Below are 144,179 nucleotides of genomic sequence, written 5' to 3'. Positions count from 1 at the left end.
TTGGGTTGACCAAAAAGTCCATATGGGTTTTTTCCCATCAAATAGAACACGCAATTTTCATTTTCACCACTAACTTTATGATTTTGATATTTTGAGTATGCTGGCCTTATAGTATAATGTTGATTGTTCTCAATGTCTCGATTTGATTGCTATCAACTTCAACTGGTCTACCAGTCCATGAAGCATCGCCCAGTGAGAAATCCCCAGCAAAAATCTTTGCAAACCACTTTTGACACGTTCGATCAGTCACAGCACTTCCTCCATGCATTGCACAAACCATTTTTTTTGCATTTCAGTTGCATTTTTTACCTTTCTTGAAATAATAAAGAATAATATGCTTAAAATGTTGCATATTTTCTTCCATCTTCAATATTAAAATAGCAACATGAAAATTCACCAATTTTGGTAACGTTTTTTAATGCATGCAAATATGACAGCTGTCACAATTCAATCTAACAAAAATGTTTTGAATGAAGTTAAAGACAACTAAGCATTTCTGGTAAGATGGAGGCGTATACAAACACCACTCAGCTCTTCACATAACTACATCAAAATTACAACTAAACTATAGAACAAACATCACTCAGAACTGTCAGAAATCAAGTTGAATGACAGTCCAACGACTATGGAATTAAAAAAACTACATCTATCCAGATAGATAGGAGGGGTAGAGATCAGAACAGGCTGGTCCCACACCCATGTATGGTGGAGAAAAAATTGACAGGGATTTCTCAGAAGCAAGAAATCTCAGCCCCACATCAGGTCCCCCAGCCCAGGGTTCCAGTGCTAGGAAAATAAGTCCCCATAAATTCTGGCTTCAAAAAGCAGTGGGGATTCAGTTGGTAGATGAAAATTTTGGAGACACAAATAATTATTTTTAAAGAACCCACACATAGACTTACTTAGACTCATGCCCTCTGAGCTTCAGCACTGGGGTAGCATCTTAAGAGGCAGAAATGGCATATGGGGAGGAACCGAAGTGCCTGGCATAAAGGTGAGAGCTGGGGTACAGCTTTCTCCCAGAACAGAAAGAGTGGCAGAGGCCATTGTCCCTTTTCTGAACCTTCCCCCCCAAAGCCACAGAGCCAGCAAGTAAGTGCCATATATGAGCCTCCATCAACCTGGCTAACATTGTTTGCCATGCCTGGAAGGTTTCCTGAGACTCCATCTCACTCAACTTATGGACCCACCCAAACTGTTAACAGAAACTTTTCCATATAAATGGTTGATCTTGGCTCATGCTTTACAACTTTCTAAATCTTCTCAAATAAGCAATAGTTGATCAACCTCTAGTCCCTGTACCTTTCCTAAGTGACCCTAAGTCCAGCACTAACAGTAGCCAGCCAGGTTCACATCTTGGCTTTCCCTGAAAACCTATAAGCCCAGCACAAGTAGCAGCCATCTGCTGATTGCTTTATAGCTCATGCAAGTGGCCCCAGTCAGAACACAGGTGGGCACTGAGCTTGGCCTATACTACCCAGAAAAACTCAGAGCCTGAAAAACTGGTGGACAACTAAAGACCATGTCAGGACACCACCACCCTGCCCCATGCACAGCTGATCCTCCATGGAGGGTGGAGGTTGATGGTCAGTGGACAGAGACAGTCCTTGTGGCTGACTGGCCTGGGCAAATCCCTTCCAATGTTTGATTCCTGCCAGCAGCAATCAAAGCTCAACTACAAGATGAGGGTGTACTCAGCCTACGTGAAGGGTGTACCTCAAGTACCCAGCTTGGGTAATAGAAAAGGCTTTGCCACTGGACCCTACAGTGGGCCATGCTACCATGACAGGGAGTCGTAGAAGCTCTACCTAACACATAGAAATGAATACAAGTAGGATGCTAAAATAAGGACACAAAGAAACATGGCCCAAGTGAAAGGACAGACCAAAACTCCAGAAAAAGAGCTCAACAAAATGGAGGTAAGCAATCAATCAGATGCAGAGTTCAAAACAGTGATCACAAGGATGCTCAAAAAACTTAATGAGGACCTCAACAGCATAAAAAAAATCCAGTCAGTAACAAAACATACACCAGTTAAAATAATGAACCATTTACAGGGAAACAACATTATAGTATATGAAGCCAAATCAATGACTTGGAACATAAGGAAGCAAAAAAACAACCAATCAAAACAACAAGAAGAAAAAGCAATGAAAAAGAGGAAAAAGCATAATGTAAGGAGCCTCTGGGACAACTTCAAGTGTTCCAAAATTGGCATCATAGGGATGCCAGAAGGAGAAGAGAAAGAGCAAGAAATGGGACATCTATTTGAAAAAATAATGAAAGAAAACTTCCCCAATTTGGTGAAGGATATAGACATGCAGGTCCAGGGAATACAGAGAGTCCCAAACAAGATGGATGTAAAAGATCCACTCAAGATGCATCATAAATAAAATGCCAAAGGTTAGAGACAAAGAGAGAATCTTAAAAGCAGCAAGAGAAAAGTGGTTAGTTACCTACCAAGGAGTTCCCATAAGACTGTCAGCTGATTTCTCAAAAGAAACTTTGCAGGCTAGAATGGGATTGGCAAGAAATATTCAAAGTCACGAAAACCAGAGACCTACAACCAAGACTGCTTTGCCCAGCAAAGCTATCATTTAGAATCAAAGAACAGATAAAGAGCTTCCCAGACAAGAAAAAACTAAAGTTGTTCATCATCACCAAACCATTACTATGTGAAATGTTAAAGGAACTTATTTAAGAAAAAAGATCAAAACTATGAACGATAAAATGGCAATAAATGCATATCCATCTATCAACAATTGAATCTAAAACACAAACTAAGCAAACAAGAAGAACTGAGACAGAAACATGGATATGGAGATCATTTTGATAGTTGCCTGATGGTAAGGGGTTGTGGGGGATTGCTTGAAGAGACAAGTGGATCAAGAAGTACAAACTGGTAGTTACAGTTTAGTCATGGGAATGTAAAGTACAGTATAAGAAATGGAGTAGCCAAACAAAGTTATATGCATGACCCATGGACACAAACAATGGTGAGAGAGTTATCTGAGGAAGTGGGAAATGCTGAGTGGAGGAAGGCAAAGGTGGAAAATTGAGACAACTCTAATAGCATAATCAATAAAATATAATTTTAAAAAAGACAACTAAGTGCTACTAGACCCATCTCATCAAAAAAAATTAAACAAACTTTTTGGCCAACCCAATATATAGTAGTGTTACATTTTAGGAGTAATGGATACACTTATCTCTGCCCTCTAGTACATTATGAACTCCATGAGTACAAGTTTTCTTAGTTATCATTTTCTTTATATCACTTAAAAGGCACAATTAGTCTTTATAAAAGGTTTGGATGGATGCCAGAATCTAAAACACAATTGAATCTGAAATTGAACCAGAATGTATAGAGAGACTGATGAATGGGTGGATGGAAGAATTCACGGAGAACTTACCATAATAAGTAACGCATAGTACATACTTAATAAATATACGCTGAATTGAAACTAAATATACCTATCTTGTAAGTACACCATTCTGTGTGTGATTTTACCTTGTTACATCTTCAGCATTCTTGCTTACTAAATGGCAATGTGTTTGAATTTTTATCCCTGCATCCACAGTAAATTCCTATAAGGCTGTGTCTGTCTCCCATTTCTTTGAAAACCTTCATTCAAGCAAGGCTCTGTGTTCTGTACAGAGTGAATGTTCAGCGCAGTTTGATAGAATGTTCAAAAACATACTACAAAACTAACATTTTAGCCCTTTTGATGGACAAGAGCTGATTCTTAGAAAGCCAAATGTGTACACAAGAAAATTTTCAGCAGCTGACCTAACTACAATAAATATTTGGAGACCCCCGGTGTCTAGAGCCAGAGCCACCTGCTTGCTAATTGGACTTACCCAAAGAAAAAGCAAACTTTCTAGCATCAACATGGTAGGACTTGTGCGACTTGGAGGAGGGAGCCCAGTGAAGTTAAGCTCCTCTCTTTGCACAAAACCATGGAGAGAGGAATGCTTTCCTTCTTGATTATTAGATTTCAAAAGGAAGGCTCCCAGGACTCTAAGAAAGATATTTCTTGATTGTAAAACTGACAAGAAGCTTTTAAAAAGATTTATATCCCAAAGGGGCAGAGAAATAATTTATAAATAACCTTTTTCTAAGGAAGCACTCTAAGAAAAAGAAGGTCAGGGCAAATAGTCTTGAAGAAAGTTTAGTCAAGCCCTGGGAGAACCTTAGAGCCCTCCTGGTCATTCAGAAGTTACCTGTGTATTTCAGGAGGGTTGAGTCAGAAATGTCCCTTGAAAAATAGGGTACACATGGGAGAATAAATTCCCTAATGGAATCTATCAATCATGCTGCACCTCAGCAGGTCTACTGACATGCAAGTTGACCTAGCAAGCCCTGCATAAAGTTAAGTATACATGCAAATCCTGAGATGTAAAAACATGCTTGTGTTAAAAGGTAGAGATTTAAATTCAGCTTCATATGAACACATATGTAGAAGTGTTCTTATTTCAGAAAAATTACTGCTTTAAAAATGTTGTTTATCTTTGCTTTTTAACTACCACTTTTTTAATTAAAAGGCAATGAGGGTCTCAACCCCACTACAGGATCCACATCCTCATTTCATTCCTAGTCTTCTAATTACAGAAGAGGATGGTACAGAAGGGGAATCTCAAACATTGTTCTTGGGAGAGCTTGCAATCAATCTCAGGCATCTTTCAAAGGCATTTTCAAAACCTAATATTTTAGGCCTATTTCCCCCTTTACTCGTCACATTTATCCAGAGCTATTGATTCTGCAATTCTGTAAACATACTCTAGATATTATGAAAATATAATGGAAGAAAAGTTATTTACTTCTCTTCTCCCCAGTACATCTTCTTTTATTTTCTTCAGATTCCCTTTCATTTTTCTCTTCATTTTTGGGGAGTTTTAATTTTATTTATTTTTAGAAAGAGGGGAAGGGAGCAAGAAAGAGAGGGAGAGAAGCGTCAATGTGTGGTTGCCTCTTGCATGCCCCCAACAGGGGACCTGGCCTGCAAATCAGGCATGTGCCCTGAGTGGGAATTGAACCAGTAACCCTTTGGTTTGCAGGCCAGCACTCAATCCACTGAGCCACACCAGCTGGAGCTATCTTTCTCTTCATTCTTATGCTCATCTACTCTTTGTTATTGCCTCCATTCTAAAGATGATAAAACTTTCTGGTTACCAGAACGATATACTGATACTTGTGTGTATATATGTATGTGTGTGCACATGCTTTTATTTTTGGAGAGTTTGAAGGTTTATAATAACCAACCAGTTTTACCCCTCAATTATCTGGCGGGGCTTGGTTAGAGTCCTGGTTAGGTCAGTGGAGCATACACATTCCTACACTCTTGACACAACAGGTTAAATGAACAATGTATATGTAAGCACATACTCTGTGAAGGTAGAAATGCATTCTACTTATGAAATGAATACATTCTATTTATTAAATAAATTATACTTGTTAAATTAAACTTTTGGAATAAATTTTAACATAAATACTAAAAACAGTTTAAGTATCTCATAGATCATGCATAATCAAAATAAATAAGAAAATATCCAAGTTTTGGATTACACTTCCTTCTCCTCCTTGTCTTCTTGGCTCTTAATCCTCATGTTCAGGCACTTTTTAAACAACTTTTTAGCCAGTTTTTACTAAAGAGGTCAAGTCATGTTGGAGTCTTTCTAGTAATTCACCTTCTGTATGTATAGAATTCTATCATCCTTGTCATTTCTCACTTAATTAGGCTGGATCTCTCCTAAGAGATCTTTCTTATATGAAATTGGAAACTGGCTTCATGTTAGTCAATGAAGTCAAATAGGCTCTAGAATGTAAGTCTGTAATCCTCTCTTAAAAGGGCAAGTGTTTCGTGTCACCTTGTCTGTAAAGCAAAATCTTCTTCCAAATGAAGGATGCAGCTTTGCTGAACTGCACACTCTGATTATAAATCAACCAGGACAATAACAGTACTGCAGACACAGCTTCCTAAGATAATCTCTTTAGCACAGAATTGTATCCAGAAAGATGAAAATCCTAACAAGAATGTGGTGATTTCTGTCAGTTTGGCTTTTCATGCATGCCATTTACACTAAGATTTTTTTCACACTTCTGTTACCAATTCAACGTGGAAAAAATGGTCTGTTATATGAACAGAGCTCATATGCATAGACCGCAATGGATGTAAAACATATGAGGATTTATTCCCATATTTAGAGATTAGAAGGCATGGAAAGAAAAGAAATAAAAGTGATTAGAAGGCCACAACTGGCTCCTGAACAGAGCACAGGAACAGCACAGAGGGGCACAGCTGGACGACATATATCATGCCAGGAAGGAACGAGCAGTCTCTGCAGAGCGCCACTTCAGAGAAGAAGCCCAAATTGTTTATTGTTGCCCCAGGGAGGTGTAATTGGGGTTAATGGGGTGAAATTAAGCAAAGAAAAATTCAGGATGTATATCAGGAAACATATCTTAATAATGAGATCTTTTATAAATTGTCCCAATGGAAGCATTAGAAACCCTTTTGTTTGAGTCATTCAAACTTGAAGTAGGAAAATATGTGGAAAAATAGGCTGCAAAAAGACAATCTCATACCAGTCCTCAAGGGATAAATTACATAATGCAATCAGATCTTTCTCAGCTCTAATTTCCATGACTCTTTCCGTAGCTTCCTCAAAGGCTTAATTTTCAAAATGCTTTTTCAATCGTTTCTACCACACACCTGCATCAGTAGCAGGTTCCAATTAATGGAGCTTGCGGTTTTGCACTGTTACTATTGAGAGGTTTGCCTGAAACCCTTGGAACCGTGAAGTCATGTGGGATGATATCAGTCAATGTTCATGGTTGTGAATGTAGGTACTATAAAACTCAGTATAATGAACTAAGTTCTGAAGAATGCTACCAGCACACTGAACTAATTGCTACATTGAATTTCTTGTCTTATTTGATTTCTCATCACATTCTTTATTCATTAAATTCAAATTTATTCAGAATTTCCTATTTCTTGGTCACTGAGTAAATGCTAGGGGTAAAAAATAAAAATATTCAATAAGGTCTGATTTTCTGTCCTCTTTGAAGTGTATGCTGGCTAAAAATTGTGTCATTTCTGCTGTTGTATGCTCTGATACCTATGCCAATATCTGGTCTGACACATTATGTATTGAATGAATGAATGGCCACACTCAAGACAAACACATTTGGTAGATTATCATTTCCATAAACTTGTTTTGTGACTTTCCTTCAATGTGCTTATTACAAAAGATGTATATTTTTAAATAAAATATAACATTATTTGATTGATAAGAAAGCAAGCAAAAGAAGTGATGGTTTAGGCATATTACCCAAGAATTTATTGTATTCCAAAGGTTATGGATAAAAAAACAAAAACCAAGGTTGCTTGCCTGAGGTCGCTCCCTCATTCTTTTTTTTTAAAATTTAATTCTTGTTCAAGTACAGTTTTCTGTCATATTCCCAGCCCTGCCCAACCCCCCGCCAGTGCTCCCCACCTCCCTCCCATTTCCACCCCCCACCTTAGTTATTGTCCCTGTGTCCTTTATACTTGTTCATGTGAGTCCTTCCCCTTTTCCCCTGTGATTCTCTCCACTCTTCCCTCTGGTCCCTGTCAGCCTGTTCTGTATTTCAGTGTCTTTGGTCATATTTTGCTTGTTTGTTTGTTTTGTTGTTTAGATTCCTGTTAAAGGTGAGATCATATGGTATTTGTCTTTCACCACCTGGCTTATTTTACTCAGCATAATGCTTCCCAGTTCCATCCATGATGTTGCAAGGGTAGGAGCTCCTTTCTTTCTGCAGCATAGAATTCCATTGTGTAAATGGACCACAGATTTTGATCCATTCATTTACCGATGGGCATCTAGGTTGCTTCCAACTCTTGGCTATTGTAAATTGTGCCTCATTCTTAAGTATGATACTGAGGCAGTACTTTAAGGAAAGGTTCCTCCTTCTATTTTTAACACTGGCTTTTTTAAAATTTAAATTATTTTATTGTTGTTCAATTACTACGATTGTCTGTATTTTCTCCCCACCCCCCTACCCCCTCCAAACCCACCTCCCTCTTTTGCTTCCAACCTCCCCCTCGGTTTTGTCCATGTGTCCTTTATAGTAGTAATTCTTGAAAACCCTTCTCTCCACTGTCCCCTCCTCCCTCCCCCCCAAAAGAAGCTGGAGTAAACCCATTTGTGTTTTCTTTGGAAAAGGGTAGAAAGATTCTACTTAAAGCTTTTCTTGTTCTGCCGCTATGACCAGCTTCTGCAAATGACCCAACCCAAGAATACTGGTCCTTTATACCAGTGAGTAAATGGAGAAAAGGCAAAGTACAGCAAAGCACGGAATTTGTAGCAGAGGAGAGAGGTGGCATCGGTTAAACCATGAGCCCTGGTGATTTTCAGACTGTTGGAAGTCTTTCTTTTCTTTTCTTTCATTATCTTTGATTCCTTTCATATCATTGGTCTTTCTTCATGTTATGTATTATTAAAGGCACATTACTTTTGTTTCTTTAATTTTGGGTTGCAAAATATGTTTAAATGTTTTTAAATAATTGCTTTTTTACTTGTTTTACTAGTTTACTATTTACTATTCAGTGTGGCTCTCCTATACTTTTTAATCTTTTTTTTCTGTAGATTTTTAAAAATAAACCATTTGCTTCATTTTTCCTTTATTGCACCTATATTTTGTATAAAATCAGTATGAAGAAAACTTTAGTGACTTTTTAAATTGTATGTACGGGCATGTTGTTTCTATTCCTGCTACCCTCCCCCTTTTATTAACCACTCTGCTAACAAACTGCAACTTTATATTAGAGATTATTTCCTCCCTTATTATCTTTAAAATATGTATTTGAAACATAATTTATTTATCTGGCTTCCAAGGTGATACTCCTCTCATTTTCCACATTTGTTTTTCCTGAATTTCATTTTGCTAGAGTTTAGATTTGTTTGGTCACTTAGAGATGTCATTTGCCTTGCCATAATTCTACTCTGCACACCTCGAATTCCTGTCACTAACTTACATTGATTCATATTGTTATCTGCCAGGATCTCTGTTGTCATTTTTCCCCATTTGTCAGAGATGCAAGCACCATGGACAGGATTCACAAGATACCATTTACATTTTACTCAACTAAACATGACTAGAAATCAAATCAGATACATCCACTTATAAAACTGTAGTTTATCTGACAAGGATAAGTATGACAGTGATGGGGTGTTTCATCTAAGTTTAGACCAACCTATATATTGATGCCTGTCTGTAGAATTAAAACAGGCTTCCCTGAGATGCATGTTACATTTTCCACAGCAATAAAGCATGACAGGGTGTAGTCATTAAAAGGTAATCGTTCATGTGGAGGCGGAGCATCCTGAGGCACACAAGTTTATCTAGGATTATCCAGAAATGAGCTAATCTAATGAGGAATGACTGTTATTTTAGAAATATGAGATATGTCAGCGCACTAAATGAAACAGACCCAAGTAGTTTTAAACATGGGCTCAATCTTAAATACTTTTGAGATTACGCCTAAAATAACACACACTACAATATCAGTGTCAAAACATATTTATTGTTTTTAGCAAATAAGATGTCATTGCTTTATAAGATTCTCTTTGTAAAAGAAAGAGAAAAATAGGAAAGAGAACAAAGTGTTCTCTACAGCTTTTGAATTCCTAGTTATTGGAGGCATTCCAATTCAGTAGGTTAAATTGGTAGAGGAACATTAGGGTAATATCCCCAAATTCTGTTTGTTGTGTTACCTGTGTGTAATACAGGACCCAATTTTTTTTAATGTTTTGGAAAAAAACCGAGCTTCACACTACAGTTCTAACTGCTAAGTTTCCAAATGTCTATCAGTGGCTGCATTTAACAATGCCCCCTCCCCACCATTGCACACTGGCCTCCCTTCTGACTCTCTTGTTACCAACCAAGTCATTTCAGACACTAGCCCTAGATTAGGCCCCAGTACCTGCTTCACCCCCATGGAAGAGGCTCACTTCCAAGTATGTGTATGTGTGTGTAGTTGAGAAGTTTTTATTCTTTTGTTTTCTTTAGTGGCCACTTAACAGATTTTATCTTCTCCTTCCTCCTTCTGCCCCACCTTGTATTCAACATGTCTTGAGACTTCTCCATTTTGAAAATATTATTGTGATAAACCACTACCTATTGACAGTGATTGAGAAGTAAAATATTGTCTTCTAGAATAATGCTTAAATCTTGTTTTTTTAAAGAGGTACTCACAAGTCCGAAGGATCTTCATTATATACTGTAGGTAGCTAGAATGGGTATACTTAGACTGAATTGACCATATGTCATTAAGTAGCTGTCACTGATTAATTTCTGTCCCCTATAGTAGCCAACCTGCCAAAGAATTCTGCTTAAATTACAGCTCAGTTGGCTTATTTTCCTCTATTTTTAAAAATGTTGAATGGCTCCCATTTCTGATAAATTAACTACCTATTCCTCAACCCAAATTTCAAAGCTTTACATAATATGGTTCCAACTTATCTCCTGAGTTCATCACTTTCTAAGCTCTGACTCAAACTCTGTATTTCAGTAAAATTGAACATCTTGTATTTTCTCATATTTTCTTCCATTTTTCTCCTTCTGGGCACTGTTTTTATTTTCCTGTGTCAGGAGAGTGCCCATAATGTGATTTTAAATGTTATCTACTGTAAAAACAACTTTTCTAATTTTTCAATCATGTATAGTAACCCACTTCCTTAACACACTGGTCATTTATTTTCTTCCTGTACCATACCTTTCTCATGGTTTTTTATTTTCCATGTCACTGGTGTTAGCCCTGCTACTCTGTGAGAGCAGGTATGGCATCTAACTCGTAGAAGATATCTCCTGTAGCATCCAGGAGAGTGCCAGGCACACAGTGGCTGATCATGGGTTTATTCACATATTCAACAAAGGCCTATTAAGTAATCAATATGTAGAAATACAATGCTTCTAATGTTACAAGAGAATTCCTTAAGTAAGGTCAAAAAATTCCTCAATCTGCTAAAATTCTTTGGACAAACATTTTTCTACATCACCAATTCCTGCCAGGGGTTTATAAAATTATTTTAATTTTTTAAATTTATTTTAAAATATACTCCATAAGAATATTATACAAAATGTGAATTTATAGTTAGTGTTTCAAATGATCTATGCCTGGGATGTTCATCCTTCTCACAGAAATTCCTTTGGTTCTCTGTTTACTTCCTTCAGGTCTTTGTCCAAGTGATACTTTCTCAGTGAGCTCTGCTCTGGCCAACCCATCTAATACTACCACACACACACACACACACACACACACACACAGAGCATACTATGTCCCTTTCCTGCTTTATTTTCCTCCTTAGCATTTATCATTATTTAACATAGAAATATTTTACTTACATATGTTTTTATTGTCTATTTTCCACATTAGAATATAATTCCATGAGAGCAGTTTTATTTAAAGAGCATATGCATATTTTTACAATTACTGAACCACAGTAAATGTAAAATAGTGTTTATTAAAGAGATTTTGCAAGCAGATAAATGACAGAATACACATGCTCTATCATTAGCCCACTAAGAGATGAGTGAACTTGGGCTGGATGCACTTGAGCCATTTTACCTAATCCTGGGGAAAACAGAAACAGTGGGAAGACTTAGTTGAGTCTGTTAAGAGTGAGAACTACCTGGTCAGGGAACAACAGCCTTTTTAGAAATGGGTGGCTTCTGCTGAGCCAGATAGATTCCTAGTACCTGCTGAAAAAAAAATAGTTTGCTTTTTATTTATAGGTTCTTTATCTGGAGTTCTTGAAGACAGATGAGAAAATAATTACCTATCTTATTTCCACTGACTTCTAAATGAAATATAGCATTTCTCTCTAAAGTGAATTCAGTGATGTGTCACTTAATGACAATCATATGTTCTGAGGAATGCATCATTAGGTGATTTTGCTATTGCACATACATCATAGATTGCACTTACACAAACCTACCTGGTGAAGCCTAATACACGCCTAAGCTACATGGTATAGCCTATTGTTCATAGCTACAAACATGTACAGCATGTTACCACACTAAATACTGTAGGCAATTATAACACAATGGTAAGCATTTGTGTATGTAAATGTAGCTAAACACAGAAAATCAACAGTAAAAAAAACAATATAAAGATAAAATGGCACATCTATAGAGGGCACTTGCCATATTATTACCACCAGTAATCCTTGCAGGACTGGAAGTTGTCCTGGGTAAGTCAGTGAGTAAATGTGAAGGCCTAGGACATTACTGTTCCCTACTGTAGATGTTATCAACACTGCACAGTTCGGCTCTTCTAAATGTATAAAACAACATGAGATTAAATCATGCGCAAGAGAAAATGATTCAATCGAGACACAATAATCACCAGATGTATGAGGCTGCTGTCCACATAACACAGCCTACTGTTTCACAACCAATTTTTTCATGAGTAGAAAAAGTATACTCTGAAATAAAAATGAAAAGTATGGCGTAGTAAATACATGAACCTGTGATATAGTCCTATATTACCATTATTAGGTATTGTGTACTGTACTTAATTGTGTATCCTTTACGTGACTGGCAGCACAGGTTTATTTATACCATCACCACAAACATGTGACTAATGCATTGCACTAGGATGTTATGATGGCCACACCATCATTAGATGACAGGAATTTTTCAGTCATTATAATCTCAATATAATAGATGCAGTTCATCGCTGACCGAAATGTTGCTATGCTGCACATAACTACTGGTGACAAAACAGACAGATGTTTTTATAGGAAATTAAAATTATCATGAAAATCTTTAATGTTCTTAAGCTCGCCTTGGCTGGTGTGGCTAATGGATTGAGCACTGGCCTATTAACCAAAGGGTCACTGATTCGATTCCCGGACAGGGCACATGCCTGGGTTGTGGACCAGGTCCTCAGTAGGGGGTGAGTGAGAGGCAACCACACGTTGATATTTCTCTCCCTCTCTTTCTTGCTCCCTTCCCCTCTGTCTAAAAATAAATAAATAAAATATTTTAAAAATATTTTAAGCTCATCTAATTCAAATCACAGAAGTTATCAAGCCTGGGGCAAGTTTTTACTATTTATTGTGTTAATAAAGATGAAACTACATTAGATATTATGATTTTAAGTGTTTTGATTGCTATAATTGATTTTTACTGTAAGACTTTGAGTTTAATTTTTAGGCACTTAAAAACAATACTCTGAAAAAAGTCAATAAGCTACATCACACTGCCAAAGTAGTCTGTGGAATAAAAGTGGTTAGGAATCCATGCTTCAGAAGGAGTCTATAAATCACTCAAATATGGAAAGAACTACCTTGTATATTGCTCCCCCTTGCTGTGAGAAACCTGTATCTAGGTTTTGCTTTGACTACTGAACCATCTATTTCTGTATTTATCAGACTTCTTTGAGTCAGTACCTTTGAGCCTTCCTAGACATCTTCTTATCACTGGGAAGTTGGCTATAAATGCATTCTTTTATTTAGTGTTCCCTGGAGTCAGAACAGCCAGAAGAAATCAGGTTGAAAGAAGTAAAGCATACTAAAAAATTAAGTGTTAATGCAAAAAAAAAACCTTTATTCTCTTGATTTCTATTACTTTAGAGTGAAATTCAGCATATTGAATGAACTTATTGCAAGGCTGCTTAAATGCTTGCAACTTTTTGGCCATTCTTTCACCAACTTCTATTAGGGATAAAATATAAATAAACACTTTCCACTTAACCGACCTTAAGCTAAGATTTTAAAAGGTAATGAAATAACGTCTGAGCTCCCCAGATGGAAGCTGCTATATAAGTAGAGACTACAATCCTTATTATTCTTATAAATAAATTATTCAGACATTCAGATCACACTGAAACATTTAACATTCTTTTCAAATGACTTGTGCATAGGAAAATGCAATCAAAGCATGTTGCGCTGGAAACACCTTCTCCTCCTCCTTTCTGTGAAAAGTAATGGACTCTCGGTGAATAGCTTGCTGCAATTCCATTGGCTTTGTCAAATGAGGCCCCAGCCAGTTTTGCCCAACAATATTTAAAACCTCCCTTAGCGATTTCACTGCGTTTACAGAGAGGCCTCCACAATCAAGAAGGAAATGTGTGTTCTGCTGTTTCTTGGCTCACACTAGTGCCAGGTTTTATCAAGCCGCTGCACAGCACTTCTGTCCTGAAAGACATCTGTGTGACTTAAATACCATTTCATAGAGCCACACTGGATCCTCTTATGTCTCGCCAATTAAATTATCTTCTCCAGCCTTTATTCCTGCCAAAGAGGTTCAAGCAGAGATTAGGTCACACTCCTCTTAAGTTGTTCTTTGAAATAGCGTGCAAGGCCTCATGGAGAGGATGAGCGTGCATGAGCATTAATGCCTAGTCTTCCCGGCTTCTGTGGAACACAGCTGACTTCCTTTGCAGAAGTTCCTCCTGTTGTGTACCACCACCTGACTCTACGAACTGAAGAGTCCTCTTTAATCTTATTAAATTAAATTATAGCACTACCAGAAACTTGCGGGAAATGTGTGGGATTTGACTATCACTGTGCCAATTGAATTATATATAGATCAGGCATTTATAGGAGACGAAAGGGGTTTCTCAAACAGGTCTCCTTAGGGAGTTCTGGGGACCAAACAAAGGTTCTATCTTGTGTTTTTATAAAACTACCTCTATCCTGCTCCACATCTGAAATAAATTAATTTTGTGAGCTATCTAGATATTTGTGTTTTTGCACCCTACACTTCCCTTCAACCTTTTCTTTCCCCATCAGACTGTTTTTGTAAGACACAACTAAGATAATGACATTTATTTTAAAGAAATCATATGTATAAAATTGAGCTATAAGTGGATTTCATATTATCACCCAGGTACTAGCTTTCCACAAAGAGCCAGCTGCAACCTCAAACTCTCAACCTGCAAGAGAGCCTTTTCTAAAATATTTGTTTAAAGTGCCTCTCAGGACCATTGAAGTAGTCAAGGTAAATTTCTGTTCTTGCCCAAAATGAGACAAAGAGGACCTCAGGTTGTCTTGTAAAAATGGACACAAGGGCAAGACGTCCCTTTGGGTGTGGTGCCCACTTCCATTCACTAATAAACCAACTTCTGACACCTAATTATTCTTGGCCACTTGCCCCTCCCAGGCATCCCTCCCACTGCCTATTACCGAAATCATTGTCATTCAGTATCCAAGTGCCCGCCCTCCTTTCTGTTTCTGCTGATAGTCCTTCGGACACTCAGTGCTGTGGTTCCCACATACCCACATGTGGCTTTGCCGAGAACACGTGGCCCATGTTGCAGAGACTGGAAAAGCACATGCAGCCCTTGCTTAAATGTTTGCTTACACAACTGCCGGGGCAGCAGAATATTAACAGGAGGAGCAGATAGGCTCTAGACAACGTGAATTCTCCAGAACGGGCTCTCTCTATTAGGTGCTCTCAGTCCAAAGAATCATCTTAACAGATTTAACAGAATTAAAGGGTTGACAATTTTTAGGCAACTAGATTTATCGGGTTATCACTTCACAAGGCATACACATGTCAAATCACTAGGCTGTATACACCTGAAACAGGTATAATATTGTGTGTCAATTATAATTTAAAATAAAGTTAAAAAAATTTAAATATTACAAATTTTTCAAAAATCTTTAGGCCAAGGATTGAAAACAGACATGATTTGAGGAGCCCGCCTCATCTGTGAGTATTGTGCTCTGGGATGTCTTTTTAACCTGAAGTACAGGACACACTTTGTGTTTCATGTGTCTTGGACTGTGCTACATGCTGGCTTCCTGTTTTACTTCAGGTATTAATGAGCAAGCAGGAAAAGAAAAAGAAGCAACATGGTTCCCATTCTTGTTTTTTTAAATAATTTTTTATTTTTTAAAAAAAGATTTTATTTATTTATTTTTAGACAGAGGTGAAGGGAGGGAGAAAGAGAGTGAGAGAAACATGTGGTTGCCTGTCATGCACCCCTTCCTGGGTCCTGGCCTGCAACTTAGGCCTGTGCCCTGACTGGGAATGGAACTGGTGACCCTTTGGTTCACAGACGAGCACTCAAGTCACTGAGCCACACCAGCCAGGGCTTTTTTATTTTTCAGTTACGGTTGGCATACAATATTACATTCGTTTCAGTGATTTGATATTTATATAACTTAGAAGGTGATCACCCCAGTAAGTCTAGTACTTATCTGACACTAAACATAGTTATTACAGTATTATTAACTACATTCTCTATACTGTACCTTACATCCCGTAATTGTTTTTATTTTTTTAAGATTTTATTTATTTATCTTTAGAAGGTAGGGGAAGGAGAAAGGGAGAGAAATATCAATGTATGGTTGCCTCTTATGTGTCCCCTGCTGGAAAGTGGACTGCAACCCAGGCACGTGCCCTGACTGGGAATCGAACTGCAATCCTTTGGTTTGCAGGCCCACACTCAATCCACTGAGCTACACCAGCCAGGGCAGTAACTGTTTTTATAACTGGACATTTGTACTACTTAATCTCAGCCTCTTTTCACCCTTCCCCCAACCTCCCTTCCATCTGGCAATCATCAATATGTTCTCAGCATCTATGAGTTTGTTTCCGTATTGTTTGTTTGTTTTGTTTTAGAGATTCCGTATGTAAGTGAAATCACATGGTATTTTGCTTTCTCTGTCTGACATGCTTCACTTAGCGTGCTACCCTCTAGGTTCATAATGGTTGTTTCAGATGGCAAAATTTTATTCTTTTTTATGGCTGAGTAATATTGCATTGTGTATATGCATCACTTCTCCTTTGTCCATTGTCTACAGATGGATACTTAGGCTGCTTCCGTACCTTTGCTATGGCAAATAATGCTGCAGTCAACGTAAGGATACACATGTCTCTTCAAAATAATATTTTGGGTTTCTTCAGATAAATACTCAGAAGTGGAATTGCTAGGTTCTTCTTTGTCTTCTGGTATAACCTTTGTTTTAAAGTCTCTCTTGTCTGATAGACGTATTGCTGTTCCAGCTTCTTCAAAATTCCCGTGTTCATGAAATATCTTCTTCCATTCCTCTACTTTCAGTCTGTGTGTGTCTTTCAACCCAAAGTGAGTCTCTCATAGGCAGCATATGTATGGGTCTTGTTTTCTTATCCACTTGGCTACCCTATGTCTTTTGATTTGAACATTAAATTCATTTACAGTCAGAGAATTATGTAACAATCACCACCTTATTATTCACATTTTTAATATTTTTACCTTCTTCTTCTTAAAGATGTCCCTTCAACCTTTGTTGTAATACTGGTGTGGTGATGATTCATGCCTTCAGTGCCTTTTGCGGGGAGGGGGGGGGGTGTCACCTTCTTGTGTCTTGACAAAGCTGTTCCAAAACACTTCTCCATGTAAAATAGGTTTTGCTTTGTGATTCTGTAAGGTCTTATCCACCAAGGAAACACTCATGGCAAGAAGGTCACAGAATCTGCTCTTGCTTTCACTGTGGAAGCCATTGTCATGTTCAAATTGCACATGACAATTTGTTTTGTTTTTAAATACTGGAAGAGGAGCGAGTAAGCTGTCAAGGGCTCAGAAATGCTCCCTTATTTTTCTTGCCAGTCCACACACAGACACACACTGTCTTAGTCTCTCTCTCTCACCAGCATGTATCTCTCTTGTGAACGATTTTGCAATGCTTTTCTTACCACTCAGATCTTCTCAAGTCCCATCTTTCTGCCATATGCTCCCTTTTCTTGCCTACTCCATCATTTCTCTATATCTGGCTATTTTAGCCAACTAAGCAATTTTACAAAATATCTCTTTATATAGGTTTTATAAGTTTATTTGTTAGTTTTAATTATAGTGTGTAAAAATAAATTAGGTAAAACCTTAGCTGTTTCAAATACATACAAAATAAATTGCCAATACTGATAGAACCACGTACTGATGTTCTCCTATAGATTTGAAACATTGAAATTCATATTCTTTACAAGTCTAATTTTTTTCTAATTCCTCATGATCCCTGCTTACCTTTTTTAACCTCAGCTCCCACCACACTTACACTGGCTCACGAAGTTATAACTCCACTAGTTTTCTTTCTGGTGTCCAAATAATGTCAGACATTCCCTGCCTTCAGGTGTTTATATTTACTGGGCCCCTATACCTAGCAAGCTTTGTCAACGTGTCTTTACATGACTTGCTCCTTGTTAGGTCTCGGTTCAAATGATCCCTTCTCAGGAAAGTCTTTAATAACACCCAACCCAAATCTAATTCTTCTCACTCATACAAGGAGCGATCCGGTAAAGACCGACTGTATGAGTAAGAGGATTTCAGTGCTTTAAAAATGACATTCGATTGTCTCTAGCATCCACTGTTTCTGATGAAAAGTCTAACCATTTTTAATTGAAGTATAATTTGTGTAAAATAAATAATTTGCTGACCTATAATTCCATATCCAAAGAAACTCTTTTTATAAGAATGTTGATAAAACCTTAGTTAAATATCTACCAGCAGATATGCACTATTAAAAATATTAGCAAGAATTCTTTCAGTTGAAGAGAAATGCTACTGGTGTATGCATTAAAGAAAGAGCGCTGTAAATATTAAACATTTCATCCTTTAAAAGATGATTGACACATGCATAGCAATGAATAAGACCTTTATCTTAATCACTCACAAAAATTAACCTGAAATGTATCAAAGATTTAAACATTAGACCCACAACTATAAAACTCCTGCAAGAAAACACAGGAAAAAACTACTTGACATTGCTCTTAGCAGATTTTTTGGATGACACCAAAACTGCAAATGACAAAAGCAAAAAATCATTAGCCCGCCACAAGAAGCAACTAAGGTTCTAATTTCTGTCAGTATACTTTAGATTGTCGATGTTAACACCTTGATATATATAGAATCATATATATATTTTTTTCAAGAAATAATTGCCTGACATTTTACATTATATGATATGACAATATTTTTCTATTGGCTAAAATTATAAGCACATTAATCTTTGAAATGCCATTAAACTAAGCACAACATCTGTGTCCCTATACTGCCACCAGGAGAAGCTCCCAGAAACTTGGTGCTTCTCTCCAATGCAACAGAGAAATACAGGTCAATGAGTCCATTAGCATGCAAGCAGGGTTTATTGGGGATCTGTTTTCATGGAAGAGAAATGGCCTAGTTACAATGAGGGTAGCAGGGTGAAAAGCTTATGTTCAGGGCAAAGTAGCATAAGGGTGGTGAAAGTAAGGAGGACCAAAGGCCGGGGAGGCAAGTGCACATATGTGGCCAGAGGCCTGGCAGCCAGGGAGCCAAGAGAACCAAGTCGGAGTCCTTTGTTCTGAGACCCTATATAGTTGGCTGGATGGGGGTGAAGGAGTTACATATTGGTTGACAGGTAAAGGCAGTGCCAGCTTTCCGTGGGATGGGTGGCATGAATATCCAAAGGTGTTAATGGGCTTCTTCCTTTGGGCACTATGGGCCTTTTCTGGCCTTCCGGACCTTGAGATAAAAGCACAGTTTCAAAGGATTTCTTTCCCACAGACAATGCGAGGAATTTCAAAGACTATCCTCCTCCCACGTTGGCATGGTGTTCCCTGTGGTGCTGAAACGCCTGGCAATTTTACCCACCAGGCTCAGGGCGGCTCAGGGCAGGGACATGTCTCCCTCCTTCTCCCTGCCTCAGTTTGCTATCTATCCTACCTAACAATACTACTTATAGAAAAACAGTCCAAAACATTTAAACTAGAAATGATAATGATTTAGATTAAGTGAATATCTTTAAAAACTAAATATGCACATTTATGTTATTTTAGATGGTATATTACTATATTGTGTGAACACATTGACTATAACAGACCAGGATTGAATTAACTTTTTATTAAAGATCTATATCCAACCTGATTGCAAAGGAAAGCGTGTACAAACTCTACATTTCTGTCAGTGTAAAGAGACAAATTTTCCCTCTGAGAGTGCTGAGCAGCCGTCTCAGCTAAGTTCTTTTCTCTCCATCAAGACATCAATCTAATCTCTCATCTCAGCAGCACTCACTGGCTATTCTGCGAAACAAAACTCCATCTTAGTTATTTGAGAGCCCAGATCCCTAACCTTCACTATTAGAAAACAACAAATCGGACTGTCCTGACCCAACAGTGCTTCTTGAGATAAAAAAGCAACAACAAAACCTTCATATACAAGGCTTCTGAGGGCACCATAAACAGATGTCAATCACCAAATACACGCCAATCATTTTCTACATACAGGAATTGTCTCATTATCTTACTGCAATTTTTTTCTACCTAGAGGGAAAAAACCATTCTATTTGATATTTCTCCGCCTTATTCTCATTATTTTAATAATTGGCATGGTATATGAAAGAAAAGTTTATACCTTGTCTTTTACTAGGTTATGCTTGTTTCCAGAGGAGAAATATTAAGGCAAATGCCATCTAAATTCTCACTTTATACTACCACATTTACAAAGACGTTTTGGGTCACCACAATCATTGGAATTCACTCACCCTTCAAAAAATACTTTATTCTGTTCTTAACATCACATTTTTCCCCTCACACAAAATGAACAATCTATAGTCATATGTTGTTTCTTTCTTTTAGCCACAGTTTCTAAATTGAGTGTCTAGCATTTATAATCAACTGCTTCATTTAATTCAGGTCGATTTTAAATGCTAGGCATTCATTTGGCAGGCTGCGAGCAGCCTGTGGTTTTGTTAGATCTACAGCGTAAAGAAACAATTCTTCCTTTCCTGATCCTATAGCTGTCTGGGGAGGTGACACCCAGGGAGACATAATGATAAGAAAGGTGAGAGAAGCCCCTGGCAGTCAGATACCAAAGCCAGATGATTAAACAGTTCTGTAGCATTCCCCAATGTAAAAGCAGGAAAAAATATGAAAATGATGAACACTAAAAAAAAATCTCCAGAACAGAACGCACACATGCTGTATGTGTCTTTGTCCTTCCACACCCTGCTCTCTGCCTCTATAGTTCCTCCTATTAATAAAGAACTCAGAAGGGGGCAGGGGGATGATCATTTTTTAAATGTCTTTTTACTGGGATTTCTTTAGCTGTTTTGTGGAAATACCAACTAGATTAACTTGAAAAAACTATTAAAGGGCTTAGCATGTTCTATATAACCCTATGAGGAAGATTTCCATACTTTGAAGAAACAGACCTTAAAGGCACACACTTTTATTTTCTCGATCCTACTTATTTATTGTTCTAATTCAGATATTAGACAATAAGGGAACTGAAATATATTCTAGCCAGTCGAGATTACTAGATTAATTGCAAGTGATTGATGGGCTTACCTGACAACCTCAAGACCTATCTGATCTTTAAAAGCAAAACTTTTCATTCTAAATCTAACATGAAGATTCATAACTTGGGCAGACCATTTTTAGGTCCCTGGTACATGCTCTATATTGATACTCCTGTTGTAGGTAGAAGAGTGGGGAAGAAAAAGGAATGGTGTATTTAGTTCCATACCACACCTTCTGGAAATTCAGGAGTTAACTCCTTTCCTTTATTATCTTCAAGTTGGTTGAAGGCAGGTAGCAGCCCTCTCTAGAGACATCCTGTCCGCACTTCAATAGCTCCCTGAAATGAGAACAGTCACATTCAATAGCAGCTCGAGAAAATAGAGGGCATATTTGTTTTAACAGAAGAGGAAAACATTAACAAGCTAAACATGCTATTTTAAATATATGGAAGTTAAAAATGCCCCACTAAATCTTGCAATATGTTGTTGGTTTTCCCCCTTACCTAGACACAACCCCAGCCCCCCTGCTACTGGGGTCGGCTTCCCTTCTGCCAGATGGTCTTCCTCTTGGGAATTTTCTGTTTCCTGCTTATTGCTCTCCATTCACACCGTCAAACTCATTTCAGTCTTTTTGAGAAAGAAAGTGATAAAACTCCACTGACCTCTTAGCAAAATTCTAGCTGCGTATTCATGAACAGTGTGCTGATAAACACTTTACAATCCCATCCCATTTCCCTCCAGAATGGAACCTCCTGGAGTGAGGTATTAAGGCAGGGGTGTCAAACTCATTTTCACCGGGGGCCACATCCGCCTTGCAGTTGCCTTCAAAGGGCCGAATATAAATTTAGGACTGTGTAAATGTAACTACTCCTTAACAGTTAAGCAAGAGCTTGGCACTGCCTCTGGGTAGAAGCAAAGTGCTGGGCTGGTCAAAACAAGGTGGAGGATGGGATCTGGCCCGCAGGCCTTGTGTTTGCCACCTCTGTGGTAAGGGGTTTGGTTTTCATTTTTCAGGATAAGAATATCTTTTGTTTTAACTGACTCTGCATGTCATCTATTTCAAAATTTCATTATGTAATTTACACATTTAAATTTCCTTCCTTCTTTTTCTTTTTCCCCTTTTTTCTTTATTGTGTAAAGTCTGCCTTCTCCTGTGAACTGCTCTGACTCATTATTTTACCTTTTATTATCTGACTGTTTTAAGTCCGCCAGAAGCTGCTTAAAAGACTATTAAACCTCCAGAGGACTGATTGGTACTCCCCCATTAGTTCAGTTATTCTCACTTGTTTTTCCCCCGATACCCCCATTAAGGCTGTTTTCCAAGCATGTACAATATTATGCCTATTAATAAAATAATACCCAAAACATCCACAGTTTATCTTCCTTTTGCTGTTAATACTTGAAAAGCATGATCAAGTTGTAAAGAAAAAAGTACCAGAGGAAGCCTAGAAATGACTCATCGCACCATAAGTTAACAGCCCTTGGTTGCTCCAAGTGTCTCTTGTTAAAACTTCTCAGACCCACCTCCTCCTTAGCTCCCGAACATCCTGACCCCAGGAGCACCCGGGCCAGTCCAGCAGCTCCGGCTCTTAATTTAATCAAGAACCGAAAGCAAAATGGTGTTGTCTACAAGTTTCTTCACCATAAGGCCTTTCAGAAAAGTGTTATGATATGTTTTATCTAGCTTAAGCTATGTTTAAAATAGAGTTTCAAATTGTGTATAGAAGGTTAAATAAAATGTTGCAAAACATGTAAAAGTTATTAAAGTGCCCAAGCCAACAATTCAAGTCTGAATATGCCCTAAAGAAATAATTTGATAATTTGACCAACATGTATGATCTAAAAAATGTCTTTAATAAAAAAAATTGAAACTGCCTGAAAATAGTAGAGGATTGAGTGACATACACTGCTTCTGACATAGAACACATAACCACTAGCAAAAAATGACCAGAAGTTCTGTTTATCATCATTAAAAAGTTATTATGATATTTTGCTGAGGGAAAAGAGTAATGTCACAGAGAATATATAATATGATGGTATTTAACATTGCTGCAAAATCGTGGCTTGTAAAAATGTATTTTATAGATACATTTTACTAGATATCTAGGCAATAGGATAGGCAAGAGTATGTTAACAGAGATTAAGTGACAGAACTATGAATAATTGCTATATTTTTCTTTCCTATTGTTTTATCAATGAGCATAGCTTAATTTTGAACTTAAAATTTTAAATTCAGTTTTAAAAAGTAGGTTAGCCTCATGGAGGAAGGACCCTAAAAAAGAATGAGGTGGCATCTACAATAAGTTTGGAAGAAACTGGAGGAGTGCTCAAGGTGAATGCAATAGTTCCCTTTCAGGCAGAGAGAACGGGAGGGCAAAGGAGGTCAGATGTTGGGGACTTGTTAGAGAGAATGGCATTTATGAACCACTGCAGGTAGTTCGGTGTGGCTAGAACGTACAATACAATGGAAATAAAGTTAATGTGACAGGCAGGAGGCAAATCTTGAAATACCACATGTGCCAGGTGAGTTTGAATTTTGTTCTGAAAGAAAGTAAAGGAATTTTTTAAAAAGAAGACTGACATGATAGGATTGCATTTTGAGAAAGATCACTCTGGCAGCTCTGTGGAAAATAAATTGGCAACCTATTCCAGTAACCTCTGCAAGAAATACTAAGATCCCAGACATAAGCAGTGGCAATGTGTTTAGAAAAAAGAAGACCGAATTCATAGATCCTTAGTAAGTAGAAACTCAGGACCTAGTAGGCTGGAGGCAAGAGTGCTGGCGTCAGTGATAGCCCCTGGGATTCAGGCTAACACATGGAATAGGTGACAGTGCTATTCACTGAGGCAGGGAGCAAGAGAGGAGGGCCAGAGTTGAGGGCAATGAGGACTCAGTGCTGAGCAGAATGAATTTGAGATACCCCCAGTTCATCCAAATGATAATGCCCATGGGCAGCTGCACATTAAAGTCTGTAGTACTGGAGGGACATCTCGGTAGTAGATGTGAATTTGGGAGTCTTTTTCTCATTTGCAACCCCATTACCCATTTGCAAGCAGGTTTTTGAAAGATTCTATACTTGCTCTTCATATGACTTTCATTCCATAATCCAGAGCAATGAGGATTCTATCTTCATCTCTATATAACAATGTTCTTATATCCAATGGTCTTCGGGATGCTGAGTCCACACACGGTGCAAGTTGTGAGAATGAATACAGAAGCATATAAAGTGAAGGCAGCCCAGGAGACAACTTTGAAATTACACTAGTTAATGTTCTATTAAAAGAAAAAGAACTCAGGAAGAAGTCTGAAATTTACAATAGGTAGAAAGACCAGAAGAGATTATTATCACTAAGGCTAAGGGATGTGAAAGTTTCAAGATGCTGGGGTTTTTTTTTAAATGATGTTGTAATGGAAACCAAGTTAAGTAAAATAAGCTCTGATGTTGTCCGTGGACTTAGCATCCTGAAAGTCACTGGATATCATCTTAGAGAGAACAGTTTTAATGTAGAGGAGAGAGTGGAAATTTGATTGTTCCAGATTGTGGAATGAAAGATATATGAAGAGCAGTATAAAATAATCCTTCAAAATGCCTGGTTGCAAACGGGTAGTGGGGAGAGGAAGAAGTGTGTGTGTGTGTGTGTGTGTGTGTGTGTGTGTGTGTGAGAAAGAGAGAGAGAGAGAGAGAGAACAGGGAGAGGTAGAGGCTGGTGGCAATGGAGGGCTTTTTTAACCATTCCAGTGTTCTTTTGCTGAGTGGAAAGGACAATAACATGGGAATATGTAAGGGCAGAGGTGAGTGAAAAGGCAGCTGATGAAGGAGAAAAAGTAGAAGGGTACAAGCATCTAAATCATAATGAAGGGGTCAACTATGGCCCAGAGGATGATGACACCACCCTTGGCAATAGAACCATAGGCCTTCAGGGTGGCTAGAAATGAAGGTAAGTTTGACGTGGAAGAAAGTTGAGGGGGTTTTCTCTAAGTAGGATAACAGGACCAGGGTACAACTTTTTTCAGTTTTCCTAAAAGGGACCAGACCTAGCAACTTCTACACAAATTATTCGTGCCAAAATAACCCAGATTAACCACACAGTTAACTTTAAAAATGGCATTAAAAGAACCTGTACATGAATCACATGCAATTACTGTGGAAAAACAATAGAGCAGAGTTCGAGGTACTGAGAGTGCCAAGGAAAGTGCAATTTAAAGTAGGGCTGTCCAGATGAGCCTCATTAAGAAGGTGCCCTTTGAACAAAACCTAAAAGAGATACAGGGAGAATATCCAATGCCTAAAGGCTGCCATTGGCCTGTTTAGTCAAGTAATAGCAAGAAATATTCACAGTGGTTACAAAAGAGTGAGTAAAGGGGAAAAGAGAAAAGGATCAGGTCAGCAAGATTATGTCTCTCTGGGGGGCCATTGTAATAACTTTGGCCTTTACTCTGAAAGCCTAAAGAGGAAAGCCAGAAGGTCTTGAACAAAGGGGTGACATCATCTGACTTATACAGTATTCTTAAATGATCACCCTGGCTGCTATGTTGCAAGTGAATTGTGGATGAAGGAGAATGACTGAAAGAGGGGAGGGGAGTTAGGAGAGTATGCAGCTATCCAGGTGAGACAAATGAAAACTCAGACCTGGGAGGTAGCAATGGTTAAAAGTGGTCAGATTTTGGATATCCTGAGAGATTGGTTCTATGGTCTGATGGAATCATCTAGAATGAGTCTGCGGGCTTTGGGATTGAACACCTGGAAGGATGGCATTTTCATAGCCTGAAAAAGAGAGGTTATGCTACAATGATGGAGAAGAGCAAGAGTTTGGTTTTGGGCACGGTAAGTTTGTGATGCCTGCTAAGGTATTCAAGGGGAGATGCCTGGTGGGCAGTTGGAAATGCAAATAGGGGCCTCCAAAGATAGCATCAAGGAACTCAGTGACTATTTTAAAGGATATAGTTACCAATTCTAAAGGGAACAAGAAAGAAAGCTTTTATCTCCTGACCCCTCAGTGGTTCATACTTCCACTACACTAGGGCAGAGCACCTGGAAAGGATTCAGTCAATATTCGATAAGCAGGTAATGTGAGCACAATCTTCCACAAAGGGAAAATGCTTCATCTGTTCTAGCTACAGGATTTGGGAATATTATCTACTCAGTGGACTGAGTGGTAAAGGAAAGAACAGGTATTCAGACAATTTTTGAGACTGGCACAAATGGAACTCAGAAGTGAGTTCTGCGTCTGCCAATTTCCCAGAAGACTCACTGGGCAGGGTCATTCTGAACCTTCTGTTGTAGTTTGTTGGGATGAAGCAAGCTTTTCATCTCCTTAGAGGAATTTCTATTGTCACCTGTTGGCTTAATGGTTTTACCTAAGAAGTTGAAAGAGGACATTTAAAAAATAGCCTATATTATAAATTAAAATCATCTTCAAGTATATTCAAGTTCTAAATTATTTAAGAAACTTTGACCACCCAGAAAGCATGACATTATTTTTGTTTGTTCGATTCCATTTCATTTCCCACCAACAGCTCTTTGAATAGACTGTAGTTGTATATAGGTAGAACTTGGCAATATATCACGGAAAAAATGGGTTTCCATGTGAACATACAGAGAATGTTACCTCTAAAGTAAGATGCCTATGGCTCTGATCTAGCATCTAATGTGAGCAGTGACCCACCATTTTAGTGATGACAACTCTGCAAGGATCCACACTGTACCACTCAGGACCATCACACAGTTCCCAAACCTCTTGACACTGGTTTAATTGCAACACAGATTTTTTTTTCTTTTACTACTTTGAACATTTCTGTTCTCTTAGTGAGATCAAGCTGCTGAGGTACCAGCAAGGAGCAAAGAGTCAGAGCCAAGGGACCGAAACAGAAATTTGAGGCAGTCTCACCAGGGAGGATTAAGGAATATGAAAGTGCCCCATCTGTGCCAACTTCGGTACTCTGCTCCTCTTGACTGAGGCTGGCATCTCTAGCAGAGAGAAACCCCTCACACTCCTTACTCGATTTGCAGTTTGGTTTAAGGGAATTTTTGTTCTGAAACAAAATGCAGGATTTCTGTTCAGCCTGTGAGAAATGATTAAACCTAATTTGCCTAGGTTGTTCATTAAGCCTCTACACATATTTTTGCCGAACTATGGACATTCTATTTTCACTCAATAGAACAGCATTGGATTTTCTGTGATAATGCCAGCACCCTACACTATACTGTACACTTGATTTGACCTGAAGGCATCATTCTTGAGACTGACATTAGCGAGTTTGAAAAAGAACAGAATTTCTAGGCTAGAGGAACTGAGAATAGAAAGTGGATTGTTTCACCCTCATATTCATCTGCCCTCTAACCACTCAATACTCCCCCTGACACTGGGAAAAGGATTTGTAGCAGCAAAAAGTTATTGAAAAGTTGTAGTCATTCCAGTTCTTTTTTAAATTTTATTTTAATTGTTGTTCAAGTACAGGTTTTTGTTTTTTACTCCCATCCCAGCCCAGCCACCCAGCCCTCCCATGCTCCCTCCCATGTCCACCCCCTCCACATGGTCCCTAGTTTTTGTCCATGTGTCCTTTATACTTGTTCCTGTAAACACTTCCCTGTTTCCCCTCTGGTCACTGTCAGCCTGTTCTCTATTTCAGTGTATTTGGTTATATTTTGCTTGTTTGTTTGTTTTGTTGTTTAGGTTCCTGTTAAAGGTGAGATCATATGGTATTTGTCTTTCACCACCTGGCTTATTTCACTCAGCATAATGCTTTCCAGTTCCATCCACACTGTCGCAAAGCGTAGGAGCTCCTTCTTTCTTTCTGCTGCATAGAATTCCATTGTGTAAATGTGCCATAGTTTTTTGATCCATTCATTTACTTATGGGCATCTAGGTTGCTTCTAGCACTTGACTATTATAAATTGTGCTGCTATGAACATTGGGGTGCATAGGTTCTTTTGGGTTGGTGATTTGGGGTTCTTCGGGTATAATCCTAGCAGTGGAATTGCTGGGTCAAAAGGCAGATCCATTTTTAGTTTTCTGGGAAAATTCCATACTGTTTTCCATAGTGGTTGTACCAGTCTGCAATCCCACCAACAGTGCACTAAGGTTCCCTTTCTCCACAACCCCTCCAACACTCGTTGTTTGTTGCTTTGTTTATGATGGCCATTCTGACTGGTGTAAAGTGGTATCTCATTGTGGTCTCAATTTGCATCTCTCTGATAGCTAGTGATATTGAGCATCTTTTCATGTGTCTCTGGATCCTCTGTATGTCCTCCTTGGAGAAGTGTCTGTTCAAGTCCTTTGCCCATTTTTTAATTGGATTGCTTGTCTTCTTAGAGTGGAGTCATGTCAGCTGGTTAATATTCCAGTTCTTTAGTCCATCTGATTCAAGTAGTGTGATGAGATGTGTGTGTGTGTGTGTGTGTGTCTTTTCTTGTCTCCCAAATAGTGTAAGCTCTTGAAGGTAGGACTATACATTTTATTTCTATTATAGCCATGTAGTCCTCTGCCTTTCCACTTTAATATAGCCTAAACTATGTTACTGTGCATTTTAATTTTTATGCCATATGTCTACTTACTATACTATATATCTTTAGAGAAAACATTTTTTTATTTCTTCAACAATAGCTCAAGTACCAAGCTTCAAATTACAGTTACTTTATGATGACAATTTTTCATGTCTTTTGGGGCCAAGTGATTTTTTTTCTCAGTTCTCTTGCCCTTAGGAAAATTAAAATTTCCTTTTTTCCTACTGCTGGGTAACTGTATTTCATCTTCTTGTAGATACAAATTAGGTTAATGACTTGAGTATTTTATTGTCACTAATAAGTAAAAGTAGCTAATTGATGTGAGCCTGAAATTTCTACCTCTGAAAATAAAATGTAATCAAAGAAAGATGTTGTCATATGGTCAGATTTTTTTAATTGCCTGAAGATTTAAATATAAGAAAAGTTATTCTCTATAATTAAAATATTTAGTAAATAATACAATGTTAAAGCCCAGAAGAAAATTATACTTTTGGGTATTTATGTTTACTTTCTTAAACAACTGCCTTTCAAGATAAAAAATTTCAGTTCATGAGGTAAATATTGTAAAAAGCCACAGTGCCAGGGAGAATGCGGGTGGCCTCTGGGTGGAGGGGAGTGGCAGGAAGTGGGGAGTGAGTTAAGAGGTTAGGCAGCAGCCGGGTGAGAGAAGCGAAAACTCAGACTCGGGTTGGTGGCACAGTGGAGTGGTTGGGAGCATGCATTCTGGAGCCAGCCAGCCTGGGTTTGGATCTATTATTTACCAGCAGGTGACTTCAAACAAGTCACTTAACTTCTCTGTGCTACCAGTTCCTCATCTATAAAGAGGGTATAATTATCAAACCAACCTCATAAAGTGATTTTTGAGGAATAGAAGAATTTATGTACAAACAGTGCCTGGCACAGAATGAATGCTATATAAATGTAAATTATTGTTCACTAATCCTCTCAGATTGACTGTGCTTATCAGAGATGAGGAACAGCAAAACATACCTACTTTCATGAAGCTGTGTGGATTGAATATGGCATGCGACAGGGATAGTGAAGTTTCAAAGAGCTGGAAATCAGAAGTAAGGGGTTTTGAAGGAATTGACTTAGTCACAAACACATTCTACATGAGGACTTTGGAAGTGAAGAGAGCAGTTAAGCGTAGAAATAAAATCTCTTAAACTGTCTTAATTTTAGAGAATGGATGTGCACAAGCAGACTGGGGCTAATTTTAGAACTCACTCAACTTTCATAAAAGACCATGAAAATCACAGAATATCATCTCTTCTTATTTCTTGCTCACTTAAAACTCACATTCATGCAACACACACGCATATACGCACGCATGCTCACAGGCACTCAGCAATGACATTCAGTAACAAGGTTTCAACAATTTTGAAGTCATTAGGTAAAATGAGGAGATAGATTGTCATCAAGCCTCACTTTTCTGGGAGAACAACTGATAATGACAGCATCTCTAAAGACAAGAAAAAAAAGCAGATGGCCTTCTCTCCCTGAGAATTCTGATGCTCTGGTTATAAAAAGAAAAGTGCCCCTTTGTTATCTTTCAAATGTAATAGAAATATATAACTGAATGGAGAACAGATTACCAAGGAATTAAGGGAGAAAAACTATAAGTCAGTCTCAATATTAATATGCCAAGTTAAGGGAATAAAAACTTGGTTTTTACAGTCTATGAATCATAATTTTAAGATAATGAAAAAAATTTTAATCTCTACGTAGGCCATTCTAAGTGATCTCTCTCTCTCTCCTCTCTTTCTCTCTCTCTCTCTCAAGATTTTATCTATTTATTCTACAAAAGATGGAATGGGAGGAAGGAAAATAGAGAGAGAAACATCGAATGTGAGAGAGAAATATCGATTAGTTGCCTCTTGCACACCCCCAACTAGGGACCAAACCAGCAACCCAGGCATGTGTCCTGACCTGGAATCAAACCAGTGACTTTTTGCTTTGTAGAAGGACACCCAACCAACTAATCCACACCTATCAGGGTTCTTTCTTTTTTAAAATACCTTTAAAAACTTATCAAATGCTTTTGTTTTTTCCTCTCCTCTTGTTTATTTAATGGAATAATCAGTGTTATACTCTTCTTAATAATTTTTGACAAGTACATAATGAAAAGAATTTAATGATATATTAATTAGAAGGAGAAAATAAATATAGATAATCTGGACAGAATTAGTTTGGCATATATAAAAAAATGAGAGCACATAAATGTGAATAATATGTACTAATAAAGAATGCATAAATATTTTAAGTATTTTTAAAATTTTGAATAAGGGAAATATACTACATGTTTTTAAAATTTAATTTAAAAATAAAATTTTTATTTTTAAAAATTTTTATCTCCATTGAAAGATATTTCCATAAAAATATCTACATTAGCTGACAGTTTTCAACTTCTACACCCTTACAGAAAAAAAAAATAGAGAAAGAAAAACCACCTGAGCCACTCGCTACTTGCTGGGGACAAAAACAAAATTGAAAACTCCCTTCCATCTGTGGGGATGTCCGAGCCCAGTGAACTTTTAGAGAGAAGGAGAATCATTACAAGACATAATGATTCCCCAAGGAGTTCAAAGTGCATGCATAGTTAGCATTTCACTGACCTTCACTTTGACCTGTAAACAATATGAAACATACCTTCTGTGTCTCTATTTAATTATGAAATCTTTAAGCGTAATTATTTAAATCAATTAGCCAAAGATACAAAATTGAGAATAGTTGAAATTAGGGACCAGTACATCCTTGAAAATCTACTAAGTGCTCAGCATTATGCCCGTTCCTTTGCCAGTGAAAGAAAGCCTTCAATCTACAGGGATCAATTTGTTCTTCAGGATCAAAAAATAGTCAAAACGCCCATCACATGTACAACGTATTCTGCCACCACCACTGGGATGGGGCTTTTCTTAAAACTCTTTTTTAAAGATATTTCATTTATTTATTTTAGGGAGGGGGGAGGGTGGGAGAAAGAGAAATAGAGAAACATCAGTGTGTGGTTGCCTCTCATGCATCCCCAACTGGGGCCCTGGCCCACAACCCAGGCACGTGCCGTGACTGGGAATTGAACCTGTGACCCTATGGTTTGCAGGCCAGTGCTCAATCCACTGAGCTACACCAGCTGAGGCCCTTTCTTAAAACTCTTTAAGTCCACTCGTTCAGCTGAATTTTATATTGTCTCTTTATATCTCATCTTTTATATTATCCTGATGCCTTCAGTTCCTCAGAGTATTACTCACATAAGAATACACAGCAAACCTTTTTTGAAGTTCAGGACATAATGATATGTTGGGAAAATGATTACATTGTACAAATACACAAAAAATTAAAAATAATAATAAATTCTAGATAATAGCAATGTATATTCTTGAAGAACCCACTGCTAATTTTTTACAGAGACCAAGACCATTTTCACCTGGCCAAGCTTCTACCCTGCAATGACCCAGCAATTCCTCCAGTAGGTATTTTATTAAGAGAAATAAAAATATATGCTCGCAAAAAGGTCTATACGAAATGTGTAGGGCAGTCTTATTCACAGTAGCCCAAACCTGGAAGCAATGCGGATGTCGTTCAACAGGTAAATAGATAAATAAATTGTTGTATCATGGGAGATTTTTGCTGTAATGAACACCCAAGCATTTTGAAAATGGAATGATAACAAAAATAACATAAAAAGAGACTTAAAAAGTGAAGCTTCCTATTACTACTCTTGGACCTGCCACATCAATGTGAACAAGCAAGACGGCCCGATGAACAATTAAATAGATGAGACCACAGATACGTATTCATTTGTTCTCCTCACTTCAACGAACAATCAGCCAATCCCAAGGGAAAGACCTGCCTCTATGACTGATAGGCAACCACAGATGCACGAGAGAAGCCAACTGTGTCTAGCAAAAGAACTGCCCATCTGAACTCAGCCCAAATTGCCAACCCACAGAACAAGGAGCAAAAAAGCAGTGTTGTTTCAAACCTTAAATTTTGAGGGTGGGTTTTTTAGGTAGCAAAAATTAACTGATAATGAATATTCATACAATGGAATGCCAGTTGAAAATAAAACAGAATAAATTTTTGAGCATGCATGCACTGCTTTGGATTAATCTCAAAAAATAATCTGTTTGATGAAAGAACTTAGACATGAAAGAGTATGATTCTATTGGTATAAAATTCAAGAACCAGCGAGATTATCCTATGGTGATTCAAATCAGAACAATTGCCTGGTAGGTGGTGTGGGGATGGATTGGGAGGAAGAGTGACAAGAAAGGGTCAAGAGAGAACTTTCTAGGGTAACGGAAATATTCTTGGGAAGTATTGAGGATGCTTGTATGAAATGCAATAAAATGAATTAAGCTGTGTCATTAAATATTGAATAGGCTGCTGTATGAGCACACAGTAAGTAGTGCGTACCTGTGCATTTGGGCTTTTAGAAAATACTCCCATGAAGAGTAAACTTGAAGTAGCCCATGTCACATGTACATGCTCACTATGGGATGTTCAATTGTGTTTGCTAGAGAGTGAAATGACATAATCAAAAGCACGAAGGTATCAAACAGTAAGTTTGGCATGCATATTGGGGGAACTGCCCAGAGACTTTATATGAAAAAGGGGAGCCATTAAGAATTGGAGCTAGAAGCATAGGCTTTGAGATAAATCATGTATGTTCTTAAATGCTTTGCTATCCGTTCCTTATCTTATGAGCAAGGAGAACCATTGATGAGATTTTCCTGCCCTTAGAACCATACCACCAAATTCGAGGCTCACCTTGCTACCAGCAGTCAGGGGCAGGTTTAATTAGTGGCTCACCAATACATTTCTTATGTTAGAAGCCCACTGTGGTGTGTAGAAGCATGTGTAAACTAATCAGAGGAGGACTGTAAAATCATGATGAGTTGGAACCACTGAAAGAGAACTGAGATGGTAATTAAGTGGGAGGAGCACTCCAGTTCTCCTAGATATTTCAGGTTTCCCCTGAGTGGTATTAAACTCCTCTGTGATTTGTCTGGTGGCTGAGCCAGTTTTGTTTCTTGTTGATTTCCAAGCTCTGCTAATCCCAAACTAATACCATCCTCTATGGCAATGTCCAACTTGGAAAACTAAATGAACTTTATTTTAGAAATGTTTTTTTCTGAATTTGAATTTGCTCTGATCTTTTATTCTCTTCACTTGAATGTATAGTAAGTTTTACTTGTTGGGTAAGTTAAGGATACTGTATTCAGAGAGAAAAACATAGGATTTCAGGTTTGTGGACATAGATTCAATTCCTCTCTTTACCATCTGTTAATCTTGGGACATCACTTAATTTCACTAAGCCTTAGTTATCTCATTTATAAATAATAGGTGATGATAGAAACACTCCTTTTGGTTCTGGAAAGAAAAGATAGAACAATAGTTATAAAGACGTTACGATATGCTCAGAATATAGTGGGCAGTCCAACAATACTAGCTATTAGCTTGAACATTAATCATTAATCACTAGCCTTTTCTTTTTTACCTCCCAGTCATTACCAGGATGTGAAAATATTATTCAGGTGATTGGTTGTTTTGAGGTTTCAATGTTTATTGAAAAAAAGGTTAAACACAAATATAATAACAGTTTTTCTTAGCTTATGCATTCCTAAATGATCATGATTGTTATCAGTATGTATTGAAATCCTTTCATTATGAGGTAGCTGACACCGTGTCTTTCACCCTCATATTCCTATGAGTTATATGAGAAGAAGGTAATCTAAAATTTATGTTGAAAATAAGGAAACTCAGATAGAAAGGAAATCTGTGAAGAACACCAATCATAGCCAAGTTCTGACTCCAAAGTTATTACACATAGATAGAGTTGACAAGCCCTTTAAATGACACTTTGATTTAGTTTTATGCCTTTAAAAATTGTTTTGAAAAAAAAACTGGTCTTCAAATTTGTGTCTTTCCCAATCCATATCTTACTCCCCTTGGGTTTTTTTTTCTGTTACTGCCTACACTCCCATTCATCTTCCTCTGCTGCATATTACATCTAGTACTTTGTTTCAGAAGCAAGCTTTATTGAATGCTACATGCAATATATTTTCATAGAGCATAAAGCAGATCCCCAAGGACGTCATGGTAGAGGAACCATTTGTTCTAAAGTTTCTATTTACCTATATTTTCAAAACCTTAGTAATACATCTAAGATTACTATAACATTTTGAAGCAACTTTTCTCTCTAGCTGGTATGTCCTGATATCTCCTTTTAATTTAGTTTTTTAAGTACAGTTAGAGCACTATTCTTATTGATATCATTTTTACGCAATGTTAATCAGTAAATTATTTTTGATAGTTCTGAATGAGTTACTTATCACCTCTTCTGGCACTCATCTGCTCAAAGAAAAATGCCTTATTAAGATTCATCAAAGTTGGGCAGCATTAAGTCTTTCTTATATCCAATCATCACCAGTTACCCTGGGCCAAAGGTTCTGGACTATGAGAAGATAGCCTGTTTCCAAGCTCCGACCATGCCAAAACGTCCACAAGCCAGGGGAGTGTTGGAGGTGAACAAGTAGTTTGCCTAGTGAGAGTTATGATTCTCAGTTGTACTTCTGTAAAGAAACAACCTGAAATCAACTTTTAATTCAGAAGATGACAACTGGTCCATCCCCAGTCTCTAATGGGTACTAACTAGTCCAATTAGTACCCTCAAATGAGATTAGAAGGAGTGACTGCTGCTCAAACAGAAATCCTAGATGGCTCCCTATTCCCCTAGAGATGTGGACAAGACAGAATCTTAGAGACCAAAGATAAAGTCTTACTCCATCCTCCAAATGGTAAATGGCTTGTTGTATTTCATCACAGTTACTGGAACATAGTATAATACAGAATACTTATTAATCTGCATGGGTTGAGGAATTCACTCTGTTCTTTGAAAAATGCTAATTTAACTGATTATTTATACAGAAAACATCTAAATGGACTTTTTTATTTTTAGGCAATTTTTTTTATTTCTAAGCTATGGTAATTTATTCATTTCTTATATTTAAAATGTCTGAGGTGGCTTCACCTCAGAGGGTCATCTTGTTGTCAGTGATATTCCCAGGACGCAGGTAACTATCACTTTATATAGGAAATTCTCCTTCATCATCATTGTTGTACTTTTCATCCCCACCATCATCATCAAAATGTTCATTGAGAACCTTCTATGAGCTGAAAGTTTACACATCATATCTCATTTCTCTATCTCGCTTCACTGTGTAGTTACCACTATGTTTATTTTTTTAAATTTATTTAATTAGTTTTCATGTACAGTTTTCTGTCTATAACTCCCATCCCTTCCCACCCCCCGTGCTCCCCCTCCTCCCATTTCCACCCTTCTCAGTTGTTGTCCATGTATCCTTTATATAGGTTCCTCTAAATCCCTCCCCTATTTCCCCTGAAATTCCCTCCCCTCTCCCCTCTGGTCACTGTCAGCCTGTTCTCTATTTCAGTGTCTTTGGTTATATTTTGCTTGCTTGTTTGTTTTGTTGTTTAGCTTCCTATTAAAGCTGAGATCATATGGTATTACCACTATCTTTAGATGTCTCCTGTATCTGTGATACCAGCAATGGACACGGTCAGGATTTTGACTGACAAGACAGAAGGAAGCAGGGCTATTCGCCTCCCTTGCTTTATATGCCAGTAACTCTCTTCAGATAACCTAGGGCTTCTCAACTTGTTTAGGTGTCCTCCACATAATTACAAAATTTGATTACTAGACCTTGTTGTTCTTCAAAAAGTTTAAAATGTCATGCAGAAGAGGACTTAAGGTGAGACACCCAAAGCATGCCTCTTGGAAATTACTTCCATTTCTAAACTGATCTAATCTCTTCATCATTGCTTTTTTCAGGGTCCAGGTTATTAATCAGGTAATGATCCAGTGTGTAGTCTCTCTACATGATTTATGCATATACATATACACATACATACACATGTACATATGCACATTCTGGTGATGTCATCTTATGTGTGGTTCTTGAAATTCTGTGTGGCAATATGTGTTGCAGACTCAAATGAAATATATTCTCTACATTTTCCTTATTTTCTAATCTAGCACCTCTGAAAAAGAAAAAATATTAATATACTTTTAATACCCTCTTTTAATATTGGTTCTTTTTGCAACTGGTACCCCAATACAATTCTCCTAGTGTCTTCAGAAGAATTTGGCTTTTTATTCCCACTGTCATTATTGTCAGTGGAAATCAGGCTTTTCCACAGAATCATGAGAAAAGTATTCCAAGGAGCCACATATGGGAGACTGTGTGGCGAGATGGTTCATTCAGATGGAAATAGGGGCTACCTCCTGAGTTCCCAATGTTCCATCTCCCTCCACCTCACCATGGACAAAGTTCAGCCATATTGTCCGCCTGGCCAAAACAAAGGCTAAGGGCCAGGGTTTCTGCCTCATAGGAAAGCTTAGTCTTTTGGAGTATCCAGCTAGTTTAGCTTATGTTCCCAGCTTCAATCCATTGCTATGCTGAAGTATTCAGGCCACTGCCTGGAGCCTGCATGTGGACTCCAAGTGGCCATCAGCCACGCAGCTGCAAGGGCCACATGGCTATGGAGAGAAGATGCATGAGTGCATGGGGCTAGTGCAGGTCACAAGCAAGAGGGGGGGGGGGAGTTGGTATGGACCAGGTGTTTTTTCACAGAACCAGTCAACTTGCCAAGCTTTCACAGGCTTCAATGTGTCAACCAACCAGTTAAACTGACAGACCTCTAAGGTCAGGCACGTACCCCTGCACCCCTCAACAATCTAGTACCAGATCAGGGAAGGACGAGTGTTAACATCCTTGGAGTAATGCTATGATCCTTTGGGTGTGAAGTTGTAGCTTCCTGCTGAAGTAAACATGCTTATGCTCCCCACTTAATTAAGCTCAATGTCTAACTCCATTTACTCTCTTATCTTATTCATAATTCGTTAACTACACAGAGTAACATCATAATTGGAACAACACACTTCCTCCAATAAAATAACTGAAATGTTTAGGCTTGTCTATTTTTTATTCCAAAATAAAAAGTTTATTTAAAAATGGCAAACATTCAATATCATTGCTCTCAAACTTTTTGCACACCACAAGTAAGCAAGATAAAATAATTTTTTAACATTAGTTTTTTACTTAACACATTTTCCAATACCTATTTCTGTGTAGGTTTTTAAATGTGCATATCAATACAGTAGCCTTGTCTATAAATGTTGACATACCTAAAATGTGCTAATTTCTTTTGTGTATGTGTTACTAGTAGAATTAATTTTGCTTTAGTTTTCCTATTAACTCTGAGAAACAACTATTTGTACCATTTGCTCACAGAGGAATTATGCACTTATTTGTTGAACATTTCTGCCCAGCAGTATTGATTATTTACATTCAACAGAACATTTTACAATTGTACTTTCTCAAAGGCTTCATTATAAATAGAGTCCCTGTTATATGTGACATATATACAATCTTATTTAGCTTTACTACTAAAATAGTGGGGTATTGGTGATAGGTTGCTTTTTACAATACATTTCCATTTCTTAATTGTGATATAATTGACATATAATAGCGTATTAGCTTTAGGTGTACGACCTAATGCCAGCTATTTTCAATGAAGAGTTTTAGTTGAGAACTCCCATTATGGCTCCCATCTCAGAGACGGAAGGCATCTGATGACAGTTCTTTTGAGCTAAAGAAGCCATTTCTTTTATCGCCTCCCAACTGTCATGTGTATAGTATGGTTGAATTACTACTGTCAATACAGTTTTGAAACTCACTCTGATACTTAAACTCTGAGAGAAATATTAGCCATGATGACATTTGACTTTTACTGGTCATCTTTCACCCTACCTGAGTATCTTCTGCTCTACCAATTTTACTAAAACGTTAGACTCGTTTGAACCTGGGTAACTATTTGGTAAGTTTTCCCTGAAAAAAAGTCTACCGTTTTCCAGAGGCCAATTTATAATGGGAAATTATTGGTTAAGCCAGTGTTGCCATTTGGCTTAGTCCATTTCTCAGCCTTAAGTAGATAATACAAGTTTGCATGTATATCTACTTTTATTTAATCTTTTAAAATGTGCTTAACGCAGTCACGCTTGACGATGCAGCACAATGCCTAAAGGCTGGTGTTAAGATATGTTTCTGATCCTCTCAAAAGCTTTTCTGACTCAGTAGGCTGTGAACGTTCACAATAGCCCTAAAGGCAATCCTCCATGAGTTATTGAAGGTGATACCTGCACCTGGATTATTCATAGCAAAGAAAACTTGCAGCCTGCACCCTGATAGTCCAGCCAGTGGCTCAGCATGGGAGACAATCACCTGGTGGACAACAAAAAGGGTACAGCAGCCCACATTTAAAAAGTGGATATAAAAGACCTTCATTAATAGCACTGATATAATCATATTGGAATCCTTTGCTGAAGCAATCTCAAATTGTATAAATGGAAAAAGATGCAAAAGAGCAGGTAAGATATTTACAACTTAAAAGAATATTCAGTGAGGGCATAATATCCTTCTATTCAAATTCATAGTACAGAAAGCATGGGTTTCTAGAATCTGAATGATGAATTTAGAACAAAAACAGATGATTTAATTTCAATGAATTATAGAACTAATGTATCTGAGAATCAGATAATTGTACATTAAAAAATTGTTTTTGCCAACTCCAATCTTCACTCCCAGTCCAAAAAAAGTATTGAATACTGATTAGATATTGTATCGACATCAAAAACTATCGTGGACTTCAATTTTATCTAATGGCTCAGAATTAAAATATCTTTGTACTTAAGAACATAAGTATACCCACCTTGTTTAAAATTATAATACTTAAAAATTATAATACAAAATTTTAACATTAATCATAGCACCTTAAAATTTATTATTTTTAAACTAAAGCTTTTATCTGAGATCATTGTAGACCAGAAGCAATTGTATGAAATAATACAGTGAGGTCCTCTGTACCCTTCATCCAATTTCCTGCAATGGAAACATCTTGCAAAACTATAGCACAGTATTAGTATCAGGATACTGACACTGATGCAGCAAAGGTGCCAAATGGTTCCCTCACCACAAGAGTCCCTCAGGTTGCTTTTCTATGGCCATATTCACTTTGCTGTGATCCCCCACCCGTCTTAGTAACCATGAATTTGTTCCTTACTTCTATAATTTTGTCACATCAAGAATATTCTATAAATTGTCCCTGGCTGGCGTAGCTCAGTGGATTGAGCACGGGCCTGCGAATCAGGGGGTCGAGGTTCGATTCCCAGTCAGGGCACATGCCTGGGTTGCAGGCCAGTTCCCTGCAGGCCAACTCCCAGCAGGGGACACACGAGGAGCAACCATGCATTGATGTTTCTCTCCCTCTCTCCTTCCCCTCTAAAGGTAAATAAATAAATAAATAAATCTTTTTAAAAAAAAGGAATATTCTATAAATAGAACCGTACCGCCTATAACTTTTAGGGTTGCCTTTTCCACTCAGCATAGCTCTAGGGAAGTTCATGCAGGCTGTTGCATGTATGANTTGCAGGCCAGTTCCCTGCAGGCCAACTCCCAGCAGGGGACACACGAGGAGCAACCATGCATTGATGTTTCTCTCCCTCTCTCCTTCCCCTCTAAAGGTAAATAAATAAATAAATAAATCTTTAAAAAAAAAAAGGAATATTCTATAAATAGAACCGTACAGCATATAACTTTTAGGGTTGCCTTTTCCACCCAGCATAGCTCTAGGGAAGTTCATGCAGGCTGTTGCATGTATGAATAGCCCCTTCCTTTTATTGCCAAGTGGTGTTCCGTGATACGGGGATGCCACTGTTGCTTTAATCATGCACCCACTGAGGGACATTGGTTTGTGTCTCGTCTTTGGCCAAAGCTGCTATAAACATTAGTGTACGTGTTTTTGTGTGAACATGTCTTCACAGCTCTGGGACCAGAAGTGCAATGGCTGAGTGTCCTATAGAGACTCAGGCCAAATATACATACATACATATATATATATATATTCCTCTTTCTGCTTCCACAACTTTTGTCTTTTGTTTTCCACAATTTGACTTTCATGTATCTTGGTATGAATTTCTTTTAGACCATTCTGTTTGGGCTTCAGTCAGCTGGGCTTCATCCAACTTTTTGAATATGTAAGTTTATGTATGTGTTTTGACAAATTTAGCAAGTTTTCATTTCTTCAAGTACTTTTTCAGTCCTGCTCTCTCTTTGTTTCCCAGACTACAATGACAGAAATGTTAGGTGTTTTATTATAGTGCCATGGATCCCTGAGGATCTATGTTCAACCTTCAGTGCACTTTTTTTCTCATCCATATTGGGTTACTTCTATTGTTCTGTGTTCAGGTTCACTGATTCCTGTGCCTCCTCCATTATTCAGGGTTTTTCCTCATTATTGTATTTTTCAAGTTTTAAATTTTCAATATGGCTCTTCTGTACATCTTCTATTCCCTTGATTTCATTATTTTTATTCATTTCAAGCATGTTTATAATTGTTTGTCAAAGCAGTTTTATGATACCAACTTTAAAATATTTGTCAGACAATTCTATCTTTGTCCTCTAGCTCTCTGTCGACTTCCATTGTTTCTTTTTCCATTCAGGTTGAGAACCTCATCCTTATTGGGATGATGAGTAATTTAAATTGACATGTGAACATTTGGGTGTTATGTTATGAAAATCTAGATCTTTCACAAACCTTCTATTTTAGCTGACTTCCTCTGATACCTCTTTGGCAGGCGAGGAGGAGGAACACTGACTCACTACTGCCCAGGAGCCCCATGTTCCCACTCAGACTTCTAGAACACAGGGAACAAGCCTTCGCATTAAGGCTGGGAAACAGCAGAGGGTCCTGCTTTCCACTCAGCCTTCAATGATACTTCCATGGCCTCGAGGGGTAGAAGTGACTTGTTTCTGCTTTTAGGTGCTTGAACAGTCATGACAAGGACAGGCGATTGGTCTCATTACTGTGGGGCATTGGCAAATGTTCTAATTCTCCACGGAATCTCCTCTGTCACCTCCCCAGGTGGGAATGGAAGGGTGCATCCCTAGTACTGAGTGAGGCTAAATGTCACAATTCCTAAGTGGTCTCTCCTGTCACTAGGGAGGAGGGCCTTCTCCCTCCAGGCAGGAAGGAAAGTCCAGGCTCCCTACCTGACTTTTCAGACACCATGGTCTGGCCAGGAAGAAAATGTTGGCTTGCCACTGTTAGCTGGTATGGCTGGAGAATGGGGTTACACCTTTTTTTCCTGAGGTTTTCACTGAATAAGAGCTGTTATTTTCCTAAATGTCTTTTGTCTTGTTAGGCTATCATTGTCCTGGTTCTATGGCTGGAGAGAGAAAGCATTTCTTGTCTGTATCCATTGGCATTTCTGGGTTGTGGGCTTCTTTACTTCAAGCCTGGCACATATGAGACAAAAGAAAAATATCAAGTACTCATTCCCACATTCTTCCTTGCATCCCAAGATTCCCATCCACTCTACCTTCTTTCTATGTTTGAGATGCATCCTGTTTATTTCATATACAATGCCCAGAAGTTTTAGTTGTACATAGTAGGGTAGTTACAGAAAAGTAAGTCTATTCCAACTTCTTGGAAATAGAAGTCCAAATGATACTATTTTAAACACTAAGGTTGTTACACTTTCAATTTCTACAATTAAATTTTTTAAAATACCAAAAGGCATTGATTTCCTTTTATCTATTAGCTTCTAAGTGAATTTCTGGGATGTACCATCATAATTTGGTTTGCAGGTAAAAAAATGTTTAATCTGATTTACTTATAGAGAGAAAATATTTTCTCTCAGCCAATCATGATATCAAGATAATATGTAATTTCCTGTAAGGTGGATTAGAGGTGAACAAATCATATTAGACTCATCAAGGTGAAAAGATGAATGAGCATAAACAGACTTAGACTTAGCTCGACTTTGAATTCCAGAGACTAAAACAACTGGGATGTTTTGGATTTTTCCAAGAGGATAATTGTATGCTTGTCTAGTATATCACTGGTACCTGTCATTATTATTCTAGCAATTTTTAACAAATATAAAATAATTATATTTGAATTCCACATACTCAGATTTACTACAACCACACAGTCACTGTTTGCTGCTGTGGGCATCGCCGCCCCCTTCACCTGGCCCACACTCTTCGGAACTGGGGTCATTTGCTCCTCCCTGAATATGACTTACATCTTCCAAGAGCTTTTCTGAGTTCTGCTTGGAAGATCTCTTCTCATGTTCCCTCATTTATTCCACTCACCACTCTTCCAAATCTAGAAGAGTATCTCCAAACTGCCAACACACAGGTGCCCTGATAGTGAATTGTCAGCTCCTGGAGGGGACAACGCTTTAATTCCGTCTTAAAAGTGCAAGGCTGACCAGGGAGAGAAGGGAGGACGTGTGGGACATTCATGTGCTTGGTTGGCAGAAGGGGCCAATGGGTTAAAAAGCAGAGGAAGAAAACCACCTGATATATTTCAGCAAACCCCCAACAGTTTACTAACTGGCGTTAACTTTGAGACTGTGAGTGGTGGAAAGTGAGTTTAGAAAGGGAGCTAATCATCACATTAGGAAGGATTTGTATTCGATGAAAAATAATTTTTTCAGTAATCGCTTCGTAAACATGCAGTTTGTTTTTGTTTGCCACTTAGTAGATATTCAATTTCCTTCCTTCCTTCTGACATGTATCTTAATTCACTTCAGATTACAATTACATTTGTATCCTTATTACAAGATTGCAAATTTCTTTAGGATAGGATTGTATCTAACCAGGGGCCACTTTGTCCACTTAAGAAACATACGACAGTGTCTGCTGACATTTTTGATTGTCCCAGTTGTCGAATGTCTTGATGGATGCACAACGGACCTCACAAAAAGGTTGCTCAATTCAAAATGCCCACGAGGCTGAGGTTGGGAACCCCTGGCTTAGTTCACCTGTGCAGCCCAGGTAGCAATTAGCAGAGTTGCACATTACAGGTGACAGTCAGAGTTGTTGGAGGTTATTTTAAACCCCTTTTCTGGGGGCAAGTTTTAGAAATTGCTATAGGATTAAAAATTAAATTAGCAATGTATAAGGTATAAGAACATTAGAAGTAATAGAGTTTATGAATCTTGATTAATTGGGGGAAACACATTTTTATTTGCATTTAGAGGTGACCAATTTAAAAGCTACAGTTCTCTTAATCAGCATGCTTTCGTAATGAAATGCAGCATAATTTCCTTTTGTATCAAAGGACCTCCCCTGATAGTTAAGGAATGCAGCCCAACACAATGAAAAGATCACTGGTAAGCAGAACACAGTGCCTTCCCTGCGTTCTGGGAGAGTAGTGCAGTTAATAATCTAGGATCTAGTGGCACTTAGTGAAAAATGTAAACTTATTGGCCCCAAATCTCAGAATTCATCGGTGGTGTTTACCTACATTTTTATTCCCAAAATAATGAAATGGTGAGTAACAATCAAAAGAAAACCTTGTGATTTTATTTTAAAATATATTGTTTATGGATAATTCAAGTAACAAGTATTTAAAACTAAGAACAATAGATAAATTTTTGATAAATCTGTATCATTTAGCTATGGATAGTAAAAACTTCATGTGGAAGAAGGAGAGAAACTACAGATATATCCAGAGCTTGAAATGAGACCCATTTTCTCTTTACCTGGTCACAGTCATATCCAAGTACCAGTGACAGAGTGTCCATGGGACTGGATCACTCAAGGGTTAGAGCATTTTTATGGGTCCTGGTGGATGAAAGACAAAGAGTTAGTATAATCTGTTTTTTTTTTCAGTATAGTCATCCCTCGCTATATTGAGGTTCACTTACTGCGGGTCTTTTAAAAAACCTGAGACACAGTGAAGCTACAATAAGTAAACCTCAATATAGTGAGAGATGACTGTATATTTTACTGGTGAGTACCCATATAGAATTTTATATGTTGTTAAAATTACGTAGGTTTAAGAGTGTAGAATGTGTTTAAGAGCATGTGAAGTATTTATAAGAGTGTGGGAAAGGTTAATAAGAGAGTGGGGAACGTTTATAGGAGTGTGGGAAGGGCATATAAAGCCTTAAAATATATATAAATAATAAAATAAATATAATGCTGCTACTTGGCGCATTTTCACCCATCACGGGCGTCTCTGGAACACGACTCCCATGGTAGGTGAGGGATCACTGTAGCCACAAAATGATCAAATTACCATGTGATTTTATTTAGCCAAATCAAAATCTTTCTTAAAACCAAATGGGAGACACTGTTTTTTTAATAGTATCCTGTACTCGAAAAGTAAGTCCCATAAAACAATTATTTTGATCATTCTATTATATAAGGAAATAGCTCTCACTATCACTATTTGATTGCCAATAGCAATATATAATTCAAAGAGAAAAATGATGATTTGATTACTTTTAAAGATATTTTTTTATGAAGAAAACTAACTCTCCTAATGTAACATCAGTGGTATCCTTATTTAACTGTCTGTTGGTGTGTAGCTAGTTCACATACCACATTTGGGGGTTGGAGGGCAGGGGTACACATTCCCTCTCATCCAGGATCTGGAAACCAAAGCCCTTGAAGAATATGTGGTACAGGCCTTCTTGCCCACCCATTCCTCCCCTGAGCAGGGTCAGTGTCTCTGGGCCTGGATAGCCGCTGCTCCATCCCCTGCCCACTCTCTTTGGAAGAGAACATGCTCCCTCCCTCAAACCCAAATTAGAGATTTCCTGAAGTTTTTTTTAACTAGGCCCCCTTTGTCTCCAAATAGGTCTGTGCTCGTTAAATAGCTATCAGTGTTCCCTCTGACTTAAAATGTTCCACTCATGTCTTTCAGAAAGACCACTGTCAGCTAACAAAAAAAAAATCATTAGGCTCATCACAGCATCCCTGTTTTTTAGCTTCCTGATGGAAGACAGCAGCCTTTCCTCACAGTCCCTTCCCTGCATCAGATCCTATGTGGAGGGTCAGTCCCTAGCCAGACCGGTGCCTTGTGATTAAGCTCCATCACTGTTCCGAGGACACACTTTTAAAGATTCCCCCAAACTGGATTATTTTGAGTAATAGTTTTTCCCCTTATCAGGAAATGTTTTAGTGTGCTTTTGTCCACCCGTGTTCAGAGTTTGACTAAATAAATATTAGGCTGATATGAGTAGATACAAAACCATTCAATCTAAGGAAATAGATGATACATGCCAAAGGACTTTGATGTGCTTCTTTACGGGCGATAGGAAGTGAAGACGCCCAACTATAGGGACCTTTGTGTAGCCCGTTTCAGAAAGGACGACATGATGTGTACAACCCTAAATCCAGTGCTTGGTGGCACCCGTTACCTCCAGCCGTCCACCTCGTGGTTCCTCTGTGAAATATCATCCTCATTATACTTGGTATGCCCGGCTGCCGTTTCAGATCTAAATAACGTTTCACTAATAAAGTGTTCATGCAATACGCCATGCAATCTCCTTGATATTTTTCCCTGAAATTTTTTTTATGATAGTGACTACTGTCAGTAAATTAGAAGTGGATTGGCACAAATGCAAATGGTAATGTATTAATGAAAGACCATAATTCTTTTTTTCTCTTCCTGCACTTACAATAACTCATGTTAGATTGCCTGGCAATTAACAAATATTACACATAATTGCAGGTCAGAGGACAATATTTACTTATAAGGCAGACAAACATCACTTGAATCAAGGACCCACGCTGGCGCGAGACCCAGGCTGACGAACCATTTTGGAACATTAAATCTAGTTGTGAACTGCCGGCCTCTGAAAAGTCCTTCCCCAGCGAGATCCAGCTCTCTTGTCTTTGCCTCATGTCTAAAGCATCTCTGTTTTGTTTCAGCTGGCAGGGTTCATCTACGCCTGTTATGTTGTGAAATGTATAACTGAAGAAGAGGACAGCTGTAAGTATTAAAGCTCTGTTCTGTTGTGTTTTTTTTTCAAGTTCAAAGCAGCGTCTTTACTACCTCCTCCCTAGCCTTTCCAGTTCTCAGGCAGTGTCCCCCAGCACATCATTAGAATGGGCAACAAGATTTTGTATCCACAGGGATAAAGTGTTTTCATAAAAATATGCAGGACGTTTGAAAATCAAGGAAGGATTTCTTTTGAAAACATTTTTTTTCTTGGAAGGTACTTTTAAAATCTATTTCTTTTATGATAATTCTAATAGGGAATGTAGACAGGAAACTGGAGAGGAAGTGATTTTTAAATGTGGTTAACTTGACCATTCTCTTTGTATGAACCATTTACTAGGTATTGATAACTAATAACTAATCAGGTTGACCCAGGATTACAAACCTTAACAATCAACAATTTGCAATAGCTCTTAAAACTTTCACAAGAACTGGCTTCAGATTAATTCAAGAAATTTGTCTCCAGGAAATAAAATTTTTACATTTCCTCTTTGGCGCTACACTTAGATATGAATGGCAAGAACTCTCTGTCTGAGTCTCGGCATTGAGTCCCCTTGCTTGATCCAGAGTTGAGACGATGTTCCCTTCCTACAAGCCTCTCGGCGGCTCCACCACCCTCTACTTTTCTAAAAATGTAAAAATGGCAGGTAAAAGGTTCCACTCGTTCTTTGCCTCCTAAGGACCTGAAATATGAGAACTGAAAAAAAGTACTTCTAGCCTGTCTGAGTACCATCATGGATATTTGCTCAGGCAGCTATATTTACTCCGAGGAAAAATCAAAAATGGAAATCATTCTTTTTGGTTTCCAAAAATAATAATGACTGGGGTTTTGAGACTAGGCAAAATATGATGAAATTCACTGCTCTGTTACAGGATGATTTGAGGAAAAAACCTGAAGAGAAACATGTTTCTTCTTTGCTTTCCAATCATATTAGACAGGAAGAAGCAATATCAGGTGGCTAATTTAGAGCAGGTACTTTTCAGTCATACTAATGTGTGCCATAAAAGCAGAAACACACAGCACATACTTTGTATTATTTTGTGTGTGAAAGGAAATGATGGTCCTTTTGCTGAAAAAGCATTTGTAAAATGCTTTTCAATGGATCAAGTTCTCTGTCAGGCTTTGGAGATACTAAGATTAGTAACACAATCTTTTACCTCTAGGAATGTACCCTCTTGTGGGAAACAAACCAAACACGTGGACAAAGAAGCGTAATAAAACCCTGCAGAGTGTACTGTGGGGGAGGATAGGAAAGGGGCCAGGAAATGCTTCCCAGACAAGGATATTCTTGGGCTTGGGCTTGAAAGATGAATGGAGGAAAGATAATCAGGGTGTCGACGTGGGGGTAAGGGGGTTCCTGGGAAAAACTGGGGAAGTGCCGCGGCGCAGTACCGCTGGTCGTGTTGGGAGCAGAGAAGCCAGATGAATACAACTAGGTCGTATCTTGTGCTGGGGATGGGCATCCAGAGATGATTAGAAAAGAGAGAGAGATGGGACGGCAGGAAGATGGTGTGACAGAGTAAGGCATTTGGACTTTATGTTACATAGCACGATGGTGAATCAATTGGCAGGTAGTTTATAAGAACAGAATAATATGACAAAAGTGGACTTTAGAAAAGTCACAGTGGTATCAGTATGAAGGAAAGACTTGGAGAGCAATGGGGCAGATCAGGAAAAGGGAAACTAGCTAGAGTCTGTAACGATGGCTGGGATCCGAGATGATGAGGGTCTGGACTAGGACCTATGTTGGAGATGAAGAGGATAGATGTCACATGAGACACGCTGAAACAAAGTGATTAACGGACAGTGGGTGGTGCTGTGTAAGGGACAATGAAGTGACTGATAGGTTCCTAGGTCCCTGGCATAAGTGGGTGGGTATATAGAAATTTTAGTTGAGGAAAATAGAATAGGAATGTGAAATTTGGTTCAACTTGAATGGGTTAAGGTTAAGGTGCCTGATGAATGTAAAAGAGAAGACATCTAGTAAGCACTTGTCTTATGTACAAAGGATGTATTCAAATTAGGAAGGGTAATAGATTTATGGACTCCACGAACTTTGTACAGATTCCATGAACTTTGTAAGTGCATTCAGATGTTACTGTTCAGTGTTTTTGTGCCAAATCTTTCATGAAGAGAAAATTTATAGGCTAAATGTCATGTCAGAGTTGAGTTCCTTGAACTATAATGATTGATTGTATTTCACAACGATGCTGGTGCATTTTCATCATCAGAAAATACTGACACGCCAAGTCTCCTATACAGATCATCAGCATGTATCTAGAACAATATCTCTCAGAAGGGAATCCCAAAACACTGGTTCCATGAGATGTGCTGCTCAAAAAAGATCTCTTAGCCCAATGAGTTGGACATTGAAAATTTAAAGTGCACATTTACATATTAATATCTTTGTGACTACTGCAATAAAGAAGTGTATTTGATTTTTCTTAATCCACAACTTTAGTTTAACCATGTAATAGTGGATGAGGTGTAAGGAGGCCAAATGAAGATATCAGACAAAAAGCACCAATAATTTCCCAGTTTATTCTACTCACAGTTCCCTGTGCACACAGATATTACCAGGGTAGGTCACCAGGCAGAGAGAGAGCACAAACCTGCAGGCAAGCAAGCACCTTTATTGTGATTTCTTTGCCTCTCAAGAAATGGACAAGGCTGGCTGCGCAGGTTCATTACCAGCTGGCTAAGTTAGAAAGTGGCACCTTGTAAAATTCGTGTTCACTGTGACTATCAGAGGATATAGCCTGGGGCTTTCTCAAGTCGCCAGATGTTGTTGGTGAGCGAGGGCTTACGTAGAATCAGCTGGTCATTTTGTAGATGTTAAGCCATAGTTTTTTAAAAATTAAAAATATAATACTATCCCAAATATCTGAACACAGAATGCTTTTTTCACAAGAAATTTTAATATTCCAAAGAATAGAATTCCAGAAAACTCATTTTAAGGAATTCTGCCCTGTGAAGTTTTGGCCAAATCCAAATACTCTTTTGGAAAATCAGGTTCATCTTTAAAGGATCTAACAAATGATTTTCCAAAACACTCTCTAAAGCAGTATCTATGTCTTTATATGTATTTCGACTGTAATACCTTACCCGCCTTTATTAATCCAACTTCTCATAGGCAAGATATGATTATAGTTTATAATTTTTTTCAGTGAGCAAGATATGAGTTACTTTTTTATGTTCATATCCAAGTAGGTTGAGACTTACCTTAGAGTTTCATAGGACTGAGCAAGAGATGTTTGTTTGGGCCAGTTCTCTGTCCATTTAGGTGCATTTACTTGTGGTAATTCACACACAGACAATTTTGAGTGTTGAGTGCAATGCATTTCCCATGTATTATCATAGTCATGGCCATTTGTCTGTATTTCATCTCCAGGTACTGCCTAGATAGAACACATGACTACCAATGCTCAAGGGTAAAGAAGGCTTGAAGTTTTGGTCTAATTGTTGGCAATGATGTCACAAAGGAAATAATTTTGATCCTTTAAAAGTGTTCTGTCTGGATGAAAGTCCCGGGTGCATGCATGCACGCTCTCAGAAAGGAAGCCTGGATATATGGGCAAAGTCCGCGTAAACAGGGAAGGGATGAATCTCTGTCTACTCTTAACTGTTGTGGATTTGCGATGAGACATCTGGATAGGAATGTTGTGAAGGAGAAGGTGATAGCTACCTGCTTGACAAATTAGTTAAGTTTCCTAAGAGCCTCCTAAGGAACAGAGGGCAGTTTGGGCTCCGGAACTGTGCTGAGAAAATAGCACAATTACGGCAACAAGGAGAGATTAAAAGACTCTTGGTATCAATACAAAGCTGACCGGCCATGTGCTCAGTTTTGCCACGCAGACCTCTGCAGGGCGTGTATCCAGGGAGCCTCAGAGGCAGAGACCTCTGGGAGCTATGGAGAGGGTTCAGGCTCCAGGAGCAAAGACTCATACTTAGACGCCACAAAACAGCAGCAAATTATCATGGAACTGCAGGGAGGCAGACAGCAGGCCCATTGAATGCTTCAAAGTTGTGTTCCTTATTTCTCCTTTTAAACAGTATCTCATTTGCTTTCTAGACCCCAGTTCGATTAATATTTATATGGACATTTTAATGCAAAGTTGTTGATTTTTTCTACGAGAAAGCCTGGCCCTTGAGGTTCACATCTCCAACCCTTTCATTATCTGAGCTAGAGCCACAGTGTGACAGGCAGGCTGTCTGTACAGACAGACTCACAGGACACCACTGCCATCTGCTGTGCTTCCCGGGAGGAAACAGCCACCCTGGGAGCATATACAGCAAACAGGAAGAAGGGACACTTCTACCCCCACGTATTAGTTACCTGGAGTATAACAGCAAAATACAAAACCTGGGTGGCTTAAATAATAGAAATTTATTTTTGCAGAGTTCGTAACGCCAGAGGATCAAGATCAAGGCGCTGGCAAATTTGGTTTCTTCTGAAGCCTCTTCCCTTGGCTGACAGACAACTAACTTCTTGATTTGTCCTCACATGGACTTTCTTCTCTGTGTGTACATGACCTTGGTGTCTCTTTTTCTTCTCATAAGGACACCAGACCTGTTGCTGTGGGCCCAACCCTTATGGCCTCATTTAATCTTAATTACCTTTTTAAAGGCTTCATCTTCAAGCACAATAATAACTCAGGAGGTTAGAATTTCAATGTATACATTTGGAGGGGAACACAATTCAGTCATAACATCCCATATCCAAACACACACACATGCACACACACATATTTGAAAATACTTATGGGGCACACAGTGGAGCTGGCTTGGCTCACTGGCCCATCAACCACCTGTGCGTAGGAGGGGCCAGGCTGCAGTGCTACCAGCCTCCTGGGCTCCACACTCTCTGCCTCCAGGCAGGAGTGTATTGTCGGCATCTTCTGCTGTGGGTCAGGGTGATCTGCCTTCAGATGAGTAGCTCCTCACCAGAAAACAGCTGGGACCCTGCTCCAGAGGGTGGGCCTTGATACTTGAACCCTGTTAGAGTGGGGCAACTACCACAACGTCCTTTCATCTGTTTGTTCCTGAAAAGGCAGCAACGTGTCTTCGGAGAACAGGCTTTCTCCAGGAGAGCAGACGCCCCTTGCTGAGCTGTCTTTGTGGCCGGCTCTTCACTGTACGATGCCATCTGGTGCCAGCCATGCTGAGTTTTCCTATGACCTCCAGTCTTTTCTCTTCCCTCTACTTGTTCTCTTTTACAATAGTGTGTGAAAGAAAGAAGACGTTCTGAGATTCCTGGTCTGATGTGCCTTTGATTATATCCAGGATAGGGCAAAAGGAAATTTGCAGTTGTTTCTATGGAAAATAAGACAGTGATTTATAAATGACAACACAAGAATGAACTCTGTGCTTCACATACTCGCAGCTGTAAACCCACATTTGGCCCTCCACCTGTAGCTCTTCTCGCACTTCTCCCTCAGCTCCTCAGCACCACGGTCGGATGTTCACTTGCAGTGACAGAAGTAACTATGTCTCTGCCTCATTAGCATTGTTAGATGAGAAACATCACTAATCTGTATTAAAAACCATTTGATTTCTCAATTTTTATTATCTTTCCTTACAAACCTTTGGCTTACTATTTAATCTAAAACTAAACGTCGGTCCTGTCAAAAGAAAAGGGGATCCATTTTTCTAAGTAGACAGTCTCATCTCTACAAGAGATTTAATGTATTTGCAAGTACTATTAAATATTCAAATAATCTGCAGAAAGTCACAAATGTCATTTAAAGACATATTCTAGAGGATTTATTTGGGGGAACATATTGAAAATTGGATTCTAGATGTTTAGAGACGCAAGTGCACATATGCAGGAACCCACCAACCAAACACAGGTTCATAAAAGTCTGTTCTGAATTCTTCAAACTCAACTGGCCTTGGGATAAGAGGCACGATCAATATAGAGAATCTTTCATTTGAAAAGCAAACCACAGGAAATTATTCACTTCTCTGAGGCTAATAATTTTCTGTTATTTTTGTTTGATTTTTCTCTAAAGCCTGCTGGCCTGAACATGTGTGTGTATTGAACTCCATTCTGTATGTTTTGATCATTTTTCCCATTTGTCAAGATCACTGAATTTGGATGCCATTCTCTGAGCACAGTCATACACGCTCCCACCCACCCACGGGGAAGTTGAGAGGAGGAAGCAGGGAAGAGTACCTCCCCATGAGAATTATTTGTTTCTTCCTGTTTATAAAGGAATGTATGTTGAATGAAGAATACATAGAAAATGCAGTTGTAAAAAATAGAATAACCCTACAATTCTGAAATCTGGCCCTCAGTTAACATTTTAGCATATTATATGTCCCCTGATCTTCCTTATTTCTCTCCTGCCTTCTATCTATTGATCTATCTATCCACCTAGCTACTTATCATCTGCCTATCTATCTACCTGGTTGTTAGGGCCACACTATACCTCTGTTTGGTAACCCAAGTTTGCTTTCTTGTTATTTATAAATCACTCTACAAACATAACCTAAGGGACCAGCAATTATCAGTTTTACAATGGTGCAAACTTCATGCATGTCAGGTTGACAGGTAGAGTTATGAAAATTATGGTATATTTTACTTTTCAAGTATTATACTCAAGCAACTAAATGAAGGAATAATACATTATTGTTTTATCATCTGTTTATAGCATGTGTTTTGTAATTCTACAGGTGACTAAGTGAAATGATATTGGCCTTATCTGCCAGCTTCCCTCCCAAAACAAAACTTGCCATTATTTTCCCTGAACAGAATCACATATTATCAAAGCCCAGGACCCCAAACTCTGAACGCTACTAATCTCTAGCCATACACTTCAGAACGGCAGTGGTAAGACACAGTAGAACTCTCACCTTGCTACTCCAGCTCTGCAAAGCGTGGGAGCTCTGTATTTATTTAATTTCATATCTTTTTGTTGTTTAAGATTTCTTTTGGACTATGCAGGGTTCAAATGATGGCAAACTATTGCCTATGGCTCTGTGTTGACACCTTAATTTTATAAACCCATAAAAATTAAGTGACGTGCCCAAGGTCGCTGAGCGTATTTGTAAACTTTTGACACCAGTACAGCACATAGTGAGTGACTCCTACGGGGATAAGAGAGTATTTGGGGGGCCACTGGGGGCCACACACCTGTCTCAACCACCACTATAGCCTCAGCATCTAACATTTCCCCAACCTAGAGCAGGACCCAAGGAGTATCTGGGAAATAAATGAATGAATCACTCAGCTCCCCACAAATATTTCCTGGAAACTGCTAAGGAAGTGTGACATTTCATTAGGCCCCACTTTATTGTAGCTAAATGAATAACAAAGTATAATAAAGTACCTGTAGTCATGTTCTCAACAAATAAAAGGAAACACAAAAATATGCTGTCACAGGTAAAAGACTTAAGTAAATGATCACCACCTGAAACAAATGCCTGCATATACATATGCCTCCTGTCAATCACATGCAAGTTTCTGTCTGTGACAGCAGCGTTCCCTAACAGCAAGACACAAGGATTTTACAGTAAGTCGCTAGTAATGGTCTCTTGTTCAGCCTGCTGTGAAATTGCACCCCCCTGTGGTCATTGAAGGAAAAATATATGAGCTTTATTTTTTAGTTTGGATATTCAGGTCAAAGTTGAGTCTAATTCTTCAGCAATATCTCCTTACTTTCTCTCTTTTCTCGTAATGTCTCCTCCATTATACTATACTGCTTTTTATATGCACACACATGCACACATTCTCACACACACTTTTGCACTATGATCATCTTTAAATAAATCTTATGTTCCAGATTCAAGAATATGAGGAAAATAGATTAATTCATTCCCTATCTTTTGTTGAGTCAAAACAATCAAGACCGTGTTTCCAACTTTAGTACATGTGCTGCAGAAGCCAGCACAATGCCCTTGTCTCTAAAGAATCAATGTGGAGGTGACAATATTCAAACTAGCAAAGGAGGACCTTTAAACTGGGGTGTAATGAAGGAAGTATTTTATTCAGAACACCAAAGTTATCAGTAAATGAGTAATACTCGAGTTTTTTTTCAATCAGCCTCAATGGAAAAGAAAGCCAGAGCATGTGAATGGAAGAAGTGGTGACGTTGACAGAAATGATCACAAGGGAAGTCTTCCATTCTCGTTATTCTGCCCCGCTTCCAGTTTGGGGATACCCAGCCCTCCTGTGAGAGGGCTCTGTACTTGTCTCCACACCATCTCTCTAAATGTGCCTTGACAATGGCCTGAGAAAGAAAGCAGCTGAGTGGCAGGGAAAAAAAGGCGGAGGGATGCTTTCAGCACCAGACGCGGATATTCGTGCTCACAAAATAAAGTCGCTATGTCCCTTAGTCTCTTCTCAAAGAACGAATGAAAGCAAGACAAAATGCTGGCACAGGAAACTGAACTCTGGAGCCCCTACCCCCCAACCCTGAAGCTGAGACGTGATGAGAAAGAAGACCGCACTTTCCAAGTTCGTCTTGTGATAAACGATGCTGGCGGGGGTGCCCACTTCATTAGGCTCAGTTATGCTTTCGTTTTGGAAGTGGCAGCTAATGAAAACAGAAGGCTGGGCTTAGCTATTTCCTTTCTAACAGCGGGTGGACTGAAAAACATTGCATCTCGAAGGATGGCCAGCAGGTACGCGGAAGGGAAACGTGAGCGCAGCAGCCTTACACGCAGCGCTGAAGGAGTGCCTTGTAAGTCAGTGAGCGCAGGGCAAACCCTCAACTCCGGGTGACATTTAAATGAGGCTGTTCTAGCAGCGGAGACTTGGGGAGGCCTCGGCTAGGAATGGTTGGCACTGCACGGCAAGGAGTGAAGGAGAAACAAACGAAGCTCACAGGAGGTGAGGTTTGTTTAAATAATAGAAAGTAATTAGGTTGAAGACAAAAATCAGCGATGGCATTTTATAATTACAATTAATTTAAAGGTTAATTTCCTTTGGTGCTAAAATCTTATTTAAAACATTTACCAGGAAAGGAAATTAGGATGTTACTATCAGGAGGCATCGCATGCTTCTGGGAATCCATGCCTATTATCGCTTGAAATTAGGTTAGGCCCAAAGTGGGAATTTCAATTCATTTCTCTGTAATAATAGATGGTGGCCAGGGCTCAGAGTCAGCAGGGTTGGCTGGGGCCAGCAGTGCAAAATTTGCATTTTTGGTCTGTTGGTTTATAGGATTAATTGCAAACGTTTCCAACAAAGGAGGCTGGTTTATACATGAACAACCCTGACACAAAAAGAAAATTGGATATGGATTACCGCCTTTGTAACTAATGAAGTTGATGTTAAAGGAATTCCCAAGAGCAGAACAGCTAAAAGGAAACTCATAGTCACACATCCATACACCTACATCTCTGAAATAAATTGAATGGGGCGACAATATTTCTGTTGGTTCCAAACCTGTCCATCGTCTTCTCTCTCCCAGGCCCCACCTTGCCTTCACTCTGTTTTCCAAAAGGGAATTGTCACATCTCAGGTTCAAAGGCCATGCGTATGTATATACCCTATTCAGCAGACCATCTCCTTGGAAACTTGACTAGGAAAATCAATGCATAATAGTAGTAATGGCCAGAGGGAATTCATTCTTCTGAACTAATTTCCACATGCACTAGGCCTTTCACTGATTTGCCCTTTGTAAATAGTTTGTCGACACTATTGGTATGTAAACCAGTCCCAGCAATATGGAATCGTGCAGGACCCCAGAGCCGTGGACAGTAGCAGTCACCCACTTTAATCCCCTAATTTTTACTGTTGAGGAACAGAATCCTCACATTGACTTGCTCCACATCAAGCAGTCATTTGGATGCAGCACTGGGAGCAGCATTTAAGTTTCTTGATTGTTAGTATATTTTCCACATCACTTCAATGTGGTACTCAAAACAGATTCTTCAACACTTAGTTCTCGAGAACTGCGCTCTAGGAGGCTGTAGGTTAGTCACTGGGGGTGAGGCAGGGAACCAAACAGACACTGTCTTTGCCTTCACGGTGCTTACGGTCTGGCACACAGTTCCCAGGAGGAATTGCACTGGAACGTAAGGAGAGATTGGACAAGGGGAGTAGGGATTGCGCCTGGTCTGGTTAAGAAGATGAGAAATTTCTCCCTGAGGAAGTAACATGTTAACTGAAACCTGAAAGATAAGTCAGAGGACCGTGCAGACTTTAGCAAAAATAGAAGTGCCTTTTAAAAAAATACTATGTTTTTTTATCTCTATCGGCCAAATGTACAACAAAGTTCACACAGAAGTAATCCTAAATGTTTTTAATGAGCTTGAAATCACAAATCTAGTTTCAGCTTTCCCAAATATCGATAAAAATGTCAGAGCGAGCCACCACTGGACATTCTCTTTCCTGAAACTGCCACTGTTGTTCTAAAAATATGGTTAATTTGGGCTCAGGAGTTTTGTGATTTTCTTTTCTGGAGGCTGCAGAAGGATGCAGAAATTATCTTAGCAAAAAAAAAAAAAAACCAAGGCAAGAAGTATTTCTCTACTGGATTATTATAGCATGCATCCTTTATTTATTTTTATTTCCCTGATATACATACATTAATGTGCCCACACATGATTAAAACCACTGCATATAAATGGGCTGTGCATTCTAAATACATTCAGAATGTCAGCTGAGAAGACATACCCAATCATGTCTAACTAGCTCACCTATAGCTTGTGATAACTGCTCTCAATTTCAGCTGAAAGGCATGTCATATACAATCGAAAGCAATTCGAACAGAAGAGAACAAAACACTGGTGAGTCTAATCCACCCCATCCACATGGCACAAGGCCAGCGCAAGTACCTTTAAGATGCTTAGTTGTTTCGTTGTATTCTACACACTCCCTTACTTGTATCAAAGGTATTAAAGATACCTGACTCCAGCTTTACAGATATTATTGACCTTCTCACCTTTTACCACCCTCATCCTCACTTATTTCATCTACTTCCTTGATTTCCTTCATCAGGGACACTAATTTGGGTCCATTCTTTTCTTTGCTTTTAGAGAGAGGGGAAGGGAAGGAGAAAGAGGGAGAGAAACGTCAATGTGTGGTTTCCTCTCACTCGCCCCTGACCAGGGACCAGACACACAACCCAGGCATGTGCTCTGCTCGGGAATCGAACCAGCAACCCTTTGGTTCACAAGCTAGTGCTCAGTCCATTGAGCCACACCAGCCAGGGCTGCATCACCTTCATTACAGAGAATGAAGGATTCTTCCAAATCATTAGTTTGCAAATTTTCTGCCTATATTTTCTTCTACCTTGTCCTCCTGCTTCCCTACTAGAGAATCTCTATTTAGGGGCTTCCTTCCACTGGAACCTTTGTTTTTCTCATACTTTGGAGCTTTCTAGTCATCATCTAGCTCCAGGATTAATAATGACAGTGATGGTCTCAGTAGCACCCTTGGTTTCCCTCCTTCCAACATCGGTGCCTGTTGAGGCTCTGATGAAACTGCCTGTTGATGCAGTTTCTCCACTTGCAATGCTGGGTTGCGGCTCACTGTTTCGCTCCTCTGCTGCTGACAGTGCCTCCTTCCCTCCCATTGACGTGCACAGGATGTTCCAAACCTTTCCAAGCTCCTCAAGCCTAGGACTCAAACCTGAGACAATCAATGCTACAACACATAAAATACTCACTTTCCCCCCCAAACTCAACCACACCAGCAATTATCCTTTTGTCTCCTTGTAGCCCTTCCCAAATCCAAAAGGAATGGTTCAGTTTTTTCCCCTCCAAAGTAGATCTTCCAAGGATTGACATCATCTCCTCACCATAATCTAGAACTTTGAGCTCTCAGCATCTTTATTCTTCTTCATTCCATTGGACAGCTCCTTTCCCTACATACCTGCCTGAGCTTCACAGGCCAAGAACCAGGCTGGTCCAAGCCGCTCTGTGTCCTTTAAAATAACATGCAAGGTGATTTTCAAACGTATTCAGCATATGGAAACTTAGATCTATGTTGTTCTTTCAATATAAAATATATCCCCTTTTTTTTCATCGTGTCACACAGGCTACACCTACTGCTTGTCAGACCACAGTTAACCAACTAAGTGAGCTTTAAAAGGATTTCTGCAGACCATCATCAGCCTCCCTTACCTTCTGCTGATGGCTTCTCTATGTATGCCATTCCATGCAAAACTCTGGTAAATTCTAATACAAAGTACTCCTTTGCTTTGTACAAATCTCGTATCAAAAGAGATGAGCTCCCAAATCTATCCATAATGTGTCTGTAATATGCATGCCTGTAAATATGACATGCACATGATTCTCTCAATAGCCCTATGGAGTTGGAATTGTTTCATCGTCCTCACCCTACAGAAGAAGAGAGTGAGGCTCAGAGCTGTATGACCTGCTCCTGGGTGAGATGCTGGTGAGCAGCGCAGGCACAAGCCAAGCCCAGATCTTCTGACCCCGAAGCCCTCAGTCTTTGTGCTACTTCACAGCTTCCCTGTGATGTGTCCAGCAGAGGCTACATCATTGGACAATTCTACAGCCAGATCCTGGGCCCAGCAGAAACCAGCATGTGTCTTACCTCAGGTGTCACCATCTCTGAGAACTGACAGAAATAGGCAGGAGGAAAAGATAAAACAGTTTATTTATCAAGTGGGACTTACATTTCATTTTGTGTTAAGTTTTTAGAGTGAAAAACTTAAAGTTTTTCAACCTCAAACTCAAACTATTTCTAATGAAAGAAATGTTTCATTTAGTGTGACTATTGCAATGATTGCTTTTCACTTTCACTTTTTAGCACATGTAAGTGTGTTACCACGTTTAAAATACTGAAGATCTGCTTTTGCTACAACTAAGAGAGAAACATGGAAAACAGGACCCTAAGAAAATATATTTTCTGAACAGGGTTAGGAAGTGAAACACCTGTTCCGATGTAGCTAATAAGTCTCATTTCATTCAATGTGTGTGCTGTGCCTGCCAGAAGCACAACACTGTAGTGACCTTCCAGGCAACAACAGGGTGAAGGACCCCCGTAAAGTGTTGTGTTTTCCTAATCAGCACTGAAGCTCAGATTCCACAGATTCTGCTCAGGGATGCTAGCCCAGACCGAACACCCCAGGCTCACTCAGTAAGCTGAATGAATTAGTGCCACAGGAGTACCTCTGCCTGGGAGAAAGGCGGGTCTTTTGAATTTCGCCTGTGGTTGGTAATGTTCTGAATTCTTTCTGTAAGTCCCTTGAAATTCTCACCTGCAGAGGTAACAGACATACACTCTGTGTTCACAGGCCCACACAGATTCTTTCATGTCTTTCAATGTGTTCTTCTAAATATTTAGGTTTTGCTTTCTCTGAACTGCCTGTTAAAACTTCCCTTTGTGGGCTTTTCCAGCTCTGTGTCCAAAAGAGCGAATGTTCACTAGTGGCTTTGTCCTCAACAGCCAAGGTAGAATTTTCTATTACAATACCTCACTGCCAACATGTATGAAAAATGCAGCTTCAGGTTTGCTGAACTCAGTGTTTATGATTACAAAGTTTACCTAAAAAGGACGCTCACAGCAGGGGATATATTTTAGCAAAGAATATTTATTCAAAAACAGTTTCCTTTACGTGGTGACTTTTAAATTCGACTCTTGTTAATGCCACTAAATCACAGTTATTAGACTGATATGGCACTTTACTAATATAAAATAATTGGACGCCCTTGTGGACGCTCCACGTTTCCGACGGGAAAGCAAACTAAGGCAAAGAGAAAACGCTGTAGCAATGGCCAAGAAAATGGTAACAGTTCTGCATTGTCTTAGGACCCGAGGCCAATTCCCCCAATGAGGTACAGATTAAACAAGTACACATTTTATTTTCTCACCGTCTATCTGGTTGTGTACCACTGTTTAGATTGCTATAAACTGGCCAGAAATAGAACGATGTTTTTTCTACCCATGCTCAACATTTGTGTCACTGGATAGCATTCATTCATGAATGACCCTCTCGCCCTAGTTGTCTTGATGCTAAAGGCGTCCTTGCCTCTTTCCCTCCACTTCCATGGGTCAAACAGACTCCCCGTGGTGGCTTCTCCCTGTTGGTATCTAAAAAGTTTATTTAATTTTATAGGACCCTGCAACAATTCATGCTCTAGATCTTCAATAAAAGGTCATCTCTTTATTATTGTTCAAGGCCTTACGGAAGGAAGGGTAAAAGCACTCAGTCAAATTCCACTTAGAATTCCATTTTGTCAGCATCTCTCATACTCCAATCAACTGCCTTATTTTTCTTTACAGTTCATGCAGTGAATACATTGAGGGTCTTTCATGAGCCAGACTATGTTCTGGATTCTGGGTCTGTAGTCCACAATAGGGAACTGTCCGTTCCATGCAGTTACACTGTAGTGAATGAATCACCAAAGAACAAGTAAATTTACAACATATCCTGTGAAGATGTGTTGCAATGAAGCAAAATAAAGCCAAGTGAAAAGAAAGAAACTCATGACTTATAGGAGTAGGGATCATAACTCACATGAATGTCTAGCCACTATGCTGTACACCTGAAACAAATGTAATATTGAATATCAACTGTAATTTAAATATTTTTAAAAATACCAGCAAGTCTCCAATTTGCCTCTCACCACAGTTACATTTCCCTTTTTCCAAGTGTTTCCTGGTCCTTGCACCTTACATGTGCCACTTATAAATTAAATACTACATTCCCAAATGAAACCAAACACCAACTTATTCCTGACATTCTTTTTTGCTCTGGTAAAGGCAGCAACATTCTTCTAGCCAACTAATTTCTGAATCAACTTTGAATCTTGCCTTTCTCTTTCCTTCCCTCATATTCAAAAATGTGGTATGTCCTAGGTTCCTACCTCTTTCTCCATTTATCTTGCACTCAATGTCCTATTTTCTTTGCATTCTCCTAATTCCAATTCAGACCTTCAATACTTCCTCTGTCTTTCACATTTTCTGATAAGCACTGCAATAACAGAGACAATGTACCAAGTAGCTATAAGAAAAACATCTCTCCTTACTTTGCATTGCTGTAATCAGAGCGACACAAGAAGGGGGTAAGAATATAGATAATTTCCGGAAAGAAGGACTGCTTAAATGTTTATATGATGTCTGCCCAAGTTATCAGACACAAAGGAAATGAACTAAACCTTGAAGATGTTTGCAACGTCTCTTCTTAAAGATACATTACAGAAAGTCCAAACACCTTCGTGACTCTCATTGGCAAATATAGCACAGGTGTTTTTTGCTTTGATTATTGTTCACATCAGAATAATCTGAGAATATCATAGTTGGGAACAAGGTGGAGGAATAAATTTTCTAGAAAGAACAGAGAAAAGAAGCTGGAGAATAAATAACAAAGGAGGAATCTACACCCATGAAAGACTCTGATGAAGAACCCTAAAACTAAATGAATAAGAAAGAGAAAGCCTAAAGATTTTAGATTTAACCCAAAAGGTGATGCAAAACCTTTGATAACCTTCTAGGAATTTTCTGGAGTGGCATGCGTAAAAAAACAGACATCACTTTCCAATATACTTAGTAAGGGAAGTGAATATCTGGCTTCCAGGCCCATTTTCAGCTCACGTGTGGCCCCAAGCAGTCAAATACATCTGTATTTACCTATAAAATAAAAGTAATTGTTTTTACCCACTTCACAGTGCTATTGCAAATATAAATGATATCACCTGAAATGGCTTTAGAAATTAAGTATTTTGCAGTTGTCCAAAGTTTATTTTGTTTTTATTTTTAGGAATTAAGGAGAATCCTCATTAACAAAAGGTACTTTTTTTCCTGAATAATGCAGAGTTGTGCTATAAGGCAAACATCTAAATGCCGTCACAATTACTTGGGGAAAGACCCTGTCAGATGTCTGTCTTCTATTGCCCGGTAAAGGTGTACAGTTTCCAGTAGCCACTTTAGAGCCTGAACAAATGTGATTATATTAAAGAAACAGAAAACAGACCAAAGTGGCATTAATAGTAGTCTAAAAATGGTAGTCTAGCCCCAATAAGTGAGTATTTTGGGGAAAATACCTCTTCTTCTACTCCTTTCTTCTACCTCTGTTCTCTGCCCGTACGCACCCCCGAGTTCCAGACACGACGAAAGCATCATTCTCTAAAAGGTGCAAGGTGCTGAGTCCACTACACTGACCACCACAATACAAACTGCAGTGGTCAGCTGGACCCGTTTATTCCTCTTTGTCTCCCTCCGATACTTAGGAAGACAGCCAAACAATTACTCAGAAGGGAGGCATGTGGAAAATGCCCTCACATCATTTTGCTGGCTGTGAACACAGGCATGTACATAAAGTACAGAAAATATGCCCTTTAATTCTGGTTTAGATTTGACATCACTGCCCCCGCCTCAGCCATGAGTGAAATGGTGAAAGTCCATCCTGGTTACATTCAGATCCTTTTCTTTTCTCTTCTTGGTTCTGAACCACCCACTACCAGAACCTCTTCCGTGGCCCTGGCTCATCTGAACAATCAGAACATTCGCAACTTTTCTTCCATCAGAGATTTAGCGCTATTCTCCCCAGCTGGGTAGCTGTAAGCCAGCTCTACCACCCACACACCAGACAGCTCAAGGCTAATAGGAGAAAGACCCAGACAACTCGAGTGCCATTTCCAAGACATGCTTCATGCCCCTTCCAGCCTTTGCTGATGTCTTGGGAAGGTACATTGCTCCAAGCTCAAGCTTTGTTTCCCATTTTTGGTTCTGATTCTATCCACTGGACTTGAAGATTCACCTTGGTTTCTTCATGCTAGCCTTTGGTTCACTCCATAATCTTTGGCTTATTAATACCATCTGCTTTTTTCTGCCATTCATTTTAAATTCCTGGTGGGGGGGGGAGCTGTGGGAATATTGAAAAGCAAAAAAAAATGAACAATAACAACTCATCAACCTGAGTTTAACTTGGATCTCAATATTAGTGGAGGAGACCCTACTGTTCACATCCGCCCTGACCTTGGGCTACGCTAGTCCGCTCTACTGTCCAGCACCAGGGCCAGGGGTTGGTGGGAGCGTCCTACTGAGAGGGACCCTCAGAGAGAAACTTTAACCCTGTGAAAACTTCTCAGGAAACTATTCCTCAAGTAAGTCTCAGAGTTCACGAGGTAAACCCAAACAGAAGAATTTAAACACTCTTTGCATCAAATCCCTAGTCACAGACAACAGTTTCTCAAAATATAAACTTTAAAAATAGGTGCCATTCAATTATTATTCAGCTCTTCTGGTACTGTTTATATTAGCTAATGTAAAAATGTGGGCCACTCAGAAAACAAATGAGGTTTGTTCTCTTTTCAGTTATCTTCTATGAAATACTTGGTATAGTTCCTTAGTTGTCCCAAATTAAGTATTTTCTGTCTTTCTTTCTCCTGCACTGCATAGGCTTAGAATGAGTCCTAATTTTTTCAGGAGGGGCAGCTAATTGTCTTTTTCTACACCGTATGCCTCACCCAAGGCTTTACATTCCTTATCTTATTTCATCCTTATGCTAATTGTATGAAATAAGAATTATAATTCCTGAGTTAAGAGCTATTAGGAGATTCAACCACACAGCTGGCAAGTGGTCAAAGCAGTATTTGAACCCTGATCCTTCTAACATCAGGCCTCTTTTTTCATTATATTTCGATTTGATGAGAAGGAAATTCTGCCTCAGCAAAAAGAGTTTTCACTGTATAAAGAAATGAGATATTAAACCAGGAAAAGACATGACGTCACTTTAAATGTACATTTCTACGTGAAAGTCAATCAGATAAGAATCCACACTGTACTGTCCAACTAGGTGGCCTTCTACAAAAGGCTACACTACAGAGACAGGTGAAAATCAGCGGTTGCTAGAGACCAGGGAAAAGGCAGAGCACGGAGGGTTTTTAGGGCAGTGAAACCATTCTGCACGATGTATATCATTACGCATTTGAGGAAACCCACAGAATATAAAACTCCAAAAGTGAACCCTGATGTGAACTCTAGACTCCGGGTGAAAACGACGGGTCAGCACAGGTTGTCCGTTGTACCACAGGTACCTCTCTGGTGGGGACGTTGGTAGTACCAGAACTCTGTGCTTTCTGCTCAGCTTTGCTGCAAACTTTGCTGTAAAACTGCTCTAAAACATAAAATGCACTTAAAAAATAGGTTCCCCACTAAGCAGAGAAATAGACATCATAGACTTTATGTTACATCATACTTTGGTCCAACCTCTACCTGTAATACTTAAGATACTGTAAAGAGAACCAAAATTAGTTAAAACCAAAATACTAGAAAAAGTAAAGGTACCCTCGGGCGTCCTAACTCAGGCTGTATTTCCCTTTCTCCTTCTTGTCACCAATTTTGTCATCCTCTCTTTTGTTATTTTCACCACACCACTTCTACATCCAGGAATGGAAAAAAGAAAACAAAAACAAAACTTTTTCACAGGACTCTTAGTATTTACTGTTCCAGTTACTATTGCTGTAAAGCATAGTGTATAAAACAACCACTTATTATGCAAATGCATTCCGAGGGTTAAAAATTCTGACAGGGCACACTGAGGATGGCTTGTCTCTGATTCGTCATGTAAGAAGCCTCAACAGGCAAGACTTCAAGACTGGGCCGACTCAACCACTGGGGACTAGAGTCATTTGGAGGCATTTTTCCCTGCAAGTCTGGAAGGTGATGCTGGCCATCAGCTGGGACCTCAGCTAGCCTACCGGCTGATATACGTATCTACGGGTCTCCACTGGTCTCTCCACATGGACTAGTCTGGGCGTAGTAACTCTGTTCCAAAAAAAAGAGCAACCCAAAAGAACAAGAGGGGCATATGTGACATTTTTATGATCTAACCTTGGAAGTCACATAGCGTTACTCATGGTATATACTCTGTTGTTCAAAGTGGCCACAGAGGTCTATCCAGGTTCAAGAGGAAGGAACATAGACCCAACCACTGGATGGTAGGTGTGTCGGATTACATCGTAAGCACATATAGAATAGGAGATAATAAAATAGGCCACAATAACTCTTGTTTTATTTTATTGTGTCCTAAATATCTAGCTCTCTATTACATTTGAATGTTTGCTTGTTGGGCATTGCTCCACGTTTTTATTTGTGATTGTCTATTTCAGATTATAAACCACGTGAAGGAAGGGGAAGCCATGTTAGGTTCATTTTTCGAGCTACGACATAGCGCCTTGTACTTAGCAATCCCGGTATATAGTAATATCACTAGTGCTGCAATTGCTGATAGGTACGTGCACCTGGGCCATCATGACTTTTACGTTTACGTGTGAAATGTGTTGCGGAAGACCTCTGCACTAACCAGAAAGACATATAGCATCTTTAATATGCAAGTGAAGTTTGTTACAACAGTTAGGGCTTGGTAGCTTGAGAGGAGAACTTCAGTCCCCCTTCCAAGTGGATAGATAGATCCTTGTAAAGCAACAATTGAATCTCACAGGTGAGGCAGTGAGGAAATCACTACCTTTAGGGAACTATTTTTCCCTCTACAATTAGTCACTTTTGGTTTACTAGATTATTAAAAGGTTTAGATGATGAATCTGTGTGAGACCTTCATCATGAATGTTTACCTCTTCTGAGAAGTGAATTAATGAAGTCAATTGTCCTTTTTCAGTTGATTTCATAGGTGGCTTTGACTCTTATGGCTATCAAGGGCCTCAGAAGACATCTCATTTACAACTACAGCCTATGTACATGTAAGTGCTTTGCTTGGGAGGCATTCTTCTGGGATACTAAAGGATGGTTAAGTAAGCAGTCTTGTGGCACAAAGTAGATGGCATGCAACTTTCCTTCCATTTTATACTTCAGTATTTTCTCATGTGGTTTTGACTGGGGTAAATTCTAATAACATTTTGTTCATAATTATTTAAAACCTTAACTTTTCAGAAATGCTATATCTAAAGTTACCTTTAGTCTTATATAAGTATCGACTACATGGCTAAAAAAAACACCTTATATAATATACTAATTTTTTGAATTATCCAAAAGTTATATGTATTTAAAGTGATATAACACTGCCAGTAATTCTTTGTAACTGTATAAACCACGTCTTGGTTTTCCCAAGATAGTCTCAGTTTCCATGGGTGTCCTGGTATAATTACCACCAGCACCCCCTACTCCTCTCAACCATGTTCTCGTTTGGGTGACGAATGACAGGTTATCACTCTAGTTATTCAAAGTGTCCAATGATCAAAAACTGAGCCATACTTTATCATTTTTCTGATGTGAAAAGGAAACAAGCATATGATAACACTGAAACTCATCAGACCCTTAACGCCAGCAGGCAAGAAAGCAGATATACAATCAGAGCCTGATTTTTATATCTGTGTTTAGGCAAATTCCCTTGGATAACAACTGATAACAAATTCTATATATCAGCATCAAGTGATATGCTGAATTGCAAGCGAAGATCAAAATAGAAAGTAAGATTCCAATTCATTTTGACATGTGAGCTTCTCTCTTTGAAGATGTGTGTTTTTTGTCGTTGTCCTCCACCATCGAACCATTTTACCTCTGCATATGGTTAGTGTGCAGGATGGTACAGGGATGTTTGGAGTATTTCTCCAGAGGGATTAATCTTGGTACACACGTTGTTAGCTCGTTTTTAAAAGGGGGATTATCTGTGCATGATGCCTCCACTTCTCCTCGTGCCCCTGGGCTCCCTGGAAGCACGTGGCAACACCGCTCACAGACGAGCCTCTGTCCGCTCAGACATCAGGCATGTGTTACGTGGAGCATGCCCTCTGCAAACAGTCCGTCACCCGTCCCCTCTGCACCTCCTACAACCATCGCCCTGCCTCTGGCTTTCACGCCCATACGTTTTCCGTCCCCCTGTCTGTTCTAGAACCCCTGTCCCATCTTTCCTGTGGCCTCCAAGTCAGTCTTCCTGAAGCAGCATGCAGAGCATTTCACTCCCCAGCCCCAAACTGCCCCCGACTCCTGCTGTCTGCCGAACACAGTCCACGCTCCTTCCACAGCCTGGAAGCCTGCTCTCACCTGGCCCCAAGGTTTTTTTGAAATGTTATCTCCTCTCCTCAGCCCTTGGTACTTTTTAAGTTCCAACCATAAGCAGATGATGTTGGCACATGCTCAGAAAATGTAATAATAACTAAGAATTGACCCCTGTCCTCCAGGAGTTTATAATCTGTTGAGGGTGTGAATGGTCTGATACCTCCTTTTGACTATCGTTTGGCAACCAAACTAGAATTTTTGGTTTCTGCGAGTGTAACATGTATTTCCAATTTTTCATGATTGTCCATGCTGTACTCTTGACACAAGCATCTTTTTTTCAAAGTTCCACTCTTTGAGATCCCAGTAACTTTTAAATTATACCTTAAAATAGAGTTCTTTTGTGAAACATTTCTTGCTCTCTTTTCCTCCTTCATTTCGTTTTTTACCCCATCCTACATAAGGTAAATAGTTGTATTCCAGACTTGATAGCTTAAACAACAAGAAAACATGAAATGATAAATTCTCTAAATACTTTTCCATTCTTCTCAATATTGTATCATAGTCTTATGTAAAACATTCTATTAAAAAATAAAGACAAAGTAGTAAGGAATAGTGGTTAAGATGACCTACTGAAGATAGATGGGCTGAGATAAAATCCCTTATGACCTTGGACATATAACTTTATTTGAACCCCTTTATTTATCATCACCAAGCTTAAGTTTCCTCACCTGAAAAATAGAGATGACAAGTACATCATGTAACTATTCTGAATTTATATAAAATAACTCATGAAAAGCATATAAACCATAAAATATGTCAATAGTAATTGCTTGATAAACATAATCTATTAGTAATAAGAATAAGGCTCACATTAACTGATTTTACTCTTGAAAAGACTTTATCAAGCCACAAATTAATATATACTATATTTCATCCCCAAAGGATTTTTTCCTCTGTAAACAATATAACTCATATACCAGCCCCAGTAGCATGGAAAAATATGTTTGTGTCTGAGAGCAAACCAGGACGTCCAGAAGACTTGCAATTGTTCGCTTTTGACAATAGCACATGGCACTTTTAACACACAGCATTTTATTGTGTTGGTCAGTAGGAACAATCAATAAAAATGATCCAGCTACAATAAATTAGATGTAACCACTTATATAAGGATCTGCTATACTAATAACATAAGAATACTAACCATGCTTAATCAAGTGTATTAGTTCAAATCGAACACTTATAATGTTAATATCTTTCAAGGGGGAATTTGGCAAATTTTTTACCCATCATTAAACTCCTTGAGGACAAAAGTGCCTGTGATTTTATTAAGTAGAATACTTTAAGTACTAAACCAAAAGTAATAAAAATATTGTTTTCTTCCTTACTTCTAGGGAATAGTAAAATTATATGAGCTTTCAAGTCTCACTGTTCATAAGTTAAATGTTTAATGAAATTTGAATTTAGGAAGTTAGAAATAGTTAGAATATACAACAGCACACTAATGGAAATATGACTGCTATCCCTCCCACAGAACATCCCCTAGAAACCTCAAATACTAGAACACTAAGGTTATTTTACAGATGAGGAAACTGAGTCAAGTGGAAGGAACACAAGGTCACGCAGCTTGTCAGTTGTGCAGCTCCCATTACCAAACAGGTTCCCAGGCCCCTCAGTTTAGTGTGCTTTCCAGATTCATGGACAGACTGTGGGTGTGCTGAGGCACTGTGGTCGCTGATTTTTGCTTTAACTTACTTCTACCTCTTCACACTAACTTAGCTGGCACACTTCCATTTGGGCCTGCACCCTCCCTGCTTTATCTGTGTCTCTTTCCTTCCCTTTTGATCCCACATTATGCAGTGTTGATGAAGGAGGGCTTTTCCAACTTTGTAGACCTCAAAATCAATCACAGCAGAGCCACACTGTCTATTCAGATCCTGTGAAAAAACAGAAGTGATTCACACATAAACCTCACCCCCTGCTGAGCAGCAGAGAGCCGAGGGTTTCCTATATCTCCGTCCTTCCGGGTGTACCTTCTGTCACCCCACCATAAATAAGTCTCATACAGTAAGAGCAATTTAACATCACGGGCCAGTTCACTCGCCCTAACAGTATTATACAGCCACTGCAAGTAAAAGCTGTTCCTTGGGAGGAGAGCAAACACTTAAAAGCAAGGTGCAGTTGTAGCTGTGGGGCTTCCATTGTCCCCAGCAAATCTGTGGCGGGGAGCCTGGACGGAGCCCCGAAACACTGCCTGCCCTACTTCCCCTCACAGCCCCGCGCCCCCCTCTCCCGACCCCCCATTGTCATCAATGAATAAGTCCTCTTTTTGTATTTTTGTTACATTCTTGGCCTGTAATTCTTCATATTACCTATAATCCATCTCAAAAGGAAAGTTATTATTTTTCTTATAATTTGGTAAACCTCTTTGGCACCGACAATAGCTGTGAAGTCGCAGCAAAGAAATAGTCCCCCGTCCACAAGTTCATTTTCTTGCAGAGTAGCTGCGACCGCCACAGGCTCTGTGCCATGAGGATCAGAGATCCGCTGGGGCTCCCGCATGTGACTCTGAGAAAGCCCTACCAGGGGCCGTTAGACATCATTTGAAAACATTGCATTCTTTCGGGCCACCTAATTGTACAGCAATACGTGTTCATTTTATTTGTCCCCAGAAATGGATTTTAAATTACTTGAGTAGCTCTCTATCCAGTAAATTACCATAAGTAACCTCTATCTAGAAGGTTACACTGAGAAAAAAAGGAGAGTAAAATTGTCTATTTAAAGGACAATTGGGCTTGGACTTTTTTGGGGGGTGGGGGTGGGGGTCGGCTTTGCTCCTATGCTTAGAAAAGTGAGAAAAGGTGATGAGTTTTCTGCCTTGATTAAAACATTCTCTCTCTCTCTCTCCACCCCCTCCCCACCCCCCTCTCAGGTCAAAATAATACAGATGGCTTCATAATGTCAGCTCCTGGACCTTACAAAAAAACTTGTTTCGCAGTGGCCTCCTGCATTTTATGAAGAGCAAGAAGCAATGAGTTTAAATATATATACATATGAACAGACCAAACACCAAGTCTCACATCCACTGGGACACAATGCACAAACATACACTGAGGCACACACCGATTCCACCTGGCCTCCTCTTTCTAGCCAAAACAGACAAATATGCAGGACTTGCCCATCCTGGATTTCCTGAAAGCAGGCTTCTCTTGCCCAGGCCTTTGGAAAGTTCAAAAGGAGGCGTGCTGGTGCCCTCTGCTGGCCATCACTAACCAACTCCTCTGCAACTCAGCCCCTGGGCCTCTGCAAGCTGGGAACTCATCCAGGCAGGGTCTGATAGCTTCAGAGTCCTGCCTCCTGCGCCCCATACGTCTCGATAGCACCACTGCTATGTAGGCAACGAAATTGCAAAAACAAACACACACACAACCTGCCGTGATGACCTTGTAACCCAAGTCTAAGATGGCGGGTTGTTTGCCCTAAAGGCTGTACCGTATATACTTGCCTTAACCCACCTAAGTTGTGCGCCCAAGAGTCTCAGTGCAGACATCCCCAAGTCACTTCCTTTAGGCTAACACACTGCTGTTAATTCCGAGTGAGTTCGAGTGTGTGTGTTCTATGTCAAGAAACAACACCGAATAGCCCAGCAGCTCCCGTGTGTCTGTGTACGAAAACTGCCAGCTGTCAGCAAAGTGCTTTACCATTGAGCCTCCACGGTGGCCAAAAAGAGACAAGTAACAATAATAGCAACAACAATAATTGTCATCTTTATAGTTCTTAAATACGGTCTTCGGAAGGGGTTGGGTGGGACAAAGGAAAATTTAATAATCTACTAACGTCAATCTACTGGAAGCAGAAAGCAGAAACGGGCGTAACACTGATTTTATTTATCGCACTCTAGGTGCTTTTGTAAGTAACTACCAATGTCTTTTACTAACACAGAAACAGCTGTGGATTTCTATCAACTGAGGCCAACTGAATATGTATTAGCTATGTTTACTCTTTTATATCTAATTCCAATGGGAGACCCTGTGTAGGTGACTTTTTTTCCTAACTTCGGCGTATGAGATTATTTTTGGGGTGGGCGGGGGGACCGATAGTTACCTTGGTGAAATCTTCGAGATCTCTCTGTGGCGGCCGGGGGGGTCCGTTGTGTGTTAGAGTGTACTTTACTCCTCCTGTATTATTGTGGCAGAAAACTGTGCTGTTAGTGTAGTTGGCAACAAGACGCCTTTGGAAACTTAATAGTAGGTCAATGTGTTTAGGGAATATTCTGAAACTCTAGGAAATTCTGTTCTCTGTATTCAAGCATTATTTGGTTTTCATTAGTGGAAAACATAATTAGTTCAGGCTTGTCAGGAACTCAGATGAGACATGGTTTTTCTTGGATCCACCTGAGACATTAAAATCAATTTTTTAATGACTATGCCATGTTTAAATGTGGTGAAATTCAGACTTGAAAAGTCATACACTGGCATGGAGCAACTTTTTCTCTTGGTTTCCATGAAGTTTCCGTTACTGGGTTAACCTACTTTGGACTTCATCCCATCCAGAACGACATAAACCAGTCCTATTACTACGTTGCATGGGTATCTATGATAGGCACACACATACATTTGAAAAGGCTACTATTGGAACATGAGCTACAAAGAAAGATTCCAACTCTCATGCTTGAATTTTCTCAGTGGCTTGTGTATATTTGTCCATACATACATATAGAAAACATACAGTTACAGACATGTCAGTGAAACCTCACCTAATGATTTTATAGTGACATGCATGTTTAATATATGAGAAAAATATTTACCAATGTATTGTCCTTTGATCCGTAAAATAGAAATACTATACATGGCAGAACTTACTCTAATGTAACTATTAATGTACTTTAAAATGAGGTTTCACTGTACGTTCGTTCATACTGTGATCAGAGCCCACCTTCTAGGACATGTAGATGGATTGGAATTGAGATGCACAGAAAATACGCCCTCATATTCCAGCTTTAAGTTGCAGCCAACGTACCACCTAATCACTACTATCATCACCACCACAATTTTCGAAAACAGTTGTTGACTACTAGAAAGTAATCAGTGGACAGGTCGTTTTTGGGAGCAGTGAGCACAGTAGTGTGATTCTATCTGGAAAAACATCTCAGTTGTACAGCTGTATCCTCCTCAAAATCTGGTGAAGAATGCTATTTTTCTAGGCTGAGCTTTTGTTACAAACCTAATATTCAGAAGGCAAGAGTTACAATCCTGATGTGTCTTTTTCTTTTCTTTTTTTGTGTTTGTTAATTCTGAATGTATTTTTAACAAGAGTGATTTTTTTGACTTACTAGTGTAATTTGCATTTTAAAAATAAATGGAAAAACAACTAAGTTTCAGAGCCGTCCCTGAAAGCCGCTGCTCCTTCTCACAGTGCACTTGACTATGTCCTTGACAGGAAAACCCTTTGAACTTCACATGAAGGCAGTGCTGATACCTGTTGCATGCTGTGCAGGGATGCATCGGAAGTAAAAGAAAATGCCAGGTCACGGCACCATTTTAGCTCAGTCATATAGGTCACACGTGTTTTCATTATCGCCTGTCACTAAGTTTTCTTTTGTTTTTGTTTTTTTTACAAAACTGCCTGGAATAGACCCGTCATCATGTGGAAAGCTTTCCCCTCACTTCTGTCTACAATTTAGAGTTAGCATCAGGTTATTACCTGACAGACGTGTTAGGGCACGATATTAAAAACCTTTGGTTAACGTAAGTAGGGTTTTTTTTAAATTTGTGTAGGTCCTTGTACACAAATAATTTAAAGTCACTTAAGATGCTCATTTATTGCCAATTTGGTGAGATAGCTTTTGATAGCTACTCGAGTGAAGCATGCTGGGTAAACAGTGGGAAAGGTTAACCCTTTGTGGGAGTAATGAGCGGGCTGGACAGGGAAAAGGCAAAGAACGACAAATTGGGACAACTGTAATAGAATAACAATAATTTTTTAAAAAGAAGAGAAAAACAAAAGGCTTCCCCCTGGCATTTGTGATTGTCAAACCATAATTTTTGCTGAGGCTCACTGTCTAGGCTACAGGGACACAGGGAGCCGAATAGGGCTGCCTGTGGCGGGGCCGGGGGGTGTTCTTTCTCTCACTGTACACAGACCCCAGACACCCGAGTGCCCACATTGATTGAAAGCAAGGAAAGCTTTGAGACAGCATTCCAAGAAGCTGAAGATCAACTTGTACGTAGTACCTAACTTATCGGCCACATGGTGAGAGCCTTGTAAAGACCAAGCCTGTTTTTACTTTTGCTTCCTGTGTGAAAAGCATGCTGATGCATGTTTGCAGAAGTGGAGTGGCTGTCTGTCAGGTCATTGCTTTACACTGTGAGGTCAAATGCACACAACATCTCAGTGGACTATAAAATGTAATAGAGCAACTACACACACACACACACACACACACACACACATACACCCTAAAGGAAAGATTCCTTCTGGAGTTCTCAATTAGTGTTCACACTTGGTAAATAAACACTACCAAATAGTGTTTATTTGGTAAATAGTCACTTTATTTGGTGACTATTCAAAAACATGATCCTTGCTACAGTAAGGCAAATATGCAATTTTCCACTGCACTATAAGTGAAACACAAACTCAGAAACACAAAGTCATTTAAAATATGACATATGGTAGAACAAACTTTTGAGAACCAATCTGTTTATTATAGAGACAATAAACTAATGCCCATAGATGTTAAGACATTACTCAAGGTTAATACATTTTTTGAAAATGCAAGTAGCTCACGATTCTGCAATAATCCTACAGTATGTATACTCTGGTCAGAATAGAATAAAACAAATTCCAGACATTGGCAACTGACCCTGGACTGTGTACATCAGAATGAACCCTGATCAAGAAGACTCTAAGACAGTATAAGAGCATAAAATGCTTCTGAATGATTGCGTACTAGGTTCAGCATGGTCTCAACATTAAATGTGTTTTGTTATGTTACAGTTTTTCAAAAAACGAATAACATATCTATATGTAAATATACTCATATACATGTTCCATATTAGGCAACTAATTATGTTCACTTTCATGGGTAGAAATTTTCTAGCACTTCTTTTATATCACATTTCTGAGTAGCTAATATTGGAGACATTAAGATTACTGAACCTTCCCCATCTTGAATGCTTCCTGTGATGGTGAAGGGAAGCTTCCCTCAGACACTTTCTCTGTCTAGGTAAGTCCTTGGCACTCAGCACTTCTACTCAGGAAGCTTTGATATCAGGCCCCTCACATCATAAAAAAATAAGCCTCAGTTATTCCTGTGACATGCGAATCTTTGCTTCAGACTCATGTTCAACTCTCTTTTATTTGCACTACGTCCACCTTCCACCTACTCTCAGGAAAGGAAAGAGCAAAATCTGTGATTGATATATTAGGTCCAATTTTAAACATACAGTATCTTGAAACAATCACTTTGAGAGCAAAATCCCTAAGACATTTGCGAGCTCTATGGCTTTTAAATCGACAAAAATATGAACTAGATAATACAGTCAAGGGTCTCACTTACCGCTGAAACCTGCCCAAGCGTCAGGCGGCGGGACTGCCAGTGACAGCAAAGAAAGCACAGGTGAGTTCCTCCTAAAAGAGATAAAAGCCTATCTGTCTGTATTCTTTGGAATGTTTAAAAACGTTGATTTTTTAAATCCTTAACCATTATGGAGTTTAAAAACAAATGAGCTTAAAATGTTGATGGGCCATGAAAGTTGATTTCTGTAAGAGAAATTCAGAGAGGAGTTACATGTGGGTGCTCTGACTCATTCTAAATCATTATTAAAGCTAATGGAAGCCTCCTCTGTGATGAGAGCACAGAATTGTGGCATCTTAGTAATAAAACAAGTATATATTTTTAACCTCTCATTCTACCCTCAGATGAATTTAAGCTCTAACTGCAATGGAATAAAACAACTCCCCAAAAGATTGCAAATTGATGCTGTCTCCCGAAGGATGAGGGATTGATTCAGTTCGTCAGTAAGTCTTTTCTAAGAGTCTTTCAGGGAGTTGTTTACCAGAGGCATGCCCTGTGTATTCCTCTCCCGTGTGCCTGTCTTTTTTCTTCATTATTCCTCTGGTTTTATCCATTACATCCTCTGGGGATATGTCGATCTCCATGTGCAGAGAGGTTTGGCACACAGCTGTCTAGACATAAATCTTCCAAGCCGCAAACTGGAGGCCACCTGAACACCTGTGCCTCTCATCATTGTCATCTCGGGCTGAGCAAGGCTCTCTCAGGGTGCAGTCAGGCAAATGGAGACCAAGTTACAAATGATAAGTCACCGCGAAAGTATCACACTGAGTGAAGACTATGAAAAATCCTGCATTGGTAAGGCTCCACGTGCCGTGGAAGGAGCCTCCCCTTCTCCAACAGCAGGTAGGTATGGAAGAGGCTGGGGACCCGCCAGGCTGGGGGCCTGTGTTTGGATTCACGGAAAAACGAAACACGGTGGGGGATTGTGTTGTTTGGAGTGACGGAAGGTAAATATTCCTAAACAAGAAATATTTCCGTTTCTAATGTACGATCATCTGTCAGTTCAAGTCACTGAGAGCACAGATTCACGAGGAAGATGTCTGTCTCACCTCAGAGGTCACTCCTGCTGTCAGGGTTGGCTGCATGGGGTGCGGACCCGCTGCAATGGGACAACGTAGGGCCCTGTCCAAACACACCTTTGTTGACAGTACTACATATAAAGCTTTTCTTTTAGAAATATTTTATCTTCAGTCAATATAAATGACTATGGTATCAGTCATTCCTGGAAAATACATCAAAACCGATTTTTTAATAACTTTTAATTTTGAGAAAAATATTCCTGTTAATGCAACTGTTACTAGGGCTATAAAAAAATTTTATTTTGTAAATGATCCCAGAATTAGAATAAATTTTGATAAATTATTTTAAAATATAAATTTTGTCTTTGAGTTAATGGTTCACAGAATAATTTTTCTAAAAAGATTTAAATCTCCATAAAAGTTTAATAAAATTCTGAATTTAATATTCAATAAAAATATAGTAGTAATTTAGTGTTTTCTCTGCCATTTCCTATAACTTGTAGAAGTCGTTTGAGAAGCCAAAATGGCTTCCTGACTTTCATATAATTGAAAACACTTGTGTATTCTATTGCTGTATCTTCAATTACAAGAAAAATACTTTAAAATTGCCTTTCTCATTAATAATGTGTTTATCTGAAGTATCATGGGAAAATAGTTCTTTTCAGTTTGCTGCTAATGCTACAATCTTTAAGTTTTATTTCTCTGTGTAAGTCTATGGATATTCGTTTTCAAAACCAGAGTCTCTAAACTAGGAATCATTTTAATAACTAACAATTCCAATGACTTTGATATGCTCTGTCGCAATGTCCACGTGTGTGCTTTTATCTTGTAGTAACTTCCTGGCAAAGTTACTGCCTACGTACGCGGTGTGGCTCCTGTCCCATCCCTGAGCCACAGGTGATCGGTGTGTGGAAGCTGTGGGGACTGGCTCTCTGGGGAGTGAGGGGACAGGCTGTCCTCCCACAGTTCCCAGGACGGCCCAGGGCCCTTGCTTTCCCCTGGGGCATAGCTGCCAGTTCTACCTGCCACTGCTGCTGCCCCTGTCACCACTGCCAATCTGATCCCAGGCCCTTCTGCCAGCGCAGTGGCTCCTCTGACTGCCCTGAGGCAAACCAGGCCAATCGCTCTGCGAGCTGCCGGCTGCGCCGGGGGCTGAGCCGCTGTCAGCCGGTCACAAACACTCACGAGGGTTGGGTCCCCCCAGGGCGTCTCCTCTGCTTCCCACAGGCTCAAAAATGACATTTGAAGAATTTCATAAAGATGATAGTGGAGCATTAAACCAAACACTGGACTCCTCCGAGCATGGGGACCATTGTGTGATGGCACACATCAGGGGGCCGTGAGGCCAGCCCTGCTTGCTACACGAGCCAGGAGTGAAACACTCTTCTGTCCCTACCCCCACTTCAAACTCACTCCCATTTTGTTACTGGAGTAAAATCTCTGTGTTTGTTTCCTATTGCTGCCCTAACAAATTACCACAACTTGGTGACTGAAAAATCGCAAAAACTTATTAAGATAATCTTATGGAAATCAGGAGTCCAACATGGGTTTCACTAGGCTAAAATTAAGGTGTCAGCAGGATTTTGCTCTTTCTGGAGGCTCCAGAGAAGAATCCATTTCTTTGCCTTTTCTGGATTCTTGAGGCTGCCTGCATTCCTTGGCCAGAAACTCTTTTGTCCACCTTCCAAGTCAGAAGTGTAGCATCTTCAAATCTCCCCCTGATTCTATGACCTATGTCATCCTGACGTCTCCCTCTCTGACACTGACCCTCTTCCCTCCCTCTTATAATGACCTTTGTGATTACATGAGATAATCCAGATAATCTTCCCATTTTTAAATTCTTAAATTAATTACACTTGCAAATGGGACTATAAAAACCCCTTTGTCACGTAAGATAACATATACCTAGGTTTCAGAAATTATGATACAGCGTATTTGGCGGGCCAGTATTACAGACCATAACACCTACGTCTCTACCTAGATTCTCCTCCACATACCCCAGTCTCAGATAGTCCTCCTGAGGGTCAGCATTCCTAATTGCTGATATATAATATCTTGTAAAATATTTTAAAATCTTTAGAGTTCAAAGAACTACTTCAATTAACATCAAATCCTCTACTTTGCAGCAAGAAGAGAATCCAGGAATTCTGAGGTAGGACGGAGTCTTACAGATGAGTTAGTAAGCTCCTTTTAACATCAGACATTGCTGTGTCAGGCTGAAGGTGCCCAAGAGTGGAAGAGCCACAGCGAGATTCGCAGGCCATTGCTCTTTCCACTGCGCCGTGTTGTTGCCAATAATGTGGAAATCCGAGCTCATCTTTAGCTCAGCTCAGTTCAGTCCTGAAGACTGAGTGTGGCAAAAGGAAAAAAGCCTCTAGAATGGATTAGCTGTGGTCTATCTACTTGTGAAATTTTTACAGGAGTTCTCTATAATGTATAACATCCATTTGGATTCGCATCGACTTAAGAAATTATGAAATATGATATTGAACATTTTCATGGAAGTAGAATATAAATGGACTTTTTAATTCATTAACTAAAAATCATACACACACATTAAAATATCAATACTCAAAAATGTGTAAAATGACAAGCAAAACTCACCCGCCCACAGACTCGCCTTACTTCTTCTCCCATTGTGCGTGTCCTTCCAGAAAAGAACACCAGCACACAGGATGGCATGTGTCCATGGTGCTCTTTGTGTGAGCTTTGAAGATGTCCAGAAGGGAACGTTTGCACGTACCGCACTCTGCTTTTGTCCTCTGGTTTTCTCTGTGCCTCTCTACCTCACTCTCCTGATGAGACGCAGAGTGCCTTCCATTCGTCCCATTACCTGGAGCCCCATCATTTATCAGCTACTCCTCTGCTGGCCAAATTAGATGGATGCAGTGGTTTTGCCTGTGTCTTTTTTTAGTCACAAAGGGCTCTTCAAATTTTATTATTTTTACTGATGTCGGAATAGCTAATATATGCACTATTTGTTTCAGAATAGTTCATGTATGCACTTAGTTCAAAAACTTCTCTCTCACACCTTTGTCTTTTGACACCAGATTTCTATTTTATAGGCATCAGTAATTATATAATTTGTAGGTGTACCTTGCTTTGTTTTACTCGACAAAATGCCGTGAAGATCTTTCCATAGCGGCACTCACAGTCTTCAGTGAAATCTACTTCACATCCCTTAATTATCACCAGCTCTGGGAAGAACTGAAGCCCTTTAAAGAAGAAATTTGGATGAAAATTTTGAGGAGGATTTTATTTTCAAAATAGGGGCAATGTACATTTGTTTGTGCAAATGTACAAATGTACATTAAAACAGGCAATGTTTATTAATAAAAACCTATTCTGAAGCCAACCTACCAGCTATATCACCCACTCAGGGGCCCAACAGTTCACAACAGAGAAACTTTTTCTGTGTGTATCCTCAGTGTACTCTCCAGCAATTTCAACATATTGACAATTGCTCTGTCTTCAGTGAAAACAGAATTGCTGCTTCTCGCGCCAAAAATCGTGATCAAAATCTGCCATGTCAGTTTTCACATGTTTCTTCCTATTTCAAAATAACCCCAACTTTGATAGAACATTTCACAACATTTGTAAAAAGAAACATTTAAATGCAGAAGAAAAGGCAAAGAAGACGATGCATGGGTTCTTTCTAGGACAGGGCACACAGAAGAGGGAAGGGGTTACTGCCAGGCGCAGGACAGGACAAGTCACGGTCCACGAAGGGTACACAAGCTGCTCTGTTCTCATCAATAACAGGACATTGATCGTGGACGGTCTCTGGAGACTGTATATTATTCAAATTGTGACAAGGGTTGTAGTTAAACACCATGTTTGGTTCCAAAAATGATTTATACCATTTTTTTCTCAGACTTTAGAAAATGCTTGAGTCAATTCTTATAAAGACAAACTTTGAAATATATCACTATTCTCTTTGAATTTCTCATTGCATAAGTACCTACTTTTCAGAAATAATTTTTTGCTAGAATATTCTCACATATGCACCAGACATTTCATTTCTAAATGTTCATTAAGTTACCCAAGTGTAGTTGAAGAGATCTCAGATTTTCCAACTGGGATTATTAATGATCTTGAACCTAACCTATCTTTCACAGCTGTATAAATCAAGTCAGATGAGTTGAGGATCTACTATGTACTATAAGTTTTGATGGAGTACTAAGTAGTTTTATACTGAGATATCTGCTTCAGTGAGCATAAAGGATTAATAATGTCTGTTAAATATGCAGTGAGTACGATAGACATGCATGCTGATTGGAACCACTTATGGTTAAAATATGGTCTAAATTGCAATGATTGATTTTTTATGCATGATATTCAGATTTCACTAGGTAAGTAAGACTAACTGGTTTCAGTGAGGAAAAACAAAATACCTCTGACAATGACAGGCACTTACATTGTGAAAAGCTTACAAATTGTTTATATCCTGGTATAGTTAAGAACAAAGTGGTCCACTGCAGAAAATATAAAACCAATTTTCCCCTCATTTTTCTTCTATCCCATCTTGCTTACCTCTCTCCTCTAAGCCGATTACAAAGAGAAAGAATGAGACACCAAAATAATTAGCAGTTATGCAAATGTTTTCTGTCTTTTTGTATTGTACTTTCAACCTTGTTGAAGAATCAGAAACCACCATCCTGGTTCCGGCAGTATGGTGCCGAGGCTTCGTCCCAAGCGTGTGTAATCTAACGATTCTTAGAGGGCTCAGAACATGGAGGCTTAAAATTAAAAATGAAGTGTTCCCTATTTTAAGTGTCAGAAAAATACATGTTAGACACATAGGAAAAATGAAACTCTGAGAAGCTAAATTGCGTGTTTTTCTTTAGGCAGTGAAAGCAGTAACTCCAGTTCAGCGCTACAGTAGTCCCCCCTCGTCAGGGAGGGAACAGAATACGTTCCAAGGCCCTCAGTGGACACCGAGGCAGCCGATGCAACAAGCCAGGGTGCTGCTGAGTGACTAATGGGCTGAAGCAAGTCAGTGCGGACACGCTGCCCAGACGGATGACTCACACTCTGGGCAGGACAGCATGGGATGTGATCGTGCTGCTCTGAAGAATGAGTAAACTTACTAACTTTTTTATTTCTGGAACTTCCATTTAGTGTTCCCAGAGCCTGTGTACCACTGCCGATCACGGGCAACTGAAACCAGGGCAGGTGGAACTATGGATAAAGCGGAGACTAACACAGTGTAGTCAGACCTGGGTGGGAGCTAGTAGATCTACAGTTATGTCTGAATCACAAATAAAGTGTGTTTTCACTGATAAGTGCCGTTTTATTCTCATTTGAATTATTTCAGACGCGTGGCCTCTAAGGGTGGCTACTGAGATCCTTCCAGCGCACGCTGGGCCCAGGTCCACCCTCCCACAGCTGACCCAGGTGGACTTCAGATAGATGCTAAACATCTGATGCCCTGCTATCACCCAATTCAATCTCAGATCCCACTCCCCTTCCACTCTCCTAAACCTGTCCAGTGTATACTTTGGAAACTGCAGCTCTCTCACAAGCAAACTCTTTTATGTCCTTAAACCCTTCTCCAAATATGCTCAGCTGCCCCCTGCTCCGTATTGCAGTTTTCAAATACTGAGGTCAGAAGCGTCACATGGAATCCCGGAGAAAGCTGCAGCAGCCTCATCTTCATCCACCCCTTTGCCTCCAGACATCTCGGAGGTCCACAATCACCTAATCAGGGGTCTGGCGTTACTGAATCAGGCAGCTATCACGGACTCCATGTCCAGCCAGCAGTTTGTAGATGGCAGTGAAGAGGGAGGTGCTGGAGAACATGGTCCTGGCAGCAGGAAAGCCCCGGCTGAAGCATTGTGCAAGCATCTACAAGTGGATCACCTTGCACAGGGGTCAGCTTCCCGGTCATGACCTGTAGCCCAGAGGTCGCACTGGACCCTCAGTTGGATACCTTTGTGCCCCAGAGTAAACTACGGATGGAGGGAATCCCAGCCATGAAGATGGGTGAGATAGTGCAGTTCACCTTTAAGAAGTGTTCCTAGGGGCTGGAACCTCATAGTGTCACCAGATCTGGTGGGTGTTCTGTATTGAGAGTGAGAGGCAGATAAAATAGAGGAATATGCAGAAGTGCAGACCAAAGGGAGGCAGGTACTGCAACTGCGGAGGTCTAGACCATCTGGCCACGGAATACAACCCCAGAAGTGCCTTTCTGCCAGACCATCAGCCACATGGTGGCCTCATGTCCACTGAAGGCTCCAAAGGCTCCAGGTCACAGAAAAGTAAGCCTACTTTCGAGGGGGAAGAATTCCATAGTTCTGCCTGCTGCCAGGGGCCCAAATTGCGCCATAGTCTGTGGGAGCTATCGTTTTGCCACCAGAAAGTTTCAAGCACCAAACAGCAGAGTGGAGAAAGTGGGGTCGGTGGGTAAGGGCAGCTGGTGTGGCCATGTGTCTCAGGCCAGGCTCACGCTAGCACACCCTGCCCTTTCTGGGCAGTGTGCAGTGGAGCAGAGGAGCTCCAACCAGGCTCTGTGCAAACACACAGGAGGGCGAGGGGGAAATACCTCAGAACTGGCGTGTGGTATCAGCGCCTCCATCACTAGAAACTCCAGATTTGGGAACGAGATAGTAAGTTGTTTTCCTTTAAAGTAAGAATGTAACAATACAATATTTCCCAAGCCAGAGTTAAAAAAATACCCACAAGCCACTACATTCTGTAAGAGAGAATTTCTTAAGAGTAAAGCAGGGTTTTTGCACATTATGTCTCCTCATAGCCCACTCTTCAGATGGGGTGCTGAAAACTGTCCCCCAAAATGGGTTGGGATGCTGGGCAAGGGGGGTGGTTGACAGAACAACTCCAGACCTGCAGCTCCTAAGCTCACTCCCACCCAAATGCATTCTGAGCCAGTGTGATTTTTATCTGCCTCCTTGGATAACTGCACCTCAGTTTCCACTTTCTTGGGATGTCAACCACCCTAGCTGTGTACAAATGGCCTGTCTTGTACATTTTCACTTTTTTCTTAATATAAATATTCTGGTTTTGTAACATTTTATATTTCAATCTAAGGTCCTCATTTCTGCTCTGTGTTCATACATGAGCAGTCTTTGGGATACGTGAGAAGCAGCTCCAGGTCTTTCCAGCAGGAAAATGTTTTGTCCTTGTTTTCTTACTACAGAGGACAACTGTTCAAAGTGCATTAACTACTGAACTATCTCATTTTCACCAAGGAGAGCTGGGTTTTCTGCTGTAGCATCCTCTTGAAACCCCTTCGCCTTCAGTGTTTTGGGGGAGACTAGATTTTAGCTGTGTTGCTGCAAGCTTGATCTCTTTCTATGGGAACTTTGCAAATTGGTCTAAGCAGGAAAAGATGGTGTGGAAAGGTTGGGAGAGGCTGGGCTGCACGAAAGGCATGGAGAGGAAGCCAAGACGAGGTGAGGGTTGCCTAACAAGTGATGAAGGTTTCCTATTCCAAACCTCCAATTGCAGTGGGGAACTGTAACCCACCCCACCATCCCTTTGGTATTGTTTCTGCAAATGCTGACTCTGACTAATACATAGCTTGGTAGATAAACAGCATGTTTATATAAGAATTCTAGGAACTAACTTCAAAAGATACAGACTCTGACCTTCAGCCATACCAGTTCTGGGAGATTTGCTAACCTTCAGTAGTAGAGCAGGTTGATGTAAAGCCAGGATGATGTGCACCGAAGCATTTCTGGAGCCATTTTGAGGTTCTTATCAGAATGGACTGTGCTGGTCTGCACATAGAGAACTTTTCAGCCCCCTCCCTTAGATCTCTTTGTTCTGCTTTCCCTCTCCCTCCTTATAAGAATCTCTGCTTGCACTGAGATGTGAAGATGGGCTTTGGAATGAGAGTTCCCCATCTACTCGGATGGCCAGCACTTGAATAAACGTCTTTCCTTCTCACCAGCACCTGTCCCACGAGTTTGGTGGCACGGCAGCAGGCAGCCGAACCTGAGTTTGGTTACACCAGGGCACAACACTCACTCTACACATCAGATTCATCCTTCACCCTGTTGTGTATCATAGACCTGGCTACCATGTACAACAGAGTGTATGTGTATGGTTTTATTTAAAAGATGTGATTTGGTAAGAGTAGGTTTTAAGGATGATAGTTCTTGTGCCCTTCTTCTTTTGATGGCCCATAGATGGATATATGAAGAAAGGGCTAAAATTCTTAACCTTTACAAACTCTGGGCTTTCCCCACTTGACTTCCAGAAACACCAACAAATAATGGCTTCTTTGCGGAGTCTGGACGCAGTGTCCTTTTCTGCTGCAGCAGGAATACATGTCCTGATGGTGAAGGAGAACGGGGTTTTCTCTCTCCAGGAACTCATCTCCCAGTCCTCTCACTTTTGTCCTCTCTGTTGCAGTCATGCTGGCTTTTTGTTATTCCTTAAATATGCTAGGAATCTTTTCTGTTTATGGTTGTGTTTTCTGCCTGAAATATTCTTCTTCCACATATCCACATGCTTCTCTTCCACGCTTCTTTATGTCTTTACTCAAGAGTGAAATCTTCCTTCATTGTTTCGTATCTCCCCACTCTTTTCATTTACTTCTTTTCACATGTAATTAACATACTATACTTCTACTTTTTATCTTGCTTCTCATCTGTTCTCCCAACTAGAATGTAAACTTCTTTAGGTCAGAGATCTTTCTGTGTTTCATTCATTACTTTATCTCCAGAGTCTAGAATAGTGGTCTGAAATATCACTGGTATTAAATTAAATATTTTTAATGAATAAACAAATCCTTTATTGTTAAATTATTCCTCTTGATTTAATTATGAATAATATTAGTAAAGAGAATACATGTTCTGAAATCTTTATTTCCCTTCAAATACTAATAAGCAAATTTAATATTGAATTATTTAATATTCAATTAAACAATTTGAAAAATAGGATGAATAAACACCAAGTCAAGAAAACTAATTAAAATACTCAGTATTGCTCCAATGTGAGGTAATTTTGATTAGAACCAAGAGAGCTGGCAAAGAGATTAGAACAGATGGGGAAACTTGGTTGCACTGTGGGAGATGATGAAAGAAGGCAGAGTCAGGAATGAGACAACGCTTTGAGTTTTAGTTACAAAGAAAATGGCCAGATTAAGAGATTCTTAAGTGGCAAAGAAGTTGAATTCCAAGCAGATATTTAAAGTTGTGGAGCTGAAACTAAAACACACACACACACACACACATGGTAGAAATGAGAAGTCGAGGATTGTTTACTTAGGGATATGAGCTGAAATCACAGAAAACATGGTCTCTAGAAACCAGAGCAAAGAGAAATACATAAGACCATTCATGGGCTTTCTGGTATATTTACATATTTCTCAGGAAAGAAGAGGAGAATGGGACATAGAAGGAGCATCCAAGAGGCAGACAGAAACAACAAAAGTGCAATATCAAAGAAGACAAAAGAGTGCTTTAAGAAGGGGTGTTGGCCCACAGTGACAAGCGGCCTAGGGAGATCAGAAAAAATAAGCTATAAGAAAGAGGGCTGGTTGGGTCTTCAGCTTAATGCTCAGAAGTCAATGTTAAAGTATTAAGATATATAAAAGGAAATGGATTCTTTTGATAGATAGATGATATGCTATAATCAGGTGTCAGTTTTCTATTGCATTACTAATACACATAAATTTATGACACACTACTTCATGAACACTACAGGGAGAGGAATATTTTATGTTAATGTACTAATAATTTGGCTGTTAATATATCACCCATTTTAGGGGAGATAATGCAACTTTATTCCTTTAGAACAGAGCTAAGTAAAACCCATTGAATTATTTCAGACTTTACATCAATTTCATTAGCAGAAATTAACCCCAATTCCAAGTCAAATGTGAGCAAAAAGAAACAAAACTGCGAAGTGCCCTTCCTTATTCCCTCCTCTCTGGCTGGGGTGTCCAACTCATTTTCACCGGGGCCACATCGGGCTCCTGGTTGCCTTCAAAGGGCAGAATGTAATTTCAGGACTGTGTAAATGTAACTACTCCTTAACTAGGGGCAGGGAGCTCGGTGCTGCTGCCAGGTAGAAACAAGGTGTCGGGTGATAAAACAAGGTGGAGAGTGGGATTTGGTCCGCGGGCCTTGTGTTCGCCACCTCTGCTCTAGGGAATAGCTCCTGCTATCCAATGAGGCTTTATCGCTCCACGAAAACACTAACCTCTCAAACACTCTGAAAAGGCAAGAGCTCCAAAACAGAGATTTTAGTAGTTCTCTCATTCCCTACTCATTTGTAAAAAGAAAAGGAGTCTGGACTCTCCTTTCCAATCATCTGGCTACCTAGCTACCACCAAGATTTAGGCAAAGGGTCAGCACAACATTTTTTAAAAACTAGAGACAATAAAAATTTTAAACTTGCTCACTATACAATCTTGGTTACAACCACTCAACTTTGCTATTGCAACTTGAAATCCACCATAAACATGGTAAAAATAAATGGGCATAGCTGTGATTCAGTAACGCTTTATTATAAAAACAGGCAGCTGGCTGGATGTAGCCCATGGGCTGTATGTTGTTTGCTGACATTTGATTCGACTAAACCTTGTAATGTTGTCTATACCAATATAGAATCACAATTTTTATAAACATAGAAGAAAATATATTCCTTCATTTCTTTAAGAGTCTCTGGTTGTTGCATATTTTATTCTAAGTATAAACATATACCAAAGGACAAAATAAGAGTTCAAATAAACAGGCAGATAAAAAATATGCTGTGGCCATCAGATGAAACAGTTTTATTCCTTCATTAATTTATTTCATATTTGTAGGTAGCCTATGGTGCATAAGTCACTGTGTTAGATATTATAAGGGATGCAAACACGGATAAGATTTTGACTCTTTCATTAGTAAGTTAGGAGCCCAACAGGGAAAATACACTCACAAACATGTATAATACAAAGTAAACAAGGAAATGTGTCACAGAAAAATAAAGATACATTTTCTTCACATGAGGAAGAAATTGCTTTTGGCTGGCTTACGGAAATATTGAGTTTGGAGAGAGAGTTCAGAGTCCCTTTTGTAAAGGAAATGATTTACGCACCAGGTCTTGTGGATCTGAGCAAGTAGAAATTAGAAAGGCATCACCAAGAGGAGAGGCCTAAAAACAAAGAGAACAACATAAACAGAAGTCCAATAGTTTTTATAAAGCATAAACAGTGTGGAAGAAAAGTGAATAATTACTTTTTATAGGATGAGAAGACAGGCCGAACATAGATAAAGCCAGGGAGTTCCCCAGGTGCATGGTAGTGGGTGTCCAACCCGCTGGTGAGTTGGCCTTGACTCCCGACCACTCTGTGAATGGGCAACGTCCGCCATGTCCCTGCGCAGCTCTGCAGACTCCTGCCTATGGCTTCTTTTACGGAGCCAGTTCATTTCATATTTGGTCTTCCTCTTCTCCTGCTGCCTTCTATTTTTCCCAGCATGATTGTCTTTTCCCAAAAAACCCGCCAACCCTGCCTTTTCACCATGTCCCTGAAGTAAGACACAAGACATTAGGAGGAATTAAAAGGGGTCAGAGCAATCCAGAGAGAGCAGACTGAAGCTCACACAGTTGTTTGGGGTCCAGTTAAAAAATAATAATAATAACTCTATGAAATAAAATTAATGAATATTGATAACAATAGAAGAAGTCACAACAAATTAGAAACTCTTAAAAGCAGACAAATAGTACAAACATCATACAATGCAGAGGCTGTGGCAACACTTGGATTCCATGGTCATCGCACTCACGGCTCCCTGTTGACTGGCTATGCTCTCCAATCACATCTCCATACAACAAGGAAGAAAACTCAGCCTTTCCTCTAGCATAACTGATCCAAATTTGTTTACTGCCTATAGTATGTAAAAGTGTCTTTCAGTTTCACAAAATATTATTGATAATGAGTCAAGTTTTAAAACTGCTATCAAATTTAGAGCCCTTTAAATTAGGAAATATCAGAGCATACCAAAGTTTTCTGTGCAGTGACTAATTATAAATATTCTTTGGACTGATGATAAATCAGTCACGAATCACTGGCATCCTTGTATACTGGCATATTATTAGCTTCATATTTTCTTTGTAGGAGGAAGCATTGTGTGTTAAGAATTTAAACATTTTATCAATGTGTTCATCTAAATCACGTCTCATCATTAATCTGATTATCTAACAGTTTAAGAACCTATTCATTGTTTTCTTTTGAAACATATTTCTTTCTCTTAATGAACCTTAGAGGACAGCAACAGTAGATGGTGAAGAAGCCTTCAGTAAGGCAATATCTGTGGGTCACTGAAATAACACTTTGAATGATGTTAATTATGAATTACGTATTTCTACAGTTTGGTAATCTTATTACCTATTTCAATGATCAATTGTACTCCTGGCACTTAAAGTGTTTTAAATATTTAAAAAATATAAATAAAAAATGTACTATCTCATAAGGTCATAAAATCATTAATGTTTTTTCCTCATGAATAACAGAGTTTATCATGATATATTTTTAGTGCCATCTAGTGTTTAAAAGACTTCATACACAAACAAATAATTTAGTTTTAGTATTTTTGTCAACATCTATTCTTTGGTTCCACATCTCAGTGATTCCTTCTAAGACTTTATATTAAATAGTAGTAATAAAATGGATAATGATAAAGCCAAATTAGCTTACATAAATTAAATTAAATTAATTCTAATGCAATAAAATGAATTACATTATCTCTTCATTATTCTTCTAGGAGATGCCTGGCAGGACCTCAGCCACTGTAAAACAAAGAGACTAGTTCTCATTAAAATGCAAAGTCAGAACATTTTCACAGACTTTTAGGTCTAGAAGGATATGATTCAAATCATGTTAAATTTAAGTTGTATATAATTATTTAAAATACATTTTTATTTTATTACTAACTGTATAGCTATATTAAAAACAAAAAAATTATTTGGTAAGTTAATAGATTTTTGTCACAATCACCAAAAATAAATGTTTAAGTTCTGTTGGGAGCTGCTCTGCCTGGTTTCAGGAGTTGTAACTGCCCCCCTGGATAAGGCTGAGTGAGCAGCCTCTGGAATGCGAGCCACTGAGGAGACAAAGCTTGTCTCCCTGGCAGGAGCACTGCTTCTACTTCATCCATCTCTGGCCCCCGGCACTTTGTCAGTTAGTCAATGATGGGTACAACCCCTCGGGGGGGGGGGGGGCAACCTAAGCCAGACACAATCACTTGAGAGGCCCTCAAGGAAGGACTCAGGGGGCTGCAGCAAAGAGTGGGTGATGGACCCTTGCCTTGCCCCCTCCCCCCCCCAGGTATTCTGATGTAGCCTGAGTCCTCATTTCCATCTGGGAGCAGCGTTCCTGGCTCTAATCCACTTAAGCCTATAAAGCTAGGATGGGGAAGGTGGTGCAGCCCTTTGCCAGCTAGAGTGGGTTCCAGGGTGATCAGCATAAGAAAGAATTCACAAAGTCCTGTGAAGTCTGCTTTGCTAAGAGTGCTTTCATTCATATGATAAGGGTCCTAGAGGAAATAAGTATGTCTCCCAAAGTTTTTGCAACCCCCTTACCTGACAGACACTGACTCAGACTAAGCCCTCAGATCTCTTTGAAATGTTATATATTGTTTGATCCTCGCCGCTTGACATTGATGAGCTTTACCTGTATTCCTGGTTGTCTGAACCTAATAAAAGCTGTTGAAGAAGAGAGTCTTGGTCTTTCTCCTTTGAGAGACTGACCACCTCTCCTCCCCAAGCAGATCATGTCTTGGCAATTTTATTTTCAGCCGTGGCAGATGGGGGACTTACGGGCAAAGTTGCCCCCACAAAGCTCTTCAGTGTTATAAAAATAACAAAGCTTTCCTGGTTTTTATATTTTTATCCTATAGCAAATAATACTAGATTAACAAAACAAAAGTGTACTTAAATTATATTATTGCTATGTATAAAATACAAAACTAAAAGTAAAAAAAGTTCTACAAAGTTAACATGAGAAATAACAAAGTTTAGGCAACAGACTCATTCTTTGTCCCCCTCTGACTATGAATTCATGAACTCTATAAAAGAGCTGAGGTTACATATTATTAAAGTCATATTGCTCTTATAGTCAGATGATGTAGACTGAGAAATAAGTCAAAACAAATTACAGGTTTTAACAAAGCAATGCATACTACAAATACCACAAAATCTTTAAAATGCCATAATATTTCTACCTGTTTTTAATCTTGGCTAATTTTTTAAAACTCTAAGTAGGAAAACTTCACTCCCTTTGTTCACAAAGACCTTTGTGAGGATGTGATTATGCCACACAGCAGGGACCCTCCCTGGACCCCAGTCCTTCGAAGTGGAAGTGGATGCTCACTCTTCAGTCCTTAGGAGGCTCAGCCCCACAACCACCCTCTCTCAGTTCGCCTGACTGCTCGGTCTGGTCCAGGCCTGCCCAGACCAGGAGCTACCACACCAGGCATTATAGGACGAAACTGTTATCATCTGCCAGGAAGGTGTGGAATGATAAGTAAGTTATCGGTCAGCGGTGTGGCCTTGTAAACCCTAGTCGACCTCAAGGAAAGGCAAGAGAAAGCCAAGTGAACAGTGGCTGGCTGGAAATTCCCCTGATTAAAACAGAGCCCTGGATAGCAGCCATAGCAGTAGGTGTGCGGGTGGTTTGTGAGGATCTGTGTGTATTGACAAGTGACACAGGCAGGCCTCTGTGACTGGGAGTCCGATACAGTACATTGTGCTGTGAATTTATCTCTGATCCATGAACATGTATTTTCTTTCTCTCCAATTTTCTATCCTTTCTAGATACTTATCCTTTCTAGATACTTTCTATCCTTTCTAGATACTTGGAGTGATTTCTCCCTTTAAGAGAGCTAGTGCAAATGAGAAAACCTTTTATGTATAGAAAAGCAACTTTTACCTCATTAGTTTCTGCTTAATACAGGCTCTTAAGAGCTCCCCCAAAATGTTCCTTGAATTACTCATTTTTAACCTTAAAATTTATTCTGATTGGAAATTCTTACTCAGAGTCAATTAGAACACTGGTCCTCAGTGAGCTGAATATAAGGACAAACAGAAAAGGAATTTTAAATTCGACTTGCTATTGTGTTTTGCTTTAAACATTCCATTAAAAATTGGTTCAAATGTGACATAATGGTATTATATAAGCAAAACTTTTATTATTGCAACATTTTCAAATCACATATTGTATATCTTTTTATTTTTTTAATTGATTTCTAGGACTGTTATATGTACATCTTTTATTTTTAAATATTGCTTTTATTTAGCCCATCTAGTCTATCTTCTTTTTCACATGGGATCATTTCAGTTGCTGGCAAATGAAAAGTTATTTTAAAAAATTATCTATAAACTCCCAACCACAGCTACATTCATTAATCCATTTCAACATTTCACAATGCTCTCTGTACCAAAATTTCTTTTAACAAATAACTCTGTTGTTCTTGAATATATATAATTAATACCCAAGATAATTTTCTAAGGCCCTGTGTTCAAAGAAAATCAATATTAGTTCATCATTCTCTTTCATGTGCATGAAAAACCCCCAGAAAGATGCCTCGTGAAGTTTGCCTCTAGGTAGGTAACAAATTGTCTCTTTTTTCTAGGTCTTCAGTGAAAACCCTCTAAAGCAAAGTAGTTTATCTACTTAAATATTTATTTTCTTGTTTATTCATTTAATATTGAAATTCCTTTTTGATTACGAAAAAAGTTTGAAACATTTTACCATTTTAAAAGATAGTTTTTAGAAGGAAGCACGAAGGAGGGCAAAGGCAAGTAAAATATCTAAGTACTAAGTAAACCAGTGGCACCATTGGAGGCGGAGCATCCGCCTCCCACTCTGTCCCCCTGCCAAGTCTTTACAGTCCTCACTCATCTCTCACGGAGGCTGGGCTGCTTTTTCTTTCCTGTTACAATGCTCCTCCACCTCACTCCACCCCACTCCTTCTCTCTTTTTTAATTTTATTTATTTTATTTTGCAATGACAGTTGATATTTAATATTACTTTATATTAGTTTTAGGTGTACATCATAGTGATTAGACATTTATACAATTTACCAAGTGATCCCCTGATAATTCTAGTACCTTTGGCACCATACATAGTTATTACAGTATTATGGACTATATTCCCTGTGTTGTATTTTACATCTCCAAGACTATTTTATAACTACCAATATTACTTCTTAATCCTTTCACCTTTTTCAACCACCCCCCATCACCTTCTTTTTCATGGCTAAGTCCATTTCTAGTCATTTTCAGGTCTGTAGTGGGTTGTCTTTTACAGAAATGGCCACAACAGTACTTCCCATCATGCGCTTTCCCAGAGCCTTGCCCTTCTCCCATAGAAGGTACATACCACATGCCCTTCCCTTACACGTGAGCGGACCTTTGATAACTGCTATAGCTTCTATCAGGCTCTTTCTCTCCCAGGACGCTTGGATCCGGAGCCCAGTCATTGTGCTACCAGGAAGTCCAGGCTTTCGGAAGAGGCCACCTGTAGCTGCTTTGGCAAAGAGTCCCAGACGAAGTCCCAGCCCACAGCCCCCGACTGACTAAGCGCTCAGCTGATTCCAGTTCCCAGCTTTAGAACTCCATCCCACCTTCCTCCACTCCCCTCCCCCGACACGCAACAATCTTCCGTTTGAAGCTCCAGACACCATAGATCAGAGACAAAAAATGTCTGCTATGTCGTGACCAAATTCATGACCCACAAAATTTATGAGCATCATAAATGGCTGTTTTATTGCCACCAAACTGAGCCACTCTGTTTTCCAACAGTAGATAACCGAAAGAGATCTCACTCAAAGTTCTCCTTCTAAAGGAAGCTTCCACTAGCTGGGTCAGAACTCACTCCATTACAGGAAAAATTCATGTTTATTTATGCCAGTCCAAGAAGGAAGCTGTTTTAATATTAGTCCAAGCCCAAATGAAATTCTAAGTTACATCTAGTGAGAAAAATATGAGGATTGTAGTCAATTTCAGAAGGATCAAATCAAGAGGCAGCAGCAAGTCTTTCTGGGTTGTAAAGGCCTCAAAACCTTAAGCTTAGAACAAGAATTATACGTCTCAGAAAGCACGAAAGACAAACACAGAAATGTTTTATTCCAAGCTCACTCACAGTAACCCACGGAACTCCAGTGAAGTGGAACTAAAAGCTACAAGGTTGTGTCCACAGTTTTCTCCACAAATTAGTTCTTTGTGTGGGCAGACTGTGCTGAGTTTATCCTCACATGTTCACAGTGTCTCACCGAGCTCCCTAATAAAGGACAACACAAAGATCTACAAGAAAACTGCTGTATATAGCATCAAAACATAAGACCACACTTCCAAATCTAGATTTTTAAATCCATTAACCTAATTAAAGGCCTTCCTCTAAATGCAGAACCAGTGACCTAGCACTCACCTTCCTCAAACCTGGCATTCTTCAACCTGCCTCATTAGAACACGGAAGTCTTCAGCAGGACTCACATTTCAAATCCAGAACACGCGCATGGACAACAGACCAGCAGATCACGTCTCTTTATGGCCATGCCCGAGGCAAGGCAAGATGGCTTCATGCAGTTAATGTCCTCTTATAAAATAAAACCAAAGACAAAGTGAAAGCTCTTTCTATTCATGCTCATTTCCCCATTTGATTATATGCTAGCAGATACAGCTGCTGTCTGTACTTCATTTACATCCCTTGATGCAAAGTGACATCTTCCAGAGGGGTCTACCAGTATTCCTGACAAGCCACCAGCCAGCTCTGCTCCAAGGCTGTTCGTCACAGAGTGCTTGGGCATCCCGACACCAAACCCATTAGGAAGGGGAGGATGCTTCCCTGTGGAGTCAGTTCCAGATACATCTGTCCTACTAAGATGGCATGAGAAATAACAGCCTGAGCAGCCTGGTTCACTGAACTGCCCTTTGGGGGGACTGCTGCTGACCCTTTGGCACTGAAGTTTTTGTAGAATATATAAACATGCCCACACTGAAGATGTCTGCCAACAGTAAAAGCAGACCATATTTCAAGGTTTACTGCAGGGCTACTTTCAAAGATAAAAATCTCTGTCACACTATATGGCACTTTCTGATCATGCTTATGTCTTTCACCTCCCTTTAAACAGGGCCTAAGTATCATTCAGCTCACAGGGGAGGAAACAGTGGGGTTCTATTATGGTTGATAAACTTTGGCACAAAACGCACCAAAGTTTCCAGTCTGCTCTGGTATAGTAGTCAGAAAAGCTCTCGGAAAAAATAAAGTCATTTTTTTTCCTCACTATAAAACACTGAAATAAAACCCAAATCATTTTTCAGACTTCCAGGTTTTCTGACAGCATTTCTTTCTGAGGTTGGGAAATGGCACGTCCTAGTGCTAAGTGTCCTTCTGAGTGTATCTGGCTCGTAAGGGACAAGTTTTAGGATCCATTGGTTCTAAACACCACTTAAAACAAGACATTATGGGCAAGTTCCCAAACCATTCCCATTAAATAAAGAAGGTCTCCAGGGTCAAAGGATACTTGGTTTGGGGAAATCCAAACCCAACAGTGAAATCCAAATCCAAACAGTGAAACCTGTTCTGAAGTTCTGTATCAGAAAAAAGTTAAGATCAAATTTGATGTACTTAGAGATTAAGACTCATATCATTAACCCCACTTGTCCTATTACTTTGACTCAACAGAAAACTACAAAACGAAGCCAACAACAACAAAAAGTCACTACACCAAGTGCTACCACAGGAATATTCCATTCTCTGTATGGTGCTCTAGGTACTGCGTATCATAGACGTGATTCCATAGGTAACTGGCTGACAATAACTACTCACAGGGAGAAGTGTGGGATGCTCCTGCACGGTTTATCTTTTGAGAGGACTACCATCCATACAGTCTCCCCCAGCCATGACCTGCCTGCAAGGGGCATAGCACGCTGGACAGGTTCCACTCACCTGGGTGACACTGACCTCATCCAGGCCAAGGAGACTGAAATGGCCCCCGCCTCAGTCTTGAATATTTTAGAGTTGGGCCCCTCTTCATGCCTGGAAAAGCAATCCATGGGGTTTTCCCGTTAAAACAGAACAAACAATACAAAACCCAGAATTACTGATGCGAAAAGTACTTTGTTTTTCAAGTGTCAGAAATGAAGAGCGGCACTTAGACCCCTTTACAGGAGCCTGCGCACCTGGTCCAGCCTCAGAGCACCTGCTGGCCTGAGGGCAGCGGCCGGCTGCTCTCCGGCAGCACAGAGGTCACAGTGGCAGCAGCCTCACAAAGCTCTCCCCAAGGACAACACTGCAGGCACAGGTCATGGAAACGGCTCCTCAGTAAGAAACCCATGACCCTTCAGGTACTATTTGCTGGTTTCAGTCTCAGAATTACAGTAATAGCTGTTAGCTTTCCAAGTACACAGACAACTGCTGTGTCTAATAACCCATCTGCTCCGTCACGTATGTGAGCCCTTTGAAGCTTCTACTTACTAGGCAATCCTTGATTAAATATACAGCAGATTGCTCTTAGAGAAGTCAAACTATGAAAAAATTTAAAAGAACCACTTTCAAAGAAAACTTTTTATTTGTTCTTTCATCAATCTAATTCTGTTTGGGCAATACGCTAACAAAGTCCAGTAGCATCTGTGTGGTAAGGAGAAAGATGCCTCCAAGAAAGCGTGTCAAACACCTTGCTTCCAGTAACATTCTGGCTTTAGTAGCCTGTCTTGAAGTCAAGAGAAGGTCAAGTTAATTGCAAAAGGAGAAAAAAATCAAATCCAAAGGCTCTGCCCATAATCTCCCTTAAGCTACTGAACATAAAGACATGAAGTTTTTCTCCCAGACAAATAATCAATATGGGACAAAAGCAGCTGTCACTAACCAGCTGAATGAGAAGGCAAATTACTAAGAACTAGTGTTTCTAAATGTGATGCATTTTTGTTCCAAAGCCTAACCTTCAGACAATGAGGCATGAAGAAGAGGGTATCCTAAAAATAAAGTATAGAATAGTAAGGCATAAGCAGGTTTATTCAATGATATTTCAATAATGAATCTCCTTCTACAACTAGATGAAGGACCAAAGTAATCACAGAGCCTTACAAGAATGTGAATTAAAAGTTTTATTACTAGACATTTTTCTTATTCATCACTTGCCTTTTTTTCTTTCAAGAAGCGAAGAAAAGTAGGAGATAGAAGGATGAGGACCAGGAAACATTAAGAGGGTGAATCACCCTGAGCTTCTTTCTTCAAATAAATAGAATAAAAAATAATCACACAAAGCCTGATGGCAAAAATAGAGGAAAAATGCATAAACCCAAGGAGGCATAAAATTCCATCAGAATCTGAGTCCATTAAAAAATGCAGCCCATTTCCATTAAACTTTGCCAGTTCTTCTCACAAGACAGACAACACAGTACTGATGGCGATCTGGAGACAAAAGAGCCAGCTGCTAGTCTCAGTCATGCCACTCCCCCTCCTTTGGAATCCTACACCTTCTAAAAATGTTGAGTCTGTATTCATTGTATTTTATCTAAAGTTCAGAGTCTAGTAAGTTACTGTCTTCTCTGATCTTCAGTTTGCTCCTCGGGGAAACACCATGATAAAAAGTATGAGTACATTGCTCTGGCTGGTATGGCTTAATGGATTGGGAGTCAGTCTGCAAACCAAAAGGTTGCTGGTTCGATTCCCAGTCAGGGTACTTACCTGGGTTGCAGGCCAGGTCCCCAGTTGGGAAGGGGCAAGAGGCAACAAACTGAAGTATCTTCTTTTGCATATTAATGTTTCTTTTTCTCTTTCTCCCTCCTTTCCCCTCTGTCTAAAAATAAATAAATAAAATCTTTAAAACAAAAGTACTAATATATCAACAATTTATCTGTTCTCTTCCCAAAATACAAATTAATATATATATAGTAGCATTAAGAACCATTGAACATGCAAAGCACTATGGTAAGTTCTGTGAGATGGTTAAATGACATAGAGAATTTCTTAAACTTTCCAAGATAAGATTCTAGGTAAAGAAAGATAGGAATATATACATGTGTATATATATATACATATATATGCACACATATATGTACATATGTATGTATACCTATATATTATCATATAGGTGTATATATACCTATATATATAGACCAATATATATAGAATATATATACCAATTCTCTAAAACTGAGCAGGCAAAGACAGACTCAGGAATAAGCTTAAGGTAATGAAAATATAATATTAATATTCTCAAGATTAACTCACTTAATAGCATTATTAGGAATCCTACATATATTAAACTCACACTATTTGAAGTAGCAAAGGGCAATGGTTCTCACACCCAAGTTATCTGTGAAGGGGTTGAGCCCTGAAAATCATCTATGCAAGATCACAGTGGACACACAGAGGTTGAGAGCTGCCGCATGGCGATGTCAGGACTGTAGGTAATTTGTTGTTCTTTCTCTCTGTCTTTCTCCTTGTAATTCACTTATTTAACCAACCATTTACCTAGTACTATGTGTCAGCTACTAGGCTGAGCTCTAGACTCTAAATATATAAAAAATCAAGGTAAAATCTACACCTCTAAGAAGGTCAGAGAAATGAACAAAGATAAATACATCAGTGGGCAATTAACAGAACCTGTGGCCAGCAGCCTAGCCCTGTGAGAGGATAGCAAGCAGCTGTCTTGGGCTGGGGCACAAGGTGCATGCTGGGAAGTAGTGAGAGATGAGGGCAAAAAATATCTAAATTGCAGACATGGAAACTGTGAGGGAAAAGCTGGTTTTCTAAGCAGTTGAATTATAGATGAATGTTTCCTTCCTTTCTGCCAATCAGCGTTTTCTCATTTGTCTCATTTGTGTAACAGAGAAAACTCTGTTGTTTTGCTCTTAAGCTGAAGGTAATGGAAAGCTATTAAATAAAGGTTTTTTTTTAAATCAAGGGTCCCAGGATGGCATTGAAGAATACATGAACCCTCTGAAAATATATGCAAAGCTTAGTACATTGGCATATTTTCCTGGGGAGAGAGTTTCTTTTTTTAATCATATTATTAAAAGGGTCCATCTCACACATACACCTATATGGAAAGAGAGAAAAAAAACAGAAAGAAAAAGAGATTAAGAATCATTACATTAAAAAATTTTAGCAAGGGAGTAATGTGATCAGATTTGTTTCTTAAAAAACAGTTCAGGAAGCAGAACGCAGAATGGACTGGAAGGGATACTGCTGGAATGAGGGAGATCCCTAAGGAGTTGTCTCAGTAAAGCAGAAGCTAACCTGAGGTCTAGATAAAAGCCATGGCAGTGGGGGAGGATGATAAAAGTTCCCCTTTGCTAAATGCTTGCCATGTGCTGGCCACTGCGCTGGCCACTGAGATATTTAAAATATCTCAGTTAAACTTCATAGCAATCCTAGGAGTTAGTTATTGCTGTTCTTTTACAAATGAGCAAACTAAGCTCCCAAAGGGCCTGAGCTTGTCTAAAGCACGGTTAGTAAGGAGTCCACAGCTAATCCTGAGCTCTTATTAACCACACGCCTGCACAGCCTCCTGAAAGGCAGCTGTTTGATGTGACTACTTGACAGAGCAGCTTGCCGACTTTAACCAACAATTAAAGGGAAATGCTGGGATTTGATCCAAATTTATCTGCTTCCAAAAATCAATGCTATTAGCCACTATACTAACCTGAAGGAAAGAAGTGGGTTTGAGGTAAATCTAATACATCTTGGTAAACCAACTAGATATGGAAAATAGGGAAGAGATGACTCCCTGGGAACTAGGCATCATCCACTAAAATAGAGAATAATATAGCATGAAGAGAGGTTAAAAGGAGTGTGGAAGGAGAGAGAAGATGACGAAGTCATTTCTGGACATATTAAACTTGAAGTCACAACAGACACCTAAGATATCCAGTGGACAGGATGAGGAAATGAGGACTGTCCAGGAAAAGTCCAACCATTGTTAATACAACAAGAATAGTTTGCACAACATCAATATAACCTGAAAGCCGAGGAAAGTGGACTGGAATGTACATGGGTAAAAAAATGAGCACTTCACTGTACTAGTCAGTGTGGGTAGTAGATGGCTTTGAGTGAGCATGTGTACTGTGTGGTCGTCACATTCAAAGTGACGGAGTGAATAGAGGAACAAATCTGCACCAAGTTTTGTTTTAAGCTTGAAGATTCCTCCAGGGAAACTGTGTGGATGATTCAGAAGGCCCCAGCTGTGGGCACCTGGTGAGTAGCAGCTTCATCAGATAATATGCCAGCTCATGCATCACATCTTACACAGAGTTTTTTTTTACAAAACATCAGATCACCCAGGTGACTCAGCAACTCTACAGCCCAGATTTGATGCCTTGCAACTTCTGGCTTTTCCCAAAACTAAAATCACTTTTAAAGGTGACACCTTTAAATGTCTTCTTAAAGAGGAAGACATTTTAGACCTTCAATGAAATTCAGGAAAACATGACAGGGTAGCTGATGGCGATTGGGAGAACTGTGTGAGGTCCCAAGGTGCCTACCTTGAAGGGGACTGAGGAGCCATTGTCCTATGTACAATGTTTCTTGTATATTGCATCTTCTTCACTTAATGTCTCTATTTTTCTTTTTCTTTTTTTATAGATTTTATTTATTTCTTTTAGACAGAGGGGGAAAGAGAAGGAGAGAAACATCAATGTGTGGTTACCTCTTGGGCACCCACTACTGGAAACCTGGCCTGGCCTGAAACCCAGGCATGTGCCCTGACTGAGAATCAAACAGGCAATTTTTTGGTTCACAGGCTGGTGCTCAGTCAACTGAGCCACACCAGCCAAAGCCAATTTCTCTATTTTTCATATTATTTGGTAGATACCTTCTGAACAGACCTCGTACGTTAGGATAGATAGATACTCAGTAGGTTTTGAAGACCTGCATGTGAAATAATCAAAGATCTTAGCAGACGCATTGCTAATGCAATGGGGCATGGTGGTTGATAGGCAAGCTCTGGCATCAGACTGCTTACTCCAACATGTAACCAGCTGTGATCTAGGCCAAATTTCTTATCTTCCTTAAGCTTCGGTGTCCTATTTCACAGGAGGTTCAAAAGGATCCAAAAAGCTAATACATATAAAGCTAAGCACTCAGCACATACCTGACTCCAATAAATGTCAGCTTTGTCTAAGAAGAGTCTTAAAGAATATCAACATTTAAGGTTAGTAGGAAAAGAAAGCAGCCCCAGAGGACTCTGAGCAGGAGCTGTCAACGGTTTAGATAGAATCTGCAGAAACTGACTTTAAGGAGGATATGTAAGTTTCTAGAGGCAAAGAATAATTGACAATGTCAAGTGCTACAAAAAGGTCAAGAGAGAATAGGGCTCTACCAAAGTGCAATAAATTTAAGCAGGCCATGTCATTTGGAAGACCAGTCAGGGAAGCAGTGGGGACAGAGCCCAAGACAGTGAGTGATGGGTAATNCAAAAGGATCCAAAAAGCTAATACATATAAAGCTAAGCACTCAGCACATACCTGACTCCAATAAATGTCAGCTTTGTCTAAGAAGAGTCTTAAAGAATATCAACATTTAAGGTTAGTAGGAAAAGAAAGCAGCCCCAGAGGACTCTGAGCAGGAGCTGTCAACGGTTTAGATAGAATCTGCAGAAACTGAATTTAAGGAGGATATGTAAGTTTCAAGAGGCAAAGAATAATTGACAATGTCAAGTGCTACAAAAAGGTCAAGAGAGAATAGGGCTCTACCAAAGTGCAATAAATTTAAGCAGGCCGTGTCATTTGGAAGACCAGTCAGGGAAGCAGTGGGGACAGAGCCCAAGACAGTGAGTGATGGGTAAGAAAGCAGGTACACTAGACTTCCAATTAGCCTAGCTTATGGAAGGAAAGATGATGGGTAGTAATAGAGGGTGGAAGTGAGAGGATTGTTTTATTTCATTGTAGAGGAAAGAAGTGATGTGTTAATGTGTAGAGGAAAAGGGCTGATACAGAGAGAGAAGCTGAAAATACATTAAGTGGAAAGTAATTAGTAATAAACTAAGGTACCAGAGGAGACAGAAGATGGCATCTTAGGACACAGGTGAAAGGATTTGCTTGGGGCAGGATGATGTACCCTCTTCCCCTAAGACAGGAGAGAAGGAACTAAGGTAGAAGCAATGTAGATATATTTTCACGTAAGAAGGGCCAACAAAACTGAGGAGTTCCCACCCACCGGCCTCTATTTTCTCTATAACACTACCATCATCATCGCCATAGTCATCACAGATGTGCTAGGGATGTGACCAGGATTGTGTAAATCATTTCCTCACAAACACAGTACGCTATTCTAGGTGTTAAGCATTGTACTGATTCTAGATGTATCACTCAATCAACTCTCGTGGCAACACTTTGAGACAGATATTCCCATCATCTCTATTTACTCGTGAGTAAATTGAGGTTTGTCAAGGATAAACAACTCTCACCTACAGTCACCTTGCGGAGCAAGGGGACCAGCTCACACCATCTGACTCTAAAGTCTGACATCTTAACCAATAACCAGGTGAGGTTGGCTGCTAAATGGAAGTGATAGGGAGTCTTAGGGAACTTGAAAAAGTAGAAAATGTTAAAATATCTGCACAGAGACAAAAAGAAATCAAGTTCACATATCAGTTAGTTACATGAGTAAAATTAGACTTAAGATATCCTAATTCTTTTTTTTTAGACTTAAGATATTCTAATTCTTTGCACATTCCCTGTCCAAAAGATGACATTTTCATTTCAACTAACATTAAGAAAAACAATGTTTTTATATGATAAGGATAACATTTAGCACTACAATTTTTTTTGAACTACAATGTTATATGGTGCTCTTACCCTCTTAAAATGAAGATATCACTTCTAACACTAAGGTTCCAACAGGTTCATCAAAAAAATAGATCTTCTCAAATGTTCAATCTTTTTTATTAATAATGATACTGTTGTTGCTTGGGGTTTTGACTATTGCCTTTCCTCCAAATAGTTCAAAGTGCTTTAATATCTGTGACTTTATTGTTACAAGATCTCTTGAGATAAGCCTGTTTTGAGATGGGGAAACTCTCATAAAGTAAAATTATTTAACCAAAACCAAATAAAGGATTCAAAGTTGGAACGAAAACTAGTGATTCCCAGCTCAGGGCTCTTTGTCTTAGCCTCTGACACTTACCGGAAAGACATTTATTTGCTCACTCCGCAGTCTGTGTCCCTCACCCCCACCCTGGAAATACCCTGGATCCAGGCATGCTGAATAGACACAAAAAACTATAACTAGTTGTTAGCAGGGGTTTTTTTTTCCTCTTTAAGGAGACCACCTCTAAAGCTGCTGGCTGACTTACCATAAAAATTAAGGGTTTTAAGAACCTTGTAGAAGAGACTGACTCCTTCTTCTTAAATACAAGAAGTACTCCACAAATATTTGTTCAATGCATCAAGAAAGAAAGAAAGGGTAGAGAATAGGAGTGTGAGTAGGCGTGCGATAACCCCCAGGCCCCTGGCAGACAACTTGGTTTTGTCAGACCCAGATGGGAGCACAGAGCAAGAAGCCAGCACACTCAAGTTTCCAGAAAGAGTGAGTGGTGGGATTAGAGCTGAAGGTGTAGTCACAATGGGGATCAAATCACAGAACAACAGTTTCTGTGTTGTTTTCACCGGTTAATTTACATTTTAATCAACAGAAGAAGGGGGAAATAACCCCTTTATTTCCCACCACAACAGAAGGCGATCAGACCATAAACTGGGGCTTTAATGCACAGACAGAAAATAGCCAGACGAGGGTGGTGAGGCTAGAGCAAGGCTGCCGGGGGTAGAAAAGGACTCAAAATTCTATGAAACTGTTCTGAAATACGAATCCAGAGGGATGTGGGTAGACGAGGAGAGGAGAGGGACAGTAGGTTTTTAGGGACAGCCTCACTATATAGAAGGAGGCACGACAGACTGAAGAGAAACAAAAACTCTCCAGAATGCGTGAGGGATGCACATGATAGAACCTGTCAATCCCATGATTTTTTTCTTTTCCAATTCTAACAAAGCGGGGGGTGTTAACCTCTAAAAAGCCACAGAAAGCATAAAGCTTTCTATTCAGCTTGGAAGATAATTCATTAAACTAACAATTTGCAGAACCCTGTGAAGGTTTCTGGAAATTACTCAATTCTCTTCCAATGGGGTATTTACAAATAAAAAGCTTCATTTTATCAATGGAGATAGAGTTGTGGGAAGGAAATCAAAGGGAAAAAAAAATGTGGTCTAAACCTAGATCTCAGAATATAACCTGAAGAAATGAATAGATCGTTTTGATTTTAGGGGAAAAGTCACCAAAGAAACTAAACCTAAATCTGGGTAAAAATCAATGTTATGCACCCAAATGGTTCTGGACAATCGAAAACAATTTCTCATGATTTGTTTTTGTTTGGTTTTGAATGGAAATTGATGCAGATACTGAAAAGAATTTGATGAGAGGGAAAAACTGAAAAGCTACCAGAAAACTTGATTTTATCTGAGAATTATACAACCAGCACGTTGCTATCCTTGAGGTACAAACACCTCACTGATGGGATAACCAAGAACATCGCCGACACAGGCCAGGCTTTTCATTCTTCTTCCCAATTTTCCTCCAGAAATCTCAGTGACATCCTCCTGACACCTAACCTCCCAACCAAATAACTGCATGACCCTTGGCCCTCTTTTCTCATCCCCAGCATCCTATTTTTAAAAATGATAAAATTTAGCCTTAGATAGTCAAAAACTGTTTATCTTCCCTATATGCATAATTCACCAAGAATTTGATGCTTATCAAAAAGCCAACAGCCCAGAAAGTAGCTCTACATTCCAGATGAACAGCAAGAATAAAATAGACCTACAATGGACAGATATGAGAAACCAGTATTTTCAATGCAAGGCTCAAAGATGAAAAGGTTTCTTTTCCCCACCATTGTGATTCCACAGATCCACATGCAGCTTTTAGGCCCAGAGCCCCAGCCTCTGATTAGCACCAGTCTTATGTAGGCCAGGGTCAAATACAACCACGTGGAGTACTTACTTGTCTTGGAAAATGTCCTGAGTTGCTTCATCCTTTCTCTGGATGTCTTCACACAGAGGGAACAGTGTCTTTATTTCAGAGACAGGAATCTGACATTTAGCTGTCACCTAGTGGGGGGATCCGGCATGTTCCAAACTCACTGCAGAGTTGAGGGCAGATGCTTCAGGGGTGTAAGGCTCTGCACAGTAGACACTGTGCAGAGAACGTAAGAATTTTAAAACGCAGACGTAGACATCAGATACGGCTTCAGATCCTTTCTGAACAGGCATCCTCCCCGCCTTTAGCTCAGGAGGGCTGTGCCATTCCTATGATATAAAGAAGAGAACAAAGAGAGTGGGCCCAGCACCGCCTCGGTCAGCAGGGCCTGGACAACGTCTGAAACCAGCTGGAAAACAGACCCAAGCCTAGCAGCACTGTCAGCCGAAGCCTTCCTGGAAAAGAGCCTCATCTTGTAAAGAGGCTGATACTTTAACTACTTGGAGATGTGAAGTCCCCTAAAACACGTAATTCCAAAGGCCTCTGACAATGCAAGATTGTGATTTTTGTTATAATCCTTTCACCTCCCTTCACATGCTTTGCTATCTCCCTTGCTTAGTCTTAGAAAACAGTGTGTGCTAGATGAAGCAGCTAGTGAAAGGGGAGCTGCCCGTGCTCAGTGAGTCCCAGGAAGAAATCTGTAGCAGAGAAGAGAATGCGGGTCTGTCCCAACCTTCCCAGCCAGAGTGCTGAGTCTGGACTATCCTGCACCAGTCTCTTACTTTTGTCCATCTCCACTACTGTGGTTGCCTCTCACACTCCCCTTACTGGGGACCTGGCCTGCAACCCAGGCATGTGCCCTGACTGGGAATCGAACTGGCAACCTTTGGTTCACAGGCTGGTGCTCAATCCACTGAGCCACAGCAGCCAGGGCACTAAAGCCATTGTAAAGCAAGCTCCTTACCCTTCTAAAGTCATACACAACATCACCCCTACACCCTCCCTTAACCTATCACCTGCCACCCTCCTCCTTAGAGCAACCTGGCTAGACGGTACTGTTCCTATTTTACTCTTACACCAAGCCGATTCCAAACTTTGGGCCTTGTGCTTAAAGCTCCCTCTGCCTCTTCTGCCTTCCTCTGGATCTCAACTGGGGTGGCCTTTGTTTTTTGTTTTTTTTTTATCATTCTGTTCTTCACTCAATTACCACCCCCTCAGAGAGTCTTTCCTGAGACTGCCCTACCATTCAGTCATTCTATGTCATTAAACTTGTTTTCTCTTTCTGATAGAACTTACCATTAACTAAAATCATCTTATCAGTTTTTTAGTTTACTTATCACCTTACCTTCCCCCTTGAAGGTAGGGGTCCTGTTTGTCTCACTTGTTGCTAAATCCTAAGTATCAAAAATAGCACCTGATATATAGCAAACACCTAACAGACATTGGTTGAAGAAATAACAGGAATGGGGCCAAGATCAAGGCCAGGGAAGGTTCTCCATTGCACACACAAGTGGAAATCTGGACAGCAAGCCTCTTCCATTCATCCATCCGTACTGCTTTCAGTTTACTAAGCTAGGCCTTGGTAGTAACGGTATCTGCCCAGAAAAGTAAATACTCTAAAAGGAGCACGAAAAGGTGAGCTAAAGCTACTTACAGCAAACAAGTAGCGGAAGCTCTCCTCTCCACTCTCTGTCACTGCTCTAGTTCAAGCTTTCGTGAGGACCACCACAGGTCTCCACACTGGCTTCCAGTCCACTCCTGGGCCACCACCAGACCTGTTTTCTAAAAAGCAGGTCACCTTCCTGCCCACAGAATCTTTCTGAGATAGCCCAGTGCCTGCAGATCAAGTCCAAACGCTATCTACCTTCCACACCACTTTTCCCATCATTTTCCCACCCAGCCAGTTCTCCAACCTAATGGAACTGTTTGTGGATCCCCAAACACACTACTCTTCCCTTCCTTGTGTGTTCATGCTTGTGTTCGTGCTATTCCCTTTTTCTGGCGCGCCCTTGTCACAGGACGCCTCCCCTTTTCCCTCAGGGAAGCCTTCCTGAAGTCTCCCACGTGCAGGAATGTCTCTTTCCTCTTACTCCTGCAGCAATTTTGTCCCAACACTGTTGTAACTATTACTTTTATATCTCTCTACCCCCCCACTTCTTTTGAGGGGTCCTTTCAAGTTGTGAACTTCTAGTACCTTTAGCAACATGGCGTGTTGACAGTACTCAATAAAAGTTTGTTTTATAAAAACTGAATTCCATTTATAAATGCCCTAGTCATGATACTTCTTTATACAGAAAAGCCATGTTAAAAACTCTCCTCCACAAAAGAAAACAAAGTTGATAAATTATAAAAGTCAAAGTTGCCAGTTCTTAATAGCTCTGAAAGATAACAATGCCTGTGTTCATGACTTACATCTATTCACTAATCCAGCAAACACTGAAGTTAAACAGAAACCACCCGGGGTAAATCGGCCAAGTATTGAAAGTTTCTATTCCTCACCACAGTAACCTGTTTGCAAGCTTTCCACACTGACTGGTCTAATCTCCCTTCCCAACAAATGGCAAAAGCCATCTTGAGGTCCAGTTGACAAAAACACCAAAGACTTTTATACAAGTAATTTATACTTGATTACATGTAGAATACTACAGCATGTTAAGCTTCACATTTCTAATTTTACAACAAAAGTTACTTTCCCCCCAACTACTTAAAGGAATTATAAGTATCAAAAATTTAAAAAAGAACAACAGGCAATTTCTCTTGTGTAGGAGATCTCTCAAAATCTAAACAGGCCGTAATATGAACCTGAGCTTAAGGATGCTTTGAGAAGTGCGTCAGGAGCACAGCCAATGGTCTCTCCATCACACAGGCCCCTCAGACAGGCCCTCCACTGCTCTGTAGGGAAGAGTTTGCCTGAAAGCGCTGCTTGTGATTTTTCTCAGCTCGTGGGGATTCAGAGAAGCCTGTGATCTACCGCCACCCAGTGAACCCAGGACTGGACCACCCTCCCCACGGACCCTTGTCTACGCCTCCCCGTCCACAGCACATGTCAGGGCTCCGTCAGCTTCCCCAGTCCCCCTTGATCCAAGCTCCACCTTCCAATTCCTCTAGCCCAGGATTCAGAAATGTGTATTTTATGTTTTCCTGTAAAAATTTCATACTATAAACTCTTTGTCTGACCTCATGCTACCTTTACTTATGACATCGTTGATAAACATGGCACTGGAACACTTCTTCCCTAGTAGTGATTACTATACAGCTCATGAAGACTCTACTATTTAGATATTTAAAAAAAAAAACAAAGTCTCATTCACATAAAATAGGGGAGAAAAGCCTAGAAAANCATGTTAAGCTTCACATTTCTAATTTTACAACAAAAGTTACTTTCCCCCCAACTACTTAAAGGAATTATAAGTATCAAAAATTTAAAAAAGAACAACAGGCAATTTCTCTTGTGTAGGAGATCTCTCAAAATCTAAACAGGCCGTAATATGAACCTGAGCTTAAGGATGCTTTGAGAAGTGCGTCAGGAGCACAGCCAATGGTCTCTCCATCACACAGGCCCCTCAGACAGGCCCTCCACTGCTCTGTAGGGAAGAGTTTGCCTGAAAGCGCTGCTTGTGATTTTTCTCAGCTCGTGGGGATTCAGAGAAGCCTGTGATCTACCGCCACCCAGTGAACCCAGGACTGGACCACCCTCCCCACGGACCCTTGTCTACACCTCCCCGTCCACAGCACACGTCAGGGCTCCGTCACCTTCCCCAGTCCCCCTTGATCCAAGCTCCACCTTCCAATTCTTCTAGCCCAGGATTCAGAAATGTGTATTTTATGTTTTCCTGTAAAAATTTCATACTATAACCTCTTTGTCTGACCTCATGCTATCTTTACTTACGACATCGTTGATAAACATGGCACTGGAACACTTCTTCCCTAGTAGCGATTACTATACAGCTCATGAAGACTCTACTATTTAGATATTTAAAAAAAAAACAAAGTCTCATTCACAGAAAATAGGGGAGAAAAGCCTAGAAAAAGCATGAAAGAAGAATCTGTTTTTTATTAAGCCCTCCTGAAAAAACAAAGGGCTTCCTGAAGGAAAAATTTAGAAAGCACCCTAACTTGACCTTTTTCATCAGCTCAGAATATTTTTGTATTTTAGCAGAAAGAAGGTAGCATTTGTCCATTAAATAGATAGGACCTCACCCTGAGAGGATAAAAACATTTGTTTGTGACTGGCCAATTACCCTAATTTTTACTTGGTTCTCTTTCATTAAAAAAAAAAAAAAAACACAATTTGCTCATCTTTCCTTTCTCACTTGAAATAATCTCTGAAATTTGGAATTTAGGATTTTGGTGGTTGGAAATAAGCCTTTAATGGCATCCTCCTCTTGATCTCTCTTACCAAGCTCATGGAGTCAATCAAAGCATTCACAGCACTCGACTGGGCTTCTAAAACAAGGATACACAAAGAACAGAAAGAAAAAATGACTACCTGCATTATTTTCCACTAAAACAAGTGTTTTCCACTCACAGCTATTCATAGCAATGTTGGCAGGTTACACAGCCTCACTCTGCCAAAAAGAATCTCTAGTTATACAAATCATTTTTCTTGACTCTTAGTTTCTTTATTTGTAAAAGAGAGTAGCTGGCCTCCTAGGTCCTTTCCAGCTCTACCATTCAGTGAACTTTTAAAAAAAATATTGTATTTATTTATTTGTAGAGAAAGAGGAAGGGAGGGAAGAAGACGGGGAGAGATTCATCAATCCTGGCTGCCTCTGGTATGCTACCATCTGTGACAGGACCCGTGATCCAGTCATGTGCCCTGACCACGACCTGAATCCATGACATTTTAGTTTGCAGGACGATGCCCAATTCACTGAGCTACCAGTCAGGAAACATCTAAAGGGCTCAGTGCACTTTTGACAATGGAATATCATAGCAAAAGCAAAAGAGATGGTTCCAGAGGAATGCACCACAGCCACACAAAACCCAACTTGCCTGTGACAATTCAAAACATTCAGGATTCACTGAATTAATATTGAAAAGAAATTAGTGATTAGTTAAAGAGAAAAACATTTTTAAAAGGAAAACCCTTTTAGTAATAAAGAATCAACTTTATAAAGATTAAATATAATTTGTATCAGACAGAGTATTACAACTTAACGGGAAGAACCCATGGGGCCGGGTGAGCCATTCCTTCCAATCTCCCCGAGAGACTGGGAGCTCAGAAGGAGCTCTTTCCTCTCAGAAACCTCACAGCATTAAGGACAGTCGGTGTGTATGCACACCTGTGTACGTGTCTTACTTACCCCATCCTATTCAAAGTCTAAAGATCCTTTTTAAAAAAAGATTGTATTTATTCATTTTTAGAGAGAGGGCAAGGGGTGGAGAAAGAGAGGGAGACAAACACAGATGTGTGAGAGAAACATCCATCAGTTGCCTGCTTTGCACACCCCACACCCCTCAACTGGGGACCAAACTCACAACCCAGGAATGCGCCCTGACAGGGAATTGAACTGGTGACCATTTGCTTCATGGAACAACATCCAACCAGCTGAGCCACATCGGTCAGGGGTCTGAAAAGCCTTCAGAGCAAAAACATGACTTCCTTTTCTTTATGTCTCTCCTAATACTTAAAAGAAAGCAAGGGCCCTTCAATAAAAATCCACCCTTAGCAACACAAATGACACGACCCAAAGCCATGTGGATGAGAGGCAACTCTCCCCAAAATGCTTCTGCTTTAACTGCCATGTATAGCTTTCATCCTGCTGAGTCATATAGCAGTTCAGCTGCTGAGAGCTGAGCTGCTATTTCTGGGTCATTCACAGCCACCAGGCAAAAGGTAGAAAATAATAAGTGGTTCCTAAAACACCCATTATGCTTTTGTACGTCACCTTTTCAAATTTTCCTTTTGACAAGCTACTACAGAATGAAAGAGCGTACAGGTATTCATCGCAGAACCTTTCTATCCCATCTTTGGTCTTTCTAGGGGAGGCTTCAGGCGCTGGCACAGCCCTCGCCATCTGAAGCTGATGACCACAGGGTCCGCCTGGCAATAGTAGCAGGCGGTACTTGCGTGTGAAGGCTTAGTGATCTCCATTTGCCGTTACGAGCTAGCATCAGGCCAAAACACCCTAGCACGGCACACTCACACATAAATGTCAACTTGGGAAATAAGCCAAACACTTTTAATAATACATTTTTCCGATGGAGACAATGCAAACAAAAATATGTTAACTCACAGAAAATAAATCAACAGATCGAGAGAAATTTAATGTTTTAGGTCCTGAGTGAAGGGTGTATGTCCATAATTTCTAAACAAATTTCTCTCTTTTTAAAATGTTTTACCCATTTAAAGTTTGGAGAAGGAGAGATAAAAGATTCTAACACACTAGTAGCTTCTATACATTAAAGTCCATCCCTGGCTCCGCCATGATGCAAAGCGACCCACTTCTCGAAGGAGATAAAGATACAAACTTCAGAAGTCTGTTTGTTTCTTGGCTCTACTCTCGCACACTTCTCCCAAATGATCTAACTAGAGAAACATACAGAGAGAAGTCAGTTTTGAGATTTGCTTTGTGGTCCCCTAATCTTCCGCTGACTCAGATATGAACTTGTAAACTAAAACCTCTAGTCATTGTTCTGTGCTCTTTTTGGTATGTTTCCACATTTGGTCTGCTACTATATTTTATTAAAACTGCCTTCAACTCCGAGATCTCTGGAAGACGGGACCTGCGTCTGTGAGAATCATTCTTGGTAGCATGATGACATTTGTTGCCAGACTCTTAAGAGAGGCTTTTTCTCATCAAGCTCAAAGTAACTCCTGAAAATAAGGAATGATGGAACTTGAACTGTTGCTGAGAACTACAAAGAAAGGGCAAAGAGAAAAGGTAATTTCCAGTACTATTATGTTTCAAGTCAAAGCTACAATGTATTTTACTTGGACACTAAAGTCCCAGGTTTGATAGTGTAGGCCAACTCACTTCAGGAGAGGGCACACCTGCTCACAGCTGGAGAATGTGCATCCACTTCTAGCAAGCTGCTCCCTAAATACAAGCCCTATAACAGAAGTGGGAACCCCAAAGTACTTGGAGCATTTAGGGCAAACCCATCTCTACTGCTGGAAAAACACATGGTGAACAACCTCCATCACTATTGTGTACGATGTGACTTGGATGTTTAGAGCCAATCAGTGAACCAAATGGAAATAAACTCACCCAGGAGACTGCATTGCTTCTTATTTTTCAAGGATGAAAACATGTATTGCCTCCAGTCTTCTATGAAAGGCAGCGGCACATGTGCTAAATACTAGCGAGAAAGAAAGGAGGTCAAAGGAAAAACAACCAGATTAGTGGAGAATTATAAAACTGGCCCCGAATGCGGTGAATGTGACGCAACAAAAGTATTTTGAAAATCGGATGGCTTAGTGCTACTGCTGGAAAGTGAGATGTTTTGATTTCCACTATCCGCTGTACACAACTACAAGACAGTACAGATGCTGTGACACATAAAAGCACGCTCCAGGGAAAGACTAACAAAGAAAGCCTGCAAAATGCATGGCCTGCACGTCCCATGGGAAGAGACAGTGGGGCAGGAAGGCTGCTGTGCAAGGCGAGGTGTTTGTGGTCCCTTCTCCAGTCCTGCCACAGGCTGGAAAGGCATGTAGACCAGTATTTTAAATAGGAGCACCCTAAGTAAAATGAATTTCACAAGGATCACACAAAACCGCATTCTCCACCTTTATCCATAGCACATAGCGGCTGTTGAAAAAACAGAGGCAATCTCTATTCCCATTAGGTTCTGAGACATCAAAGAGGATGGGGACCAAGAGAGTCACTGGACTGGGCGAACAGGGGGTCGTGGTTAACCTTTACTGATGTGATAAAAAGCTCCTTTACATACTTGTATTAATTCATGTTCTTTCATTGCAACTTTCATTGCTTGGGCGTTTGTGAAAAATGCAGCACCCCATGCCCCTCCGCAGAGTAACAGAATCTAAATCTTCATTTTAACAATGTCCCCCAAGTGACTCCTACATATATTAACAATTGAGAAACACCATTTAGGATGAAGAATCTGAAGAGGAAAAATTGAATGAAAGACTTGGGGGTTTTACTCTGTAGGTGTCCTTGATACAAGGAAAAGCCACCCCAACTTGCGGAACAGCTCTTTTGTCGTAAGCATGTTGACCTAAGACCGCCAGGTCTAATTCATCCAAAGCATTAATCAGGATGGAAAGGGCTGCGGCTGCTGCTGCCTGGCAAGAAAGATGCCTGTGTTAACACCTATCCAACCCGGGAGAATTTTCACAACAGCACCACATACTCCTAAGACTGTGTTTCACTGGCTCCCTGTTTCAGATTTTTTAAAAAGTGCCCCTCAACCCACACTGTACCCATTTGCATTTGATCACAGTTACAGAACTTTTTCTGTAACTTTACTTTATCTAACTCCTCTCTCTTGTCACTCCAATCTTCTTTTTCCTCTGAATTCATACCTGCACCCTCTAAATAAACTCAAGTCTCAGCCTTCCTAAACAGAGTCTTTTTATGCCTTCCCCTCCACAAACTACTATCTGTATTTCTCTTCCCTTTCACCTCTAAAGTCCATGAAACAATGGTCAATTGTCTTACTGCTCCCGGCTTAGAACACAATTATTCTCCAATGTAATCTAGCTACTGACTCAACAGTCCGACTGAAATCATCCTCAGCAGTCACGCAAAGCCTCCCATTTGCTGAGCCCTTACTTCCTGTTCTATTTGACTTCCCAGTAGCATCTGATCATCCCTTTCCCGACTCTTTCTTTTTCTTTGGCTTCAGAAACAACACTCTTGTTGACTGTTATACTCTGCGAGTCACTTCTGCCTGGTTCGTCTTTTCTTCCAACTAACATTGAAATTCTGCTTTTGACCTTTCCCTCCAGATCCTCTTACTCTAAAAGTCTACTTTGGGGATTATTTACCCAGCCTCATGAGTTAATCAATCAAAAGTCTGTCCATTCAGCTTTAAAACTCTCCTAAGGCCCAGATGTATATGCCTACCAGCCGGTAAGAGTCTCAGGTGGATATACCTCAAGCCCTGAGTCTGGCTTTGGATAAAAGGAAAAGCACATGCAGCTTTGCTCCAAGAAACTAAGAAGTTTGTATGTGAAAGTCAGAGTCTGTGATCCAGTATTTATTCATTCTTGTCAATCTGTTGATGTTATGTATTTCATTTAAAAATAGTCTACTTTTATTTATGTCTTTTTTAATTCCAACAAAAATTAATAGAGAAATGTATGGTTACATGATTAAGAGTAGTCTAGAGAACAAATGTTTTTTTCTAAGTTTTCTGTCTTCTGACCCTTCTTACTTGAATCGCTGAATAGCAATGCGAAAATTCTAATGAAAGCTATCCTAGGTTTTTTTGTTCATCTAGTAAAGGGTAAATGAATAATCCTCACTTTTATACATGGCAAAAAGTGTGGGATGGACTACAACACGGGACAACATTCCTCTGCCCACACACACTGGTCCCTCTGACTAAGAAAGAGAACTCTGCGTATTTGGGGATGGACAGTGAAAGACCGGCACAGGGAGCGTGTGAGGAACTGCAAAAAGTTTAAAAGAGAAAAGACGCACATCTATGCCCTTTGAACATGAACCATTTTAACTGTTCCTTCTCCATTGCTCCATTGATAAATTTCTTTTTTGCCTAAGATAACCAGAGCTGCTTTTTTTCTGCTTGGAACCAAAGGAATTGGCACGCTCAACTCTAATCCTTTCTTCTCCCAATCTATCCTACACCCAGCTGTTACAACATTAATCTTCCTAAAACACAGCCCAATGACACTCTGCTTGTCAAAACTATACATGACTTCATGTTGCTTTTAAAATTAAGGATAAACACTTCAGTTTGTTATCCAAAGCCCCTACTAATTTAGAATAGCATGTAAAGTCACAGACTCTGAAGTAGGACAGCCCTGGGTTCAAATTCTGCTAGTTGCTAACTGTGTGACTTTGTTTTATTTTGTATTTTTTTTATTTATTTTTTAGAGAGGAGGGAAGGGAGAAAGAGAGAGAGAGAAACATCCATGAGAGAGAGAAACATGGATCAGTTGCCTCCCATACATTCCCTGACCAGGGACCAAACCCACGACTTAGGCATGTGCCCTGACTGGGAATTGAACTGGCAACTTCTTTGCTTTGCAGGATGACACCAACCAACTGAGCCACACCAGTCAGGGCTGCTGTGTGACTTTGAATACATTAATGAAAGTCTTTCAGCTACAATTCCCTTATCTATATCATCAAGAGTGCCTGTTTCATTAGGTTGTTGTGAAGATTAAAAGAAAACACAGGGTATCTATTAGATACAACCCTCTAGCACTAATCTGTATAAGATCAGTACACCAACCCAACTACCTGATACCATGAGAAGGTCCCCTACTTACCTGGTCTCACACCTTTTATCATGCTATTCTTTCTACTACGGGTGGGCCATTATACTAACATCAAAATGATTTTCAAGTGATGGAGCCATAATTATAACCCAGGTTGGACTCTAAAATTCATGTGCTTAAATTAACTACACTACACCGAATTGGATTAAAGAATTACTGGAAAGGGTATGATATTGATCACATTCTACACACAATCCATCAGGAAAAACAAAAAAGCCATAACTACCACCACCACATTTAACCATTTTCCCCGTTAACTCTATAACACAGACAAACGTCCACAAACACTGCAATACAGTGCCACAGATGAAAAGCATTTCTTTCAAGGCTTGCAAACTAAAACTATGCAGGATAGCACACTGTCTGGCAATAAATGTATACAAAGAGCCTGGTTTCTAATTTAACCATCATTTGTTATCTTCTAATTTTAGCTCTTGAACCTTCAGGCACTCTCAGCTAGTTTCTAAGCCTCCTGAATAGAGATACCATCTAAACACACTATACAGATCAAGTGGGTAGAGTACACAAGGACAGCTTCAAAGAGCTCAGGGAACATAGTGCAGTATAACAAGCACAAATCATTTCTCTTATCCCCCTAAGTTACTTTCAGGGAGCATATCTGGCACTTAAAAATAATCTAAAGTTGGTACTCAGAAAAATAATCACCATGGAAGTAAAAAATAAAATAGAGTAAATTAAAAAACTTGTCTTGGTCACATTGATCTAAGCATGTACCTAACTAGTAAGTTTCAAACTTTAAAACAAAGCTAAGTATCAAGTCCTGGGCATGAGACTCTTAAAACTCAGAGAGAGGGAACACCCGCCTGCACTCTGATGAGCCACCCTGTCTCACACCCAACAGATAAAAGAAAGGGCGTAGTGTCTCGTGACCCCTTCAAAGAGCTGTGGTCCCAGAACTCAAAGAAGTATCTCTCAACAAATGATAATAGCACAGTCCCAGCCTGCCTCACATCACCTGGAAGAACATCTCTTTCAGGCAAAAATGGAAACTCTTATGGATATACCTTGAATAGTATCTTCTTCAGTTCAGAACTTCAGTTGCATCATCTTCATTCAAGAAATAAAGAGTTTCTTTTTGTATATCTTCCTTTTTTAGGGCTCTTGCATCCACAACTGTACAAGACTTTCTAACTTTCTCCTTCAGGATCTTATTTCAAGTATATGAATAAATGAATACAGAGAAAGCTAGTATTCTAATTAATGAAGGGTGGAAATCTAATATGCTCCCTACTTTACAGAAAACATCCAGAATAATTAAACTGGCTGAACTGTTTCACTTGTTGTTGTCCATTGTATAAATTTTAGGTTATTTCACAATTCATTGTACATTTCATCTTTCCCCCAGGGTAATCCACAGGTAAATATTAGTATTTGTATACACTCAAAAACTTTTGATATCAAAACCTCAGACCATCTAATAAAAAAGGCCAAATATCTTGTTATCACAATTTTCCAATAAAGAAAGGGAAAGGAGTCTATCAGTAGTCAGAAATCAATAAGAAAATTTGAAAGGAAAAAATAACTGGGAAGAAGAAAGGAAGGAGACCATTTTCTATTTTGAGGAACACTTTTTGAGGTTTTGATGGAACCATAAAGAAAGAAGTACCTGAAAAATCCCAACATAATAAAGGCCATATATGACAAGCCCAGAGCTAACATTTTACTACATGGGGTAAAACTAAAAACGTTTCTCTTAAGATCAGGAACAAGACAGGGATGTCTCTTTCCACCACTCTAATTCAATATAGTACTGAAAGGCTTAGCCTCAGGTATCATACATGAGAGAGAAACGAAAGGCATCCAAATTTTAAAGGAAGAAGTAAAACCCTCACTATCTGCAGATGACATGGTAATGAGAGGACCCTAAGGACTCCACCAAAAAACCCTACTAGAACTGATAGAAGTAAAGTAGCAGAATACAAAATTAGTGTGCAAAAATAAGTTGCATTTTTACACATCAATAACAAAATATCAGAAAGGGTAAATAAGAAAACAAGCCCATGTATAATCACAACAAAATAACCTAGAAATAAATTTAACCAAGTAGGCAAAAGACATGTACTCAGAAAACTATAAGGCACTAAAGAAAGAAATCAAAGATAGAAGATAGAAATAAATATAGACATGTACCATGTTCATGGATAGGAAGAATTAACATCATAAAAATATCCATACTACTGGAAGCAATCTATAGATTCAGCACAATTCTTGTAAAAATACCAATGATATATTTCATAGAACTAGAACAAATAATACAAATATTTATATTGAACCACACACACAAATTCACAATAAATCTAACCCTGAATAGTCTCAGCAATCTTGAGGGGGGGGGGGAAACAAGTTGGAAAAAAAATCACACTACCAAACTATATTGTAAGGCCATACTAATCAAAACAGGATGGCATTCGCACAAAAATAGACACATAGATTAATGGAACAGAATAGAGAGCCCAGAAATAAACCCATGTCTATATAGTCAATTAATATTTGACAAAGGAGGCAAGAACATTCAATGGGACAAAGGCAGTCTGTTCAATAAATGGTGGAAAATTGTACAGATACATGAAGAAAAATAAAACTAGACCACCTCCTTACACATTACACGTGAATAAACTCAAAATAGATTAAAGATTTAAATGTAAGACGTAAGACCATAAAAATCCTAGAAGAAAACACAGGCAATAAAACGTCTGACATTTCTCTCACATACATGTGGCATTGGGGCACAGAGTCAAAGAGGGGAAGGGGCTGAGAAGCACAAAGCAGTGGTCACAAAATAGTCATGGGCAGTAAGCAAAGCATAGGAAACACAGTCGATAATGTTGTATGGTGACAGGTGGAATACTGGAAATTGCTGCTGCTTCAGAGATTTCGCCGATTTAGAGTGTGTTTTGGATTTAAGTTCCTGAATATACAAAATAAAATTTGAATACATAAATCTACATAAAAACATGTTTTATGTGTACCTTGTATATTGAAGTGTTTCATATATTTATTTTTAGCATTTAAATAAAAAAGTCAAGGAGGGTAATGTGGAGGCATAGATCAGACACATAAGCAAACTGAAATTAACAAATAATTAGCTAAAGTAACTCATTTTGGGGACTTTGCTCTTCTGTACAAACATACATGTTTTGCAAAAGGTAATCTCACAGTAACAAGTGAACATTTGTTGATACTTCAGAGATACGTGACTACCAGACAATTAATAATGGAATTATATGTGACTGAGTTTTCAATACTCCAACTTCTTAACTGTGGTGCATATCCTACATGTCTGCTATGATATTACAATGACACAACTTAACGCATAACATTTTCTTTCTTTAAAAACATGAGAGAGAGAGAAAGTCTTGGAACTCATGATTAACAATTAATTATCAATGGAGAGAAAGGAAGAGGAAAGGACCAACCTTTGTGAGAGACAATTTATAAAATTTCCTCCTGTTGCATGCCTTTTCTTAAAAGACAGATCTGATGCAAGCAGAGAGGGCAGTGAGAGAAGCAGTAATTGAGGGACTGAATAACCCACGCACAAACTGTCAGTTCCTCACGTTAGCATATTTGCCTGCCAGGTAACATGTCTTTTAAAAAAATTGTACTGACCACTCACCGATTTATAAGCTAAAATCTTTGCAGACAAATTGGAGTCACCAATCAGCTGACAGGGCCTGGGTGCAGAAGATCTCTTAATTTTCTTAGATGCACAGTCATCTCACACTCTCACTTAATAAAGGAAAATATACAATGAAAACAGCCATTGTAAAATATGAACAGTGGAAAAATGATGCGCTTAGTTTCCAGGAATGAGAAGTGAACTGTGTTGATCACAAGGAGAAGTGCAATGGGGGTGGCAGGAATGCGACCATCCCAAGCTGGGGGAGGGCCGGGTACCAGCCGAGCTGGCTCAGGAAGGAGGACGCAGCTGAATTACTTTACTGACAGATGAAAACGGACAACTCCATCTTCCCCTACTCCACCTTTCCTTTCAACTCAGCCAGTTGCTCTTGTCATTTTTTTCAGGACCAAGAACATTCTGAGGATATGATAAAAGCACATTCACAAATAAGTTTGGGTACACCATGAAGGGTGCAGCAAACTCCCTGAACACCATGGACCTGAGAGTAAGACCCCCTATCTGAGATATCACTGGGTGGGCCCCACCCTATAACTGCTCACAGCACTACAGTTCTTATTTAATTCCCAATCTCTTATGTAAAAGGCATGTGTGTTTGCACGTAATGAAGAAAGTTAAATAAAGACTCTCCAGGGCCTAAAGGAACTTAGCAGTCAGCATTTAATCTTAAGGTAAAGCAGATAGAAAACTCCAGGTTTCTGACTGGGGAGTGAGGGGAAATGTGAAGGGTAGCAAACACAAAGTAAAGTGTTACTTCATTTGATCGTAAGTCCAGATCAATCTATTTTTATCCGGCCTGCAATCAAACACAACACAAAAGATGACAGGTGATATTTGGAATCTGTGGTATCCACTAAATAAGGAACAAAGAAATTAATGACCAAACACAGAGCACACAGTCTAGACTATGATTGATCCTATTGGTACAGGTAACAAATGTAGCGGCAAAAAGATAAAAAAATCTGCATGCCATTATCCAGAGTTAGCAACCAAGAGGCCTCAAGAGACTCCAATTTTCAGAAATAATTTACAATGAGTAGCAGATATGCTACCTGACCCTTTACTTCCAAGGCTTATGGTACATCTTGCCTTTGGGTTTATTGTGGAATGAATGGGTCTGAACCAGAAATAATCTCTCATTGGACACGAATAGTCTAAGTTGGAGTCACTTCTAAAACCAACATGAGGTTTGGATTCTGTTCCAGAGAAAGTTCTAAAGACCAGACCTGATACATGACAACGGAGAGCAACAACTCTGAAGCAGACTTGAACTTCCCGAGTAGAAGATCTTCTGGACCTGGGTAAACCTAGCCCCGGGCTGCCAACACCTCTTTCTGTGGTGGTGGAAATGTTCTGTTTCTAACTGCGCCCATCCCAAAAGGCTACTGAGCACATGAAACAGTGTGACTGAGGGGCTGGATTTTTAATTTTACTTAATTTAATGAATTTAAATTTAAATAGCCATATATGGACAACAGAGTCTCTTCATTAGAGACTCATGGCCAAGCTCTGGTCCACACTTTTGAAGCAGACTTAAGACCGTAGTTCAAATTGCTGGGACAAAACATAGTGATTTCCCTCCTGACTATGCTAGAGGCAAGTAAATTTTTTAAATAGTACTTTGTAATGGCTTATAATCTTTATTTCTGACACGACAGTGAATCTCTTAGCTTAAGGCTTGTATTCCCACATTAGAGCAAGCCATATCCCAATTTGAATGATAAATAGGAACAGAATTAGGACAACAAACCATCACTTCACAGGATTCTCCACGGATTCTTTCGCCAACTCCTTGTGAAATTATAATTCAATTTCCAAAATTCCCATTTGCCTATAATTTTTCAAAGGGTATCTACATTTAGAAAATCAAGATGGATTACTAGACAATTATAGCTCACCAGAAATATTTAAATATTGTTGTGGAGAAAAGAAATTAAAGCAGATATACAGTATAGCTACTCAAAAATCCTGATTGTTGCAGATTTACTTCCATTAAGAACTTTGTTTAAAATGCCTGTATTTTATGTGCTTATCGATTAACTAGAACAAATGTGCAAACATCAAGTGGCATTCTCCCTGACCATCGGAAACGACACCAGCCACATTGCCAGGTATCGCTGCCCAACCAGGCCCTCACACACGCCGTTCCCCGGGGAAGCCGACCCCCTCTGCTCTGGACATGTGTGTGTCCAATTCCAACCACAAACAACAAGAATAAAGGGGAGAGTCTCTCCTACAATCCTTAACTGGGTGGTTGAAAGAAGTATCACTCTATTGTTGAAGTACTTCCAAACATTCCTATTTCCTAAATCATTCTGCCTTTATAAAATCCACATGAAGTAAACAGGGCATAAATTCTTTACATTTGGTGGTTTTCTGTTTTGTTTTGCCTGACTGAACTACTTTTTGTCCTAAAGCTTTTTAAAAAATCACTATATTATATACCTTGCCTCCTAAATTCTCAACCAGAGGTGAAGAGGATATTGAATGTTCAGATCTGCCACCACTTTCTCTAATGAAGGATGTGTTTTGTGGGTATAGGAAAAGGAAGGACCCAAGAAATACGCCCCAGGCTTGGCATAAAGAAATACTCTACTTCACCTTTTACATTTTGACTTGTTCAATATTTTGTGGTATCCATGCGTTTCTAAACTTTACTGACAAAATCCAGGAAATCTTGTGCCAACCATACAAACCAAAAAAAAAAAAAGATTAAGGACTGGTGTACCATTTCTTTAATGAAAATCATTTATTAGCAGTTAATAATTTGCAGTGAATCATTTATTAAAGAATAACTATTAATCCAGGAGTGTGTGGCCCAAAAACATTAGGAGAAAAACATTAGGAGGCCCTCTGATTAAAAAGAGTTTGTGTACATACAATTGAAAATTATAATCAAAGTTTTCGATTCTCACCTGAAAGATTAAATTGCATCCAGCCCATCTTCACCTTCTAAAAATATCATCANACAAACCAAAAAAAAAAAAAAAAAGAGTAAGGACTGGTGTACCATTTCTTTAATGAAAATCATTTATTAGCAGTTAATAATTTGCAGTGAATCATTTATTAAAGAATAACTATTAATCCAGGAGTGAGTGGCCCAAAAACATTAGGAGAAAAACATTAGGAGGCCCTCTGATTAAAGAGAGTTTGTGTACATACAATTGAAAATTATAATCAAAGTTTTCGATTCTCACCTGAAAGATTAAATTGCATCCAGCCCATCTTCACCTTCTAAAAATATCATCACCCTTTCCCCACCTGAATACCTCCTTGCTGCTCAGCAATTCCTTTTAAAGGGAAGGAGGGTCTGTGGTGGTCCGTGCAAGTGCAAGTTGCCCACTCCACTATCCCCAGTTCCGTCCTCCTCACCAAGTAGGAAAAGCAAACTATCAGGAAAACATCTGCAGTGGTTCAGAAGGCCAGACCTGCAGCCACAAAATAAACTGGGTTCCATCCTCTGTCACTCACTAGCTAGGAGAAAATACGAGGGTGTCACTCAACCTCTCTGAGCGTTCAATTTCTCATCTGCCAAATGGCACTTGTGTACCTTAGCCAACATTCTATCAGTTTCAAGTAGCCAAAATCCCTTTGTTTTGGTAAAAATGGGAACTTTATTGCCTTACATCACCAAGTAATTGAAAAGGCAGGGCCTCAGGATGACTAGTCTCAAACATCAAGTTATCTGACCCTCTCTCCCTCTCTGTCCCCTTATCCAGTCTCCACCTGCTTTTATGCCAGCTTCACTCTCGGACTGGCTTCCTCCACGTTGCCCCTGACTGCAGCCAAGCTCACATACCCAACTCCACTGCCAAAACGTGGCTGATTGTTCAGCTTTCTACTCTCACATTAAAAATGACAGCAGGGATCACTGACAGCCTGGGGACCAGACCTGGTAGATGCCAACCCTCACGCAAGCCATTAGGCTAAGGTTCAGGAAGAAATGCTTTCTAGAAAAAGGCTGGGTGATATACTAGGCAGGCAAAAATAAATAAATAAATGCCTGCTGATTAATGATCCCTCAAGGTTACTATAAAGATTAGAGAATGTTGGCCCTGGCTGGTGTAGCTCAGTGGATTGAGCGCAGGCCTGAGAACCAAAGGATCGGGGTTCGATTCCCAGTCAGGGCACATGCCTGGGTTGCAGGCTAGTTCCCAGCAGGGGACGCACAGAAGGCAACTATACATTGATACTTCTCTCCTTCTCTCATTCCCTCCCCCTCTAAAGATAAATAGATAAAATCTTTAAATAAATAAATAAATATTAGAGAATGTTTATAAAATACTTAAAACTCAAATAATGTTATCATTATTATAGATAATTCCTATGCAGAAATCAGGGAATTGCTAGAAATATGTAAAACCAATTTTGTTCTTGCATTTCACTCCAACTGTTTAACTGAAATGAGACGAAAACTGGATTGGGATTCAATAACCAATATACAAATTGAAAAATTAACCAACCGAACATATTTTATGGTAATTCTAATGACACATTACAAATGCTTCCACGTAAACAGCCCGATTTAATCCTTACGTGTTAGAAGGATGGAGATGTCTATCTCTTTTTTCTAAAAACTGAAGCAGCATGAGAACCTGCTTCCCTGTAGGCGCACTCTCCCATGTGCCCCGAAGGCAGCCTGCCGGGCAGTTTGTCCCCAAGGACCGCTTGCTGAGCATTTCGCATTTAGACCGAGGCCCACTCTCCGGCCTCCACGGAAGACTCGGCGTTGGGCCATGTCTCTCCCGTGTGGACAGCTGTCCTGCAGAGGAATTGCAAGCGCCTACACATCTGAAATCCCAGTGTGGGAAGTATTAATGCAAAGAATTCTCTCCACCCTGACCATGACACAGGTTTACCAGGAACTCATTGGTGAATTTATTGTTCAACAAGGTTAGCACCTGGATCTGATAGAGGACTGTGGAGAGGACAGACTATTAAATAAAGATAATACAGCCTTTCAGTCTCGTGAGAGCTTTTGGATATGACTGAGGAAAGCCCTGTATGGTGATCACTCCACAAAGCCACAAAAATGCAGCAGTTAATGAAAGCTGTTAGCATTCTTGAGCAGTCACATCTGCAAGACCTGTGTTTCATTTTCAAAATAGAATTACATTTTATGTGTAAAGTTTAATCACAGTTAGGACTTAGCCCCGAAAGCCTGTACGATAAGCAATGCATCCTATGCCTCGACGGGCAAGGGAGAGTCACGAAGGCCCTGAAGAAATGCTGAAGATGCGGCAACAGATGGGACCGGGGCCCAGCGAGGCAGAGTGAGCGCCAGAGTCGGGCGGAACGGGCTCTCAGTCCCTGCCTGGCAACGTGTAAGCTGGTCACCTTGGGCAAGGTGCTGAACTTCCCTGGGATGTTGTTTCCCCAAATATAAAGCGTGGATAGTTATAATAGAAGAACATATGTTGTTCAGATTGGGGTATTTTGAAGAGCGAAAGGGGACCTTGTTAATAATTACCCCTGGACAACAGGAGTCAACAAAGACTGCCTGGAAGCCAGGAAGTAGGGTCATTCTGTCAGGATAATTAAAAATCAGTGCCTAAGACCACAGGGTTGTTGACACAACTAATAAAAACGAAATACATAAAACAAGGTAGCATGTCATAAACCCTAGGTAAAAACCAGTGTCTTTCTAGCTTGTCCTTTCTTTTCTTTCCTCCTCCTCTGAGGGATTAGGAAAACACAGTTTTTTGTGTGCTTTTTAAAAAAGGGATCAGAAGGACACAATTCATTAGTACTCGTTACTAGGTAATGAAGAGACTATCTCACATCTAACAGTATTTATACTCTGCCTGCTCACTAAAATATTATAAATTACAATATTACATCCCTCTTTTTCTGCTTGTCTCTACCTTTTACCACGTGTTAGGGTAGAGAAGACAGGCTTTGTAACTGAGAAAGTCGCGATACCTGATCCTATCAGTTACATGATCTTGGGGAAATCACTGAAACTCTTTGGGCCTCAATTTCCTTTTTGCTAACCAGCAAGCACTGGGATCTTTGAGAGGGTGACTGGCAAGTACCTAGTACCTCACCTGAGATACAATAAGTGCTGAGTTACATCAGTTGTCTTTCTTCTTCTTTCTTCCCTTGTGACGTTCCCTTTTGACCGCAAAGATGCAAAACAAAGTGCCTTGGTCCCAGATACAAGTTCCTTAGAAGCTCCTGGTATGTATAAAAATTGCGTGTTTCCAGGAAGTATTTTTCCTGGTCATCATATGCTGCATTTCAGATAAACTAGACAGTACCAAGCTATACAAACTAGTGATTTACAGTCACATTTCAGAAATTTAATTATGAAAATTTGGAAAGAAATTCTGGCACAAATCTTGGAATCAGCTCCTAATATTCAAAATTTCTCATGTCTACAAGTAACCAGAAGAGGGCGCTCCAAGATTAAATTAAAACTCGATAAAACTCGAGCCTTCATAAAGCTAAAATTACCAAATTTTCAATAAGCAAGCTCTGAACCAAAATTACCTAAATTATATAATAAATACAGAAAGACAGCAGAAATCGAGTCTCTATCTAGAGATTTAAATATGTAATAATGTATCATTTTTCTAAAAACCATATAAACTCATTTTCTTACGACGAAATGCTTCCTTTGAAATGCATGTTCCAGAAGAGCATGCCAACTCATACATGAGAATACATACAAGTATTTCAGAGGCTTCTCGGTGTAACAGGATGAATCATTTTTTTATGTTTAAAAATGTTAGGGAGTGTGGGGTTTTTCCTTATGTTACATGCTTCCTCTAGCTTAGTTTCTCCTGGTTGTTCAAGTTTAAGGGCATATTCCTAAGGTTTTATAAATGCGTGAGTTTTGTGAACGTCAGAAAAATTGAATTTGTATCCATTTATGGTCAAACCTAACCTTTTTTTATTTTTCCTGGTAGTTACGTCTACCTATCCATCTACGTATCCAACTACAATTTCGCCAGTCACACCTTGAAACTATATATTGGCAATTTACAGAGATCAACCAGAAATTATGAAAACCATAACTATTTCACAAGTTGTTTCCAGCATAGCTACGTACACAGCAGCAGAAGTAGATCGGGTTATGAGCTACTTCAATCATTTCAACTAGCTAAAGTCTCAAAAGGAAGGAAAGTTAAACTCCATTCAATCAATATTATGGCCTAATCACATTTTTCATGAGGACGTAAAAATAAGAGATTGGGAGACTTAACTATGGTTCTGCCACTGTCTGTGTGGCTCTTCAAGTGAGATTTCCTCCATCTCAATTCTGAAATAAAAAGAATAATTACCGTCTTGCAAGACTGTTGTGTAGACTAAGTGAGATAACATACATGGAAGTTCCTCATACGGTGTCTGGTAACACAGAAGGTCAGTGGAAATGACTTTCATCTGTTCTAGTTTTACAAGTCCTCCATAATCAAAGTTTTTATACCAACCACAAACAGAAAACTCTACTAATCAGATTCCCATATCAAAGCTTTATCATATACAGAATAGTTAATGATAAAATAATAGCAGCGAGGGACTGTCACATTCTAATAAAACCTGACACTATTTTGACTAGTTTCCCAGGTACTGTGCACCGTAAGTGGGAGTTAATTCCCTCATCAGAAATCTTTTGAGCAAGGTCATCTTACTGTCATCCTTTACCCCCAAAGGCAGGAGAGGCGACTTGATTAACTCAAAACAACACAACAAGTGATCAGCAGTTTGATAAAAAAAAAAAAAAAAAAAACAGAATTCTTAGCTGCTGCCCTTGATTGCTCAAGTATATTCAGAAACACAAAATTTGCTTATTCACTATTTGCAGTAGACTTTCAGCTCTCAAGACAGTTTAACCAACTGATTGTATATATGTTCCGACTCTGCTAATTTGATTAATCTAAACATCACAATTGCCAGCCCTAATTTTTCAGATAGAGATTTCTGTATCATCATGACAATTTTGTACAAGAAAACAGAAAATCTAGTAAACAAGTAAATTCAAAGTAAAGCTATAAAGTATAGACATGGCCAGAGTATTTTATGCATAAATGAGTAAGGACAGCAGTCTCTGTATTCATTACTGATGAAAATTCAGCAGATATTCTTTGCAAAATTAACCTGTTTAGTTGAATGATACTCAAAAGTATATCGGGCAGTAATTGCTTCCCTGAAATCAACTGCCATTGACTCACTGATGGTTTCAAACCTACCAATGTTTTAACCAACATTGTTTTATTCAGATGTCTCTATGTGCTGGACCAGAGATGTCCTTCTGCATGGCTGAAGTCCACTAAAGTGAAGCCCAGGCTCAGACCTGATCTTCACCTGCTCCACTGGAAAGCTCTCACAAGTTCATCACACTCTCCATTTTAACTTTACATCATGAGCACACCACACCTACCTATAACATATCCTGTGTGCCAGGCACTGTTTTAATCAGATCCTAACCCGTTTAAACCTCACAGTAACTTCAAGAGGGGAGTATTTTCACTATCCCCATTTTATAGCTGGGAAAACAGAGCCAGGAGTAATTAACTAAGGAATAGTTATGGGCAAGATTTTAGCCCATAAGTCTAGCTCCAGACATCATCCTTTGAACCACTGTGTTACCCGTCACGCTACCTCCCAAGCTGGTTTTCTAAAAGGCAGATCCAATTACAGAAAATTAAATAAAATGTTTTAGCTTCCTATGCAAGTTCCTTCACAATTTGTCTTTGACAAATTGCCCCCACTTCTTCAACTCCTGCTCCCCAACCTCCACTTTACCTGAACTCTCACCAAAGATTTCAGCCGCTCCAAACTCCTAGTTCACTAATACCACATGTATCAAGACTTTGCAAATCTGTCTCCACTGATTAAAGCAACCCTTCAGTTTCCTTTGCCTGGCTCCCATCCTTCAAGTCTGGAGTCAAAATTCACATTAAGAAGTCTTCCTGGAGTACCCTGATGAAGTTAATCACTTCACTCCTAAGCACTTCATTTATTTATGCATGTATGTATTTGTTTATTTATTTGTTATCACACAGTTGTATTATGCTTTCTTTATTTCAATGCTGGGAGTGCTGCTGCTTGAGAGTAAAGTCGCTATCTTTCCCCCTGAGTGTCACTGGTACTTTCCCAGCACCATAGTTTCACACATGCTGATCTCTGGCAACTCTGAGCAGAGTACTCACCGTGTGCAGCAATTCCGGGGTTTCTGCACGTGCTCCCTTAAGTATCAGTAGCCTTTCCAAAGGTAAATATCATCCCCACTTTACTCATGAGAAAACCGAGGGTCAGAAAAAGACTCAAACCACTTAGGTTCTACACACAGAATAAATACATACACAGGAAAGAATTTCTAATGTCCATGTAAAAGATGTTCAGGGACAAGGAACTTTTGCAAATGTTCTAAGCATCCCTCTCTACTGAAAGTAATCAAAGAGCTATTTATACTAAGTGCAAATATTATCATAAGTTTCTGAAAATTTGGGTTATTTAGTGTGACAGAAATACTACTAGAACACCAAGTACATATAAGGAATTAAAACGGAAGGAAACCCCCCAATAAAAAAACAATGCCACAAACCACAAAGTTCAAGTTCTTTGAATCTTGGGAACAGCATAAGAGAGCACTTACCAGGGCATATTGGTACATCTCCATCATTAGAAGGCCTGAGGACTTGAGCCAGCCATCAGGATCAGTAACTATTAAGAAAACAATTTGAGGGCAGAGACCACATCTTAGCCTCCCTAATGCACACAACACACATTTAGTTATTTCAAGCAAGGTAAAAAGAAATGGCTAGGAGGCTTGGCTCGGTGTGCTTCCTTCTTCTTCCCCGAATGACATCAGAAGCTCCTCCTAAAAGTCTGCAGTTTCTTCGTTTGCTTATTCATTCACTCACGCTTCCCTTCAATAAATAGTATGCAGTTCCCACTGCCAGCAAGGCCCTGCCCTCCGTGCCTGAGGTACTGGGAGAGCAGGCAAACAGCAGCCTTGCTTATGCAACTTGCCCAAGTCCTGTTCCTTAGAGGCAGCCTCTCCTGTAGTAGTTCATCACATTAAGGCTTTTGTTTACCTGGCTTTTGATTTTGCTTTCAATCTTAATGAAAATCCTTACTAGCTGATAAAAGAATTTAACTGAGTTCCAGTAGTATCAAATGCCGCTTGGAAGTAGAAGGTCAAGATACTTGGTTAATATAACCAAAAAGAAGTCCTTTAAAACCTTGAACTCTGAGATACAATCTCAAAATATCATGCTCACATTTTCTAAATGGACAAAAACAACCGACTTGGGACACAGCTATAGAAAGAAAGAATCTGATCAGCGGAATTCGAAGTGTGCCCTCTCTACAAAGAAAAAGAATGGGAGCATTCCCAGAGTTCTGTGTGAGTAGCTGATAACTAGCAAGGACAAACTATATGATACAAAAGGCATGGTTTTTGTCTCTGAATTATGATATTGCTCTCTTTCAAATAATATAACAATTTCCTACAGCAATAGATACAACTTTCTAATTATTCGTTCCAGGGTGGTAATACATGGCCCCCATCCACCCCAAGGACAGAATGTGTCACAGGTAAAACACAAATGGTTGAAAGTTATCGCAGGACAGCTGTGTCTCTGGATCACCATTTATAGACCTGACTCACCGTGTACCCTTAGACACACTGCGTCCTTTCCTTATTTATATAACATGGTCACAGAACTTATTAGTAAAGATGTGTGAATCCTCAAGGAAAATTTAGTACATGACACCTCATGCTCAGAGCTATCACATTATTACCCAAATTGGAACTGGCTTCGTGACAGATTTCAAACACCAGAATCCTGCAAAACAACTGCAAAAAGTCTGTGCATTCCTAGCAAACCCGAAAGTACATTCAAAGTATTGGTGCCTCTGGTTCTTCCCTAAGGCAGCAGCTGCAGCTGCTCACTTTGCTGCGGAGTCTGAAGTGACAGCCCCCTCCTGGCTGGCAGTGTTACCCTGATTCAGGAAAGAGAACACAGAGCCCATGGCCTTTCTGTCTTTGAGGAGCAGCTTACAGATATCTCACCTGATGGCATATCAATCAGACAAGAAAGGAGAAACCTGCAAAGCAGGAATGCCTTCTGCTGCATGTGGAGACTCAGCCACCCCTGTTGGGACAAGGCAGGCCCAAGAATGAGAGAAAAATGCATCTGAAATCCCCACCTCCCTAGGTTTTCATTTGCAGGAGACAAGCAAACCCAGGGTTTAAAAGGAGAGAGAGAGAGAGAGACCTTACTCGAAAGGGCTCCACCCATGGGGGCAGGGGAAGTCTGAGGAAACCTAAGCAGACTACATTTTCCCCTCCTTTTTCTGCAGCTTTTTTTCTACATGGGATTTCCCGGTCACATCATGAGGACCCTGTAAATCTGTCCCCTTCGACTTAGTGGTGAGAATCATTTCCTGTCTGGTCCTTTCAAGGAAGATGAAAAGAGCGCCCCACCACCCAAACAGCCAAAAATGGAAAGGTACATACTATCCTATAAAATTCAATCAGGAAACCTTTAAAAGAGAGACAAGCATTATTCTGCAATTCATTCAGTACTTCATTGCTTTTGTTTTGCTTTGTATTCTTCTTTGGGTTAAATACACACTTAAATGAAATACACTGGTATTTCCATTTTGTAATTGTTGTTCAAAGTAAACTTGCTTCTTGAAAGATTAAGGTCTTCTATCAAGCCCCAGGTACCCTTTTTTGTTGTTGTTGTTTTGTGAAAGAAGGAAATCTTCAGTGTAGTTTAAGAAACAAAAAAGTTCTGAAACAATTTTCATACCAGAACAGAAAAAATAAATAAATTCATGGAACTAGATGAATCACTTGCCTTCTAATCTAAATGAATCTCTCTCCCCGCCCCCTAACTCACTCTCTCTCTCACTCTCTATATCTAACTTACATTGAACACTTTCACATCGGTGCTATTCAAATCCTTTGGGCAGTAGCCTAAAGGTTTCAGCCATTTCTGCCTACTTGAAATGTTCTTGGAATTTTTCTAGCTCCAAATTCCTTGCAATCGTTCAATTGCTCACTGCTTGTCTAAGCAAATGGTCGTTTGCTCTCTCTCCCTCTCTCTCTCAATATATCTAAGTGGTACTACTGTTTAATGAAACACTCTTTGGGAAATGCTATTCTAAATTAAGAGTTTTATAGTTCCCTTTAACTATACCAGATATTACACCAGTTATTACACTTTCCTATAAGCAAATAGGTGTGTTAACACTAAGTATCCAGACTCTATCTTCTCACTTTTGCTAACAAGGCAAGAATAACTATCTCACAGGATCACGTCATGTCAGGTTGCTTACATTTTTGGTTTTTCTTTTAAATCAGCAGAAATCAGAAGAGTAAATGCCTCTAATATTCAGATTCCGATGAGCACCAACATAACCAAGAGCTTTGCCGATACTTGAGTGCTATAATTTAATATCTGTCTCCCCAACAAATACACTATGTTGAAATCCTAACCCCCGAAGGTGACAGTATTAGGAGGTGGGAACGTGGAGGGTGCATAGGCCCTAAAAGCTGAACCCTCATGAATGGGATGAGTTCTGTATAAAAGAGACTCCTGAGATGCTGCTGGCCCTTCTACCAGGTGAGGACACAGCAAGAAGATGCAGCTGAGAAACCAGGCAAAGAGCCCTCCCCAGAATGCAACCGTACTGGCACCTTGACCTTAGACTTTCAGCTGCCAAAACTGTGAGAAATCAACGTCGGTGGTGGATAAAGCACCCAGTCTGTGGTATTTTTGTTATGAGAGCCACATAGACTAAGATTTCAAGTCATAAAGAAAGCAAGAGAGAAAGAGGTCTGTTGTGAAGGAAACTTCAAAGCACTGTGAGCCACATTCATGTTTCGGAGATTTATAATGCATCATCAAGTGTTAAAATCAGTAATAAAGAAACTGCCTTCATTCCTTCCAACCCAATGTTTCCCAAAGTTCACAATGAAACTTAAAAAAAAAACTTAACATCCTACAGAGTCTGTGTTATTTAAAACACCCTTTAAAATTCACAAATTTAGAACAATTATAAACTGCACCAGAAGAAAGTTTGTAATAGAATTAAAAGAATTTGGCATTAATTGTCAAAGTAAAAAAGTATGCGTATTCTCCCCTAACTAGCCACTGCCCTAGCCTGCGATGCTCTGATCACTACAACACTTGTCACTACTTTACATGACAGCTTCAAGTTCAACCCAAGGGACTTCATTCTTCTGCCATACATGTTCTTCCACGAAGGGACTGAACGATCTTACCACTGTCACAGATGCCTACCTCAAGTGATCTGAACCCCAAGGCTTTATCAGAGAATGAGACACCAATTAATACCCCACTGCATCCAAACTATTTATTAAATCAACTGCCCGTGAGCTATTTTAAAATGGAAACACTAGTGTAAATTTTCCAGACATCAAGATGACTACTTCACTCACCATTCCTTAACCCAGCTCACACCTTAGCCCCGTCCTAATTCACCCAGCTCCTATCACACAGCCATAACTCTCTTCTGTGGAAACCTACTTTATAAAATAAATAATGTATGGTATTAAAATATTTGGTGGCTGTCACTTAACCACGAAGATTTTTTTTTAAGATACCATCCTTTGCCTTGAGGAGCTCAAAACCTGGAGATGAAGAGAATGCACGAACAAATAACAACTGAAGAGAATAATAAATATCACACAGACATACTTCAGAGATGTTGGCTCAGTTCCAGACAGCCACAAAAAAGCAAGTACGGCAATGAGGTTAGTTGTGGTCTTTTTGCTGGTGGAGGGTCTTGCCTTTAATTTGTAAAACAAAACAAAACAAAACAAAACACAACATCTGTGAAGTGTAATAGAGCGAAGCTCAGTGAAACCAGGTATGCCTGCAGTAAGGGTCTGCAGGAGGCTGTGTGCCAGCACAGTGGGGAGTGACTCAGCCTCAGGTGGTTTTGGAAGATTCACAGAGGGGGGTGAAGCGGCAGGCGGATCTCGAGACAGAGGCATAAAGAATGAGTCTGTCTTCAGGATGGTCCGTGTGGTTGAGATGCAGAACATTGGTTAAAATTGATAGGAGATGGGACTGGAAAGGTTAGGTGAGGGGTATAGGTGAGGGGACCCCTCGGTGGAGCTAAGAGATCCAGCCTCTTCCCTGCAGGAGAAACAGCCTCAGGAAAGCTTTACCCTGAGAAGTGACATGATGAGGTGCTGTTCTTCTTCAAACAGTTCATCAAAGGTAATTAAAGGTGTTCCCTTAGTCTTTAAAAAAGCCTAAGTCAGACTTACTGCCTCTGACTATGACACGCTCTAATGCACACAGCAGAAACAGGAATAAAAAATACAAGTCTCTGATCCATGTCTCCAATGGGAGTGAACTCCTTTTGATTAAAGCTCTCAAATAAGAATTGTTGCCCTATTTTTCTCTTAAAGAAATATACTTCTCTCAACAGGTTTTGTGTGGAAACTACCAGTAAGATGCAGCTTTGCCTTCAGGCAAGTTTTTTTTTTTTTTTTGTTCCAAAGCCTGTAGCTATTCAGTAGGTGTGTGAACTTGTGAACTCTTTCCCTCCTTCTAGAACCAAACAGCCTCACTGAGATCAGAAAGCCACAAAACCTACACTGGGCATAGCTACTCCTAATAGATTTCAGCCAATATATAAACCATTTTTGTGACACAGAAATGCACTCAGGAAAGTACCTTTGAAAAGTATTTTCTTTCTATTTTGTCCTGGTCAGGAGTGAACTCCTAAAGCATCACACAGTCCTAGATCAATTAGATTTAACGCAACAAGATTTGATGGCAGATTCCAAAGGACAGACAGGTGGAACCCGGCCATTATTGGAAAGGAAACGTGTTACAAAAGCATGAAGTGGGACCTGAGGAATGTGGACAGAGGAAGTGGGGGTGGGGGACCCTGAAGGTAGAACTGATGATCCCCAATAAAGAACCATCTCCTCATCTCAGTTTCTCCACTGTCCGTGCATGAAACGGGACTGAGAGCTGTGTCTTCTTCACGGGGCGCATGTTGGAGCCGAAATGAGATCGCTGCTCAAGCGAAGCAATGATCTCTAGAAACAGCACAGTGTTTTACACATTTTAGTCCTTCCTGCTGAATGACTGTCAACATAGGCTCTGTTCAGCACTGCCTTACAGCACCACACCCGCTCTGCTGTTGCCCCATGAATCAGTGCGTGTGTCTTCCTTGAAAAGGACAAGTCCTGACTCTAAAATTTTCTGTGTGGTCCATGGTGCCCTGGTACCATGCAATTTTCTTGCCTTCATATGCAAGTACTATGAATGATAAAGTTTTCAGTGATGTAGGTGTCAGTAAAGGTCTATTAATTTAATAATCTCAGTATTATCTCTCTGTGATTGTCCATCTCAGTTCTTTCCCCTAAAATCTTCCTACTGGCTTTCACAACTGTCCATGTCTGGACTCCTCACCTTTGCCAACCATGTCCTTTGGCCTTGCTTCTCCTTCTTCTCACTGAGCAGAGCACTCTCCAAATAAGAATTGCTGCTTATTTTCTTCCTTCCTTGAAAAGCACATCTGTCTCAGGTCTTTAGCCATCAGGGTTTTTTTGAGGGGGGGTACATGATTTATCCACTGACCCCTGACCCCATCGAGTCCCACATGTCTTCCTGTTACCCAGTGGTGACACCGTCTGACCACCCTCTCTGTTGGAAGGGATAAGCACTGAAGTCTCCATTTCCTCCCAGGATTCGTCTGTTCTCACAGACAGGACCTTCTCAGTTGCACTGACTTTGTAGAATCTTCGTTCTCTCCAGTCTTTTAGGAGCTTTTCCCCTCTATCACTCAGTTGCCGGTGCTATTGCTTTTCCTTCTGTATTACTGCAGGGATCCGTTCCTTCCTCTCCATGAAGCAGGCTGATACCTGAGTCAAATTTTCTTAGCTTGGACTAAACTGGCCCTCATTACCCTACGGAGCACAGTTCTCAGTTTCAAATTCTTGACTTATCAGTTAGTATCCCATTTCCCATCCCCTTAATTCTTCACATGTTCCTCTGGACGGTTCTTTTTCCTTTGCCTCAGTCCTATGTCACTTATTTGAAGAACTTCATCTAAAGCAGTCTACAAACATCGTCTCTCTTCCTCACACTCCTATTCTTTACAATCCAGTTACAAGACCTTGTAAAACTTCATTACTAATGTGTAGTCTACACCTAGCATCGATGTCTGAACTTGCAGGACTGAGACTGGCCTCCATCAGCACTGCCCAATAAAACCTACTGATGATGAAAATGTTGCAAACCTGCATTATTGAGTGGTGGCCATTAAACAGGTACTGGATGCCTGAAATGCATCTAGTTTATTTGAGGAACTGAAATGTAAATTTTAGTTAATTTTCATTTAAATAGGCACAGGTGGCTAACGACTACTATAGTGAACGACACAGTCTAAATCTAGGCCCTAGGCTATAAAATGATACTATAAGAGTTCAGCCCATTAAACCCCAATACACTTTTCAAGAACATGGAGATATGAGACCTGAAAAATATTAATGTAAAATAATAACAAACTTCAAAATTAAAATTAATAAGTGTTTAAATTTGCCAGCTTTAAAAAATTACTTAAGAACTCAAAAATTGACATTGTTTCCAAATAACTTGTTGTGTATAATTTTCTTCTTCACAAGAATTCCAAATATATATAAGTGCAAGAAATTGAATCACAGCCAATTGTAAATGAAATGAGTTTCTCGTGGCTAAATTCTCTCCAAAATTATATAAAAATTTTCATAGCAAAAATGAACATTTAACATGTACATTTTTTAAAGATTTTATTTATTTCTTTTTAGAGAGAGGGGAAGAGAAGGAGAGAAACATCAACATGTGGGTTTTCTCTCACACGCCTCCTACTGGGAACCTGGCCCGCAACCCAGGAATGTGACCTGACTGGGAACTGAACCAGTGACTCTTTGGTTCATAGGCCCATGCTCAATCCACTGAGCTACACCAGCCAGGGCTAACATGTACATTTTTAATATGTTTCATATAACAGGAGATATGGCCTCTGTAATACTGCCTAGCCTATGTTCAGATGTAACCTACTAGTCTACTTAATTAAAAATAAGTTCCAAACCACATACCCAGTCTCTCTTTCCCTTTACCAGGCCATCTTGGACATTTATAGGATGATGGAGAGTATAAACAGAGCCCTTTCTCCCATACCCACTTAACTTTCCATTCTACTTCACCCAAGAGCTCATCCACATACCTATGGAAATATCAGCCCAGCCTTCTTACATTCAGAAATCAACCCAGGAAGGTGCACATCTGTATCTCATCCTTTCCTTTGAATGCAAACAACATTAAGAGCAGAAAATTCTGTAATTGCTAATTTGGGATAGCCATGACCTTGGCCCTGAAGCCTTCTTGCTTTGAGGACAGAGGTACAGCTGAAGGACAGAGTACAGTCCTTTAACGTAGGAGGCCTGTACTCCTTTGTCAAATTTAGCAAGCTCTGAAATATTCTTACATTTGTTTTCTATCTAGTTTTGTTTTGTTTTACTATTGCTATCACTGTATTAAAAGAAAGCCTGTTCCTTTTATGATACCTGTAATAACAGGAGTCCTGATGATAACATAGCATCTGGCATAGAGCAGATGTTAAGTAAATATTTGGTGAAAAAAAAGGATTTGTTTTCACAGGAATTTCATATGAAAGAGTGGCATTTACATTGGAAAGAGTGTTGGTTAACTTAAATTCAATTCCCTGCCACCTAATTATTAACCATACCTTGTTTGGTGGGGATATGACTAAAATCTATTCAATAAAATTTCTCCCATTTCTCCAAATTTCTTTCTTCTTTAAAATTTTTCTTCCTTAGTGTGTTTTCTGTGCCAAATTGTGGTTATGCACCTGTAGGTTACCAAATAATTCCTCATTGAAGTTCCCAAAGTGTGGTTCATGGAACCTGGGTAGTATCAAGATATTTACAGGGGATTCAGGAGGTCAAAATTACTTTTATATTAAGACCAGGAGGTGATGTGCTTGTGCCACTGTGCTGACGTTTGCAACACAGTGCATGATATTCCAGATCATGCACAGAAGGCGTTGTAGATGAAACGGCAGGCCCTGAGCAAAAGTCAAGGCAGGAGCACAAAACGGGACCAGCAGCCGCTACACTCTTCACCTTAACACACTCAGTTTCAAAAAATGAACTTCCAAAACATTCAGTTAGGAATGTCCTCCATCAAACAGTAAAATAATTCATTTTATTAAATCTCAACCTTAAGTATACATCTTTTCAATATTCTGTGTGACAACATGGGAATAGTTTTCTCAAGGAAAATTCTCGTACAACTGAGTTACAAGATGAACTACATACCTTTTAGATGACATACCTATTTTACTTTGAAGAACAACTCTGAAACTATTGTTACTCAGGTTAATATATGTGACCAACACTTCCTTGAATATGAGAAAAATAAGCACATATCATTCCGTTATAAAATTCAAGATTTCTAGCAAAAATTGGAATTTGTGAAAACGGTATCCACTGATATGAGTTTGACAACTTCCCTATACTTATTGCCTTTTCTGATGATGGATGGTGGTATTAATAAAAGCAATTTTAATATTACATAATTCAATACATAAACACCTGAAAAATCTCTATAACTACTACTACTTTTGGAAAATTGTAGTAGTTTGCTATTTTCCAAAACACCAATGCATAAAAATAACATCCCCAAATCATGCATAGATACAAGAACTATTCAAAGTGCAAGACAAGCCAATGGGCTTTAATAAAAGTGTACTAAAAGTTTATTGACACTTTGTACAATCTGGGTCAATAAACTTTTTGTACACTTTTATTATATATATATGTGTATGTATATGTACCATGGAATATTATGCAATAATAAAAATGAAATCTTGTTATTTTCAACAACATGCATGACCTAAAAGATAGTATGCACATGAAATAAGTCAAAGAGAGAAACACAAATAGCATATCAGTTCACTTAAATGTAGGATCTATAGAAAACAAAACAAATGAACCAACAAAACAAGACCAAAAAAACTCATAAAAATACAGACCAAAGGGATGGTTACCATAGTTGCAAGGGTTGGAGGAATGGGTAAAAAAGGTTCAGGGGAATAATATAGACAATAATATTATGATAAAGCATGGTGACAGAGGATTTCTGAAATTAGTAGGGTAATCACATTGTAAGGCATTAAAAAAGTCTAATCATTTTTATACCTTACTAATATAACTAGATAATATTGTATACCAACTATACTTAAATAAAAAATAATAAAATGAAAAACCAAACACTTTTAGAAAAATTCATTGACATAGTTTCAGATTTAATGACGCAAGTAACCTCTGAGACACTACTACTCACTGAATTTTGGTATAGTAACAAGATCCACCATTATATTCAAAAAGCTCTTAAAATAATTCTCCCTTTTCTAACTATGTATCTGTGGAAGGCTGGAGCTTTTCATATTCTTTAGTGAAAAGAATGTACCTCAACAGACTGAACATAGAAGAATGTAAGAGAATCTCACTGTCTTATACAACAAGGAGATTTGCAAAAATGTAAAACAACATGTCCTTTTCACTCATTTTTGCATGAGCATTCTTAAGAATATTTTTATCAAAAATAAGTGTATGTTAACATATAATGAATTTATTATTGTAATTTGTAGATAATAATTTTAGTTACCCTTTTAATTTTTTAAATTGTAAATATCAATATGTATGTGCCATATACACAAAAGATTTTTAGGGTCTTCAATAATTCTGAGAGTACAAAGAGTTCCTGAGACCAAAAGGTTTAAGAACCACTGACTTAATAGTTTTTCATGAGAATTTTTAAATAAACTAGAATATAAAACAACAATATATTTTATTACCAAAATGATATTTTACATTAATTTTATGTTTTAAGTGATATGAGTAGATATGTATTCATAAAAGCTTTGTTTTAGTTATGAAGATATATATACATACAAACTGGGTCACAGTTTGTGAAAAATTAAAAAAATTATTTTTTACTGTTGCAGTAAAAAAATTGGAAAAAAATGCACTAGATCATCTGCTTCTTAAGAGAAAGACCTTAGGAGAAGGACTGTGCTTTCTTACCTTTGTAAGTAAGATACTTAGCACAATGTCTGACCTCTGCACTGACTCAATAAGAAGGAAATGGATCCTCTTTCTCTCGATTTCCACATTCTGTATATCCACAGACTTGTTGATGTTGCCTTCAAAATCTGCCCAGTACCTGACTGCTTACCACTACCTGTTCACCTGTGATTCAACTTCTTTGCCTATAGTCCATTCAGAGCACAGACTCCAGAATTATCTCATTTCCTGTCTCTGATGTCACTTCCTGATATTCTTCCTCTCTGCTCATTCTCCTCTTGCTACCCTGGCCTCCTCCTTGTTTCTAAAACATGAAGTCCTATCACTAAGACTTAGAAATCACCATTATAAATTCTCTATTTGTATCATGGATAATCAATTAGCACCCTGGCCCTTTATTGCCTTTTGACACCTGCTTCCTTACATCACAATTCCCATATTGTTAGATGAGTTTTTCCACTATACTCTGGAGTCCTGTGTTGCCAACGGCTCTCACCTTTTAGTACTGAGTAAATGAGAATGCCCATGATTTTCACTGAATCACCTTAACTAAATGCTAATGAAAGCTTAGCAGAAAAAGCAGTTGAGGAATTAGCAGCCCTTGCATCTGGATATTGCCCATAAATCAGATGTCAACATATACTAAAAAGAACGCTTAAGTGAGGTCATGTGAAATTCAGTGATAACTCAAATAATATTTTTTTGGAATATAAAGCACATTTCTTCACATGGGTCCATTACAAAATAGATAATAGGAAAGTTAGAAAACAGAAATGTGAACTGATATTCCAAAGAAATAGTTCAAGTAAATTAACCCATGTCTGAATTAAGAGAGGGCCATAAGTCTATTGACAAGTGATGTTAGAGTCAGACTTGTCACTAGGGTCACAGAGCATCTGTGACACAGTGGTTTCTACCCTTTCCGTCACATCAACCAAGTTCTTTAAGTTCGTCTTATACTAAAACTGACTTAGAGTTTAAACATTAAATTGTTTGCCCAACTAGAGTTTTAGAAATTTTCTATTTAATTACACTTCCATGTTGTCTGAACATTTAAAATCCTTCTGTCAAATGACTATAATAATTTTCCTAAAAGTAATGTATAACCATAAATTTAATTTCTGTGGTAATTATAATCCCTTTTAGGGGGAAGTAGTGAGAAAAACATAGAGAAGAGTAGACATACTAGTTATTTCCCAGACAGTTACAAATTTTTTTCTATGATTGAAAATGACTATCAATACTAGTTCAGTTCCAAAATGATTACGAACCCTATCAGATCTCTTTCACAAAGTAATTATACTTTGTGAAAATTTTCATAGGGTTCAAGGGGAGAAAATAATGCTAGAAGTAATTTTTAGCTTGTTTATGATAAAGGAAAGCACCAAAAACTGAAATGCACTAGATTATCTGCTTCTTAAGAGGACCTTGAAACGCAGAAAGTGAGGAGCAAAAAATGTATGCCAAAAATCAAATGTAAATTAATGCAAGAGTGTATCAGTTAAGATGGCTAAAGAAAAAAGGAAAACATTCATAATAGAAGGAAGAAGTGAATTGGCAGCATTTTCAGACGAGTCCTGACAGCAGGCTGACACTCACTGATGTCACCTTCGGCCTGTGACTTAGTCCAGCATTTCTTAGTAAATACATTGTTTCCACTCTGGCATGTCCCCAGGCTGCTCCTGTCCAAACATCAATCCCTGGGATGACTCAGAAAGCTCTTAATCAACACAGGATACGGGATTGCGGCTAGGATTAATCATTCCCATAACACAGAGATGCTGAGCCTGGAGTTACAACATGCCCAGTATTGTGACTTCAGTACTTTAACTAATTTTTTTAAATAAAAGAATTTAAAATAATAATACATAAAAGTGAATGAGAAATAGACAATAAAAATAATCAAGGTTGAATCAATATTCATGAGCTATGAACAGGCAGTTTGTAATTTTTCTGTTCATTCTTTTATTTATTTGATGATTCGACCATCATCTTTTATGTGCATCTAACTACTGTTGGAGAAGCATAGATGAGATACTGTTCTCTCCCTTAAAGATCTCACAGCTTACTATCTGGTTGTACCTTCAGACCTCAAGGTACCATAGTTAGTAATAAGTCTAATAAGCATAAATGAATATTTGCTATTTAATACTTAAGTCTTAAGCATTAAAGAATACTGTGAAGAATATCTAAAAATAATATCTCCTAGCTCAATTTTCCAGGCACTTTTGAAGCAGTATTTTGGATGAACAAAATCTATAAATTAGAAGTAAAAAATGAAGATTATAGCACAATAATTTTAAAGTTTGGGGGTTGTGATATCATAGCCATTCTATGAATTTGGGTTGCTGTATTTTTTAGAATAAAGGAATCAGAAACAATAAGAGAATCATTCCTCAGAAACTGGCTCCGAGGAAGGCAAATCTAATTCTGTTTGTAGTTTAACATAAGCCAGAGAGTGCCGACCATGGGAACCTTTTGGGATTTCCTGAACTTTTACTCCTCCTCAACATAGTATTTTGTTTTTCTAGAGAATATGAAAAAACCCTTCAAATGAAGAGGTCCTGCATACTCGTTTAGCGACGAGTTGACGCCTTCTTGCACGGACAGCTGGCCAAGGGGAGAGAGGAGCCACAAAGCACGCTTGACATTGCTGAATGAAGGTAAGGAAGCTGCTGATGCCCGAGGTTCCCCTGCCGTCTCTCGAACAAAAGAAAGATAGGAATCAGTTTAAAGGAGACCCTGGGGCTTTACTCAATGTTCCTAAATTCCTGTGTATTTCCCTTTAAATGTATCTCAGCTTGGCCTTCCAGGGGAAAATACTTTACATACTTATGTTGTGATAAATTTATGAAAAGCATGCAAAAGAAAAACAGCAAGCTCATTCTTTTATTATGGAATAGATAACTTTGGGTTTTATGCAGTAACGGTTAGCATTGACAGAGTGCACATTCCACACCAGGCACTAAATGCACGGCTCCATTTAATCTCATAGTGGCTCTGTGATGAATGCCCTTCAATTGAACTCAGTCCACAGCAGAAGAAACTGAGTGGGCTAGTGTCCCTGGTCTTGCAACTCCTGAGTGCTGTGACTGGGGATCAGGGCTTCTAACACGGTAAAAGGTACTGCCCGAGGCTTTTGGGAGCCCTTTCCTAATCTTGTTGTTTCAAGAGCTGTCAAGTTTGCTGAATTTGTTGGCTCTTTGTCTTCCTGGCTGATATGATTTACACCACAAGTAGCCTGTAAACCTCCAGACTCCTGTTACAGCCGCTGCCATGGACCCCACAGCACAGAGAACAGCTGTGGCAGCTCCTCAAGTCACAACGTCCTCCCAGTCTCAGCCTCTTTGTAAAACGCAGGACTCAGGTTGATTATCTCTGAGCCGAAGGATTCTGTTGTTGATTTTCCATTCTCGGAAAAATTACAGACGTCACAGATGCCTCCAGAGTATGTTTGATTAAATCTCACAAGATCAGTTTTGGCCAAAAATAAGACCCAGAATGATGCTAGTGGGTATAGAAACAAGCAGGAAAAAAAAATGCTCTTTCTTCCCCATCAAAGCTACTTTTCCATAGCTAGGAAAACCAAAAGGCTGACCAGAAAAACGTTACATTTTGATGTTCTGACCATTTTTAAGTGTACGGGGCTCTGTTGCATTAAGCGCATTCCCATTGTTGTGCCACCCTCACCGCCACCCACCTTCTGTCTTATCCCCCACCCCCCCATTAGCTGAAACTCTTTACCTGAGGGGCCCTCCCATTCCCCCTCCCCACAGCCCCTGGCAACCATCCTTCAGCTTTCTGTCTCTGAACTTGACTGTCCTAGGAACTTCACGTAAGTGCAGTTATACGCTATTTGTCATCTTGTGATTGGCTTTATCATTTATCATGTTTTCAAGGTCCGTCCATGTTATAGAAGGTGTCAGGATTTCCTTCCATTTTGAGATGGAACACTATCATATTGCAGGTACACACCACATTTTGTTAGCCCATTGGTCTGTTGATGAACACTTAGGTTGCTCTCACCTTTTAGCTATTGGGAATAATAGTGCTACGAATATGAGTATACAAATATCATTTGGGGTCCATGCTTTTACTTTTGGGGTATGATGGCTAGATCTGATGGCCCAGAAGTCTGATGGCTAGATCATGTACCAATTCTATGTTTGATCTGTTGAAGAACTGCTGTCCTGCTTTCAACAAAACAAAACAACACAACACAAAACAAAACTGCATCATTTTATATTCCCACCAACCATATACAAAGGTTCTAATTTGTCCACATCCTCCCCAACACTTGTTACTTTCTGTTTGGTTTTTTTCATAATGGCTATCCTAACAGGTGTGAAGTGGTACCGTAGTGGTTTTGGTTTGTAGCGTCACTAATTACTGGAGAGATTGAGCATGTTTTCGTGGATTTATTGGGTCTTTGTATATATTTTTGGAAAAATATCTGTTCAAGTTTTTGTCCAATTTTTAACTGAGTTGTTTGTTTTTTGTTGCTATTGAGTTGCGAGAGTTCTTTATCTTGTATGTTCTGCATGCCAGTCCTTTATCAGCGACAGGGTTTGCAAATTTGTTCTTTCATTCTGTGGGCTGTGTTTTTACTCCGCTGCTAGTGTCCTTTGATAACAACATCTTTACTGCCAATGAGGGGATATCTATTGTTTCCTCTGCTTTCAGTGTCACAGGCAAGACATTATTGCCAAATCCATTGTCATGAAGCTTTCTCCAGTTTCTGTTAAGAAATCATTGTTTATAATTTTAGTTGTGATATTTAGGTCTTCAATCCACTCTGAGTAAATTTGTATGTATGCTGTAAGGTAAGAGTATAACTTTTTTTTTGCATGTATATATCCAGTTTTCTTAACATCATTTGTTGAAAATATGGTCTTTTTCTTATTAACTGATCTTGACTGTATTCCACTAGTCTTATGGCTGTCTTTATACCAGTACCATACTATTTTGATTACTGTAGCTTTGCAGTAAATTTTGAATTGAGAAACTGAGACTTCTAACTTTGCTCTTTTTTAAAAAAGATTATTTTGGCTATTCATGAAAACTAATTTTTTAATGCAGAAGTAAATGCACTTAAAGTAATGTTAAACATTTTTTCATAGACATGCAAAAATACTCTATTCATGCAACAAAAAAACTCTATTAATGAATAGAATCTTGTTCTCAAGGTGCTAGTTCAGTGGTGGAAGAGATGTGTTCTAAGCTGGACACTATGTAAAAGTGCAAGAAAAAACTAATAACTAAGCAGATTTCAGAGAAGTAAGAAATTATTTCAGGTGATAGTAAGCAAAAAAGATTTCTTTGAGGAAGTATCATTGAACTAGGTTTAAAAAATAAGGGATCAAGATGAAGAAGGGCCTATTTGTTGATTAATTGATTCTTCTGCCTCCTACTTCTAGTTTGGTTCTATGTGCAATGTAGGATACTTCCAACCTGCTCTTACATTATTTTAAAAACTCTGGTTAAAAAAGAAAACTCAAAAATGACTGCTTAAATAATATTCTATTCTTTGTCTCAGCATGTACCTTCTTAACTTTGAGAAACAACTACATAATTTTTTTAGTATACTTTCAGAATTTTTTGATTTTTGAAAAAGTCATATTTTAAAAAGTCTCTTTTCTCACCCGTCGCCCAAACCTCTCACCCATCTGGCAACCATTGATTTGTTCTCTGTGTGAAAAATAAAAAAAAGTTAAGATGTACAAATAGCCAGTTATAAAAATATATGTGCAGGTGTAAAGTACAACTAGAGAATATAATTAATAATATTGTAATAACTACATGTGCTATCAAATGGGTATTAAACCCAGGCCAGCATTATAGGGGTGATCATTTTGTAAGTTATATAAATGACTAATCACTATGTTGTACACCTGAAACTAATATAATTTTGTATGTGAAGCACAACTGAAAATTTTTAATAAAGAAATACAA

The 144,179-nt window shown here is 39.4% G+C and overlaps 3 long non-coding RNA genes across 3 annotated transcripts; 1 reads left to right on the top strand and 2 right to left on the bottom strand.

Moving 5' to 3' along the window:
• Positions 1 to 46,564: 46,564 nt before the first annotated feature.
• On the top strand, positions 46,565 to 72,126 carry LOC118986733 (uncharacterized). Its single transcript, XR_005066440.1, has 3 exons — positions 46,565 to 46,625; positions 66,174 to 66,255; positions 70,440 to 72,126. It is a non-coding gene; the product is annotated as an uncharacterized LOC118986733 (long non-coding RNA).
• A 14,407-nt stretch (positions 72,127 to 86,533) lies between these two features.
• Positions 86,534 to 94,236, bottom strand: LOC118986732 (uncharacterized). The gene is made up of 3 exons (XR_005066439.1): positions 93,483 to 94,236; positions 88,795 to 88,843; positions 86,534 to 87,582 (listed from the first exon to the last, which is right to left on the bottom strand). It is a non-coding gene; the product is annotated as an uncharacterized LOC118986732 (long non-coding RNA).
• Positions 94,237 to 96,689: 2,453 nt separating this feature from the next.
• Positions 96,690 to 127,930, bottom strand: LOC118986731 (uncharacterized). The gene is made up of 5 exons (XR_005066438.1): positions 127,731 to 127,930; positions 111,245 to 111,335; positions 108,344 to 108,476; positions 104,055 to 104,246; positions 96,690 to 96,855 (listed from the first exon to the last, which is right to left on the bottom strand). It is a non-coding gene; the product is annotated as an uncharacterized LOC118986731 (long non-coding RNA).
• Positions 127,931 to 144,179: the final 16,249 nt, after the last annotated feature.

The sequence above is a fragment of the Sturnira hondurensis genome, unplaced genomic scaffold (assembly GCF_014824575.4).
Source record: "Sturnira hondurensis isolate 20B ecotype Veracruz unplaced genomic scaffold, ASM1482457v3 Scaffold0004474, whole genome shotgun sequence".
NCBI classification, from domain to species: domain Eukaryota; kingdom Metazoa; phylum Chordata; class Mammalia; order Chiroptera; family Phyllostomidae; genus Sturnira; species Sturnira hondurensis.
Note: the sequence above shows the minus strand (reverse complement) of the source record. Positions and strands in the feature narration are given on the sequence as shown.